This window comes from Leptonotus elevatus, chromosome 20, assembly GCF_054856555.1.
Source record: "Leptonotus elevatus isolate MCC_2025b chromosome 20, RoL_Lele_1.0, whole genome shotgun sequence".
Taxonomy (NCBI): domain Eukaryota; kingdom Metazoa; phylum Chordata; class Actinopteri; order Syngnathiformes; family Syngnathidae; genus Leptonotus; species Leptonotus elevatus.
Window position 1 is genome coordinate 1,837,112 of NC_141258.1, and position 139,919 is coordinate 1,977,030.

At 42.5% G+C, this 139,919-nt stretch overlaps 9 protein-coding genes and 5 long non-coding RNA genes across 25 annotated transcripts in view; 8 read left to right on the forward strand and 6 right to left on the reverse strand.

Annotated features, from left to right (window-relative positions):
* Positions 1-7,838: 7,838 nt before the first annotated feature.
* On the forward strand, positions 7,839-19,096 carry med1 (mediator complex subunit 1). The gene is made up of 16 exons (XM_086064988.1): positions 7,839-7,980; positions 8,723-8,829; positions 9,010-9,088; positions 9,471-9,525; positions 10,330-10,462; positions 10,539-10,567; positions 10,639-10,710; positions 10,809-10,883; positions 11,006-11,169; positions 11,249-11,360; positions 12,078-12,202; positions 12,273-12,397; positions 12,584-12,785; positions 12,883-12,978; positions 13,579-13,684; positions 14,119-19,096. Exons 1-16 carry the CDS (start codon positions 7,860-7,862, stop codon positions 17,936-17,938), a joined length of 5,421 nt encoding a protein of 1,806 aa, XP_085921114.1. The 5' UTR covers positions 7,839-7,859; the 3' UTR covers positions 17,939-19,096.
* A 2,733-nt stretch (positions 19,097-21,829) lies between these two features.
* Positions 21,830-39,409, forward strand: LOC147156325 (SH3 and cysteine-rich domain-containing protein 2-like). The gene is made up of 11 exons (XM_086063708.1): positions 21,830-22,204; positions 28,259-28,646; positions 29,227-29,321; positions 33,899-33,983; positions 34,082-34,194; positions 34,268-34,331; positions 34,421-34,476; positions 35,228-35,316; positions 35,668-35,719; positions 36,588-36,725; positions 37,142-39,409. Exons 1-11 carry the CDS (start codon positions 22,115-22,117, stop codon positions 37,238-37,240), a joined length of 1,269 nt encoding a protein of 422 aa, XP_085919834.1. The 5' UTR covers positions 21,830-22,114; the 3' UTR covers positions 37,241-39,409.
* Positions 39,410-45,498: 6,089 nt separating this feature from the next.
* LOC147156326 (large ribosomal subunit protein eL19-like) lies at positions 45,499-47,672 on the reverse strand. 2 transcript variants are annotated; one of them, XM_086063711.1, is made up of 6 exons: positions 47,541-47,672; positions 46,833-46,939; positions 46,629-46,751; positions 46,193-46,313; positions 45,993-46,103; positions 45,499-45,669 (listed from the first exon to the last, which is right to left on the reverse strand). In XM_086063711.1, exons 1-6 carry the CDS (start codon positions 47,630-47,632, stop codon positions 45,546-45,548), a joined length of 678 nt encoding a protein of 225 aa, XP_085919837.1. In that variant the 5' UTR covers positions 47,633-47,672; the 3' UTR covers positions 45,499-45,545. The 2 variants fall into 2 exon arrangements, with proteins under 2 accessions (XP_085919837.1, XP_085919838.1); XM_086063712.1 differs by lacking the exon at positions 47,541-47,672 and adding an exon at positions 47,245-47,532.
* A 406-nt stretch (positions 47,673-48,078) lies between these two features.
* gpam (glycerol-3-phosphate acyltransferase, mitochondrial) lies at positions 48,079-64,781 on the forward strand. 2 transcript variants are annotated; one of them, XM_086063705.1, is made up of 21 exons: positions 48,079-48,288; positions 50,038-50,183; positions 50,961-51,080; positions 51,322-51,395; positions 52,350-52,463; positions 52,590-52,730; positions 53,938-54,037; positions 54,137-54,273; positions 54,357-54,456; positions 55,766-55,978; positions 56,070-56,183; positions 57,268-57,353; positions 57,608-57,720; positions 58,353-58,423; positions 59,169-59,436; positions 60,461-60,642; positions 60,732-60,809; positions 60,881-61,018; positions 61,129-61,318; positions 61,822-61,880; positions 61,967-63,857. In XM_086063705.1, exons 2-21 carry the CDS (start codon positions 50,100-50,102, stop codon positions 62,081-62,083), a joined length of 2,499 nt encoding a protein of 832 aa, XP_085919831.1. In that variant the 5' UTR covers positions 48,079-48,288; positions 50,038-50,099; the 3' UTR covers positions 62,084-63,857. The 2 variants fall into 2 exon arrangements, with proteins under 2 accessions (XP_085919831.1, XP_085919830.1); XM_086063704.1 differs by lacking the exon at positions 48,079-48,288 and adding an exon at positions 49,112-49,208 and having other exon boundaries at positions 61,967-64,781.
* Positions 50,402-57,829, reverse strand: LOC147156328 (uncharacterized). 2 transcript variants are annotated; one of them, XR_015091532.1, is made up of 2 exons: positions 57,255-57,829; positions 50,402-56,176 (listed from the first exon to the last, which is right to left on the reverse strand). It is a non-coding gene; the product is annotated as an uncharacterized LOC147156328 (long non-coding RNA). The 2 variants fall into 2 exon arrangements; XR_015091531.1 differs by having other exon boundaries at positions 50,402-56,248.
* Positions 64,328-96,331, forward strand: LOC147156329 (voltage-gated delayed rectifier potassium channel KCNH4-like). 3 transcript variants are annotated; one of them, XM_086063702.1, is made up of 20 exons: positions 64,328-64,465; positions 65,653-65,723; positions 68,719-68,924; positions 69,877-70,084; positions 71,529-71,877; positions 79,460-79,693; positions 80,603-80,734; positions 80,888-81,024; positions 82,362-82,602; positions 83,695-83,852; positions 83,974-84,175; positions 85,159-85,353; positions 85,427-85,626; positions 86,420-86,669; positions 87,709-87,923; positions 90,190-90,228; positions 91,164-91,540; positions 92,414-92,508; positions 93,275-93,351; positions 94,605-96,331. In XM_086063702.1, exons 5-20 carry the CDS (start codon positions 71,802-71,804, stop codon positions 95,166-95,168), a joined length of 3,192 nt encoding a protein of 1,063 aa, XP_085919828.1. In that variant the 5' UTR covers positions 64,328-64,465; positions 65,653-65,723; positions 68,719-68,924; positions 69,877-70,084; positions 71,529-71,801; the 3' UTR covers positions 95,169-96,331. The 3 variants fall into 3 exon arrangements, with proteins under 3 accessions (XP_085919828.1, XP_085919827.1, XP_085919829.1); XM_086063701.1 differs by lacking the exons at positions 64,328-64,465; positions 68,719-68,924 and adding an exon at positions 65,389-65,473; XM_086063703.1 differs by lacking the exons at positions 64,328-64,465; positions 68,719-68,924 and having other exon boundaries at positions 65,586-65,723; positions 79,464-79,693.
* LOC147156330 (E3 ubiquitin-protein ligase TRIM35-like) lies at positions 65,337-68,744 on the forward strand. Of its 3 annotated transcripts, none has more exons than XM_086063710.1 (3): positions 65,337-65,473; positions 65,653-65,723; positions 66,561-68,075. In XM_086063710.1, the coding sequence occupies exon 3, from the start codon at positions 66,686-66,688 to the stop codon at positions 67,562-67,564; it is 879 nt and encodes a 292-aa protein (XP_085919836.1). In that variant the 5' UTR covers positions 65,337-65,473; positions 65,653-65,723; positions 66,561-66,685; the 3' UTR covers positions 67,565-68,075. The 3 variants fall into 3 exon arrangements, 2 of the variants coding, with proteins under 2 accessions (XP_085919836.1, XP_085919835.1); XR_015091527.1 differs by lacking the exon at positions 65,337-65,473 and adding an exon at positions 68,719-68,744 and having other exon boundaries at positions 65,583-65,723; positions 66,561-67,843; XM_086063709.1 differs by lacking the exon at positions 65,337-65,473 and having other exon boundaries at positions 65,583-65,723.
* A 327-nt stretch (positions 96,332-96,658) lies between the features above and the next one.
* LOC147156331 (uncharacterized) lies at positions 96,659-97,429 on the forward strand. The gene is made up of 2 exons (XR_015091535.1): positions 96,659-97,038; positions 97,115-97,429. It is a non-coding gene; the product is annotated as an uncharacterized LOC147156331 (long non-coding RNA).
* Positions 97,430-97,814: 385 nt separating this feature from the next.
* LOC147156332 (uncharacterized) lies at positions 97,815-99,011 on the reverse strand. The gene is made up of 3 exons (XR_015091530.1): positions 98,843-99,011; positions 98,657-98,767; positions 97,815-97,976 (listed from the first exon to the last, which is right to left on the reverse strand). It is a non-coding gene; the product is annotated as an uncharacterized LOC147156332 (long non-coding RNA).
* Positions 99,012-99,715: 704 nt separating this feature from the next.
* LOC147156333 (uncharacterized) lies at positions 99,716-105,898 on the forward strand. Of its 2 annotated transcripts, XR_015091534.1 has the most exons (5): positions 99,716-100,259; positions 100,346-100,467; positions 103,275-103,438; positions 104,971-105,755; positions 105,839-105,898. It is a non-coding gene; the product is annotated as an uncharacterized LOC147156333 (long non-coding RNA). The 2 variants fall into 2 exon arrangements; XR_015091533.1 differs by having other exon boundaries at positions 104,971-105,898.
* LOC147156334 (uncharacterized) lies at positions 101,035-102,191 on the reverse strand. The gene is made up of 3 exons (XR_015091529.1): positions 102,028-102,191; positions 101,842-101,952; positions 101,035-101,196 (listed from the first exon to the last, which is right to left on the reverse strand). It is a non-coding gene; the product is annotated as an uncharacterized LOC147156334 (long non-coding RNA).
* Positions 102,592-120,674, reverse strand: LOC147156335 (carbohydrate sulfotransferase 15-like). 2 transcript variants are annotated; one of them, XM_086063706.1, is made up of 8 exons: positions 120,425-120,674; positions 112,401-112,960; positions 110,908-111,247; positions 109,063-109,206; positions 107,658-107,817; positions 106,829-106,985; positions 104,990-105,137; positions 102,592-104,687 (listed from the first exon to the last, which is right to left on the reverse strand). In XM_086063706.1, the coding sequence occupies exons 2-8, from the start codon at positions 112,944-112,946 to the stop codon at positions 104,455-104,457; spliced, it is 1,728 nt and encodes a 575-aa protein (XP_085919832.1). In that variant the 5' UTR covers positions 112,947-112,960; positions 120,425-120,674; the 3' UTR covers positions 102,592-104,454. The 2 variants fall into 2 exon arrangements, with proteins under 2 accessions (XP_085919832.1, XP_085919833.1); XM_086063707.1 differs by lacking the exon at positions 120,425-120,674 and having other exon boundaries at positions 112,401-112,847.
* A 12,706-nt stretch (positions 120,675-133,380) lies between these two features.
* oat (ornithine aminotransferase) lies at positions 133,381-138,443 on the reverse strand. Its single transcript, XM_086065152.1, has 10 exons — positions 138,284-138,443; positions 137,267-137,487; positions 135,972-136,196; positions 135,796-135,891; positions 135,578-135,705; positions 135,367-135,489; positions 135,028-135,156; positions 134,818-134,931; positions 134,387-134,531; positions 133,381-134,318 (listed from the first exon to the last, which is right to left on the reverse strand). Exons 2-10 carry the CDS (start codon positions 137,469-137,471, stop codon positions 134,158-134,160), a joined length of 1,326 nt encoding a protein of 441 aa, XP_085921278.1. The 5' UTR covers positions 137,472-137,487; positions 138,284-138,443; the 3' UTR covers positions 133,381-134,157.
* A 244-nt stretch (positions 138,444-138,687) lies between these two features.
* The window catches only part of lhpp (phospholysine phosphohistidine inorganic pyrophosphate phosphatase), a 28,164-nt gene continuing 26,932 nt past the window's right edge, over positions 138,688-139,919 (forward strand). For all 3 annotated transcript variants that reach the window (XM_086064824.1, XM_086064825.1, XM_086064823.1), the window contains exons 1-2: positions 138,688-138,841; positions 138,941-139,128. In XM_086064824.1, coding sequence (XP_085920950.1) covers positions 138,711-138,841; positions 138,941-139,128 — 319 coding nt within the window. In that variant the 5' untranslated portion in view covers positions 138,688-138,710. The remainder of the gene's footprint in view (positions 138,842-138,940; positions 139,129-139,919) is intronic.

The following is a 139,919-nucleotide window of genomic DNA, read 5'->3' on the forward strand; positions in this document are numbered from 1 at the left end:
GCGGGACATTCTGTACAATACTTCGAGCTGATTGGACGATGCGGCATTGTGCACATTTGTTTCGACCAATCACGGCCACGATTGACAATGTCGTCTTTGTTCTTGTCGAAGGGGGGGGGGGGGGGAATGGGGGGAGAGCACGAATATCTTTACCTTACCAGCTAAAAATGCCAAAGCTCCTCTCGCTGTTCAACATTCAACAAGGAAACGGTGAGTAAATCTGTGAGAACAGAATTAATTGGAGCGTCCATTCGTCCATGTTAGGTTTGTTTATTTGCCCCGGCGTATGCGCTGGCTTCCTGGTTTCGTCACATCTGGGCTGCGTATCACGCCCCCCCCAAACACAATGCCGCGCTGTGATTGGTCCGAGCGATCGGTGGAAATCAACGGGCTCGGGTACAAGATGTATTCTCGGAAGTTTGTGAACACAAGAATACCGCGAGAATTCAGCTCGCTAGAAACTGGTGGCGGCAGAGATTTTTTTTTTCTACCGTTCCAGGGGGCGCTGCTGAGTGAAATACTGTACAGAAATACGTACATTTTCACCTGGGTTGCAAACATTGGCTTTCTAACGAATGATTTCATGTCATAGTCATTTTTATCTGAAACTCAATTTTTTACATGACATCAATTGTAACATACCGTTAATGTTGTTTCATGTACAAATGAAGGCCTCCCCGCTAATAAATGAGAAATGAGAAGAGTGAGAGAGCAAGCGAGCGAGCCACACAGCAGCTGTCCACCCTAATTCCTCCTTAACCAGAGCGCTTGTGCTCTGATTAAGAAAGCGATCTGGCCTTTAATTTCCTCGTGACACCGCTTAATGCCTTCGGCGCGTCTCAATCGCCTCGGCGAGTCCGGCTCCTCTCACGCATTGCCTGCGAGCGAGAGAGAGAGAAGAGAAACCGACAACTGATGCTGGGGAAAAGAAAGAAAAAAAAACAGCTTGCTGCTTCCGTTTAGGCTTTCAAGCCAGAGTTTGGGTTTTGAGGTATGGTTTCAAATCTAGGCCCTGCGATTGGCTGGCAACCAGTTCAGGGTGTACCACCGCCTACTGCCCGAAGCCAGCTGGGATAGGCTCCAGCAACCCCCCGCGACCCTTGTGAGGACAAGCGGTACAGAAAATGGATGGATGGATGGATGGGTTTCAAATCTAGGTTTGGGTTTCAATTCAATTGAGGTTAAGGGCTTCAGATTAAGATTTCAAGACAGATTCAGGGTTTCAATGTAGAGTTTCGAGACAGGGATACGGTTTGAAATGAGGGTTTCAAGCCCGGGTTAGAATGCCAAACAAGGTTAAGGTCCTCAAATTAGGGTTTCAAGCAGGTTTTCAACTCTGGGATAGAATTTCAAGACAGGTTAACGTTTTGAATTAGTTTAAAGGTTCCAAGACAAAGTCGGGGTTTCAAATTAGGGTTTCAAACTAGGCTTTGGGTGCCGAGACTAGGGTAGGGTTTCAAATTAGTATTAAAATTGAACATTTTAAAGAAAAGATCAGAGTTTCAAATTAGGGTTTTAAGTCAGGGTTGGAGGGTAAAAGTAGGGTTTCAAGTCTGTGCCACATATTAAAACCTCGTTAGGCTTTCAAGCCAGGGTTAGAGTGATTTCAAGGCAAGGCAAGGGTTTTGATTTAGGGTGTCAAGCAAGGGTTCAAGTGTCTAAGTAGGGTTTCAAGCATGTGCCAGAATTTAGAATCCAGGTTAGGGCTTCATGTTAGGCTTTCAAACGAGGGCTCGGGTTCCAAGGCGAGGGTTAGCGTGTCAAGTGGTGTTTCAAGACAGGGTTAGTGTTTCATATTAGGGTTTCAAGACAGGTTTAGAGTGTCAAAAGTAGGGTTTCAAGCTTGGGTAAGGACTTGAAATGCTTTAGATTTTCTCCATCCTCAGTAGCGGTTGATTACATTTGACAATCTTCCTTTGTTTCCCTTCTCACGTAACAATCAAGCGCGGGTTCATGTGAGCACAGACGCCACCGATGAAGCCTCGGTAAACACCACAGTTCGTGCGTGTGCACGTGGGTGTGTGTGTGTCCTTGAGTGCGTGTGTGCGGGCCGCCATGTGGCACGTGTGTGCGTGGAGCGAGGTGGCGTTGCTAGGAGCGGCAGGTTGCGTGCAGACAGCGGCACACATGCACGCTAGACACGGCAGCCTGGCACTGGAGAGAGAAGAAAGGAGTGGAGCAATGCCAACAAGCGCCCGCCCCCGAACCCCCAACCCCCCCTCGAACCCCCCCTTGAGAGTTGAGAAATGATCAAGTGGCCTACGTTGGGCACACCGTAAAGGCAATGAAGATTGAGGAGCAATTTACAAACCCAGGTCTAAAAACTGTTGGGTCAAAAGTAACCCAATTATGGATCAAAAATGGACTGATCCACTTTATGGGTCAAGTTGACCCAAGTAAAGGATCTGACCAATATTTTGAGTTGTTTTACACTAAAAGACCAATTTCTTGACTCAAAGATGGGTCAAATTGACCCAAGGAGAGGATCGGTCCATTTTTTACCCATAGTTGAGTTTTTTTTAGAGTGTAGGGTTTAAAATTAGAAGCCGGGTTGACATGGAGACTTTTCTGTCATTTGAAATCATTCCGACTGATGATCTCTGGTCATCTGTTTACGCGATCGATTCCGATCATTAAATCGGAACAGAAGTTTGACGATCAATGTAAACATCGCGCGATTTATCAAGATGGAGTTTGTGTGTCTAATTAGCATGTAGTTGTGATTGTTTTCAAACTTTTATTAAAGCAAAAGCTTGACTAAAAACAAGTTATAAGTAGTTTTGTTAGATTAGGCCCTTTTAATGATTTGATAGGTGACTTGAGCTCGGCCATTGTGTCGCTGTAACCTGTCCTAGCTTGGCGTCTTCCTATCTGCACTCTGACACACTTATCCAGTCGAAACCAGTTTAGACCATCAGGTCACACATTTTCCACATGGGCTAGGCTGAGCCGTCCCCCCGTGTGGGTGGGCGGCCAAGACAGTATTTGAGTAGAGACTATTTTGAATAGATTAGACCTGCTTCCGCATTCAGCAGAAAAAAGCTCCACAGCTGTGTACTCGATATTTCTGGCGTCCAGTAAATAGTTCAACTGAGAATAAATATATATATATATATATATAGAATATCGATGTCTCCTGGTTATTATTATTAGCATAGCGAGCATTCAAGATAAAATAACCGGTGAAAGTTCCCATCTGAACTTTACAGTTCCAATCAAGATTTCCCGTCACAGACGAGCTCTTTTCAAATGCGTAAACGCCCACTTTTCCCGTGGAATCAGGTGATCTTTTTGGGGAGAGATGTCAGGACGTTGTTATTTTGGTAGGCGTTGGTTTAGCCTAAAACCTTCTCCGCTTCTTAGAACCTTCTCTAGTTCTTCTGGACCCGTTTCAAACCAGGGTTTCCTGCCCATCCAGAATTTGGACATTGTTGCAGTGTCCCTTCTTCTGATGCTAATGAACTGCTGATTGTGGACCTGAAGACCAACACACTCTATTGTTGATCACACCCACCAAGGTATAGATACACTCTAAAATCAGTTGGGTCAAAAATATCGCAACTATGGTAGAAAATGGACAAAAAAAAGGGTCAATTTTTGTGTGTGTCATTTTGTGAAAAACAACCCAGAAAGTTGGGTCAAATTGACCCATAAAGTGGATCAGTCCATTTTTGATCCATAATTGGGTTACTTTTGACCCAACTGTTTTTAGAGTGTAGGCAAGCTCCACACCTAAAATCTTTTTATTTATTTATTATTATTATTTATTTAAAAAAAAAAAACTGACAAAATGTCTTCAACCCAAATGCCTTGACTCAACTTTTACGAATTACCGTGAACTTAATTAATTGTCATGACTGAGAATCGACTCAGGCCGGACTGTTTTTAGTTCCAGTTTCAATTAAGGGCTCGGGTTTGGGTTTCAGCACAAGTTTGGAGCCTCCATGAGGATTTTGAGATAGGGAGGAGTCTGCGTTTTTCTCTCGGCAGCTCATCTGCGTGCGACTTTAAAAGGGGGCGTCGTGCGAACGGGCCCGTATGCAAATGAGACGGTTATTACCCCACTGCTCATCAAGCCGCGCAGAGGAGACATTAATAGGCTGATGAATATGCATGCGGATTTGTTAATTAAGTTAATTATTCTGCTGAAAATGCATTCGTCTTCCAAGGACATCTTCCCCAGGATTTCAACCTGCTCCGCTCATTAGTCATGCGATGTTTCACGCGGGTGAGAGGAAAAAAGAGATGGGAGGGGGGAGGATGGTGGTGTTGTTGTTGTTTTTTTTTGGGGGGGGGGGAGTTATAATGTGTCTTAATGTCACGTGTTCACAACAGGATGCTCTCAAACTGCCTATAAAGGCGTCGCCTTTCCCCCCGCCCCCGCCCCTGCACCCCCACCCCACGCCCAAAATATGCCGCATTGTTTCCCCCGCACCCCCAAAAAAAGAGAACATTTTCATCCTCTCTCTTTCCCGCGCGTCTGCGCTTCCTTTCTAGCTCGCCGCCTTCTCCCTAATTGCATATTAAAACCCTTTTAAATGAACTTTTGCTGCCAACTTTCCAACACATTAATTAATTGTTTTAGCCAATTAAGTGGCGCCGTGCAAATGAGCCTCGTCGCAAATGGTCCTGCAGGGCCCCCCCCCCCCCCCCCCCCCCCATATTCCTCCTCCGCCTCCTCGTCTCCTTTCCTCCCCATCTTCCCGTTTCCTCTTCCCAGCTGCCCTTACACTTCAAGGCACACGGCACCACGGAAGCAGAAAGCGTACCCCCCCTTAACCCCCCCCCCCCCTTGATGCCGCACTGTTTTCTGGACCGCGTCCAGCCTTGAGGCTCCTCGCTGATCTCCAACTTTTATGGAGAGCGAAAAAGGCTCATTGGAAAAGCTTTAAAAACCACAATGACTGATGTGCGCTCGTAATATCTTCTGACGTCATCTTTCTGCTTGATATGCCAGACACAAAGTCGGGTTTCAAGGCTCGGTTCGGGTTTCAAGCAAAGGCGGCGGTTTCAAATCGCGGGGGCTAAAGTTCAAGTCTCAAACTAGGTTTAAAGACTGGTTCAAGTTAGGGTTTGGGGTTTCAAGCAGGATTAAGGTTTGAAATTAGAGTTTAAAGACTGGGTTAGGGTTTTAAAAGTATGGTTTCAGACTAGAGTTATGGGTTTGAGTTCGGGTTAAGATTTCAAGTTTCACTTTCAAGATAGGGTTTGCGTTTTTATTTCAGGGTTTCAAGCAAAGGTTAGGGCTTTACATTTGGGTTTGTATCTGGCTTAGAGTTTCAAATTATGGTTTCAAGGAAGGTTTAGAGTTTGAAGTTAGGGTTTCAGTCAGACATGGTTAAGGTTTCAAATCTTGGTTATTGTTTCAAGACAGGATACGATTTTCGATCTTGGGTTATGGTTTTAAATCAGGGGTTTAAGACAGAGTCAGGTTTTCAAATTATGGTTTTAAGACAGCATTAGGTAGGGTTGAAAGAAAGGCTTTTCGTCACATTTTGCATTCAAGATATCGTTTGGCTTCTAAGCTTTGGTTATGGTTTCAAATGAGGATTTTTAAGACAGAGTTAGGGTTTCAAATTACAGGGGCTATGCTACGTTCAGACCGAGCCAAAATAATCGACGACGCTACGCTGGTTTCGCGCGCGTTTGTTTGCGGGGTTCTATATGGGATTTGTTTTCTCACTCGGCGCCGCAACAGAGGAGGAGGAGGGATTTCCGCTTCGGTAGTTGGTGCTAACTTTATTGTAGCATTGCTAGCTTGCTTCAAACTTCGACAATTAAACAAACTCACCAGATATGGCAATCTCCACGCTTCTTCCTCCAAGCAATCTCCTTTTTTGGCCCGGTCCCGGTACACGTAACTCGCCGTGTTGTACAGTTCCGGGTGTCTGAAAACCGCGACGATCAAGCTATCCTCCATTGCTGTGCTACACGTTCTGGAAAAGTGTTTTGTCTGTGACGTATTTGGTGACATGGACTATCTTGACACTGTCGTTGATGCAATGTCGTCAAAAGATCAATTCAACCAACGGCGGCGAAATGGGTGAAGTAGTGAAATGATCGCCGGGAACGCCTCCCCGACTGTTGGTCTGAACGTAGCATCAGGGTTTCGGATTAGGGTTTTGAGTTTCAAATTAGAGTCATCTTTCTAAATTAAGGTTTCAAGACAGTGTTAGGGTTTCAAATGAGAAATCTCAAGCTGCAGGATTGGCATCCAAAAACAAACTTGGACGTGGACCAGCGTCGGCAGTTGAACTTGGCGAAGTCCTGGTGGCGCTGTTGCACCCGGTGGATTAGGCCGGGTTCGCGCCAGTCTCCGTCTCCGCGCCACCCTCATCCCTTGGCACCGAGAGGAACGCAGGGGGGGGGACGCGTGCCCACCCCTCCCCCCGGTTGGCACGCTAAGGTGAACTAGCCTCTGATTGATGGGCACGGCTTCAGCCCTCCGTAGGCCTCCCGTTCCCCTCCTGTTGGCACACGCGCCCGTTGTCTTTCGTGTGCCAATTGCGGCTCTGCTGGGGCACATCAATTACAAAAGAGAGCCACCGCCCCTGCGTTCCCCCCCTGGTGGCTGTCGGCTGCAAGCGCGTGGGTCCTCAATAGGCCGAGCTGTGCTTTCCGAAATGTCCATTGGCTCACGGGTCAAGTTGCAAATTAGGGTTCAAGGTGGTTAGGGTTTTATATTAGGGTTTCAAGAAAGGGTTAGACTTTCAAGTATGGTTACAAGGCAGGGTTATGGACTCAAGTTCAAGCAAGAAAATGGTTTCAAATTTGTTTTTCAAGTGTGCATGGATTAAGGTTTTAAATTAGGGTTGCAAGACAGGGTTCATATTTCAAAACTACATTTTTAAGATTGGATTAGGGTTTCAAATTAGGGCTACAAGCAAGGTCGAGAGTTTCCAAACAGGGTTTCAAGCCATGATTAGGGATTTCAATTAGGGTTTCAAATTAGATTCAAGCCTTGGTTACGGTTTCAAATGAAACTTTCAAGTCTGGTGTCGAGTTTCAAAATTAGGTTTGAAGCAGGGGGCTTTCTGTTTTCAAATGAGTGTTTATGTTGGTATGGTGCGGCGTGTGACGGGCAGGTCCTAATGGTTGGTGGCAAAAACGTCCCCGGAGAGTCGTGAGCGAGTCGGCTGGCGCAGGCTCAGCTGCTCAATGGGCTCAGGTGCGCGTGCGCCCTTCCCATGTCGTGCCATCTACTTGCTTAATTACCTCCCTGTCACAAGAAAAAAAAAAAGTACACATTGTTAAAAGGCGGCACTCATCACCACGGGTCGATTAACGAGACGCTTCGGGGGTCAAACTGGAGGGAATCTGAACCGAACGGGGACGGTTCGTTTGCGGCAATTGGGCGCCATCTGAAGCATTCTCAAGATATTGCAGTCCATTAAAATCGCATGCTGAAGCTGCTGCTGCTGTTGTTGTTTAAATAAAGATTCATGTACATTTTAGTTCCAGTAAGAGACAGTTTATATTTACATTCTAAACGATTCGATCGATTCGTTTTATAAGCATTACGGTAATCCGCAGACGCCAGAATGTTGCCTGGTGAGAATTTTGGGAACTTTTTGTTTGATTCAACTTCTGAGGCCTAAAATTTCATTCTGGGACTTCCTGGTAGAGGACAATTAAAAACAAATTTTTGTAGTGAGTAATTCCACAAATAAATGAAATTTCACGTTTATCTTCCCTTCATAACAGATCGTCTTGACTGGATTTTACTTGCTATATTACGTTCAGAACAGTGATGATGTCACTGAAAATGGCGCCCACTTTTTGTGTGAGCATTACGGTAATCGACGGAAGCCGACACGGGTTCGGAGTGGGGGGGAGGCAGGAAGCCCGAAGAGGATGCAATGGCGGCGGCGGCGCCTAGTGTTGTCATGCAGAGTAGTCCAGCCACTGAACTATCTCTCCCGGTTCCGCCGGCGGGGGGCCAGCCTCATGGGGAGCGGCTGAAACCCGAAGAAGTGACCGGTAAGCGGGGAGGTGGTTTACTGTTGCCCTTCCGACTACTACCCTCTGTTATTCCCCTTCTTGGCTAGCCTGGCTAAGCTAGTGAGCTGAGGCTAAAATAAGTTAGCACACGGTTTATTGATTCATTTTATTATTATTTATTTAAATAGTAGGGGGGGGGGGGCAATAACGACATTTATAATATATTCTAATATGATATCGGTTAGACAATATGCGTCCTTGTGTTGGTTGTAACGCAGTAATAAATGTTCAGCAGCATGTAGGCTATATTCATAAATGTGCATAATGTGTTATTAGTTGCTGGCAGAGTGCGAGGACAACAAGTTTGCCTCGTTTGAGTTAATAAAGCATTTATGAGTTGATTGTATTGGCTTTTGAGTCGTTTTGGATTGCACTCATGGCTAATTAGTCTATGCATAAGTAAAGGAATAAATCTCCTTGGAGAAGTAAAAAAAAAAAAAAGCTACCTAAATTAAATCATGTATTCAATGTAAGGAAGTGAAATATGGTCTTAAAATGCCGATACATTAAAAGACTTTCCAATTTCAGTCGATTTTCCCCCCGCCAACATTTAAAGAATTTGTCTTCGAGATAATGCATTTTAGTCAAAACATGTTAAACCTGCATTTATTTTACATCATAAAACGAGCCGGCTTCTTCTTGTCAAACAAAATGTGAACAAAATGGTTTCCTGCCGATAAACGGCCCAACAAAAAGTCGATCTGGCTTGTTTGTTTTCCAGAATCGGAGAAGCAGAGCCGCATGGCTGCCTTGCTGGAGAGGCTTCACGCCAAGCACAACGCGTCCCGCCCGTGGCAGGAGACCAGCAAGGTTGTGCGTCAGGCTATGGTGAGACACACTCATTACATTTTATTACTATTTTATTATTATTGCAGAGTTACAGCAGTACCTTGACACAAAAGCGCCCCAAGTTACAAGTTTATATTGCGTAGCCAAACACATATTTTCCCCAAGAATCAATAGTAACGGCATTTACAATGTGAAAACAAAATCTTGCTTGCTTTGTAGGAGAAACGCGGGATGATGAACGCCGCCGGTCACCAGTTGCTGCTCACCTGTTTGGAGACCCTGCAGAGAGCGCTCAAAGGTAAGTCTGAAACCTCTTCGAAGCAGCTTTGAAACATTTTAAGGGCTGCATTGCCACTGATGGGTCCGGAATTATTATTTTTTTGGGTTCTTGCCACTTTTGGTTCCAATTTTTCCCTGAACAGCATTTCCATTTCAAGATCAGAATTTTTTTGGCTCAGAGTATTTTTGTTTCTAGAGATTGAAGTCTGTAGCCTCATTTCCACTTTAAGTTCCAGTTCTGGATACTTGGAGTTTTGCGTACTAAAGATTTCCAGAAAAATCTAAAGTTCACATTTTAACCTCAACATTTGGTTCTGTTTGGGCCCCAAGAAATATTTTATGACATTTTTCATGTGGGGAAATTTTAAAATTAACGGATTGTCTTTCCCTCTGTTTTTCAGTCTCAAATTTGCCTTCCATGACAGATCGTCTTGAGTCCATTGCAAGGCAAAACATGTGAGTGTTCACATTTTCTATGAATGTACAAGAAATGTTCAGTGGAACCCTCAGAGTTTGAACGTCCCGGAACTCGTACAATTCGGACTTCAAAAAATGTAAATGTAAAAAATCGGAGTATAAAATGCCTCGGAGTTTGAACTCGTTTTTGGAGTTGGAGCACCCAAGCAAAGCAAGCTAAGCCGAACGTACCTTGAAAACGGGTAGCCGTGCGAAGCCGAGCAATGCCGAATGCTCACGTTGCGGAAGTTGATTTTTTCACGACAAAGAAAGACAACAGTGCCGGTGGCAGCAAAGAAAAATATACAGTGCTACGAACCACAGTGGAATTAGGAAGGAGATTATCGCGCCGTTGTAACTACTTCTGTAAATACTGGCACGAGGACACCCCTTAGCTGTTCAACAACGTGCCTGACGTTAAACAAAGTGCGCAAGAACAGTTTAGTAATCTAACAATATGCCCAATGCAAAATACACAAGCTCAGCACTGAACTAAAGCTAACATTAACATAGCATTTATCATCCACTGATGCCATCACACCACAACAGGTAAGGTATTTTTATTGTTTGAATATAGTACTGTTCCTGTAAATGTAAAAAACATAAATAGAAATTAAAAAAGGAATTTTCTGTTTTTGGAGCTTGGGAACGGATTAATTGCATTTACATTATTTCCTGTAGGAAAAAATGTTTCGGAGGTTGAACAATTCGGACTTTGAACACTTCGCAGGAACAAATTATGTTCAAACTCCGAGGTACCACAATTGAAAACATTGGTCAGGTTTGGGGTTTTGTCTTGGCCAGGCTGGGTTCCCATCTGAGCCCATCCGGAACCGAGTGCTACATCACTTCGGATATGTTTTACGTGGAGGTGCAACTGGACGGCGCTGGCCAGCTCGTTGATGTCAAGGTTGCTCACCAGGGAGAAAACCCCACGGTATGGGTCTGCAGGGACAAAAAAAAAAAAAATCTTGTTAGTTTGAAGAGGATTAAAATAAATGTGCTTGTTACAGAGCTGCCCCGAGTTGATTCAACATCTAAGGTAAGCTTTTAAGTTGCTGCTGTTGTCATTGAAGAAATATATTAATTGCTTCCATGTTTTTTTGTAACAAGGGAGAAGAACTTTGAGGAGTTTTCCAAGCATCTTAAGGGACTGGTCGACCTGTATAAGCTCCCTGGAGACAAGTATGTTTTCAAATGTTTTTTTTGTTTTTTGTTTTTTACCCCTCCCAATGGTGGTGGTAACCATTTGGATTGATTTTCTTTTTTTTTGTGCCTTGCAGTAAACTGAAAACAAAGATGTATATTGCCTTGCAGTCTCTGGAGCTGGATCTCACTAAGATGATGCACATGTTTCGGTGAGGCTTCCTGCATCATAATTTATAGAACAAGTTAATAAAAAGGAAATACAGCGGGGTTTTTCGAGATATGAGCCGTCATTCATTTTTTTTCCTGCTGTTTTTTCCCACCCTCAACGTAGGCTGGCAACCAACGCCAACGCCGTTGAGACGATGCTCCACGGCAACGTGGGCCTGCTGACAGCCAGGAGCGGTGGCCATCTTGTCACCCTCCAGTGCTACGTGTCGCCGTATGACATATTCGAGGAGGGGATGGGTGTGCACGTCAACCTGACGGACGGCAACGGTAACAGACAATGGCGGAAGGTTGGAGTTAGCAATTTTTGTGCTTGATTTTTATTTTTTTTTTTTTTTTGGTACAACAGTGCCACGCTCGCTGGGCATTAGCGTTTCTGTCACCATCGAGGGAACAGCCAACACCTACAAGCTCCCAATTGCGCCGCTCATCACGGGATCGCACCCATTGGACAACAAGGGGTAAAGGTTATATTGGATTTGTTAGCCTGTCAATGCCATTTTTGCATTTTTTTTTCCCCCACAGTTTTGCCGCTATGTCTTGTGCAGACTTTTAACTCATTCAAACCGAAAAACGCATAAATATGTTTTTTAATACTCTGTCCTTCACTCGACCCAAAACGTATTTATACGTTTTTTAATGTTTTATTTATTTATGCTAAAGCACACAGAGGGCTTTGATGCAGCTTCTGACCTGAAGAGGTTGCTTAAAGCAATGGTAGTTTTTACAAAAAAATAATAGCCAGCAGGTGGCAGCAGAGTATAAGAGATCAGCCAGGGCCATGTTGCAACAATCTCTCTTTGCGATTGTTTTCAACAGGTTTGTGAATATTGAAAAAAAACCTAGCTTTATTCTAATGCTAATTGCTGCAAAACATAAATAGATACAAATATACTTTTTCTGGACCAAAGAAGAGACTCTAATCTTTCTATTGGTAGGTTCCATATTTTTATAGCAATAGAACACAATATTCTGTGGACCTTCAGTCAAAATACAGTAAAACAGAGGGGAGCCAAGTGGGTTGCTTCTTTGAAAATGGCTGCGAGTGAATGAGTTAAGGGAAATAATAGAATTGAATACATTTTCAGAATAAGACGACCATCACATTGAGGGAAAAAGTGAAGTCATTTAAATGAAAGGCATGTACAGGCAGGTGGTTAATTTAGGATTTGTTCCAGAACACCTTCCTTTTCCACGGTGACCAACTCCAACTGCGTGGACCTGCCGGCTTGTTTTTTCCTCAAGATGAATCGGCCCATGCCGTTCTCCCAGTCCTTTATCCGCAGGCTGGGCAATGCCACAGGTGAATTTCGCAGAAATGTTGCGATTTTTGGCCGACTCAAGAAACTCTTTGACTAATTGTGTGTTTTCAGCGATCCCAGTGTTTGAAAGCACCCCAAGCATGTCTGCTCTCTATCAGCTGATTGTCCAGAGCCAACTTCAGTCACCGGAGGGGGGAGCCACGCTGCCACCCTCGCACAACATGCACTTCTACTCGGTAAGCACTGACTTTAAAAAAAATAATAAAAAGAAAGCCTAGTATGCATCTTGTCATGTATAGTTTGCCAGTAAGGAATCAATGTTATCAATGAATCTGATGAAGAAATCGATTGAAATTAGACATTGGATTTTTGTGGGGCCAAAAAAAAAAAAAGCTGAAGAGATTTTCTCTGTGCTCTAACAGGTGCTGCCAGACCAGCAGCATTGCTACTTCCTGAACGGCGACGCCCCGGTGCAGGACGGGCATTCCCTGCAGGGCGCCCTGGTGAGCAAGATCCCCTTTCGCCACCCGGCACAGGTGCCCCTCCTGCTGGACATCATTCGGCACCAGGCGGCCTTCAACACCTTGATTGGCAGCTGTGTGAAGCGGACGTCCATCAAAGAAGGTAGCCGGGTCTCAAAACACTTGTTTTCTTTTCCAAACCAGAATCCCTTCAGCCAGCAATGCGGATTTGTTGACTTTTGTTTTCATTTGGACTTCAGACAGCATCGGCCTGCTGCAGTTTGAGGTTTGCCCCCTGACAGACTCCAGCTTCAGCGTCTCTTTCCAGCATCCCGTCAATGAATCGTTAGTTTGCGGTAAGCGTTCACTCGCACACAATTTACGCTTTGCAGATTTTTTTTTACATGAATAACATTGCCGTCAGTACATGATACAAACTTTGGTCGTCATTAAAATATCAAAATACATTCTGAAACAAACACACTTAAATGACTAAGCTACAGCATAAGCACTCTCACAGTGTCAAATACAATAACCACATGGCTGAACTACATGCTAAGCTAACTTTGCTAACCAAACAGATGTGCATTTCATTTACAGGCCACACGGTAATAAATATTGACAAGCAAACAAGCATTTTAGCCTGCGTAAGCTAAGCTTACAGGCTAGTACGTGACTAACCCTGTGAAAATGAGCAACATTGCGTTAGCATGTACACAATTAAATCAGTCTGAATTCCACCTGTGGTATCCCTGCAGTTTGATGAGGCACTTGTGTGTCACTCTCCTTGGGTGACAAACTTGTTTCTCTTGAACTTTCTCTTCCTTGTATTGCCTGCTGAGCGATGCACTTCCTGTTATTTCAAAATAAAAGTTAATACCTTTTACCAGGTCACTGCTACCAGGACCAATTTGTGCAATATTTCAATGCATGTTTTTTTTTCCTTCCCATTTCAGTTGTGATGGACGTGATAGATTCCAGGCAGGTGTCCTGCAAACTATATAAAGGTCTGTCTGACGCGCTGATCTGCACCGATGACTTCATAACCAAAGTGGTCCAGAGGTAAGGGTATATGTGCTACAAAAAAAAAAAAGTGCTTTGCTAGCACTGTGAATGTTTTACTTCATAAGCGGGCAATAATTTATATTATTAAGAGTTCTGTAATATTATTGCCATTAATTTATTTATTTTTCTTCCAAAAATGTGTTAATTGAAATAAGTCATTTATCTCATTTAAAAATAACTCATTTATTGGTTTGTAAATCAGACATAACCTTTGAACTCAGAAATATGCATAACTCCCTCCTGCCTCCATCACATGAATTTACTTGCGCATCTAATTAATCAACCAATTGATTTATTTTAACTAAAATATGAGAGTAATTTTTTTCTCCAATTCATATTTTTTATATTTTTATAATTACATTAATTAGAAATATAAGTTTTTTTTTCTTTTTTTAAACCTCACCTACAAGTCCTTTGTTTTCTTGCCTCAGGTGTATGTCCATCCCTGTGACAATGCGGGCCATCCGGAGAAAAGCGGAGACCATCCAGGCAGACACTCCGGCCCTGTCTTTGATAGCGCAGACGGTGGAGACCATGGTGAAAAATAATCCGCCGCCATCCGGCAGTCCCGCTTACAACATGGCAGGCGGAGACGTGGCCAACCCAATGGGACTCTTGGGACTCGCCGGCGGCAGCACGCCCACCGGAGGAGGACCCCCCGGCGGTCCTAATTTTACCGGGGCGATAACCTCTCTGTTCGGGATGTCTCGCAATGAAAGGCAAGGAGCTGATTGCCAGGCTCAAGGGGGGCAACAACAACAACAACAGCAGGTGCAACAACAGCAACAGCAGCAGCAGCAACAACAACAACAACAGCAGCAGCAGGGTCAAGGTCATACGGACGACTACAGCAAAGTGACGCAGAATCCAATCCTGACGAGTCTTCTGCAGATCACGGGAAGCGTCGGTTCCAGTCCCAGCTCGCAGAACGCGCCGCCGCCTCACCAGACTCCGCCGTCGACGTCGTCGCCTGCAAGCAACACCAAGAATCATCCCATGCTGATGAATTTGTTGAAAGACAACCCTTTGCAAGACTTTGCCGCTCTGTATGGTTCCAGTCCGCTTGAGAGGCAGAATTCATCCTCCGGGTCACCTCGTACTGACAGCATGGGGGGCGCTTGCCCTGGAGGAGGCGTAAAAGGCAAGAAGAAGCGCCCACGGGTGCCTGAAAAGGGGGGCTTGTTGCCCGGGGCTCCGGGTGCAGGGGGAGCGTCCGGAGGTGGTTTAGGCATGAAACCTCAACAGGCGTCTTCCATGTCGCACCATCAGCACCACGTCGTCTCGCACGAGGACGACTTCCACCGTGAGCTCCTCTCAATGGATGTCGATGCGTCTCAGAACTCCATCTTTGACGTCAATCTGGCGGGCGACGGCTTGGACACGCCCCACAGCATCACTCCGGCCCCGAGCCAATGCGGAACTCCGCCCTCTGGCCCCAGCATATCTTATCCGCCGTCTCACATCCAGGCCCAGCCGCCGCCGGGCGCCGTACCGCCCCGCATGGTGCGCCTCTCCAGCTCCGACAGCATCGGACCGGATATCACGGAAATTCTGTCAGATTTACCCGAGCAAACCGGCAAAGGCGGCAATGGGGGCCAGCATCCCATGGGTGGGGGCGGTGATGACGCGGGCCCGCTGGGGACCCCCATTCGCGACTCCTCCAGTTCAGGGCAGGGCAGCGCCGTGTTTGACTCGGCGGACATTTTCAATACTAACAGCAACGAGAACCCTTTCACCGACGCGGCTGACTTGATCGCTGAGGCGGCCGCCACGCCCACCAGCGATTCGTCCTCCACTAACTTCTTCCCAGACGCTGCCGACTTCAACCCCGACCTTCTGAACTCAGGCCACGGTATCCCCCAGAACTGTTTTGAAGACAGTTCACCCAGCGCCGACGGAGACATGGATCTGGTCAAGGGTTTTGGCGGCAGCAGTCAGCAGAACACGCCGTCGGGTACGCCCCAGAATCCCACACCGCACGGGCAAAACACCCCGGAGCCCTCGCTGAAAGACCCCTTTGATATGGGAATGTTTTTCGGAGGCAACAGCGGCTCTGGAAAACCACTTCTGGGTCAAGCTCCGGATTTGGGAGACGCTCATTTTGGAGGCTCCCAGAGCCCCCTCATGATAGGCTTGGGGCCGGCATGCGTTGATTTCAAAAGCGCAGAGTCCAAAGTCAAACAGCAGAACCTCATGCGGCAAAAAGATGAGAACGGCGGCAGCGGAAGTAGCGGCTCCGGAATGGGAAGCCTTCCCACTGAGGGCAAACAGGTGAAACGTAGCAGGACTCCATCCAGTGAGGGCAAGTCCAAAGAGAAGCAGCCCAAACGGAAAAAACTGGACCCAGACGGGAAGTCGCCCTCCCACAGTTCAGGCGGACGGCCGTACACGCCTCCCAGCGGCGGTTCTGGCTCCGGGGGGAGCTTAAGCGGAGGAGGCTCCAAGTCTCCCGGAAGTTCGGGATGCTCACAGACGCCACCCGGTGGCGCCACGCCTCCCATCCCCAAGATTACAATTCAGATCCCAAAAGGGACGATAACCGGTGGGAAAACCTCCTCCCATAGCGGCTACACGTCTAGCAGCTCTGCCTCGAGTGGGACGGGCGGAACCGGGGGCACGGGCAGCAGCAAAAGCCACCATTCCCATTCTTCTTCTGGGAAGATTAAATCCAAGGAAGGCTCCATGGCACAAGGAAGCAGCTCAAAGTCAACCAGCGGTACGGGGATCAGCGGGGGACCATCCCATTCGAAGGGTTCTTCTCAGGGAATGGGTGTTGGCAAACCGGGCTCGTCTCCAATCACAAAACATGGACTCTCTGGTGCAGGAAGCAGCGGAAGTGGACTCGGGACTGGTAACAAGATCAAAACTCAAGGCGGAAAGCCGCCCGGGTCGCTCATGAATCCCAGCATCAAGCCCAACATCTCACCTTCTCACTCCCGATCCGGAAGCTCTAGTGAAAAGCTCTCGTCACCCATGAAAATCCAGCAGTCCCAGGTGCCAGGAACTCCGCCTTCCTCTAAGGCCAAATCCCCAATGGGCTCAGGAGGTGGCAGCTCCGGAGGGTCCAAGTCTTCCTCCGGGGGAGGGATGAGCTCCCAGAAGCCGATGAGCGGGACCTCCTCAACTTCCACGTCCTCTTCCACCAACTCTTCTTCTTCCACTTCCATGGGTTTCTCGGGCAGCTCCCAGTCTCAGTATAGTGGAGGGGGCGGTGGAAGTGGCAGCGGTGGAGGCGGGGGTGGCGGCGGCGGCGGCGGTGGCGGCGGCAGTGGCGGAGCAGGCCAGAATAACGCCAACAACCCAAACGCCAAAGGAAAGTCCCCCAGTCGAAACAAGAAACCGTCACTTACGGCTGTCATTGACAAACTGAAGAGCGTGGGCGGCGTGGGTGAGGACGGTTGTGAAGTCGGGCCACCTGGGGGCCCGCCTGGGCCCGGGGGCCCGGCCGGCAGCGTTCCTGGAAATGTCCCCCCTTCAAACATGGCTCCCACCAAGCACGCTACATCTTCCCAAAGTGGGGACTACAAACGGGAGAGGTCCGATAAAGAAGGGAAGGCAAAAGTGTCCGTTTCGGGCGGGGCCAGCGGGGATAAAAAACTGATGGACCCCAAAACGGGAGGGGTGAGCGGGACCGGCCTGGCCAAGTTCATCATCAGCAAACCCGACGGAGGCTCACCCAGCATCAAGGCTAAAGTCACCCTGCAGAAAGGCGGCGAAGGGCCCGGCGACTCCATGCGGCCGCAGATCAGCAGCCTGAAGGCCTCGCCCCTCTTCAGTGGCTCCACCCCCAAACACGACCGCTCGTCCCCGAGCCACAGCCGCTCGCCTGGCCACACGCCGCTCAACCACGACAGCGAGAGCGAGTCGGGCAGCAGCTCGGTGGCCGAGAAGTCCCACCAGAACAGCCCCAGCTCCGATGACGACCAGACGCCGCGACCGCTTCCCGCCCAACAGGACTATATGAGCGCCGTGCCGCTGCCGGGCTCCGGCGAGAAGCACAAGAAGCATAAAAAGGAGAAGAAGAAGAGAGAGCGCGAGAGGGAACGGGACAAAGAGAAGAAGAAGTCGTCCATGTCGGGCGGACCGTCGTCGCACCCAATGAAAGCGGACAGCTGGTCCCGCTCGCCCATCTCGGCCTCCGAGTCCTCTTTGTCCATGCTTGCCTCTGAGCGGCCCTCGCGGTCCAGTCCCATGTACATGAGGAACGAAGATGACGACCTCATGGACTCGGCGCTCACTGGAAACCTTTAATGGCAACATTTGCTTTTTAGCATTAAGGGAGAGAAATGCATTCGGGTCACTATTTGCAGAAAAACTGGACGCTATGTATTATTCGTTTTGGACGTTTTCTTCCGAGGTCGATCAAAGAATTTGACATTCTTCGATGTTGATAAACATATCCGAAGTGAGTATCTACTGTATTTCCTTGACTGACCCTTGACGTGATCGCCAGCAAACAATCGCAATTTCGAGGCGAGTCTTATGGCAAAAAAGACGATGTGAAAGATGAGATTGAATTCTTCAACGGTAAAATAATGGAAGTATGTAGTACAATGCAGGCAATTGAGACGGGCCGTGTCAAAAACAGATGGTGGGCCACAAATGGCCCCCGGGCCGTAGCTGAGAAGACACACTGCGCAGTGTATTACTTTTGGAGTAAAATAAAAGCACCCGTGTTCCTATTTGCGAAAATAGCCTATGAATTATTTTTGCGTAAAACAAGTACACCCCACATCTTGGTCAACATTTGTAGAAATATGCTGTTTTTTTTTGTTTTTTTAAAACAGTACACACGGCATATTTTCTGCAAACAGCGTTGATTACTATCTTTATTTTACTAAAAAAATTGTGTATATCTGCCTCAAAAGTACGTCGTATGAAAAGTACAATAGCGCATTTTTGCAAATCGTGACCGAGAAGCCTCATTTGAACAGCTGCAGCTGTTTTTACACTTTTAAGCTCATAGAAATGTTATTTATTCATATTCGGACCTTGAGTTGTGACCATTTTGTTTGAGATTAGTATTTCTTCATATATTAGTATGATGTTAAATAGAAGAAACAAAACCTGTTCACTATTTTGGGAAACCTGTACATATTTCTGCAAACAGTGACCAGGATGCATTTAATAAAAAAAAATATATCCACAATGTATTCCCATAATTTTGCATTGTGGGTTTCCCCAATTATTTACCTGGGTGCGTTTGTTCCCCCCACCCCAACAACAAAATGGTTTGTTGGCCTGCATAGTTGCAGATGTTTTGGTTAGCAATCCAGTTCAAACAAGCTCTTTAACGTCTGACAAATGCACACGATTCTTTTACATTAAAACTGAATAATAAGAGCGGATGGGGATTCGGTCCTTTTTTTGTACGTGTTCAATAAAGGTTTGAACGTGTGGAAAAATGTGCTAATACATCTCTTTGTGTTTATTTACAGCAGCCGCAAAGTCAGGGAGTAAAACTAAAAGTGGAGAGCTGGTGAGAAAAGAAACTTTGGTGCTTCTTTGGGTCGCTGCCACTTATGTACCCTAGAGGGCGGCATTGCGTAAGAGGTTCACCAAAAGGTGAATCAATTGAACCAGTTATTCAATATTCATCAATGATGTCTATACATATTGTGTATATTTGAGTGTGTGTGCGTGTGACCTATACGTATATTAGTTGAGTGCAAGGTGAATGGATTATAATGTATATATACCCAAGAAGTCAAGCTTGTATTAATTAAAATACTTAGGGATTGTGTTAACAATTGTGAATATTGGTTATTTTTTAGAGTACCCTTTTCAAGTGAATAATCAAATAGCTAATTCAAATATAGTTGAAAAACAACTTAAACAATTATTTATTTATTTTACATCCAAATGGCTATTTGAATCCTATTGAATTTAAAAGAAACCTTTTAAAGTAGCAGCATAATCTTGTTCTACTCTGGAATGACAAGTAGCCTCTTTGAATTCACTAAAGTTTTGCCTAACAAACTTTAGCAATTGTTTCTTGCCTTTGAGCAGAATCACACGCCGCCATGTACGCAACAAGCAGCTCATTAGAACGGCCGCGTGGACTCGGAGCAATTTGTCAAATGTCTGAGAAATAGAGAGAAAAAAAAGAAAAGGGAAGCACTTCTCTTGAGTTTCGCCTGCCCGAAGCAAAGAAAAGAAGAAAAACATCTGCAATAACTTTAAATCAAGTTATATATTATTATATGCATGCATATCTTTAATGCCAATACATCATCAAAATAGAAGTTGTTTTGTAATGTACATATTTTTATCTTTCAAAAAAATGACAATGTTTTGGGAAAACGATTAAAAAAATTCTTAGACCATTTGAATTTTATATATATGATATATGGGCAAAGTAATGTATACAAAATAATTTGATATGTTAAAAAATGTATATTTTCAGTTACGTAATAAAATGCAAACATGATACATTTGATTTGTATTTAATGGCAAAGCACCTATTATTTTTGCATTCTTACTAATTTTGTACAAAATAATATGATGTAATGACATTTTTTTTGTCTATAATACTGTATGCTATACATAGTAATAAGTGTTTGTACAAGTATAATTCTTATAAACTTCCATAAACATTATTAAAAAGTATAATGTTTAAGGAATTTTATTACACCTTATTTAACAGATAAATGAGGTGGTAATCAAATATACTGTAGGATTCTCATGCTAGGGCTCCCTCTAGTGGTATGCGGAGGAATCACTGTCCAATTACAGTTCAAAAAATCTTTAAAAACTGCTTTCAAACTGTATTTTATTTTTAACTATTCAATGCATTTAAATTATTATTATTTTTTTTTAAGTGGCACATATTGTAAAGAGAACCACTAATGCAAGTACCACATACCTTCTGTTCGACTGCATTAAAAGGAAGTGATTGCCTTGTACACAGATATGATCAAGCAAAACACTTAATTGAGGAGGAGGGGGGGGGGGGGGACACAAACATTATTATCTGCTCAGACAAAATGTAGGCCACGGCCGCAAAAAAAGTCTTCAAAGTATCCAATAAAGGAGAGAACAAAGCTGTGTATGCGTACACGCTCACGGGTTGCATTATGAAAGAGATTTGTCGCCAATCAGGAATTAGTGGCTTTGACCCACTTCATGATTGCAATTAAAACCTTCTCATAGCAACAGCTCACAATTTTTTTTTATTACGTTGCACGTGTGTGACGACACAACGTCCGCTTAAAAGGCCAGTGGACAAAAATCCACGCCAATTTCGCAACATTGACAAAATATAGCTTCAAAAAATGTGATCCGCTTGCCGTTATTAATGCATCGTTATTAGGGATTTGTCATATACCTGCTGTCGAGTCGTTCGGCATTCGACAAGCAAGTATGATGATAACCATAGGACAGGAAATGGACGTTAAGGTAACACAGGAAAGGCATAGCTGCCACCCCTTGTGCCTTCACAGTTCTGCCTTTTATTAAACAGTTAAGCGACAAAGATGACATTGATGATTTGCCGAATATTTAATCGGTTATTCGGCTCCACCAACACATTCCGCAAACGGTGCCGTTAGCTGCGCAGTTAATCGTTAGTGCGACATGCTAACTAGCAAGCTTTTCACTTTCACTCAGAGAATTGGACGATTAGTCCACATTAATGACAAGCAAGGTCACGATATTGCGGCATTTACTGGACGCCGCGACAAGAAAAAGTTACACAAATGCAACAACTGTGCACGTTCCAGCTGTGTTAGCATTTTTGGCTGAGTTTCTGCTCCTGTTTTCCATTAATATGTTATACTGTCTGTTTTTATAACGTACAACAGCATAGAATGCGACTTTTCTTATTATAAAACACATACATAAATGTTGTGTTATTGTTTCTTGGGGGCTGGACCAGATTAGTAGCATTGCCATTCATTTCAATGGGGGAAGATGATTTGGAATACAAGGGTTTTGTGTTTTACGACAACGAAATTAACTCATAACAATAAATTGAGTGGTTATTAAACTCCTAAGTCAAATTAGCAAAGTACCTCCCACAACCGTGGGCTCATCCAATCCCGGCTCACCTCATCAGTATGGGCGTTCTCCGGCCATTTTGGACCAACCAGGAACGAGGTGGGCGCTACGTCACAGGGAAATCAAAGTTGCCATCCAGCGCGTTTGGAGCGGTTGAAGAGTGAAGCCGGCCGCCCGGTGGATGACAGAGAAGCCAGCCAGCGTCCCGAATTGGACTCGAAAACGCATAAACAGTCGCATTATATTAACGCCTTGTCATTGAAGTCGACAACTGGCAGGCTTTTGTCGGGATACATGGTCTGAATGACGAGCTTCAGCCGAGGGAAGACGTCGAACTTGGACGGCTTCTTGCGATGTCCGCGTCGCGGCTCGCCTAATTTCGTCGCCAGTTTTCTCCATCTCTGACAGTTTTTTTTATTTTCAGTCGTCATGACGGAAATAAGCGAGAAGGAGAACGAGCCACAGCGACAGGACCTCCAGAGACCACCGGACACTGCGCCCAGCCAGCCGGAGTCCAAGGTAAGACCACACCTGAGCTGGGCTGGACCTCACCAGTTTGTTTGTATTGGGGCTTATGGGGGCAGCTGTACCTAATCAAGTGTCCGGTAACGTGTACGGTATCAAGTGCCGGAAGAGTTCATTCGTTGAGACTGTTCATTAACATTTCCCCCCCTCTCGCTGGTTGACTGACTGTAAACAATAAAAATAATATTGAAAAACAAAATAGCAATTTGATATTTTCCCTCCCTTGTATTTGACTAAATACTGGTTAATTAAATATGATTGAATAAATTGTGGTTAAAAAAAAAAGGAATATAAATCATAATTTTACATGTGTTTTTAGTCATTCGTAATAAAATTATTTTAACAATCACAGTAACGAAGCAAAGCAAAAAAACAAAAAAAAATAAGAGCTCATTAGTATTAGTGGGTATATCAACTTTTCTAAAACTCAACTGTTATCACTTTGAAATGTTTTGAAAATAAAATAAAGTGTATTTCATACTGTTTCCTAAAAAAAACAAAAAACAAAACAATATATATCTTATAATCTTCAAGTAAAAAAAAAAATAAATACAGTAATGTTTCGTAACATTATTTTCTTTTTCTTTTTTTTAAACTTTTATCTATTGAACTGCTTTTAAATTAAACAAATATATATATATATATATATATATATATATATATATATATATATATATATATATACAGTATATTTAAAATGTGTTTATATATTTATAAAAAATCTATTTTTTTACTGCTGCACTGCAGGGCATGTTTCTTTTTCTTTCTTTTTTTTAACGTATTATTAGTGGGTAACTAAATAAATTATATATAAAATTGACGCTCATGCCAGATTTTTGGACACCCCAGATTTAAGTTACCTAGACAACCATGTTATGTCTATTATTATTTGCACAAACGTGCAGTCTGTTCGTGAGGCTTCAGGTGTTACATAAGGACACTTAAGATGCCTTAATTCTCATTACCTGATCTCATGCTTGTACAAGCACAGATCAAACTGATTGCTGAGTGCCTATGCAGAACACTTTAGCCAGAAGCAAAGCAAAAAAAAAAGAAGAAGAGGAATATTCATGAGCCGAAATGGCCATATTAATATGATGCTTAAAGTGATTGTGTGCGGTACCCGGACAACGAGGCCTACGACCTACAACAAGACCTTGTCAACGAAAGCCTTCCAAAAAATCATAAGGATCCTGGCGGGTGACATTGTTGTTCTTGTGCTTGCCTCCAGACAACACAATGTGCGTAGGCTGACCGTTGAATTTATGGGCCAATCCCAGAGCAGATGTTTGCTGTGTCTGGCCTGGGCTCGTAATTCACTACAAACGGGCCGAGTGGACGTGCTCTCTGCGTCCTGCTAACCCCACTCAGTCACCCAAGGAAATAACGGCAACATACGGCACAAAACCTTTCTTTTGTTGTTGTTATGGTTGTAACTGCTCAGCCAATATACATTTGTGTACATAAAGCATTATACAGGGGAGTGATTGGCTTCGGAGAGTGTTCCATTCCTATTTTTTACTCAAGTCACAAGGTGCAATAGTCTATTGCTTACCTATGCTCATGCTGTAGTAAAGTCCGAATTACAGTAAATCATTTGTATAAAAAAACACTCTTAGGCCATAAATTTAAAACAAACATTTAACATGGCTGCGCAAAATTGGTATTGTTGTTAAAACCAACATGGACCAAGGACCACCTGGTTCTACATATTTTACCTAATAATTGATTGATTTATTGGAATTTGAAGTCATTTTTACATTTATGTAGAGTGGACCTCGTATCAAGCCTTGTGGAACACCACACATTTTCTCCTGGGAACCTGGGCAATTTTGACAAATTTTCGTTGAACCGTTAAAAATCTGTGTACTGCGTAGCGAGCTGTGTAAATGTGACATTTAATGTGAAAATCAGTGGACCTAGAATAGAACCTTGTTGAACACCACCAGTAATCGATACTACAAAGCTCTTAGGTTTATGGCGGACTTCTGTGGTCATGTTTAATGCAAGTATGACTGGCCTTAGAAAACATTTGAAATATTACCTCTTGAGACAAAACACGCCTTTAAAACATTTTTTAATAAAATAACTTATTTCAGCACACTTTTGGATGAAATGCTCTCTTTAGATAGCGACCTATTGCAGAAATACAGCCCCTCCCAAAATGCAGCATCCACCTTGTTTTCATTCGGGCACTATCCTTGTTCTTCAGCCTGTTTGAGAGGGGAAAAAATGAGCACAGAGACTCGTCTTTGCCCGAGGCTTCTATAAATAGGCTGTTGTGAAGAATGCAGGGATAAATTAATGATTGAGTAGTGGGAGTGTGCGAGTAGAGGGGAGGCAAAAAAAATTAATAAAAATAAACTACAATGATTTCCCACTACTCCCTTGCAAATATGTATGTGTGTAGATGTAGTGCAGTGACCTCCCCACAATTTGTGTTGCATACGGATTAGGCCAGCCGCAAATAGCGAAAATCCATATATTACTGATGCCCATTGAAATACACACACATATATATATATATATATATATATATTTATTTATTTTATTTTATATTTTTTAAACCCCCCAAAATTCTCCCAAAACACATTCCTTTCATAGTGGGGGGGAAAAAAACAAAGGAAATTATTTTTTTGGCATATTATTTATTAGGCATGTAACGAGAACAGCAATATCGCGGTATTGCGCTATTAAAATGGCCACAATATCGTCGTCGTCATGTCACGAAATTAAAAGCAATACGTCTGTTAAAAAAGCAAGGTTGTATTCCATTTGTGCAGTTCTAGCACCCTCTGGTGGTTAGTTTGTTACTGCAGTTGAATTTTAATTAGGAATGTTTTGGCTACTGCGGCGGTTTTTACACCCATTAAATTGAGCAAAACGTGCAAATATATATATTTTTGAACATCTCTGTTAAAAAACAATACTTTCCGTCCGCTTTAGTCGAACACAGCATTGTGAACTACATGGACCAGGATACTTTGTGCCGTTGAGCCAATAGGAGCACATGACATGGACGTTGCGTCACAGCATGGTATCATATCAGGTGCGCTCTCGTAGGTTGACGCGGTGCAAAGGGATTAGTCTCGCCGAGGACCTGAGCGTTAAATCAAAGGTGACCTCATTAGGCGTGACTCCAAGCAGAAAACGACCTTCCACGCAAACCGCAATGGGCGAAGCTTCCAAGCGTAAACCCGTCGTGGCGCCGCTTCCAAAATAGTTTTGCTCGCTTCGACTCGTGAAATCCTCTCGGGCTTTTTTGCAAAAAATGAATGGGCTTCTTTTTTTTTTTATGTATTATTCGTGACACATTTGAACTGTGAGATGAGATGTAATTACTGTTGCTTTACTTTAAGGCAAAATAATAAAAATGCAACCTTGTATTACGCTCCCTGCAATTGCGTGACGTGAATTGATGCTGGAGTTTGATAAGCCTCGACGGTCTGCGAGGCCTTGAAGGATACCTGAATGTTTTTCAATGAGCGGGTTTATGAATGTCCGGGGGCGGGGCCTGTACACCGTTAGCGAGCTTGTGTTTGGAGGCGAAGGCTTCAAATATATTAAAAATGAGCTTTAACTTTGACAACACTTAAAAAAATATCAATGATGTCATTGATTAACCAACATCAACTTGGCGTTGATGAACACCTTATTTCAAATGTCTGGTACATTTAATACACAATGCAAACGATTTTGTGGATTTTCAAACAAGGTAAATATTGTTTCATTTGGTACCACGTCTGCCTAAATAACATTTTAAAAAAACAACCTGAGTAGCACGTTTGACTATATGAGGAAATGCAGTCTACCCCGACAAGTCGCCTCCCGCTCCCAAAAAGAAGCTGACTGCGGCCGAACAAGCGGCAGTCGTGGCCCAAACGCAGCAAGAAGCTGCGCTCACCTCTCAGGAGGCAGAAGACTTGTCACCGCTTTCTTGCTCTGTTGCTCTGTTGCTCTCTATCCTCCGAGGACTTTCAGAGTCTTCCAATTACAGCGCTGCACTTTGCGCAAACCCGCTTGATGTGTCATGTAAAAGGGGCTGTTCTATTCCTATCGATATACAGTGTATATCCATATATATCTATATATTTATATATAAAAATGCACAGTCATGCTAGCGTTAGCAATCGCTACTAATATTACAAGTTACCTGTAATTAAGGTTAACATTAAGGCGGCAATTTAAAACCAGTTCCCATGGTGCCTTAATGAATCTGTTGGCATGCTTTGGCAAATACTCGCATGCATTTGTTCCGTATCCTCTGCGAAGAATATGACTAATTACCGAGACCAGTTTTGCTCCCTGTATATCTTTATGTCCAGAGCCGTATATAGAGAGAGTTTGGCCAACTCGCTTTCGGCAGGGTAACAAGATGGCGTCCTTATGCCGTGTGACCAGCAGTTGACCAACCACAGCGACGTATGGACGCCAGCTCGTTACCCTGCTGAAAGCGAGTTGGCCAAACTCTCTCTATATGTTAATGTCTGTATTGTACTGCCCCCAGGTGGCCAAGGCACACACACCAGCAGGAGCACCACACTATCCATTGAAGTGAGGCAGAAAATGTACCTCTCGGTTTCATTTATTTACTTTCTGTTGTGTTTATATAACATAAAATGCTACCGTTTTCTTTTCGGATCATGTGATTAGCTGAAAATTGGGGAAGATATGTTAATGACGCCTACTGTGACATCACAGTGGGGTAGAAGGGCTTGCACACAGGCACATTTTCAGAAATAGTCACATGACTTCAGATTTACTTGGTTTAGTCTCGCACCCTAGGGGCCCAACTGGTTGTATACAAGAAAAAAAAAGTCAATTTCCCATAATATGTCGCCGGTCATGAGTCAATGATTATGTTTTTATAAGAACAACTATACAATTGGGATGACATCATAACCGTAATACGGCAACATCCATTGATAAATGCACCTTTTGAAAAATAAAAATTTTGGGGTGGGGGTGGTTTATGTGAAGGTTGCGGCAAAAAGTGGGTCAACAGAGGCATCTCTTCATCGCTCACGCTAATTGGCATCTGCGCTCCGAGAGGAAGGAGAAGAAGAGCATCGAGCTGCTTGGATATCGATTGGACCTTTTGCACGATGTTGCGCAACGCTCAACATTGCAATCAACAGCACAAAATATCCAAAGGTGTCTTCTTGGCTTTAGTACAAAAACAATTGGCTAAATGAGCCACATGCTGCTTCACCTAGAGATGACCTAATTGTACGCACAAGCATCTTCAGGTGAAATTCTGTGCCTTGACTTGAAATTGTAAGGCAATAAAGAGGAGCGTGAGCCACATGCTGCTTCGCCAGCTAAATAAGTGTCCACCTCATCAACTCCCTGTTATTGTGGCCGCGACGAGATGAAAAGCGGCAGAACGGGCCGCGTCCGGTGCCAAGGCGGGCGGGTCCGCTCAATGAAACCAATCAAACGGGAATTTTTAAAAGGCCTATCGATTGGCGGCCGCTCGCAAGGGACGGCAAATTTGTGAAGTCAGGATGTCGGTTCAAGGGTGATGGAGATGAAAGAAGCCTGAGCGAGAAAGGACGCTCTTTGAAAATCCGACTTTTTGGACAAAAGTTCTTATGCCGTTGATCCCCTCCGTCCTTTCATTGTGCCGTTCTTTCTTTCAGACGCACTCAAGCATGATTCCGTCTCGTAATGTCGTCCATTGTCACGTTCACCACGGCATGTGGTCAGGTACCAATGTGTTAGTGAAGCAGCATGTGGCTCATTTGTCAGGGTTTTTCTACGACCTGGGATGCAGTACTTAATAATTGAATTGCCAACATCAAACGCGGCTTTTTAGCATTAGCATTAGATGTTGTTGAGACCATGACGGAACATTCCGGTTCACTCCGCAACCCATCTAGGCGGCAATCCAGTCAGGTCTGAATTGCAGTAATTGTCAACAGTGGTACACTAAACCTAGCATTGTAGCATTAGCATTCCATCTGTTTTGATGTCCCCAGCAACCCATCTAGGCAGTGTATTGCTCTACCTGACTTGTTTGCTAACACGTGTGGACGTTCCTTTCAGCTGCAGCGTCTGAAGCGCTCGCTGTCCTTCAAGTCGGTGATGCGCAGCAAGAGCGTGGACAACTTCTTCCAGCGCAGCAACAGCAACAACTTGCGGCCCCCCTGCACACTCATCATCCCCCCAGCCCCCTCGCCTTCGCCGCCGCCCGCCTTGACCGAGTCGCCGCTGGCCTACGAGCGCTCGCCCGCTCTCTCGCCAGCCGCCAGCCCCAACCCGTCGCTGTCGGAGTTGCCGCGCTCGCCCTCCGTCAGTCCCTCGCTGTCCCTGAGCGCCAAAGTTCAGCCCAAGTCTCCGGCGCCATCCACTGCGCCACTCAAGACTCACTGTTTCCACGAGCACGTCTTCCGCAGGCCGACCAGCTGCGAGCGATGCAAACATATGATCCAAGGTAATAGCCAACTACATACAGTACATCATTTCTTGCTTCCCATTTAGGGAGCCAATTATCATGCCTGATTTGCAGCACTTGTGAATGGTTCCACACCCAATTTTGCTTTCTAACATTACATGTTTTTTTAACACATTCTTCCTGTTTTGATTTTCTCTGCCACCCATTAAGGCAGGAAACTAGTCGAGCCTGTCCTATGAAATCCCATCATCCGAATACATAGCAACTTTTTTACCATAACTTTATATACATGAATGTTAGATCCATCAAATTCCTAACAATAAGATACCATACCCGTCTCTCCCGCCTAACGCTTGAAGTGCTGGTTCTAAAAGCCAATTCAATTTCTTTGGCATCAAACTTAAATGTATTTGTCCTCTTTTCTCCTTCCAGACACAAAGTTGATTTGCGCTTAGTTGTCAGTCCACAAATCTCACTGTGTGGACACTTTGTCTTGAAAAGCAGCACTGATTAATTTTACTCCAGTGCCATCTTCTGCGTTCTTTCAGGCCCAACACGTCAGTCAACCCGTGTGATTTTTGTCAATGTAATTAAGTAAGCGATGTGGATGTCCACGCAGGCAACTCCAAGCAAGGCCTGCGCTGCAAAGCCTGCAAACTAGCGACTCACCTGTGGTGCTCGTCGGAGCTGTCCCAGCAGCCATGCAATGGCAAGGTAAGGAAGCGGACGCAAGCTAACATCAACAACATCTACGGGTGTCGGGCCTGAATTGGAGTTCTTGTCAATGGTTCAACACCAACCCTGCTAACTTGCGTTAGCATTAAATGTTGTTGAAAGCATTAGGGGAGATACACGTCCTGTTTGGACTTTTCTCTGCAACTCATTTAGCCAGCTAACGAGTCGGGTCTGAATTGCAGTACCTGACAATGATTTCACCTCAAATGTCACATTGTAGCATTATTACGTGGTTAGCGGGCACAAATGTAAGAACACTGAGATCCTCCTTTGGGTTAATCTGCAACCTATTTAGGCAGCATACTAATTGGGCCTGAATTGCAGTAATTGTCATTGATTCCACATCAAGCGTCACTTTCTGACTAGCATTACATGTCGTTGGCGCCACTATAAAACAAAAAACAAAGAAACTGAGCCCTTCTTTGGATTTTCTCTGCAGTCCATTTAGCCAACAAACTAATAGGGCCTGGAATGTAATACTTATGAATGATTTTGCACCAAACTTAGCATTAGCGTTGCATGTTTCTGGAACTAGTAGAGAATATGGATGTGTGTTTTTGAGTTCTTCTGCGACCCATTTATCCAGAAAACTAGTCTGGTTCGGATTTTTACTTCTTGTTGCCACACCACACTTTGCATTGTAGCATTAGCATTGCATGTTGTTGGAGCTGCTAGGGAAAATGTCCGTCCTTTTTTGAGTTCCTCTGCAACCCGTTTAGGCAGCATACTGGTCGAGCCTGAATTGCTGTGCTTGTGAACGGTTCAACACAAAATTTGCATTCGGGCATTAGCCTTACACATTGTTGGGAGCAGCTACAGAATATTTGAGTTCCTCCGCAACCCGTTGAGGCAGCAAATAAACCCCAAGGATGTGCTCTCCTTCCTGAGTTGCTCTTGTGTTCTAGTAAGAGTAATCCGCCTCACAGTGGATGCATATTCTCGCACGGTTAATCGCGGCAGCGTGCGCGGCGACTCGCGAAACGCTACAACGGCATCTGGATATGCCGTAAGGGTTTCTCAAGCGGTTGGCCTTTGAGTCTCGCTAATGGGCTTAGCATGAAAGCCGCCGTCCTGTACAGAGGGGATCAAGTCCGCTTTCAGTGCAAATATAAGGTGGCCCGCAAAGACGATTAAGACACTGACCGACGTGTGAAAGGTTAGTAAAGGTATAGAATGAAGCATGAAAATGCCTCGCGTCAAATTGTTTTCTTATGCTCCTTTCCCGTCTTCTCACGGCGCTGCATTTCTCCCCTCGGCCGCTAAATCAATATCTGCCCCCAACCAGCTGGCCCGGCTTAATTCAGTGTGAAATTTGGCGCCTTTGAGGGGCACGGGAAGCCAGCCGTCGTCGCTGTCCTTTTGGATGGCTGCGCACTCATCAAAGCGGGGATTAGACGTTTCGGAAAGCCGCCGCACATCCGCATAACTTGCCGGGGAGTCGCGCGGTGAGCAAGCACACACTCGGAAATGTGCTGACGTGGTCATGAGCATGAGCTGCTTCAGCCTGAAATGTACATATCAAAAATTAATTCCGCGTAGGGGGGTTTTGACCCTTTATTTCTCACACGCGCGTTCTATTCTGCAACAGCAGCAGTGACACGCTTGTTATTACGGCAACGAGACTCGCTTGCACAAGCAGGAAAACAGAAGTGAGGTTTTACAAAATTGTATTTTCGCTGGTTTTCAGTGGGACGTCGTGCTGGCCTTTAACTCATTCACTCGCAGCCAATTTCACTGAAGCAACCCCCTTCGCTCCCAGCTGTTTTACTGGATTTTGATTGATTTTGCAAGGTCCGCAGAATATTGTGTTCTTTTGCTATAAAAACATGGAACCTGCCAAAAGATTAGAGTCTCTTCTTTCATCAGGAAGAAGAGTATATTTGTTATCTGTTTCCATTTTTCAACAAGTAACATTAGAGTATAGCTAAGTTTCATCGATGTTCACATTCTTGGTGAAAACCCTGTCAAAAAAAACATTTTTAACATTTTTAACTGATCTCTTATACTCTGCTGCCACCTGCTAGTTGTTTTTTGTAATAACTACCATTGCTTTAAGCCACCTCTTCATATCACAAGCTGCATCAAAGCCTTCTTTCTGTATTAAAAAACATATAAATATGTTTTTGGGAGTGAAGATCAAAGCATTAAAAAACCTATTTACATGTTTTTTGGGGTTTGAATAAGTTAAAGTGTCATGTTTTTTAAGATAAATGACACTCTATAAAACTGTTCTTAAAAAAAACTGAAATGACATGACTGAGTAGAATGTAAAAAATAAAACGGTTATTTTCACTTTTTTGGGGGGCTTTAATTCAGTGGACATTGTGCTGCTCCTTTTAGGTGTTGGTGCCTTAGCCACTTAGAGAAAGGTATGACAGTTGAAATATACGTCACTTAAAGAGAATGAAACATTGATGCTATTGGTTAGCCTGTCTATGATGTTTTGCATGATTGTTAGCATTAAGCTAAGCAGGCTTTAAAGCGAGGCTCTGTGGTTGTTTTCTTGAAAACCTCATCATGCCACTCGTGTCTCAAGGCACCACTGCATCATAGCTTTACGACACGTTTTGGGAAGGTGGCCATTTTATAAGAGTGGACATCTTTGCGGGTTTAAAATAGACCAGGACATAAATGCTGACAGCACCCGGGTGCATGCTCACGTTCAATAAAGGAGTGCGCCCGTCATTGTTTTTAATACAAGCCTCCAATAAAGCCGCTCTGTATTACTGCTGTGGTGGCATCAGCGTTGATTTAACGTAAAGAACAACAGCTTCATTAAAGAGGCCTGCTGAGCCCAGCATGGCCTCAAATAATCACCTGCAGGGACACAGAAAAGACATTACAAGACAATTCCATCAAATCGCTTCCAATGAGCCTGAACAACAGTACTTGCACACCAAACTTTGCTTTCTAGTATTAGCATTGCATGTATTGCTACCGAACGGGTATGTCCCGTTTACCCCCCCCCCCACCCACCCAAATGTTGACGTTTGACTATCCGTGACTATTATTAGAAAACAAGGTGAGAAAACAGGCCTAAATATATTCCGCGTGCTTAATAAAGCTCCCACTGATTTCGGGAACGCTTGATCGTCTGCAGTCTGTCAGCGGCTCGCGCGGCCATTTTTAGTCACGCTTGATCACGCTTGATTAGAGTAATGGAGATGCGAACGAGTCTTTTGGATGCTTCTATGTGGTGATGTTGACGTCGTCCCTATGGAGGAGGTTTTGGGGCCATCTGTCCAACTGATGACACTTCTGGCGTCGGTGCTAATGACTAGCGTCTTATTGTTGTCGTCCTCCTCGGGACAATTTTTGGTTTTGCGCTTTTTGTTTTTGTCAGTGCGATCACGCTCACCTTCGAGGGTGACCTTGCCGGCCCTAAGGGACAACAGCCCGACTATTTATGGCTCAGTGACTTCTACTCTGTGACTTTGCTGCTAGTTGGTCTGACGCCGTGGTGGTAAAATGGAGGCAAAATATCCTAAATTTGATATTGCTCGTCATTTCGTTAAATAGCAGTCAATGTCGCTGTCTCTGAACCGTGACTGGAACGTCGGGCCTGAATTGCAAAACGTGGCAATGGTTCAAACTTCACTTTCTAGGGTTAGCATTCCATGTTGGTGGATCCACTATTATGGAACATTTATTTCATGTTTTGATTCCCTGTGACAACCCAACTAGTCAGCAAACCAGTCAGGTATGAATTGTTAAATAGTTCTACACCAAAGCTTTTATTCTAGCATGAGCATTTGGCATATTTGCTCGATGCTTTTATTTTCCTTCTGCTAGCCCGTTTAGGCAGCAAACTCAGGCCTGAAATCCAATCTTAGCTCACACAAAATTGTGCTTCCTAATATTAGTATTCCATTTTGTTGGCGTCACTATAGAATATGTACTTCCAGTTTCAAGTTCCTCTGCAACCCATTTAGGCGGCAAACAAGTAGGTTCTGAATTACAGTACTTAATTGTTCTGCACCTTACTTGACCTTGTAGAATTGACATGACATGTTGTTGGAACTGCTATGAAACTTATACTTCATGTTTTGATTCCCTCTGCCTCCCATTTAGGCAGCAAACTAGTTAGGTCTGAATTGTAGTACTTAATAATGGTTCCACAGAAATCTTCGCTTTCTAGCATTAGCATTACATGTAGTTGAAACCGCTACAAATTCAGAATGTTGTCATACTGTTTTTCCTCCCCCCACTCCAAACCCATCTTGGCAGCAAACTAGTCGTGCCTAAATTGCAATATCCAATGCAGTATTTACTAGTAGGTCCTTAGCATTCTAGTATCACAGTATTATTACATTGTGTTGGTAGTGCTATAGAACATTGACTTTGTGTTTTGAGTTCCTCTGCAACCCATTTAGGCAGCAGACGTGGCTGCGTGCACTCTTTGAGCATTTCATGGAGCCGCTTGATAATCTATGCACACAAATGTGCCATTGTCACTTTTTTTCTGGCTTCTTTTCACTCTCACATCACTTCAGCCTTGCGCTGCCTTTCCCTTACCTGTCACCTCTCGTCTTCCCCCGCACGCCGTCTCTCTTCAGACGGGAGCTTTTAAGCGAAACTTCAGCTCGCCGCTACTAACCACCGAGTCGCTGGGCGTCGTCAGGGAGACTCCTGATGTGCAGGGTGAGGGAGTGAAAATGTCCGTGGGCTGAAATGTCCGCTGCTGCTGTTTATCAGACGTTTTGGTTGTCAAGTGTGTGGCACGTTTTGTTATCTTGTAGAGGCGGGCCATGCGGCGGTGGACCCGGTGTACGAAGCGCTTCGCTACGGGACGTCGCTGGCTCAGATGAGTCGCTGCAGCTTCGGCAGCATCCCCGAGTCGCCCTGCCACGAGGTTAGCCGTCCCTCGGCTGCATGGGTTGAGGAGTCGCACCAAAACTAAACAGAAGATGATTTCTCTTCTTCAGGCTGAGAAGCTTTCAGACAAGCTGGAGAATCAGCCAATCGCAGAGGAGGAGCCCATTCCAGGAAGTATGTTCACTTTTTGTTTAAAAGCTCTCTGTCGTCAACTTTTTTTTCTTAGTCATCGTATGTGTGTGTGTGCGTGCGTGTGTGTCCAGTGCTTACCCCTCCCGAAAGCGAGAAGGCAGATTCTGAAGAGCGTGTCAGCCTAAAGGTGATCGTTAGCGCTTCCTCATCTTCCTTTACACTTTCTCTTCTACTTCTACTTCTTTGTCCTTGTCTTTTATTCTCTTCTTGTTTCTACTAGAGGTAGACCGATGCTTTTTTTTTTTTTTCAGGGCCGATTACGATACTGATTAGTAGTCAAACAGGCAAGTAATATTTGCAGTGTTTGCAGTAAAAGAAAGATGTAAAAATTTTGGATCATACAAAATCCAACACAAAACTTTGTTTAAATGCCTTAAACATTTTCATTGAACAGCTTTTGTGTTAAATGTTAAACTTTTTTTTTTTTAATCTTGGACAATCAATGTATTTGTTTTCAAATTCTAATAGAAAAGTGCAGGGAGTTCCCTAAAGTTTTCGATAAATAAAGCTTTACAAAATGTCAGTATGGCAGAAATGTTGATGTTCCACTCTGCTTTTGTTTCAACTCAAAACAAATCCAAAAGTGTAAGAAGGGGATAAAAAGAAACAATGAAATAATTCCGTGAGGTTTACCCAATTTTCATAATGATCTATTATTGGCTGGCACTTAAAAAAAATATATATTATTAAAGGTAGATGCTGATAGGCATTAAAAGATAATCAGCCCTTCTATCCCTGCAGTAGTTTCTACTTTTCTTCCTTTTCCACCTTTTCGTGCGCCTCTTTATTGTTTTCCTCTTCTTCTTGCCTTTCTCCTATTTTTCCTCTACTTCTACTAAAGTAAGCTATCTGATTTTTGTTCTTATTTTTTTTTTTAGACTCCCAAGCGTGTAGATGTGCACTCCATGCACACCTACGTGGCGCTCTACAAGTTCCTGCCTCAGGAGAACAACGACTTGGAACTGCAGTCAGTTCAATTATTACGAGTCTAATTATACTTATGTATTATCATTATTTGTAGTAGTATGACCTGTGGCCCATCTACCTCCTTCACAAGCTGTTTAAACATCGGGCGGGATACTGGGAAGGACAAACGGTTGCGTTGATTATGTGACCGGAAAAAGGAAACGAGCAGATTAGTTGCTGGAGGAATGAGCGCGTTCTAACGTCCGTGCAATTAAAAACAAAACAAGAAATGGCCCAGACTCATGAACTTGAATTCATGTCTTAAATGCATTAACCACTCAACTCTAATTTAGTCTAAGATGATTTTTTTTTAGCTGATGCTAGCTGCTGCGTCTTGTGTTTTATCCTTCAGGCCTGGCGATCGCGTCAAAGTCACAGATGACGCCAATGAGGATTGGTGGAAGGTGAGTTTGGAAGCAATGGTCGTCATTGTTTTGTTCTCGCGGCTCCCGTTACCTTTTGTGAGCAAAAGGCCAACCCTGCCACTCGTGCAATCAGTCAAGCCTCCTCCAGCCCGACGAGGCGGCGAGACTTGAGAGCCACCTGGTTGCCTGGGTGAGTGGTTTCGCAGCTAGTTAATGCCTTTGATACTTTAAGGATTAGCGCCTCTGCTCTGCTTGCTCTGATGTTGTTAATTATGCACATGAATTATTTTTGGTCAAATGTGCATCATTAATAAAAAGTCCTGCATAAGTAAACAATAATAGAAATCAAACACAGGCTCCTAAAGGGGTTCCTTTGATGTAATCCTAACCATACCCTACCCAATAAATGTAATCTTATATATCGAACACTTGAACCACTATCATTTCCCTGTAATCCTGACCAAACCTTTAATCCAAACTCTACACCTAATAATAACCTTTACCCCTAATCCCGAAGCACTATCGACCTAACCCTGACTATTTAATCTGACCCCAATTTTTAATCCCTTACCCTCTAACGCTCGGCCTACCAAAAACATTTAACCTAATCCCAACCCCTATCCTCTAATCCTGACCCGAACCCACCACTTACCTCCCTTCAGCCCCTAATGTCAAATCCCCGACTCTAAACCAAACCTTGTAATCTCGTCCTCTAATCCAAACCCTGAACACTAACAAGGACCCCTAATTGCTACCCTTACCCACTAAAACCTTAACTCTAACTCTCCATTACTCTGAAGCAAGATTGCAGAAATGAGCCACATGCTGCTTCACCCAAGTCATTATAAAGTGATCATGTCTGGCAATGTGTAAGCGGTATGCGTTTTTGCGTTTTATTCATTCTCAGGGGAAAAGCCGCAGCAAGGTGGGATATTTCCCCGCCAACTTCGTTCAGCGGGTGCGCCCCGGCGAGCGAGTGTGGAAGGTCACGGCTGGTTTCCACGGCAACCGAGACAAAGGCCAGATGACGGTGAAAGAGGCCCAGGTGAGCGCGCACACACACACACACACACACACTTACACACAGCAAATGCATTGACAACAATGAATGCGTAAAAGTGCTGAGATGACTCATGGAGGACGGCATATTTGCATTGTGATGCATTTTAGCCTCATTTCGGGAAAAACTCACTTTTTTCCCAATGTTTCTTTTCCTGTTTTCTGCCTCTTCTCACTCCCAATCCGTCATCCGTATCGTCACCCCCGTCATTATCCCCCCCGCATATCCCATCCCTCGTACATTCTGCCACCGTTTGTTTTTCTCCATTCACCTTCCGGCATTGATTCCATTCCCCTCAATCCGATTCCCATCCTTCGGCCATTTTCCTTGTCCAACATCGCTACCCTTTCCAAATCCCGGATTATTCGCACCATCCCTCGCCCCGCATTCTCCCGCCGCAGATCTGCATGGGCAAGAACGAGGAGACGGACGGCTTCCTGCGGCTGAGCAGCGGCAAGAAGCGAGGCTTGGTGCCGGCGGACATTTTGCTTGAAATATGACGTCGGCTAATAATAAGTCGAGTAATTGCTATAATTAACCTAAATTGACGTAGGAATGCTCCGCCCCCAGCCCCCCCCCCCCCCCCCCCCACCTGCCCGACCCCGCCGAAACGTCCTCGCTGACGGCCGCAAAATGAACAGCCGGCAACAGCTTTGCTTGTTTTGTTTTCTTTTGAGCTACTTTTTGTGTCGCGCAATGTGGGACACGTAGCGTCAAGGAGCGCGCAAACATGGAACGTCAGGCTACCTCGCCGCTAACTTGGAAATAGGGCTGGCGGAAGCCCGACGTTGCGTCACACATAATCAGTCGTGTCTTCATTCTGTGCACATAATAACAATGACATCATCAATATCAACTAGAAAACAATTGAGGTGCTCTAGCGTCAAATCTCTGATGCAGTGGAACCTTCAAAGTGGAACACGAAGCTTCTTGGATTAGCTATTAGCTGCGAGCGACATGCTATTTATGTTAGCATCCGCTAAAAGGCCAAACATAGTGACGCGTATAATGAATTGTCGTTCACATTGTACTTTCAAATGTCTCAGGAAGTTGGCTAACGTCACACAGACGTGGGGAGACTTTTGTGCTCAAGGACCACAATTGATTTTTAAAATGGACAGATGGGCCACATAAAAAAATAGTAGTTAAAAAAAAAACAAGTGTGATCGAAAGTCACCTCAGTAAACTGCAGTCATATTACCGGTAGTCATTTTTTGCAGAGGATAAAGAATGCACATGCCTGTGAGTTGTTTATATTTAGGTATCCACTGCTTGAAGCCGCTCTTTGTGACAATTTTTCCAACAGCCTCTTTATTTGACTGTTTATGACTGAAACATCTTCTAATTAACATCTTAACTGTTCACAATCGATACTCCTGCAAGCATCTGGTCAATAGTTCTCAGACTGAATTTGGGTTTGAATTTCCCGCCGGATGTGATGTCATGTGCGCATTGTGTGCATGAAGAAGGAAGTGTGCAGTTTCATTTTTTTGGCCACAGGTGGCAGTAGCCATTCTAAATTCAATTTCCTGCATTGAGCAGCTTTAAGGGATTAACACCGACGCTATTCATTATACCATGGCATTATTTCATAGCATAAAAAAATGAATACATACATATTAATGAATCAAGAGTAGGAAAACAATTAATGCAATGTTATTATAGGACGCTTCAAGTCACATGTAACAAATGGGCCTTACTTTGCTCAGGCCTGCTTTGAAGCCTTGCGAGATTTTGCACGTGGTTGGAACTTTTGTGTCGTTCCACTTTACACCATCACCACACGGATGCACCTCTGCTCGTCTCGTCACACTAAATTCTTCAACACGTCCAATTTGCCTTACCTGCATAGATGGCAAATCCAGGTCCAGAAAGTAAAAACCCTGTCACAGTATGGCTTCAGCCCCGGGTGCTAGCTAGCTAGTTAGCTCCCTAGCAGGTGAACAAGCATCTGGGGAGCTAGCTAGCCAGAAAATAAAAACCCTGCTACATTTTTGGCTTTAGCCCCTCGTGATAGCTAGCTTAGCTCCCTGGCAGGTAAACAAGCATCTGGGGAGCTAGCTTGCTAGCACGAGGGGCTAAAGCCAAAAATGTAGCAGGGTTTTTATTTTCTGGACCTGGATTTGCCACCTCTGCTTATCTGCTGTACGGTCACATAATCGTGTTTCTTGTCAAAACGGCGTCTCTCGGGTTGCCGACGTTTTAAAATGAAATAACATAAAAATGGTGTCAAAGCAATACGTGTAAATAAAACATGGCTAGCCTTCTAGTGTCACGTTACTCTGAATAGTATAGCCATGCGGGAAGCAACCAATAAGGGCATTGATATCACGTTTATAGCCGAGCATCACTTACAGTTTTCATTTGCATTGAAACGTCTTTATCCTTGGCCAGTTTCACTCAACGATTCGCATTCAAAAACGCATTTACAACAACAAAAAAACATCTCATTTTTTTTGCTCCGTTTGTCACGTTCCTCTTTGCACTGTTTGTCAATTCACTGTACTCCGTTCAGCCTAAACACTATGCACAGCCCATCTAGTCGCTAGCTTTGTTTTGTCTACAAAACACGTACACAAACACACACTTGGGCTCAGGGGTCCCTTTTTTTTTTTTTTTGACAGGCCATATCGCGTTTTGACGTCGCCCAATAAAGTGCGATGAACCCACCGCGTGTGTGCGTGTTGTCATTTGTTGTGGGATTGCTGAAAAGCATGATTCGGATTCTTTATTATTATTATTTCAGGCACATTTTATTCTCCGCACTTTTTTTTTTCCAATGAAACAACTCCCACATAATACATCCGATTTACACACTTGCTTCTGAAGGTCTGATTCCTCATTACTTACAGTGTTCACACAATTTAAGGTTATCAAATATCAAATTTTCCCCAGTCATTTTTAATGGGGCTGACATTGAACTTTTTCCAAGTACCACTTTCCACACCCACTTCCATTCCAGCACCAAACGCGCATTCAACCCCAGCAAAAGAAAGGTCAATTAATTAGCCAGCCTTGACGATTCCCACCCGGAAAACCGTGCGATTGACAGCCATGTGATGGTGGCGCCTGTCATTAGCAAGTCGATGGACTAGCATCTTTCAACCCGTTTGTTTGCTTGCAGAGGATCCATCACGCTTACGAGCAGAAAAGTCGCCTGCTCGTAATGAGAGCAAGTAATACCATTAACTCCCAATAAAAGTCATTGGCGGCGGAAAAGCTGCTGGCAGCTCGTTGACCACACTTGCGCAGTGCGCGTGTGCGCGTGCAATTTCTCAAACCATGACCCAATTCTGTTATCAAACTGGATGGAATGCGATTTTGGAAAGACGCGCCGGTGGCAGAATATCAAGTTGCTCTGGCGTCTTGTCACTTTTTCAGCATTTTTTTTTTTGTCACTGGAGAAAGGATGCATCATTGGTCATATATATATATATATATATAAAAAAAAAGGGTTCATAATGAACTAATTAATGCAATATGTGTAATCTTAATTTTGTATTATATTTATTTTATTTTTAATAAATATGTACTATAAAATGCAGTACATAAGTAATTGTCTACATTAGTATTTTTTTTTTTAAAGATACATGATATAAAATAAAAATTCCAAATTAATGCAATACAAAATAAATAAAATGTAAATAATGGAATGCTACTTCTTCATATAAAATGACCAATAAAAAATTAATAATTTTAATATAGATTATATTACAAACAAGATCATGTTTCAGTATTTTTTTGTCGTTAAAAAACGAATTTGCTCCCAAAAACGTGTAAATACGTTTTGTTTTATAAGTATCCCAAATACGTATTTATACGTTTTTATGCTAGAGCATACAGCTTTGATGCAGCCTCTGAAATTCGAAGAACGAGTGAAGCAATGGTAGTTATTACAAAAACTGCCAGCAGGTGGCAGCGGAGTATAAAAGGTCAACCAAGGCTATGATTTAAAAAAAAAAGCTGATTTCCCCACAGTTCAAAAATAGATTTGTGAATAATGATGAAACTTAGCTAATGCTAATTGCTGCAAAACAGAAACAGATAGAAGCATACTTTTTTCCTGATGAAAGAAAATAATCTAATCTTCCATGTTTTTTATCCATACAACACAATGTTCTGTGGACTTTTGCAAAATCAGTCAAAATCCAGTAAAACAGCCGGGAGTGAAGGGGGTTGCTTCAGTGAAAATGGTTGGGAGTGAATGAGTAAAAAAAAAAAACAGTGATAAACTAGAATGGTCTCCACTTTTCATTTTGTTGAAGTGTGCTAGAAACGTCAGGCCGACGTCTCCCACCAAAAGGGTTGACACCTTGGGGGAAACAAAACATCCAGGTTGCGGAGGAAAATCATGCGCCAAAAATAGCTCTTGATTACACGTGCAGGTTGAGAGGGGAGGAAACATTTCAATCTACAGCTTTGGCAGGAAAACAAAAAACGACAAACAACCCCCGAAAAAGGCATAATAGTCCCAACATTTAACGACAGTGGTCGATTTCAAAATGTAATATGCAAAACGAATACAATCGGAAGCAGCTTCTAAAACTCGCAACATTGTTTGTAAAAAGGCTTCTATTGTACTGTAATTGCTTATACATGCCACAAGATGGAGCCAAAGGACTACTGCTATGTAAACGAAGCTCCTCAAGTCACTTCAGATGATAACAAAGCACAAAAAGAGTGAATTCAAGAATGCCAAACTGCTATACTTTACTCGAACGTGTCCTTAAATTTGGGGTGAATGCTGCTGCGGGCGACTCCAGATGGCCGAGTCAGCGCTTGTCACAGATGTTTTTTGTTTGTTTGCAGCTGGATCAAGCCCGTGTGGCAACCCTCCGCTCGCCCTCCTCCACACCTGCTTGGCACCGTTTTTTTTTTTTTCTCCATTTGGCCTTTTTTGATGCCGTCGCCTCTTGACTCCCAAAATGGCCACGGATGAGCAGAGGGGGCAAAAGTAGTCACACTCGTACTGTGTAAAAGTAGAGACGCACACTAGAAAGGAGCACAATGTCTGTTGAACGGAAGCAAAAACTGTTTGATGTCATTACTGTACATTTAGTTTAGGAGATGAAAGGATTTTGCCAGTGAGCGTTTTATTATTATTTTTAAAAAAATCAAACGAGCATTAGCTCACCTCTCTGGTGTCTGTTTTTCAGATTTAGATGGAGAATTTAAATGTAGGGAGTATAGATAAGTAAGAAAAATAAATTCAAACCCAAAAATGTGTAAATCCGTTTTATTTTTATTTTTATTTTTTTTGTTTTTTTTATGCAAGAGTATACAGACACAAACAAGGCTTTGATGCAGCTTCTGACATGAAGAGGTGGCTTAAAGCAATGGTAGATATTACAAAAACTGCCAGCAGGTGGCAGCAGAGTATAAGAGATCAGCCAGGGACACGTTGCAACAAGCTCTTTTTGCCAGTGTTTTTACCAGGAATGTGAATATCGATGACATTTAGCTCTATTCTAATGCTAATTGCCGTAAATCTGAAACAAACACAAATATACTTTTTTCCTGATCATAGAAGAGAATTGAATATTTCTTTTGGTAGGTTCCATGTTTTAATAGCAAAAGAAGAGAATATTTTGCGGGCCTTGCAAAATCAGTCCAAATCCAGTAGAGTGAGGGGGGTTGCTTCTGTCAAAAAGGCTGCCAGTCAATGAGTTAAGCACATACCTGTAAAAATGGACTTTTAGTATTTGTACTTTTGAGGCATGGGAGGTTAATGAGGACGCTGCTCCTGGCAAGACGCTTGCTTCTTTATCTTTAATGTTCCCTCCGAATGACCCCGGGGAGCCCGTCGATGATTCGTCTGTGCTCAAAAGCTGCGACTCGCGCATTCGTCAACGAAAAGAAAAAAATCTCCTTATTGGCAGGGTGAAGCGGGTTCTCCCAGAGTAACACTTCTGGTTACCCATTGACAAACAGATGTTTGCAAATGTCTTATTTGGATTAAACGCGGAAGATAATCACTCTTCTTTCATCAAGGACAACAGAAATCAGTGAACAATTACTGTTGGTAGGCTGAAATCTGAGGATTTTGACCGTTTTAAATAAAAAAAATGGCTCCAAACGATTACTCGATTATTACAATGGTTGTGGATTAATTTGATAATGGATTACTTGTCGATTAATCGATTCATTTTAACGGCTCGACAGGAAATACGGTCGGGAGAACACGGCCGCGGTTTTTCGTGTAACTATTTGAGTTGTGTGTTTCAGTCATGTTTCGTTCTGAGACAAGGATGAGATTATTAGCGTAGCCGACACTCTTCGCACGAGTAGGTTACGATTTATTTGCGGTAAGACATTGGTATACATCTTGGTCATGTTTTGACACGAATGAACCAGACGGATATAAGATAAGTAAGTATACAACATATTTTCTTTTTGAGACATTTCAGCATAAGTGCAACGAATGGTTACATCACGGTTTGGTTTTGCTATTTTCAGAACTTGTGTATTGTGTAATTTGTGTGTTTTGAGGTCAAACAACTTCTCAACTGTTTGCTTCCTGCTGACTTTTTGAATACTTTCCATGCATACAGTGAAAAATCTTAAAAGTGCACTTGAAAATCCATCAAGTCACTGAGAAAGATATTTAATATGCTTCTTTTTCTTTTTCTTTTTTGCTCTCCGTGGCTCGTGTCACGACGCATTTGCCGACGCGACGATATGAATTTTTCAGCTGCTCCGCCTAAGCTCTTATTTTTAAATATATATATATAAATCTATCCACACGCCGACACTTCAGTTCACAGCGCCTCATGGAAATTAACAGTTGAAAAATCTGAGGTTGCCTTTGGATAATTGTGGTACAGCAGATTTATTAAACCAAACATTGAGATAATTAAATCAGTAATATTGAAATGTTTAGATATTTCAATCACTGAATACATTTGAAATCCCCCCCCCCCCCCCAAAAAAAAAACGGAATCAAATAAATATTACAACAATTTAAATGGTTATTAGAGTAAATATTGACATAAACAAAGGGAACAATTTAAAATAGAATTTGAATAAATATGATATACTGGTAATAATACTGAAATAATTGAATAAATACTGAAGTATATATTGATAGATATAATATATGGAATATTTAAACATTAAAACTATACTGAATTAGAAATTAGAAAAAAAACATGGAATTGAGATCACATTTGTCGCCCTGCTGTTAATGAAACTTCTCCAGCTTACTTGCAAAAAGTGAGGAAAGGAATCACGCCGCGGCTTAACTTGTTTAGTATTTGAATGCTTCAGCATTTGCGGACTCATTTATTATTGAATGAAGCGTTTTTGTTTGCTGCCTCCAGCTGTTTTTCTGCTTCCCCGCCATTGTTAGCGCCTTAAAGCTCCGCCTCTAACTATGTCTGTTTATGTCATATTATTTATTGGCCAGATGTTGAAGAAAGCCGTGTTTGGCACACCTGCATTTTGTTTAGATTGGAAAACTATTTTACTTATAGAAAATGAATTCATCGAATGCCTTTTTAATTCATCCTGACCCCCAAAAAAGTAAATAGTTGCTGTAAGCTTTGAAAGTGAGGAAGAGTTCGATTTTTTGTTGCTGTTGCTTTTAGTTTTATTAAGTGACAAAGTTCAAATGGTTCAAAGTCTTTTATAATGGACACGGTTGGTTTTCTTCACCGTTTATTATTTGATTAGTTCACAATGTAGTGACGAGTCCGTTCCAGAAAGTCTGACTAAAACCAAGTTGTACAAAATGAAAAGCAATACTTCTCATTGGAAATAATGTCAATAAGATAAACCAAAAAATACATTCTATAGAGAATAACTTATACATTGATATATCCCCCAAATAAAAAAACGGTGTTAAATATGAAGTGGATGAATGAATATTTAACATCACTTTTACATTTAATGAAAATTCTAGAGAGGAGCCGTTTGTGTACTTTGCTGTGAGTTTGTACTTGAATTCTATCATCTTTCTTGGCTTCTTTAGCAAATGGCTGCAATTAAGGCGAAAACAAGCCTCCGAGTCTGCTCGGCAAAATGGGCGCAACGTCCTGTCAAAAATCAGACCTTCAAAATAAAAGTATACCAGTATAATAATGGTTTTGTGATTGAATGTGACTGTTAAGTAAGGCGACACAAGAAAGTGCTGTTAAAATGTATTTTTTACACGATGTGCTTTTATTATGAATGCGTGACTTTTAACAGGATGTTTTGTGCCGATGTTGCAGAACAGAACAGGTTTTTTTTTGTTTCTAAAAGCTTGCAGAGGGCAACTTCTAAAATGCTTTTGATTAACACTCTCCATTCTGGGAAACAAATGGCTGAATCACACGTTTTGTTTTTTATTCAAACCGAGGTGGATGTACAGAAAAGTGGCATGCGGAAACCAATTACCCACTCTAGGTGCAGCAATAGAAAACTTTACGTTGCACTGTCCTCTTGAGTGGATGTAAAAATAGCAACCGACGTCCAAGTGACGTGTAATAATTGTGTTTGCGACGTACTGTTGTTGCATGTGGAAAATGTGACTGTGCGCGTTGAAGGCTGAGCGTAATAATGAAGAGCGGCTCATATTCCTTCCCCTCGTCTAATCCCATTAAGGCTCACGCTCCAGGAAACCGCAGCGCCTCCCGGTAATGAAGAAGTGCCACAGTGAGAAAAAAAAGAAAAGAAAGCTCTGCTCTCTGCTGCCACCTTGTGGCGTGTAGCACAAAACGCTCATGAGACCTTTGGAATCAATCCCTTCCATTTAGAAGTCAAAAGCAGAGACACTGACCAGCATGAACCAAATTTATTAACAAAAAAGCGAGTGTGATGTGGTCGCTACTTGGCGGCTTCTTCCTCCTTGGCCAAGCCCTTGATGAACTCCTCCTTCCTGGCCTGGAGGCGCTCCTCCCTGCGCTTGCGAGCCTCCTTGGTCTTTGTGCGGCGAGCCTCGGCCTGGTCGCTGGAGCGGAGGACACCAATGGCAATTATTATCCCGATCGACATTTCTAATCATTCTAGCGGCACAATTGTGCTGCTTTTAACAGTTTAAGTGGGGGGGAACTAGAATTGTTTCATGTAACGACAGTTATTTTGTATGAAAATGCTGCATTCATTGTATTATATACAATTGGGAAGTGTTGTCGCATGCTTTAAAAGGTGGTAACAGCGCCATCCAGTGGACAAAAATGAAAATTACAAATTGAAAGGCAGGAATGGGAGTAAGAACGAAGGGGGAGTCGAATGGCACAAAAATATTTCTTCATCAAATTAAAAATAACTTACGCCAGGAGCTTCTTGCGAGCCTTGTCTGCCTTCAGTTTGTGGATGTGCTCCATCAGGATGCGCTTGTTTTTGAACACGTTACCCTTGGCCTTTAGGTACAGACTGTGGTACCTGGACAGGGAAAGACGACGCTCAGTAAAACTAAATTAATTTGAAATAGACACACACGCACAAAGAAAAAGGAGTCGCTTCCCGCTTACATGTGCCTGTCAATCTTTTTGGACTCCCTGTAGCGGCGGAGGAGACGACGCAGGATGCGCATGCGGCGCATCCACAATAGCTTCACGGGCATACGGGCGTTGGCGGTACCCTTCCTCTTACCTGCATGCACATCAAAGCAAGTTAACAGTTTTGTTCCTGTTAAAATGTCACTTGCAGGAGGAGAAACATTTGGAGAGAGCGTTTAATTTTGGAACTCGAGCTGAGCAATAGCATTAAAATAACACCCCCCCACCCCCCCTCAAAACTATTTTCCCCTTTATTTATAGGAAAAGCAAATGGCAATAACATTGTTCAAGCCCAGGCTTGATCGCTTCCCCATGCGAACCCTCGTTTTGGAATCCATACGGCATCCACTCCATTCGAACATGATCCCACTCCAAATTACGATGAAAACGGGAGGCAAAATTGGCCCACCGTAGCCCATGTGACGTCCTTTGCGGCGCGCCAGCGTGTTCTTGCGGCAGCGGGCGCGGGAATGCACCGTCACGGGCTTCCTTATGATCAGGCCATCCTTCACCAGCTTGCGGATCTGCTGACCTGTCGAGCAGAGTCGCATTGGAACGGTTGAGCCGGCCGGCGCGAGGAGGTTACAAACCCGCAGCCGGCGAAGCCACTCACGCGAGTTGGCGTTGGCAATCTCGTTGGTTTCGTTGGGGTCCAACCAAACCTTCTTCTTGCCACAGCGCATGACGCTGGACGCCAAGCGCTTCTGAAGCCTGAGCATGCTGGGGAAACAAGTTTGCTTAGGTGTGTAATTCAATGCAATTAAAGTGACTGGCAGGTTAACACACAAGTTGGATAATTTCCAAAATTCTAATGGGACAGTTTTCATCACAAATGTATCTTTATGACACCCAGTAGCATCTAGCTTGTTTTGATAGTGACTTCCAGGAGTGTCTTTGATGAGGTCTCTTTTAGTTACAATAGAAAGAAACGAAAGTTTTAACGATAGTTGTTGAATTGGGATAGCAAGTTCATTGCATTACTTGTCAAGCAATTTAGAACTCGATCAGACTTCTAGTTGAAATACCTTTAGTCCCCGAAGGTATGAGACAGCAAATCAAAGTTGAAAAGTTGCCTGGAAACTGCAGACGTCTAATGTCAGCAACGTTTCGACTTGTTCAGCTTTGTGTTGTGACGTCAGGCATGTTTGTGAGGTTAAGACAACTAACGGGCAAAAATGAGCATTTTTCATACACGACGCTGCAATTCACAATAACAGTAGAGAATTGTTTTTACTCGTGTTTGAATTGGGTCACTCAGAAGTGATGAGAACCGCTAGTAAACGAAAATGAGCCACATTTGGACGTGGAACGGCAAACTTACCTCATGCTTACGGTTAGCTTGATGAAGACATGGGAAACCGGACGGTGCGGTCGCAACCATTTCAACTCTCGTCGAGGGTAAATAATGCGCATCCGTGGCTATAAACCGTGAAATAAACCCGACAAGCTGCAACAATCTAATTTTCATCGTTAACAAACAAACTAGTGTGAACCTTGTCCACGATTTCAACCTATTAAAGTCGTAGCATTTTATTCAACACCACCTGTATAGATGGCAGAGTGGTACGCTCCGCGTGTGAACGCAATTCTTGTTTTCGCCCCTAGAGAACGGAAGATGACAAATTGTAAAACGTGTATTTGCTGATTTGACCTGATAGTGGCAGTAGTGTGTTTTCACAGCAAATTGCGAGTTAGCAGTAAATGTGCGAATAAGATGGCAAGTGAAGCATGAATGAACGCGGTTTGGTCTATACGTCATGAATATTCATAAGGTGCTTCCCTGCGATTGGGTTTTGGAGTTGGTCTCAGCCAATCAGAGCTAAGTCAATGTTATCAATATTAATGAGCAGCATGAAAGCCTTTGCTCCAATGGACGATCGCCTTTTATCGCCGCATTGTGTGTGCTGGGGCGGCCGACGTCCGAACGGTTGAGCGTGGTCACCGGTACCACCACACCACCACCCACCGACGGCGGCCAACCTCTGCGGAGTAGGCGATTCCGTCGACGAGTTGTTTGCTTTTTAACACATATTGTTCGAGACATGAGTCGACGTAATGCGGCATTGAAGGTAAGTGAGCCCCCAATCGCTTTCTTGCTAGCAAACCGTCTGTCGTCTCGTGCTGTCATTGTCATGGAAACAAGCTGCCGGTAGCTTCTTCCATCAGTTTGTGACGTTAGCGGCCGCAATTGTTGCGACTTTCATAATTCGTCGCCATAAGTCGCGTTGCCTAGATGTTGACATTGAAGCGTAAAGGCTCAAATGACCTCGCTCTGCTTGTTCGGTTTGTTCCCAACGCAGCCGGTTTAAGGTGCTCCTGGGTTAGCATGTGGCTAATCCCGGTTCCGCTTATCTTGGTGATGCAGCGTGAGGCCAGACGTCCAGCTCGCCATTGTTGTCTGCGCGGCGAGTTATTTGCGCGTCCATCTGTCACTCGACAGTTTGACCTGCTTATTTATGACGAACACGTGAAGGGGGGATCTTCACCGGTCTTTTGTTTCCCTCCCGAGCATCCTTGTATACGAGCCAAAACAAGATTGTAATTCGTCAAGTCTTTTTTAAGGTGTCTCCAGAACATGTTTGTGGTACGCTTTTATCAAAAATACCCAGAAGAGAATCAAGAATTCGACACGAATTTTACAAGCTATTTTTGTCATGCTATGATTAAGAATTGACACGTTTCAGAGGTTGGATCTGTCTCATGGCTTGGCCCAGCCATCATGCATCATCCCGCCTCATATTATGCTGGGCCAATGGCGAGCGTGTGATTTTATGTGGAAGACGAGCAAGTCCCCAAGATGCTTTGTCCAATAAGGACGCTTCAAGTTGTTTAATGCCACTCAAATTTACTGTCAAATTCAACAAAGACAATAACGTGTATTTGGAACATCTATCTAGGTACATTCTGAAGCAACCCTTCAAGCAACATATATTTCAACACCAACAGTCGAGCAAACACATCAAGATAGAGAATGCAGCAATACTCACAGGCATGTATTCTCTATCCTCTATGAAGATTTCCTACTGTTGCTAACTGAGGAGCTCAGTAAACACAGTCGATTTAATTGAAAAAGTTTGGCAAAATTTGGTTATTTTTAACACAATATTATGGATTGCTGTTTTTCCTTATAAAAACCATTACAAACATTTCTGTTGTTTTTAGGCTGGAACAAATTCATGGCCTTTGCATCCATTTCAATGGTGATGGATGATTTAAGGCACCACCCACTGTATGTCCCCTTTCAAGTTTCAATTTCAATCTTATTTTTTATAGCTCTTAATTGCAAACGCCTCAGATTACTGACTACCAAACATCTTGAAAATGGAGCACAGATTAAAATTGTTTAACAAGGATTATTTCAAATCTTAAAAGTACCAATTTGAGCTGAATCCCCCCCCCAAAACTTCCAATTTGTTTTTCTTCTACAGCATCATGGCAACAAACTTGCACTGTGGTGTTGCTCAATGGCCCCGGCTTCTCATTCCTCAGCTGCTTTTGTTTGGCTCCCAACAAAGTCACCCCATCGCGGAGAGTACTCTCGGCCATTGACCCCGTACAAAAAAAAAAAAAAGCCCACTCGGCCTCCTCATCAGTGTGCACGCTGAGCGCTGGCGCTGAAACACAACACGAACACTAGACGGAGGGCAGCGTCGCAGCGTTCATTCATGAAAGTGACTCGCTAACCTATACCCGAGTGTACGCTTAAGTTGGGCCAAACAACACGGGGGGAATAAAAGGGCCAACCACACAAATAAATGTTTGCACTCGCTTGTATGTCAAATAAAAGCAATTGCTGTGGTTTTTGTTGTTCCAACCAGGCGTGCAGTTAGAAGGTGTTGGGTGCGGACGGGAGGAGAAGAAAAGTCCCTCAAGAGAGGCCATGGAGTTGTCGGACGGCTTGCTGCTGCAGGTCAACAACGGCGAGCAGTGGTGCAACCAGTGGAAGCGGCCCAATGACGACTCCGTAAGACTCAGGCGCCAACGTATCATCGTTTCAACTTCATTTTTAGCTCATATTTATTTATTTTCTTCTAGTCGACATTTTCCTCTAAGAAAATCTCCAAAACAAAGAATGCAGGATTTTTTTTTTTTTCTTCTTCTTCTAAAGAGCTCAGTATTGTTCATTCGGAAATGTCATCATCATTGCTCTTTTTTTTTTAAAAATTTTTTTTTTTAATACATATATATATATATATATATTTTTTTTTTTTTTTGTGTGTGTGGGTGAGTATGTGTATGTGTATGTGCGTGCGTGCGTGCGTGCGTGCGTGTATTTGTTAGCTCACCAGAAAACCTATTAGAAAAAAAATCTCATACCGTTCACCTAAACCGAACACCAGGAGACCCGAGGGGACCGAAGAAAACCAAGGAAGGTGAAATCCAGCACCGACCAGACACCCCCCACCAGAACTCCTCCCCAGCCCAAGAAACATCCAGACCCCAACAAATGCTCTTCGTCATGGAGCGGGACGTTCACAAGGACATGTTTCCTCGGAACGTGGTGGAATACGTGCTCAACAGCAACAGGAATTTTACTGTCTTTACCTCATCCTGTCACTTTCAAACGGTTCAGCTCATTTCACGACACCAGATCGCCCTTTGCCGTATGTTAGCGTACCTGCTGTTTGCATGTTAGCATTCAACAGTTGCCCTTAAGAAATAGTACATCAATATATTTCTACACAAAGTGCGTTCTCTTGTTTCATTTTCACCTCTTTTTGTGTGTTTTGTGCCGTCGAAGGACCGCAGTACCAGCCCGTCAGTCCTGCGCTGCGTGGCCACCACCTGGAAGGAGGGGCTCCTGAACAGGAAGCGGCCCTTCGTCGGCCGCTGCTGCCATTCTTGCACGCCGCAGAGCTGGGTAACCTTACACACGGCGCCGCCACTGAATTTTTAAGCATTAGCGTAATGGACGTACAGGAGGAGAGGACATTTGAGACCATGTTTATTATGAATGTTTGCAGTCGCGTCAAACTGCAACGCACTGAGAGGGGCGTTTCCTTCATTAGCCCCCCACTGTTACATCACAGTGTGGGACGGAAGGGCTCGTGCGCAGACACACGTTTTCCGTTGTGTTTAATTGATTTGCATTCTCGCCACAGGAGAAGCTGTTCAACCCCAGCATTCCATCGCTGGGCCTGCGGAACGTCATCTACATAAACGAGACCCACACCAGGTAACACGTTGCGGGGCCGCGTCATTGGAAGCAATCACTCGCTCATCATGGAAATGTAGCAGAATAATAGAACTCCGTATATAATTTATAAGTGGGCAAAACAAACACTTGCACACAGTGCAATACCTTCATTTAATCTCTTTCGTTTTTCATAAAAAAATATTTTAGTGTGCACGCTGATCTGCTAACGACAGTGTGTGTTTAAATCATTTTCATGGTTTTATTGTACACAGCAAGTCATTTTCATAATCGTATTGAACGTTTTGCTGCCCCCCCCCCCCGTCATTATGTTAGCGTACCTTCTGTTAGCATGTTAGCATTCAACAGTTGCCCTTAAGAAATAGTACATAAATATATTTAAGAAAGCCTCTGATGTTTTTCTGCAACATTACCTGTTTAGAGGCGGAAACTGTAGCTCGTTGCAGAGGAAGTATTTGCGCTTGTTTTGTAATTGCGCAACGTGTTCACTGTTGTCAGTGGAACATCCGTTGATGTAAGGACATTCCAGAAATTGCGTTCGGAAGGCACTTTGATCGGATTTTTGTCGATTTTTGAAGCAGCCTTAGGAGGCTTCTGCTGAGCAGTCGTCGTGGAATTGAATTGTGCGCAACATTGGAGGAGGCCGCTGAATAATTGAAACGTTGATGGAGTCGCATGTACGTCCGACCTTCGTCAAGATGTTAATACCTCGAGACTCCAAATATATCCTACGCTTGTACAGTGGTTGTGTTTTTTTTTTCTCATTTTATTGATTTAATTTTATACATTTCATTAATTTGTCCACAGAAAATAATATAAAGCCAAGTGACGTGCTCCTTCCATCATGAAAGCTTTATTAGGTGGACATTTTCAACATGCACCGCAAGCGTAAAGCGGCGTTAACAGTAATTCCGCTGAATTTAAAGATCAATTTTGAACGTGCGTTGTTGTTGTTGTTGTCGTTCCTTTGTGCAGGCAGCGCGGCTGGTTGGCGCGGCAACTGAGCTACGTGCTCTTCGTCATGGAGCGGGACGTTCACAAGGACATGTTTCCTCGGAACGTGGTGGAAAACGTGCTCAACAGCAACAGGTAGTCCACCTCCGCCGCCAAGAACAAGTTGCAGTTTAGCGAGCCCGGCTTTCGTGAAGCTAAAGAGGCAGTTGGCAATTTAGTCAGCTGATGGTTCGGTCATGCACGCGCGCGCTTCTGCTGCAGCGTGGAGAGCGCCATCTTGAGCGTGGCATCCGATTTGGACGAGGCTGTTGGCGAGCGCAGGAAGTCCGTCGGGGAAGTCAAGCAGAAAGCGCGACGCTTCCTGCAGCAGATGGTGGCCAGCATTTCGCCCGCCTTCATCAGGTACGCCGAAACGCCTCCTCGGTAGCGATGTTGCGACCCGACCATGTTCATTGTAAATGGCTGCAAGATTTTGCACTCGCGCGCGATTCCGTTAAAGGCCCAGTGTGTAGTGCCCGGCGCCATCTAGTGGTCAAAGAATAGCGTTAGAAGCACGCACACTACGGTGGCTCAGAGAGACCACATTGCGCAAGCCTACCTACCAATTCGTATTTTGCCTTTTGCAAACGAGCGTCTCGGCGAGCGATGGCGACTTGGCAGCCCGTTTTCAAGCCCGACGAGCGACGCTGAAAGACCGAGCGAGCCGGAATTAGCCGGAGCAGCTAACAAGGGCAGCTAGCGGGAGGAGCAAGTAAAAAAATAAAAAAATAGCAGAAAGTGACAAGCGACAGGCCTGGATCACGGGAGTTAGTAATGGCCGCCTGCAGGCTGCGGAAGAAAATCGGCGTTTGATCCTTTGGGTCCAACACTCGATGCAAGCTCCAACCGGGCTAACGACATTCGCAAAGGTGTCTTTCGGGCATCTGTCGCAGGAATTAGGGCCGCAGCTATCGAGTGTTTCAGTATTCGAATACACGGCTGAAAACGACTCGAGTGCTCGGATAAAATCTATTTTTGCCTCTCGAGCCGAGCCGAGCCGCCGGCATCCGCGAGGCGGCCGCGAGGCGCTCGTTCTCTCTGGCAATGATCCTTCTGCAGGTTCACCGCCGTCGTCGCCGCCATTTCCGCATTCCGCTCGCCCCATCGATTTGTCTTTGAGTCCTTCGTTCCGGCCGCTTGAATCAAATAAGTAACAGTTGCTTCTTCTTCTTCCTTCCCTTGCGTTGGCGACGACGTAAGTGGGTTCAATTAAAAGTAACCCGTGCGCCCGCTACGCTAAAGCCTTAAATAAATAAAAAACCTCGAGGATTTTTCGTGTCCGAGGTCCTCGAGTTACGCGATGCAACATATTTTTTTGCGTATTATTGACCTTTTTTAAAATAAATGAATTATTAGTTCACCACGAGATGGCGCTAGGGATTACGGAATGTCCCTTTTTAAGGAGACGTGGACAGCCGACTTTTAGAGCACGATGACAGATCCGACAAACTCAACTGCTTCTGCAAAGGAGGGGGGGAAAGTTTTGGCCCAGCAAGCTCGCTGCGTGTCGTCATTAGTTTGCACAAGTTTCTGCGATTCGGCCTAAATTTGTCCTCTTTGTCCGAACCAGGCTGACGGGCTGGGTTCTGCTGCGGCTCTTTAACGGTTTCTTCTGGAGCATTCAGATCCATAAGGGCCAGCTGGAAATGGTGAAAAAAGCAGCAGCAGAGGTCAGGAGAACTTTTCCAAACTTTTTTCAATCTGCGTTGCATTTCACGATTGAAATCCAGTCCAAATTGTTGATGTTGTCGTCGAACCCCCCCGTGCAGCACGACGCCCCGATGGTCTTCCTGCCCGTCCACAAGTCCCACATCGACTATCTCCTCATCACGCTGATCCTCTTCTGTCACAACATCAAAGCGCCGCACATCGCCGCCGGCAACAACCTCAGCATCCCCATTCTCAGGTGAGCGCGGGCGGCGTCGTGTCTGCTGAAGGGGGAAAACGCCGATGGTTCGCCAGCTAACATTTTTTTTTTTGTGCTTTCAGCACCCTCATCCGCAAGCTGGGAGGATTCTTCATACGGCGCAAAATGGAGGAGTCCCGGGACGGCAAGAAAGACATTTTGTACAGATCGCTCTTATACGCTGTGAGGCTTAGTTTTGTTACATTCGTGCTATTATTCCACGTAATTAAAGTCTCAGCCACATTTGGATATCTCAACCGTTACATTTGAAGAAACGCAAGCAGATTTGGGATTTACTGTAGTTGACGTGAAAATCGTATTTTGAGAGTTTAGAGGAAACAACTTAAAAACAAAAAAAAAAAGTCATGATTCTTAATCTCTCTTAAACATTTTTTTCCCCTCAAAAATACATATTTCCAAAATACCCCCCAAAATACAGCTTTATCATGGTTAACAACTTTAGAATGTTTCTTCATATTGCGACTTTTTATCTGAAAAACATACATTAAAAATAGATTTTATTCCCGGAAGATTACAACTTCTTTGTAACAGAGTACATTTGTTTTTCGGTGTTGCCCTTCTACTCTTTTGTAATCCTATGCACGTGAAGTCATTTAAATTGATACATCTCCTAATCTACTGCTACAGAGTTTCCGCAGGTCATTTAGCATTAAAAGTCAATAAATGGATTTTGCTCAATATATGTCCACTTATTTAAATTAACAAGTGTGTGGAAAAACGTAAATAAAATTTTATTGTACATTTAGAACAGATCAAATGTGCGATTAATTGCGAGTTAACTGTGAAAATCATGCGATTAATTATAATTAAAAATTGTGATCGACTGACGGCCCTAATATATAAACAATATATATCTGTTGCGCATTTAAAAGCGTGAAATGTGATTTTCTGATACCTGCAGAATTCTGCGGAAAGGAAGAAAAATGTGCATTTGGTTGAGAATTGCTTGTTGTTGTGTGTGACCCGCTGCACGGGTACCGCGACCTGCCAAAGTAATTGCGCGTTGAGCCAATAAGATAAGTGCTATCAGCTGACGACCGATGTGTGTGCGCGCGCGCGCGTGTGGATAACAATGGCCAACTTGTGTGGTTTAACCTTGAAAATTGTGCCTCGGATCTCCTTTAATGCTACAAAAATAGACCGCGGCGGCGCCGACTCAGCATTATGAACGAACGTACCTGGCAGCGGTCCCAACGTGACAAAAGTCAATGTTGCTGAGGCCTCTCGTCTTTGCAGCTGAATCCAAGCTGGGGGTCTATTTTAGGACATTAAAAAAAAAAAAAGTCCTTCGACAGCTGTGAAAGGAATACGGTTACACAACACTGCCGGTGTCCAACTTGAGGCTGGCGGGACCAACCTTTGGCTAACTTTGACCTAACTTTTTTTTTTTTATTACGTCCCTCCTGGCTCTAAGACCTTTGAAAAAGAGTTTGAAAAGATGACATACTCACGTGCCGTGCGATCTCCCCAGTACACCGAAGAGCTGTTGCGTCAGCAGCAGTTCCTGGAGATCTACCTGGAGGGCACGCGCTCCCGCAGCGGCAAAGCGTCCACGGCGCGCGCCGGCATGCTGTCCATCGTGGTGGACGCGCTGCGCGCGGGCGCCATCGTCGACGTGCTGGTGGTGCCGGTGGGCATCTCGTACGACCGCATCATCGAGGGCAACTACAACAGCGAGCAGCTGGTGAGGCCGCCCCCGTCGTCGTCGTCGTCGTCGTCGCCGGCGGCTCGCGGCGGCCGCCGTAAGCCATGTCTGAACTCTTCCGTGCGAGCAGGGCAAGCCCAAGAAGAACGAGAGCTTGTGGGGGATAGCGTGCGGCGTGTTCAGGATGCTGAGGAAGAACTACGGCTGCGTCCGCGTTGACTTCAACCAGCCGTTTTCCTTGAAGGTGAGGAGGCTCTTATTTTGAAGGACTTGATTTTTTCATTCAAACCAGGTGTCTTCATAACGCATCTGTGACGCCGATCGCCAAAATTACATCTCGCTTTATTAGTAAAGTGCCTTTTTTTTTGGTGTTGATTTTGTAAAATGCTGACTGGCGGAAACCTGCAATGTCCAAATATGGCCATTTTCATATTTAGTTTTCACAAATCCATACTGGCCACGTAATCGCAAGTCATTTTTACGCATTATCAAACAATTTCGTGTTTTGAAGATAGTGCTGCAACCAACGATTATTTCAGTAATTTATTAATCTGTTGATTATTTTTCCGATTTAATTATTTTTAATTGAATTTCCGTCCCTAATTTCCAACACAGGGCATTCATTCAAATCAACGGTGCATAAAAATAATATTATTTATGATCCAGTTAGGGATTTAGTCTGTAACGAGAGGAAAAATGTTCGTCTTTGTTTCCAAAGTAAAAGCAATAGTTTGATTTTAGTTCAAAATAAAGATAATCCGTCCGCTTTCAAGGAGGACGACAGAAATCGGAGAATATTTACTGTTGAGGAGCCGAAATTCTGAGCATTTGGACAATTTTGAATAAAAAAATATATATCTGATTCACTGATTATCAAAAATAATAATCAATTCATTTGATTAGTTGATTAATTGTTGCATCTCTAGTACAAATCTTGGACGCTTGAACTGTCTGAAAAGTGCCGTATAATGGCGCCTCTTCCTCGATCTGCGGGAGCCTCGCGGCTTTAAGTCACCTCAAGATTGAGTTTGTGTGTTTTTTTCATTTAAATTGTAGAACAGCATCGTTTTGTTTTTTTTATTACGTCCCTCCTGGCTCTAAGACCTTTGAAAAAGAGTTTGAAAATATGACATACTCACAGTTGTTTGCTTTTGTGAAGCATAGAAGGCTTCTTTTTTTTTTTTTTTGGGTCTGACCGCCGCGTGCTACCGTAATACCCGCTTGAAAGCTACAGTTATTGAAAAGTAGCCATTTTGGAGCTGCAAAGTTTCCACCCGCCGGCGACGAGATGATTCATTGATTTTCAGTCTTTTACCTGTTGAACGCAGGAGTACCTGGACAGCCAGAGAAGCCGCCACATTGCCCCCCCGCTGTCCCTCGAGCACGCCTTGATGCCCGCCATCATCGACTCGCAGTAAGTGCGGCGCTCTTCTGCTTGTGTGCCACTCAAACCGTCAACCCGAGCCTCCAAAATGGCCCCCCCCGGCCAAACCTCTTCCCACTTTGTCACAGCAGGCGCCGTCCTTTGAGTTGACATTACCTCGGGGTCCTTTCAGTTCACAGTCCCACCGCAGCTGGCCGTATTTTGAACTCAAAGACCCTCGCAGCCCAAAACGATACACACCAAAAGAAATCTCCCCGTGACACTTTTTTTTTTATTTCTTTCAGGCCCGACGTTCAGCTGTTGGACCGTCAGGAGGAAGGTCAGCAGAACCGAGAGCTTCCCGAGGATTTGTGCCGACGGCAGCTCATTAACAACCTGGCCAAGCACGTTCTTTTCAGTAAGGTTGCCTCTGCTCGTTAGTGGATCTTATTCCTTCCCCGTGTCACGTCCCAAGGTGTGTCATTGGAAAACCCGAACGGGCTTTCAGCAGCAGAAAACCGGTTCCCCCCGGCTCGTTCAGCTGCATTGTGCTACACTTTTTTTTTTTTCTCTAACCTGCAGCCAATCACAACGCCCCCAGCTGCGTGGCATGTTGTTTTCGGCCAATAGGACGCAGGAGGAGGGAGGAGGGAGGAGGGAGGGGGGGAGCCCAAGAGGGGCTGGAATGCGGCGCCCGTGTTCTCCTGCTGCTTTTCATCCCCTCAAAGGGACGATGCTTAAGATGACTTGGAGCAAACCTCACGCGTTACTTTTCTTGCTTCCTCTTTTCTGAAGTCCTTTGTGAATATTTTGATACAGAAATTCAGGTTACTGAAAAATGTTCACATCTTTTCTTGCAAATGTTTAACTTAAAAATTCCACTGAATGCATTAAAATGTGTATGAGGTGTATTGATATCTAATTTTAAAACCATATTGCCCGGCCCCATGGGAGCGTTTTGTACAGCTTAAGGCCTCCCCCGTCTGCAGTTAAGCAGATAAGCGCCGCTGTGTCGGTTGTTCAACATTCCTTTTTATCTTCCTCCTGCAGCGGCTAACAAGTCGTCGGCCATCATGTCCACCCACATCGTGGCCTGTTTGCTGCTTTACCGACACAGACAGGTATGTCGGCCAATTGGTTTGGAATTTTTTCATAGCAGTTCTATGAATTTACCTTTTTGATGCCTTGCGCCAAGCAAGGTGAAACATATGTCGCGCATACCTCACTGCACGATAATGACCCAGAGATCAGGTGTCTTCCCTTATCAGCATTTTAGCACATTAGTGCCCCCTGCAGGAAGTATGGCGCACGTGTCAGTAGGACTGTCACTATCAAATCTTTTTAAAATTGAATATCCTATGATCCATCATTCCATCAAATCATCGCCCCTAACGCACCCCCCCCCCCCCCATTAAATTAAAAAATATATATATAATTATTTTTTCTTCATTTTTGGTTTATCCGCTAAGGTTGAATGTAGCAAAATTGAGTAGATGTAACTATTATTTATGCATTATTAAACACCAAGAAAATTAGCCTACGCTAAACGGTTAGCATTTGTGATTAGCGCGCTAGTGGATCACCAATTAAGGTAAACAAACACCAACGGCCATTTAGTTCACACATACATCATTATATCTGCATTACACGTGTAATAGTGTCTTCAAAGTCACTTACAGACGACCATGAGTAAAAAGGTGGAGCTGCCTCTTAATTAGCTGAATAACTTCCTGTCTACTGTGTGCGCGTCTATGTGGAAACGCATGGACGGTGGGCAAACATTTTCAAGTCGACTTACCCGACTTTTTTTTCCCGCGTCAGGCCGGCGTCCGCGAGTGACCAAACGTGAGCTTGTTTCCCACGCAGGGCGTGGCGCTGTCCAAGCTGGTGGAGGACTTCTTCAACATGAAGGAGGAGGTGCTGTCGCGCGACTTCGACCTGGGCTTCTCGGGCAACTCTGAGGACGTGGTGATGCGGGCGCTGCACCTGCTGGAGAACTGCATCGCCGTCACCGGCGGCGCCAACCGCAACGGCGAGTTCACCATCGCGCCCAGCCACACCGTGCCGGCGCTCTTCGAACTCAACTTCTACAGCAATGGCCTCTTCCATGTCTTCATCGCCGACGCCATCGTGGGTACGTCGGCGCTCCAGTGGACACTTTTGCTTTTTTGGGATGTCATGTCATGTGAAATGAAATGATTTCATAATAGAACAAAAAGTAACACTCATTTTAATTGGATCATCCATGCATCCATTTTCCAATCTGCTTATCCTCATAGTTGTATTAATTGGAATCACATTTATTACAATTAAAGAAATACATTTTAAGATTTATTTTATGTACAATATTTTCACAATAAAATAAGTCATGCTCATTTTACAGTAATGCAATTATTCAGGCATTATTTCAGCAGATTAAAAACATTTTACCAATATTTTGCTATTTTATAAAAATATAATGCTCATTCTTAGATGTTATTTAGAACATCTAAAAAAAACTGTTAAAACATTAAAATTGTTTATTGTACTCATCTTTTTTATCTTGCATAAAATAGTAACTATTAATATAATTAACTATTAATTAATTAATTGCATCATTGTTAAATAATTTACTTGTAAGCAAGTCAAATTAATGAAAATTGTTAATGTTTTTACTATTTTATGAAAATTAATACATTTTAATACTGTTATTTTTTTTAGAATGACCAAATATTGAGGTGAATTAATTATTTACTAATGTGTTTATATTTTATCTAAAATAATTTCAGTAATATTTTGATTCATGCTCATTTATACATGTTATTAATTCTAATTTAAAAAGTAAATTTACCAACATTAAAATTGTGGTTCTCATTTTTCTGTATTTAATGTAAATGTGTTTATATTGATAATAGAATGGTCATTTATGATCATTAAAAAAAAAAGATTTATCATTGAATTATAATTAATAATAATATTAAATAATATATTAATAATAATTATTATTAAAGCAACACCAAAACAATTTCAATTGTACAAATTTATGTATTGAATGTGAAATTGTTTATTTTGAGAACAGTCCTTTTTTTTTTTTTAAACAGTACTGTATTTTAATATGATTCATTGAAATCTAACGAAGCCATCTTGTCTGACGTGCGTGTGATCGACTTTGCGCGCAGCCTGCAGCATCCTGTCCCTGCAGCGGGAGCAGGCAGCCGAGTCGGAGGCGGCGGCGGCGGCGGCGGCGGCGCAACAAGGACCGAGCGCTGCGGCCGCCGGCTTCCCGCTCAGTCAGGAGAGACTCGTCCGCAAGGCCGCCGGCCTCTCGCACTTCCTGGTCAACGAGGTGGCCGTGGCCTCCGTAAGTCCTACGCGCGGCGCCGGCGGGCCTCACGCTTACCATTGTTGATTTCACATGCAGTCAAATCCCCGCCTGTTTCCGCCCCGCAGCCGTGCCAGACCATATACCAGGTTTTCCACGACGCTGTCACCCGCCTCATCCAGTATGGTGTCCTCTATGTGGCGGAGGTCGGTTTCGAGACAAGTGCGCTCGCCATGGCCTTGCCGTTCTGCACCCTGATGGCTTTCTTGTGTGCCAGGAAGACCAGGAGGAACTGAGCCCCAGTCCCACAGAAGAACCCTGGCCCAAAAAGTTCCCCGAGCCGCTTTCCTGGAGGAGCGACGAGGAGGACGAGGACAGCGACTTTGGCGAAGAGCAGCGCGATCGCTACCTAAAGGTTCACGTTTGCTCTTTTTTTCCCACTTCTCCCTGTTGGGCTCGTAAATTTGACACGATGGAAACGAGATGGCGACGAACAAGGTGTGATGTTTCCCCCTCCCTGGCCAGGTGAGCCTGTCCGCGGAGCACCAGGAGTTCTTTGTGTTCCTGCAGCGGCTCCTGAGTCCCGTCCTGGAGGCCTACAGCGGCGCCGCCATCTTCGTGCACAGCTTGAGTCAGCCCATGGCCGAGCCCGAGTACACGCAGCGCCTCTTCCGATACCTGCTCACGCGCACCGAGAGGAGAATTGCTGCTTACGGTGATTATGGGGGGGGGGGGGGGGGGGGGGGGAGTTTAGTCCTTAACATATTTTAGACAATTACGAGACTTTTAAATCGACTTTATATTTTAAAAAGAGACAAAAAAAATTTCGGGTTGGGCGGTATTATGGTAATGAGGTATCCCGCGGTGTCTAAAAATAGAAACGGTGTCATCATAAATAAAATAAAAACCTGCAGCGCATAATGACCTATTATGATATTAAACCATTTTTATTTGTAATATTACTATAAGAGTTTAAAATTAATAGTACGCTTGTTAGTCATGTGACGGTCACATGACCAAACCATAAGGCGGAGCGAGACAAAAATGGCCGGTCGCACAGCTCGGGAGAGCGGTCCCCTCCAAAAAATAAAAAAAATGTATGCAATTTGCCAGCAAATGTCAATGTATGCAAAATCTGCATGAGGACGGTCACGGTGAGAGATGGAAATACTTCGCAGCTCCGGAACAATATCAATAACAATCATTTTTGATCCTCAGGTGAAAGTGCAACTCATTACCTGGTGAAGAACACAGTGAGGACATTCAAAGATCTCGGGGTAGCCCAAAAAAAATCAACTGAATGATCACTTTTTTTTTTTTTTAAGAATTTGATGCGACTGTCGCCGTGCGTTTTCTCTTTCAGGTCCTCAAGGAGCGACGAGAGGAGCGCGTGACCACGCTGGAGCTGAGCGCCACCTTCCTACCTCAGGCCAACCGCAACAAACTGCTGCAGTACATTTTAGGCTTCACCCTGCTGTGACCCCCCCAACGGCCCCCCCCCGAAATCCGGTTGCTTCGGGCTCCCCTCCCGACGTCACATAAGGGCTTCTTCACGCTTACTTTGAAAATACAATTCCAGGTGCTACCAGGAAGTGCCTTCACCTTTTTGGGAATTCACTGTAGCCGTACATCTCCGTGACTTTGCGATATATCCAACAGGCAAGCTTTGCCTTTTACAGAAAGCGTCCACAAGAAGTGAACTAACTCGCCCGCGGGGTGAAGATCGGGCACGCGCTCGTCTCGTAGTGCGCTAACCTGTCCAATCGGTTTGCGATTTGCCGTAAGTATCTGCTATTTGAGTTGTTCACTCTGCTTGTCAGATGATTGCGGAGCTGGCGCTTGCAAACAAAAAGAAATCCAATAGCATTGTTTTTACTACTGTCTTTAATTTATGAGATAACGTGACACACTATTTAAAACATAAAATAACATGTAAGCAATTTTTAAGAAGTAGTAGTAGTAGTAGTAGTATTTCCCGAGTTTGCGGAGGCCCCGGCGGCCCTAACAATTGCAGAGAATCTTTTACTGATTCTTTTGTTTTCTTTTAGATGAACTTCCTCATAACGGCTGTAAAAAAAAATAAAAAGATTTTTCCAGGTGTGAAGTATAAAAATAAAATTAAAAAAAGGAGGCAGCAGGTGCTCAAAAGCAACAGCAGGTGTGCGTGGAACGTCCAAGTAAGTTTAGATGATTATTTAATCTTTAAACCTGCATGTATTCATGCAGATTTTCCTAATGTGAATGAAGCAGATGTGTACAAGGATGGCAGCATGTCAATTGACACCCCCCCCGCCGCCCCCCCCCCTCCCAAAAAAAAATGAATGAATTGGAATGAGGTAGACGTTTTGTGACTTTTAATGCCACTCGTATGTACTGCGCTGCATGTTTGCTCTCATGGACACTTAACTGTACACTTTGTGTTGTATTTAATGGTCCCAAGTGTGTGAATTGTGGCGGCGGCGGCGGCGGCCTGCTGAATGTATCGTGTTGTGATTGCCCAGTGGACTTGTGTGGGCAAAGGAACAGGGACGCCTGGCCGAGACGGGGAAGTCCATCCATCCATTTTCTTAACCGCCTGTCCTCACAGGGGGTTGCTGGAGCCTATCCCAGCCTGCTTCGGGCAGTCGGCGGGGCACGCCCTCAACGGGTTGCCAGCCAATCGCAGGGCACACAGAGACAAACAACCATCCACACTCACAATCACACCTACGGACAATTTGGAATGTTCATTTAACCTGCCATGCATGTCTTTTTGGGATGTGGGAGGAAAGCGGAATACTCGGGAGAAAACCCACGCGGGCACGGGGAGAACATGCAAACGCCACCCAGGAAGGCCGAAGCCCGGACTCCATCTCAACGTCCTCAGCACTGATACACAGTATGAAATGCAAGCGTCTGAACAAATGCACATGTTTCTGTGAAGGGTTAAAAATGCCTGTATCATGGGAGCAGGTGCCTTTTTCCAAATCTACTGTCTTGGTCTTTACTTGCCTTTTTATGCATGTTAACAATTCAGATATCATGTAGAAAAACATTCAAATATATCAAGTCAAAACATGAGAAGAATCACCAGCCACTCTATTTTTATTTTATTTTAATTATTATTATTAATTAGCTTCTGATTTTGTTTTTGGTCTGGTTTTTACGTTCTCGGAGCAAAGCACAATTGTCATTAGGTTTGTAAATAACATAGTATTAGATGATTTGGGGCTTTGTTTTGATCTGCTGCACTACTAAAGGAAAACTGGACACGAGGTACGAGGGTTGTTGTATTCTGTTTGTGAATCTTCGAGATTGTCTGTCCTATCCCTTGTGTGGTCATAAAAACATGTAACCCGAAACACACACATTTTACAAAAAAATATGTTTTAGAGGTGTGATAACTAAGTCATTTATGATTTTTGTATTTTTATTTCAACCACTCAAAATGTTCAGTGGTATCAGAGCTATACACACACACACATATATATATATATAGATATACACAAATTTTGTGTGTAATTTAACATTAAAATTATCTTATTTTCACTGGCGCTATGACGTATAATTCGTCACTGCTGGTCATGTGACGGCACGCCGACCAATCAAGGCATCGGCTTGGTCAAGTAAACGGAAGTAAACAAAGAAAGCTGCCTGCGTAAACCGGTAGTCGCGTTGGATTCAACTCTTAAATACTTCTGACTTCTTCCACAGCCCAGACCAACTCAAGAGGAGACTGCAACGTGATGATCCCGTTGCAGTTCTACACGACTTCCCACTGCTACAAATGCCATTGTGTTTTGTGATCATCTGGAAGCTCCAGACCTCATGGGAAATGTTGCATCCACATCAACTGAAACAGAAGCATATTCAGAAACTGAAGGTGACGCTGCTGTTCCTCAACCTCAAGAAAGCATGAGGATTGTCCGTCAAGCGGTGTCATTCCCAAAGTGGGGTTTTATGGAAAAGAAGGCACTGACGCTCATGCTGTCAAATGACGTCTTCAAAAGTTCCCTATGGCTCTTGGACACGATTTTGATTTGACACCTTCAATAACCGAAACGAAATTCTTTGTGTGCCATCTGTGTGGGCAGCCTGCACTTTGGGATGTCAATGAATGAAATGTATTGCGTCTCATCCACATCAAAATCAAAGAGTTTTATATCTGGAAATAAAGTCTAGTCCATATTGTACTACAATATATTGACTTCAATTCTATTGTATGTTGCATGAACAGTCGGTTATTGAACAAAGTTCGTTTTCTACTTTAGCGCTGCCATGCAACCTGTTATGGGACAATGTTCAAAATAATTTTGTATAAAGGATTCTCTCTCTCTCCCTCATGTTTAATAATCCTATAAAAGCAGAAAGAGACAGGGAGCGAAATCGTGCCAGTGGAAGCCGAACACTTTGTAGCAGACCACTCGGCCAGCTACTGCGTTACAAAAGTCGAATCTCATCCAATTTATTGGGTTCATATAGTCATGTAAATAATCCTACAAATACACAAGATAAAACGCCAAACACTTTCAACCATGTTGGCCGAATGTATAAAACTTTGCCTCCGGTTTCAAGTGATCTCGGTTCGATCCCCGCTTAAGCACCCTCGAACTAAGAAACATAACGACGAATTTTAAAGGGTGCATAAAACGAGGCTCGATCACGAGAACAAGTAAACCGAAGGCAATGTCTTACACCACTCGACCACTTCGGCGTTTGAGGTTATGGGATTTTTTTTGGTTCTATTCATAGAATCAGTGGTTGTATAATTCAGGCGCAATTTCTCACAATAAGGGATAATTGCGACCGGAAGTACCGGAAGGGACACAAAAGTTTGGGCTAATGGATTCTGAAAAGGGTTCTGGTGCAGACGAGCAGGGTTCGATCATTGGCAAGTACTTTACTGATTTTATCAGGATTTTTCTGTCTAAATGCAGTTTAATAATTTTTTGTTCTCTTGGTTAAATAAAGCTTTTGAAAAAAATAGCACGTGATGATGATTAGCGAAAACCCATTTAAGCTGTGACTAACAGAAAGAGCGCTCTTTTCTTTTTTTCGTCTGTCTGACAGAATCACGTCGACATCCTCTGCCTCCTATTCTCCACTCACTTAGACAAGAAGACCAAAAGCTCTGACAAGAGGTTTGTTTAAAGATTCTTCTTACACTCGTAGTTGTAACTTTTAACATGTTCACCTTTTCAGCAGCGTGCTAACTGCTAACACATTGCTAGCATGCTAGCTAAAATGTTTGCTCGATGGCGGTCACTTAACGTCAACCGCGTGCTAAAATGACATTAACATTTATTAAACACGTTTGACAATAAATGCTCGCGGTAAGTACTTATTTATATCCGCATACATTAGATGGTTAACCAGTAAATCACCAATCATGCATCCTGTAGTACTCTTGTTTCAAATCAAAGGCAAGTCATTGATACAGACATTGAGAAGGAAAGGAGACAGTATTTCACCCTGATGGACACCATTGGTCACGTGGAAGGGAAATTGGCCCATCTCACTCTTATAGTCTGATGCCAGTACCGGTAAACTAAATATCTTCCAAATTTGAAAAAAAAAATCAGGGACCCCATATTCACCACAAAGACAATCAGTCTGCTTTCATGGAGGGCTACGTCACAAATCTGATCCGATTTCCTGGTACAAAGAGTGAGCTGTCAAGTCATCACATAACAGTTTTTTTAATTTATTTTTTTACCCAAATTAGCATTTACACAAACTCAAACATGCTTGAATGACATATCAAAATCAACATTTGCTCTAATTTTTTATTTTTATTTTTCCTAGTCGAATGTTGATTTCATTTTCCGGACGCTTTCTATCGAAGAGCAGCCGCTGTCGCAAAGCTCTTCTTCAAACGCATGACATCGTAGATGAAAGGATCATTGCGGAGTCGCTCACTTTTTTTACTCGCGACTGCCACCTTTGGTCTAAAGCGTAACTGCAGCCTCTGTGTTAAGCTCTCGCATGGCGCCCCCCCAAGACTCCGCACTGAGGAGAAGACGTCTTACAAGCCGATCGGCGCACTTGGAGTCCAAATTCCTTCACCCGAGAATCAACGTTGGAAGCTCGTCCACCGAGGACGATGGCCGGCCGAGTTGAGGACGATCTCAAATGTCCGACCTGCTTGGAGATCTTTCAAGATCCTGTCTTTCTGCCGTGCGGTCACAGCTTCCAGCAGTGTTGGGAGCAGAAAGGCAATCGATCGTGTCCAGTGTGTAGAAAAAAGTGTCGATCGGAGGATGCGCCTTCAAACGTGGCGCCGAAGAACGCGTGCGAGACCTTCAAGCAAGCCTCAGTGGAGTCAGACGACATCTGCATCCTGCACAAGGAGGAACCGAAACTCTTCCGCGTGGACCACCAGGAGCTTGCGTGCCTCAACTGCAATGAAATGACAAAAGGTCACATAAAGAAACTTCGGGAAAGCCTGCAGTGCGCCATGAAAAGACAGACGGAATACAAAAAGGTAATAGATGATTGGAATGAACACGCGGCATGCAGCAAGAAGCGGAGGGAGACGGCGGAAATCAAGATTAAGAAGGATTTCGAGGAGTTTCGCCGCTTCCTGCAGGCCGAGGAGGCGGCCAGGATGGCTGCGGCGAAGGACGAAAAGGAGCAGAAGAGTCGGAGGATGCAGAGGACGATCGACCTTCTCGACAACGACATCGCCGCTCTGCTGGCCGTGATCAGGAGCGCAGAGGAGCAGCTGACCTCTGACCCCGTTTCCTTCACGAAGAACTTCCGGCACGCGATGAACAGAATCCGGCAGCGGCCCCGGCAAGGAGCTCTGCCGGACGAAGCCAAGCACGCGGAAAACCTCAAGTTCCGCGTGTGGGAACGAATGAAGGAGATGGTCTCCTGCAGCCCCGTCGTTCGGGACCCAAACACGGCCGATGAAGAACTCAGTCTGTCTCAGATATATTCAGTGATTGAAAGATTTAAACATTTCAATATTTATTACTGATTTAATTATTTCAATATTTGGTCAACTGTTAACTTTCATGAGGGTTTCATTTATGATCACTTATTTGTCTTTCTTTCTTTTGATCCGTAATCTTGATCTGATCATTTCAGTTCCACATCACTTCAAAAGTAGATAACAGATTTTGACATTTAGCTTTTTTTCTTCTGACATTTTGATCTCAAGTCTGGATCATTTGTGCTGTGTACGTGGAGACTCTGCATATTTGAGACATTATTGTGACCATGATCGGTCTCCAGATCTGCAATGTGGACGGGCACGGTAATCGTTGTTATATTTCGGACATACCGAACGTTGATCATTTACGGAGTATATTTTTTTGGGCTTTTAGCCTTTTTGTGATTTACCCAAGATGACATCATTCTAGCGTCCGCCTTGATAGCAAACAAATCTTTCCGAATGATCCTCTTAACCAGAAGTAAATGCGAAGTTGACGTCGCCTACAATTCACTTTGCCAATCCCGTCCAACGAGAAAGTCCGTCATAAAACAAAACTATTTTAAAAACTAACCATTAATTGACGACAATTAATTTGATTATTTCTTTAAAAAAAAAAGTTACCATGTATATTTAAAAAAGAATACTTTTAAAAAAAAATTTTTTAAGATGACTTGTATAGTCAGGCATTTATTAGAAAAAAAGTATAAGGCTTTTTTTTTTGGTATGTTTCTCAAAAAAAGACGACGCTATTGCTGTTATTTTTTTAAATGACCATGTTAGGTGTTTTTTTTTTTTTTTTTAATTATGTATACCATTAACGAGGAGGTTTTGGTCAGCACGATCCTCATAAATGGTCTTCGGTTAGGATTTGGAAATCTCAATTTGAGAGCATCAAGATTATTCAGATTCAATCGGAGTAAAGTTTTCAAATACCGGGATAGCAAATGACATTGTTGCAGTTTTTTTTTTGTTTTTTTTTTTGGGTCTGTCCTCGGCTGTTCTTGCACAGCTTGCAAGTCTCCCTGTTGGCAAGTATGCTCATATTTTTAGCAGCGTCGTCCTATTTTCTGTCCGCGTTTGACATTGACACTTTTTTTTTTTTCCAACTTCCAATTCTCATGAATGACTCACTCCAAACCCCCCCCCCCCCCCCTCCACACCCCCACCCCCGTTTTCTATTCTCTCGCCCCGTGCAGATTACGTTAATGGTGGTGGTTTCAGGGAGGAAGCAAGTGTTTGTCGGACCTCTCATCCCCACCTCGTGCTTGAAGGATTTAAGCGCGCGCACATCTGCCTCGTGTCAATCCAGTGCAAATTTAGCAGATTGGACAATGGCGGACGGGTCTGAGTTGTCAATGGCCGTGCGGAGGCTTTCATTGAAGGAAATCCAGCTCATCCTCAAGTAACATACTTTTAGTGTACTTAAGTTCATTTTTCTATGTGGGCCGACATGACCGTATCAGAATCATTCCAGAATTGGCGGACATTTTACGTCACATGCAGCCATCAAATGTTCATAAATCCGCATACAAAATACTAAAACATGCAGTTTCTGAGTAAATGTACTTGTCATGAGGTGACCTTTTTTGCTCCTGCGGTGGATTTTATTTTATTTTTTTTAATCATGGCGGGGGCAGGGATCGACCCATACCAAGATGACATCACCGGCTTGGAAGCGCCTTATTTGAATACTGAGGAAGTGAAGTGAAGTGAAAAGCGAACCTACTTTTTTTTCTTAACAATAATAAAACATACACACAAAATTAGCCCTAACCCTCTCACCTCACAATCAACTTGAGAGCAGCTGCGGTCATGACACAATGTACGCCGCCTCCCTTTTGTCCCGCTATGAAAAACCGGACATTTTTATGAATTCATAAAACCCCTGGGACGCCCGGACAGGACATAAAAGTGGACACATCCGGACAAAAGACGACATTTGGCCACCCCTGTATTAGTTAGCCCATTAATAGCGTTTTGCATTGTTTGTTAGCATTGAGCTAAGTGGACATTCCTAAGGCACAACTCTGTGATTTAGTGAAATACACCATGTAGTTGTACAATTGATGTGAGCAAAAGTCTACACACCCCTGCTCAAATGCCAGTTTTTTTGTGAAATCAAATCAGACCAAGGTATAAATTCTTTCATAACTTTTTCCACCATGAATGTGACATCAAGTCCTGTACAAGTCATTTGAAGAAAATATATAATAAGGGTTTTGATTTGAGATAAGAGTGTTTTGAGTCACAAGTGTGGTCACAAAACAAATGGGGAAAAAAAAGTCAAGGTCCCATGGTATTTTTTTTTTCATCACAAAATATGTCTGTCTTTTCTTTACTATCCGCCCTCCCAGACTGGAATCATGTCCGCCAGGTGCTCGTCTATGTGTCCCATCAGGCCGCCGAGCAGATCGGCAGCCCGTCGCCATGTTTAATGGATGGATAAAATACGAGCGAGCCCGCTGGACAATGGGAGGCCATTCAATTAAGAGAGAGAGGGAAAAAAAAGTGATAGGAAGAGCGAACACTGGAACGGAATCCGAGAGGAGAAACATTACGCCGGTAATACTTTCACTACACTTGTTTCCCGCCATTGATCTTCTGAAGCATAACAGCCGAGTCATCCACTAATTGAACAGCATGTCGGCTGTCTTATCTATATTTCATCATTAGAGTTGAAGCTCATATGCACCCGAATAAATGAACACCCAAATAGGGAGGGGGTGATTAGTTTCAAGTTTTGCGTTAGCTTCAATGCAGCTACAAATATTAGCATTTGCTGTTACAATTATCTTGTATTCTGTCACGTTTACATATGAATGGCAAAAAGCTACGTTTATACTGTTTGCGTAAAGTTGGGCAGTCAGTTTGAGCGAGCGTGTTCTTTACGTTGGTATGCTAGCTAATGCTGTATTCTAGCTAATGCTATTGATGAGACTCGTGTGAAGATGTTTTGTTTGTGTCGAATATTAATTTCACTACTGAATATGATTTGTTTATGTAACATGGGTTCACAATAGCGTACATGCTAAATACACGGTGTTGATGCTTTATGATCCTGATGATATTCTTGTATGTGTTTTGTTATTGAGTCATGCTAATTTTGTGTTTTTTTTTATGGATCAAAGTTATTTTTTCCTCAAATACAGCTACCTGTGGGGCACATTTCCACCTGTTGTGGGCTGCCAGTTGTTTGTTGGCTTGTGGGACGTGTTACTTGGCCGTGTTAAGCGTCAAGTCGTCATGACAAACATCTCCCGGCTTATGCGCGTAATCCGCTCTTAGCGGCTTTCCTGCCCGCGGAGCCTTAATTCTCTCACGAGGAGGCTGCAAGGGCGGGGGGGGGGTGAGGGTTCCGTGATGGGAATTTGAAACTTTGACCCTCGGAACGGCACTGACGCGAGTGTAATAAATGATGGAATAATCGATTCTAAAAAAATGTTCGATTGTGCCACCATGAAAAAAGTACGTTTGGACGCGATTGGCCAAATATGGTCAGTTCAATGACACGATTAAAGATCAGCCCATCTGGGATTGACCAATCAGAGAACACGAGTTGTCCCACACGTTTATGCACTGTAAGCGCGTGTTTCGGTTTTTGTGCTTTCGTCTCTCCTGGGACGTACTCTTGAATTGATCCTTCTGTTTTGTGAATTCAGTTATTTTCGATCAGACCAGCTTGGACCACTTCCTCTTTTTTCCTCTTGCACCGAATCATCCATCCAAATGTATTCATATCAGACAGGTTATATAGTACATTTCGAAAAGCTGTCAGTCATGATATCATACAGATAAAGATTATCTTGACCCGAGTCAATATTGACCCGGAACATGCCACGCGGGTTAAATGAGATTCCCGCGAGGGAGGAACACAATAGAAAGCATCCATCTCCTGGCGCACACAAAAACCATGTGCTGATAGTGGTTTCCACGGCTGCCGTCAGCTCCTCTCTCTCTCTCTCTCTCTCTCTCTCTCTCTCTCTCTCTGTGTTTCGCTCGCTCTCAGAGGATGCAAGCATCTGATTGGCCGCCGCCTCGCAGGGAGCGGGATGCAGGAGCGGCAGAAGCAGAGCGGAAGATGCGACGGATCGCCGCGGAACTTCCTCGCAACATGTTTGGATCCTGCTTCTTTTTGCCTTTTAGCTTCTTTGGTTCTAAAATGGCGGAACGTGGCAGCGGCCGCACTCACGGAGCCCCCTCCGGCCACGCCTCTGGAATGACCTGAGCCCGCTCCACCACTCCAGCACCACCCCCAAGCGGGCTCGGGCTCGGGCTCAACATGCCGGTGATGAAGGGGCTCCTGGCCCCCCAGAACACCTTCCTGGACAACATCGCCACTCGCTTCGACGGCACCCGTAAGTGCTCGCTACTTCCTGTATGATGTCACCTGTGTTTGCCAGCGACGTTTAGTGACAAGCAGGACGATGAAATGCTCTTCCACTAGATGGCAGATGGTGCAATTAACTTGACTTTCCAACTGTTGCCATTCCTACAGAAAAAATAGCTGCGTTCCACTAAACAAGCTCAGGAAAGTGAGGACGTTGGGTTGATGTACTGCGTTTCAGAAGGAAAGTCACAAAAAGTACATATTAATACTGAAATAATCAGCGCATTGTTTCATTTTTATTTAGCAATCAAAAAGTTGTGACAAATTGTTTAGTTTGTCTAACGCAATCTTTTTTTCTTCCAGTTTTGTATTTTACATCCCAGGTAAAAGTGCAAAAAGAGGCTTTTTTATTTTATTTTTTATTTTTTTTGTTCCACGGCATATACTAAAAATGACATGGGACTTAATACGTTTTTCTTTCTCCCACTCCTTTTCAGGCTCGGTTTAGTTGAGTATTGTCTGGAGAAAATGATCTATTGTTGATGTTGTTTGCTGCCTGAAATAAATTAACAAATGATAATAATGAAATTTCTCTTCAAAAGACTTTCATTCAATTTCAGAATTCAAAATGATTTATTTTCCAAGTTCCATTTATTAATTATTATTAATGATCCCCAAATAGCTGTTTTAAAAATCAAAATTTTGCTACAATTTGTTCTCTTTTTGGTTCTGAATGTGGAGATGGGATTTGATCGTTGTTCGGTGCAGGGGCGGATCTAGTCTAGTGGGATCGTGGGCCGAGGCCACCCCAAAATCTTATCGCCTTTAGCAGAGAGTTTTGTAGCAGTTATACAAAAAAATGCACAATTTATACAATAAGCTTTTTTGCCCGGTTTTAGTGTTTTTAATGAGTTCAAGAATTTCAAAGCAGCACTTGCATCCTTATTTTTCTGTATGCGGCCATCAAATGAAAACGTTTGGACACCCTTGAAATTGACATTTTTAACTCATTCACTTGCATCCATTTTCACTGAAGCAACCCCCTTCGCTCCCGGCTGATTTTCTGAATTTCGCCTGATTTTGCAAGGCCCACAGAATATTGTGTTCTATTGCTATAAAAACATGGAACCTATCAAAATAAAGATTAGTCTCTTCTTTCATCAGGAAAAAAAGTATATTTGTATCTGTTTCCGTTTTGCAGCAATTAGCATTAGAATATAGCTAAGTTTCATCATTATTCACATTCCTGTTAAAAACACTGGGAAAAAGAGCTTGTTGCAACATGACCTGGGTTGATCTCTTATACTCCTGCTGGCCTTTTTTTTTTTTTTTTTTTTTTAAATAACTACCATTCCTTTAAACAAACTCTTCAGGTCAGAGGCTGCATCCTGTATGCTGTAGCATAAAAAATAAAAAAAACGTAAAATAGAACGTTTGTGTACGTTTTTTTTTTAGGATATCTACTATTCTCAAATTGTAGCTTTTTTGCATCGTCTCTCAAATCTAATAGTTGCAACGACTTTTTGCCCCAAAATAAGTAACAAAAACTGCTTTTGTCAAACACACTCGCAAACTAAATGCGTGTCCTTGACGGCATGAAATGATTTGTTTTCGGGCTTTTCTTGGGTCCCCTAAAATGTGCCCTGTTTTCCTCTGACCTCAAACGTTGAGCGGCCACGGTGGCAAGCGCGTAGGCGGCTGCTTTACCGCTCTGCTGTTTTGTAGCTGCCGCCTCCTCGGGGAGCGCGTGCCTCGTTGTACGCAGCGGCCGCGGGGACTTGTGCGAGTTGTGTGTAGCCGCAAGCCCTCATAGGGCCGCGCTTAAATTCACGGAGAAACCTGATGCAATTTTGCCGTATCGTTCGACACGATGAGCGACATTTCCCCTGAGGTGGAGTTGTTGTCAGAAGCGCACGGCGGGCTTCATCCGAACGTTCTCCCAAGGGACGGAAGTTTCCCACTGGTGGTGTAAAAGTAGAATTAACGAGAGCGTTGTGGCGTAGGATGTTGACGTTGTTTAAAGCCTGATTTGTTAAGTGGTTGCCGATAATGAATGCGTGCGATTGAATCGATCTTGTTTTGATATGATGAACAGGTGCTGAGGCTTTAATCACATACAATATAATAGGTGGGCCATATCTTATTTATTTATTTTTTAACTTTTTTTGTAAACAGCAATGTCTAAAATTGTTAAAATTTGCATTTGCAGTCTTTGAGTGGCATAGTTTTATTTTGATAATTGCTCACAACTGTATTTAAAATGTGCTTTTAATTGTATTATAATTAATTAATACAATATTTTGTTATTTCTATCTCTTGAGTAGGGGTGTCAAAATGAGTGCGTTAATTTAAATATAAAGTTGCTTTAACGCCACAATTTTTTTTTAACACTCAATTACTTGAAAAGCCTGTACTCGGGTCATTCCAGTCACAGCGCAGCAGGCACGTCTACGTCAAAATTTAGCAGTAATAAATGTAATATAATGCATATATTTGTGGAGACTGGGGTCAAGTTGTATTTTGCAATTTTAAGAATGTGCAGAATTTCACAAGTTACTTCATGTTAAAGTTTACATAGCTCTTATTATGAAAAGAAAAGTGCACTGAGCTGTCACCAACGTCATACAAATGCAATTCTGCCATCTAGTGGCAGAGAAATGACCTGAACACAAATCAATATCACACTCGTTTTTTACAGTACATCTTTTTATTTTTAGCTCACTTTTATGAATTATTATGAAATTACTATCAATGACTAAAAGATGCATCCATATTTCTATTAGTTAAAAAAAAATCTACTTTTTGTTAACGAGATTTGGAACAGTTTAAAAATTTGCGATTTATCGTGACCTAACTATTGAAGTCATGCGTTTAATTACAATTAAAAAAAAATTAATTGCCTGACACCCCTACTTTTGAGTAATTTCAGCTAACAAGACAACATTTCTCAGGTTTTAAAACCTTGATCCAGTTACGCTTGCAGCCGATTGTTGTTTGGCAGAAGATCAAGTAAAGCAAATATAATTGTCATTTGCCGACCTCGCCATGACTGCTCTGCATTAAATACAAAATGTATAAGAATGCCGGTGCCAGCTGGCTGGTTGCAGGGCGGCGCAAAGGCCAACGTGCCCGCAGCGGCACTTGTCCTCGGGCCAAATTGCCCCCCCGCTCAAAATAGCTTCCGTGCCGTTGCCGGTTGACAGGTCGCCACCTCTTGTGTGGGAATCAGGCGGCATTGTGGGTTATCCACTCGGTCACAGATAGCGGAGATGTCTCACTTTTTCGAACGCTTCTGAAAAAAAATGGCGAATAACTTTCAGTACCTCACTTTTATTCACACATGGACATGAAAATATGTAACTCATCAGAAGTCTCTTGCTAACCAAAACAGCAGAAACCACTGAGCTCAATCTGTCTTGATTTACACTACCGATGACCGATTGTTTAATATGATTGATTTCTCATCTGTTTTACATCATCATCTCGTTTCCTCTCGTGGTAAAAAATATAGAGCGGTCTATTTGAGGCGTGGCATTTATTTATTCAAGTGGACATTAAACTCCATTGTAAACGTCAGCGTCACAGATGCCACGTCTACTAACTTGGGTGGTAAAAATAGGGTGATTTAATTTATTTTGTTAATATATTTGAGGTGTGTTATTTATTTATTCAAGCGGATGCTTAACCGCGCCGTGCAGATAAATTGGTGAATTATAAATAGTGATTCGTTGAGTTATGTCAAAAGGCAGAGCACAACTTTTATGGTGTTGAAAATGTGTCAGATCGGCAACAAAAGACCGCGTTGAAAAAGTGCCGACTCAGCAGCAGCAAATGTCAAAACAGCGGCCCGCATGTGTCGCTCTTCGCCACTTGTACACGCACGCACATTTATTTTTATATTTTACGCAGCCGCCAAATGGTTCACATCAATCAATCCAATTATGCTGTTAAATTAAGTTTTATGTATTTTATTGCGCACCTTAAAAAAATAAAGCCATTTAGGTTCTAATTAATTTTGTTTTGCCGAAGGCATTCATTTCTCATCACTATTGATTTGGAGCTTGGAAAAAAAAAAAATCTGAGCCTGCAAAGCAATTCGACATGAGGTCAATGCTAAAGTTAGCACCAGCCTATTTGCACGCCTGATACGCGTTTTGCATTTGAACCGTCTTTCGCTTTCATTGTTACTCATTTTTAGGCAACATGTTGACCTTAAACATTGCCAAGACCGTTCATAAGACTGTTCGGCGTCGTATTTTAAAGTTTGCCCTCGTGCGCCTCGCGCTCTCGTGCCGCGCACGTTTGTGCCGCTTACGCGTGTACGCACATTCACACAGTGACGACGGCGGCGGCGGTGCGCCGACAGCTGCGGGCACAGATAAGAAGCCCCTTTGTACCCGCTCAGCAAACACCTTTCACTTGCAAGACGCGCAAGCGGTGGCGAGGAGACAAGTCGCATTGTGACGCAAATACACACACGCGGTTGAGAAATAACGTACGATTCTTTTTCTCCCGCCATTCGTAAGGACCGATAGCACCAGCAAGCCCCAGTGAGAAATATCGATGCCAAAAAACAAACTGTTGCCTTTAGCACTACCTCGCATTCGCAGCCTTCCTTTTGTAGGTTTAGTACACGGTGGTACCTTTTTAAGTTTAATTTGTTCCCCAGTGAAGCGAATAGAAAGCCTTCCAAAAACAACAAAAACAGAAAACTAGCTCTCTAAATCTTGCCACGAAGACATAACTAAAGAGAATGTAAAGAATTCAACAGTTTTTGCCTTCATTTTTTCCCCTTCAATTCATTGGAGGCTGTGCTGTTCCTTCTGATGTACGCACCTTGGCCACTTGGGGGCAGTATAATGCAGACAAAACTTCTCCGTATGAGTGGTTCTTTGCAGAAGATAAAGAATCCTCAATATGCCTGATGTAAAAACAAAGTTCTTCCTCTTTTGTCAATACAACGTAATAATAAATTAACATTCAAATCAACATGATTCCGCTCATGTTGTCTTTTTCTTGGCAGGAAATAAAGTTTAGAGTTGGCTAAAACTAGCGCTTAAGTTACTACAGAAGTCACTACTGGAATAATGATTTAAAAATTGTCCTGACAAACTCGATTAATTGCCCTAGTTGTACAAAATAGGCAAATCCTAACTAATAGTTCCCATAGCTAGGCTATGCTAACGACTTGATTGATTGATTGCGAACGTGATCAGCGTTGCGGACGTCCTTCTCCTTGTTCTGTTTGAGTGCTTTTGGCCCACAAACCTAAAATGGAGCACGCTTGCTCATCGGCGTGCGAGCGCGTGACAATGCCAAGCAGTCTAATCTTCTGCTGGAGATTGCTCCCAGTGGCCCCGCCTCTTCCTTAACGACACATCTGTGCCGACTCGCCACCGCTGTAATCGTACGTGGCGTTTCGCAACCGAGACACATTATGCTTTTTTTCCCCCCCTAAACATTCCCCTTTTTTTGTGAAAATAAACCTGCCATGTGTGAAGCAGTGGCTGTGATTTTAATATATATATATCTTTTTTTGTGACAACCCAAAACTATATATTCAAAAAATGAGACTGAGAAGCTGCGAAGTGTAAAAAAGAAAAAAGAAAAAAAAAAGCACAAAATGTGCGCTAATGAGCAAAACAAGTGCTGCAGCTTGACATTTGGACGGATTGCTCGTGTGCACGCTCATCGGCTTTTATTGCTTTCTTCCTTCTAATAACAATCATCATCATCATCATCATCATCATCATCATGGCGCGGCGTGCTAATCATGTGTCAGGTTGATGAGAGTGGCAACATTTCAATCAACACACGCGCCGCGTTAATTGGGCCGCCTTATTGCATTTTGCTTTTGCCGCACGGGGCCTTCTGATAGACCGGGATCTCCTTGCCTCCACTTTCGCAAATGGAACCTCAAATGTGAAGTCCAGTGGGCATAAAACAAATCAACAAAAACGTTATTTTATTGGCGACAATGATTGTAGTATTATTGGGCCAAGTTAAAATTTTGTCAAATAGGTTTATAACTTTATAACTCATTCATGCCATTGACGGCTAAAAACGTCAAAAATTTATTTGGGCTATTTCTATTAGTTTATGATTTTTTTCCCTCTTTTGTTAACAAGAGTATGAAAAGCTAAAAAAAAAAAAATATTATTGTATTTATTGTTATTGTAAATAGGAGTGAAGTCATACGATTAATTACATTTTAATTGCCTGTCGCCCCTAATTTTAAATATTTTTATTTTATTTTATTTTTTATGAATTTATGGCAGTGAATGAGTTAGTCAAGCAAAAATGGCCAATTTTGTTGTTGTGGAAGTCAACATTGTTTTCATATTTAGAAATGTCTACAAATTTTAAATGAAGTTGTCTTGTAATCAGCATTTTTACTTTTTTTTTTAACATCCTTAAAAAAAAAAGGATGATATCTTGTAACATTTTGTTTTACAATTTAAAATTTTCTAATGTTATTCTGCAGTGTTTATTTCAAATGTGTATTTTTTTAAACTTAAAAATCGGATGATAACAATAATAATAATGCATCGGATCTATATGGCGCTTTTCGAGACACTCAAAGACGCTTTACAATGGAATGGCTAAATTGTTCATGCACTCGCACGTTCACACTCCGGTGGCCTGGCGGCAAACTACTTAAGTAGCCACAGCTGCCCTGGGGAAGGCAGGCTGACGGAAGCGTGGTTGCCAGTGTGCGCCTACGGCCCCTCCTACCACCACCAAACATTTGCACCTTCCGTACACCAGTGTAAGTAGCTATTTTGTGAGATACATTTTAGGAGATTACAAATTATTTTTATCAAATCAAATGATATAATTAAAAAAAATGGCAGGTGATGTCAGTGATTTAACAATCAATATTTTTTTTTTTTACATTTTCAGTTTATTTTTGTATTAAAAATGGTGTGATAGATTGTAATCAACTTATTTCATTTTTTTTCTTGTCTTAGTATTTTACTCACATCGTATTTAATCAACTTTAAAAGGCGTTATTTCTTTCCGAACAAATGTAGCGATTTACCAGACACTGTTATATTCTTCATGAAATAAAACGTGACTTTTTTCATGTTCTTCTCACATTCTGACTTTAATTTAAAATTTAGAATTTTACATTCAGAATGTTCAAATGTGTGATGTATTTTTTTATTTTATAAAAATATGACCACCATATTGAGGTGTATCGCGGTATCGCTGTAGTACATTTTCGAATGCATTTTATTAATTTTTTTACAGTAATGTACTTAAAAATATATATATTTTTTTAACCACATTTCAGAAGGTTTGAACATTGAGAATGTTTAAACGAGAGAAATGTGAGAATATGTAAATGCCTTGATGAGAAAAGTGTATAAACTGTGTGGTGAGGTGTTTTAGAGCCTTAAAACATTGATAAAAAATGTAAAACATAAGGCTAGCTACTTCGCGAATTTCATTTATTGCAGGCATCTTTTGGCACCTAATCCCAGCGGGAAACGAGGCAACATTGTACTCTAATTGCATTTTCACGTATTTCCTTCAGCGCCGAGCAGAAAGATGAACTGGAGCGTCTTTTTCTTTGTCTTTTGTCTTTTGGCCGCTGCGGGCGTCAGACAGCAACTTCCTGCTGGGCAACGCGCAGGGCCAGCGCGGCTACCCCATCGTTTACTGCTCGGACGGCTTCTGCGAGCTGACGGGCTTCACGCGCACCGAGGTGATGCAGAAGAATTGCAGCTGCCGCTTCCTGTACGGCGCCGACACCAGCGAGCGCGTGGCCCAGCAGATGGAGAAGGCCTTGGAGGGACGCCACGAGTACCAGGCCCAGGTGCACTTCTACAGGAAGGACGGTACGACGTGCGGACGGCTCATCACCTTGAGCGTCATCTACTTAGCTGGCGTTAAGAGATTTTTTTGTACTCGTTCACTGCCAGACCGGTAAAATTGGATCATTGAGGTCTCTAGATGTCAATGGCGGCGAATGAGGGAGTTGTTTTCGATTAGCGATAGACTGAAGTGTTTTTTTTTTCAAGGCCGATACCATATACCAGTTATTGGTAGGCAAGGGGGCCAATAACCGATATTTCAAGCCGATATTCATTTGCAGTAAAAGAGAAAATATTAGCGTCAAAAATAATAATAATAATTATAATCTTTTCATTTCAAACATATATAAAGAATTGACAGCCTTTGTTTAAAAATGATAACAAAAGCATTCCAGGGTCATCAGCATGTGTTAAGCTAAATAGAATAAGCAAGTAAATAGTTTTCTACTGTAAATAAAGTTTTCCCAAATTTCAACATAATTTCTAAATTAAGTCTAGGGAGTTCCTCAGCATCATTTTTTTATAAAGTGGAAATTTAACATTCTAGTAAATAAATATATACTTTTTAAAATCTTACAAGTATATAAAATTAATGAGGGATGGCTATTGGCTCGATCCTAGTTTTACTTGAAGTACTTTTACTTTACTTTAATTCCAGTCACCGATACTTAAGGCAAACATTTACTAAATCCTCCTCAGCACTCGTCGGTGAATCATCATCTGCGTCAGAAAGGTTTTTGGTCACATTTTTTTGAAGTAAAAATGTAATTTTATAGATAAAAAGTACTACAGGTATAAGTACTCGTTATCGACGAGTACTCAAAGAGTGATTACTCTACTGGTATTGGTCTGAAAAAAGCAATATTGAGCATCCTATCGATTTTGTCAACTCAGAAATTTCCCAGAAGCATCTCTTGACTGTTTTTGTGTCAGGCGTGGCCTTCTGGTGCCTGCTGGACATTGTGCCCATCAAGAACGAGAAGGGCGAGATGGTCCTCTTCCTCTTCTCCTTCAAGGACATCACCGACAGCCACGGCAAATGTCCGCACAGAAGCACCAGGGACGGTAGATGCGCGTCTTCTTCGCCCAGCAAGGAGTAGCCAATTTCTTTGAAATAATTTGATATCGCGTCAAATCCGCATCAGCACTTTTTGTACTTTCTCGCCTTTTATGCTAGCACATGAGCTGTTAGCATTGTGGTGTGTTTTTGTGCGCTAGTTTTGGAGGAGGACAAGCGTCGGCGGCGGAAGGGCAGCTCCCGCCTGAGCGAGGCCCGCAAGCGAGGGCGCACCGTCTTGTACCAGCTGACCAGCCGCTTCTCCCGCCGCGCCAAAGGCGACGTCAACCTGGGCGGGGTCAGTACGCCGCCGCATTACAAAAACAAAAACCTGCACCACATGAGGCAGATTAATATAACATTTTAAGCATATCCAACAAATCGCAAATAAATTACAAATAAGTCAAACAATGTATATAAAAAAATTAATTATACAGAGTAGTCATTAACTCATTCACTCAAAGCTATTTTCACTGAAGCAACCCCCCTTCGCTCCCGGCTGTTTTACTGGATTTTGACTGAAGGTTCACAGAATATTGTGTTCTATTGCTATAAAAACATGGAACCTACCAAAAGAAAGATTAGAGTCTCTTCTTTCATCAGGAAAAAAAAAGTATATTTCCATCTGTTAACGTTCTGCAGAAATTAGCATTAGAATATAGCTAAGTTTCATCATTATTCACATTCCTGTTGAAAACCTGTCAAAATGAGCTTGTTGCAACATGACCCCTGGTTGATCTCTTATACTCTGCTGCCACCCACTGGCCATTTGTGTAATAACTACCATCGTTTCAAGCATTGAGAGGATGCATCGAAGCCTTCTGGCTTATACTGCCCCCAGGTGGGCAGGGCGCGCACAGACAGAGCGGCACAAACTTCTCTAAGGTAAAGGAAAAAATGTGGCAAAAACTCCTTAGAAAATATTCTATCCCAAATTGTGAATGTCACAGAATTGTCTTTCCACTTTCTCCATCAAGCCCAAAGCCTGCTGGGAATATTTACTTAATGAAGTGCTTCGTCCTCACCAGGCCGCGCTCGCCCTTTTTCCAATCACCGGGCTTGCGCCGCGACATCTGGGACGAAAGGCAAATTAAAAAGAAGAGTGTCGCGGGGGAGGTGGGGGGGCGGGCTTAAACGGCAGCGGCTTTTCTCGACATGGCCTGGACGCTCATTAAAGCGTCCGCAGCTGTTGATGAAGCCTTCTGCTTCGAACCAAAATGCTCAACTTCCTGTGTCTTTTCAGGCATGGGTTCTTGACTCGTTTTTTGTGGGTCTTCTCATGATAGACGTGGACGCTGAATTTTTGGGCGTGGCTCGTCGAGTTTTTTTTGGGGGGTCTTCTCATAACGGATAGACAGACCTACCAAATGTGATGTCACACGTAATACTTGAGTGTCATTTTTTGTAGCGATGTGAACACTTTGGGCTTTAAGTTGACTATTTTTTGCGGTAAAGTCTCATCAAAGATCTCTTCGAAAGATTATTTTCAATAAAAAAAAAAATCTTCCAAATTTGCATTTTTATTGCTTAATATATTGGCCTTTAACAGAAAAAAAGCTTCTTTGACTAAATTCACAGCAAATGGAGACATCCTGATTTTTGCATCCAAAAGTTTGACCATCCCACATTTGTCAGAACATGATGGAGCGTCCGTCGGTGCCGGAGTACAAGGTGGCGGCGGTGCAGCGGTCTCGCTTCCTGCTGCTGCACTACAGCGTGTCCAAGGCGCTGTGGGACTGGCTGATCCTGCTGGCCACCTTTTACGTGGCCGTCACCGTGCCCTACAACGTCAGCTTCACGCCATACCACGACAGCGTCACGGCCGCCCGCTCCACCATCGTCAGCGACATCGCCGTCGAGATGCTCTTCATCACAGGTCGGCGCCACCGGCACGTTCTTGATGCAATGTCCGATTCTATGCAAAAATTATATTCTAGTAATAAGAAAATGTACCGTTTATTTACATTTATTTAGGGAAGTAATCAACTCTTGATGCATACAACCCCCCCCCCCCCCCCCATAAAAAAAACAATGGCAAATATTTTTTCAGAAAGGCCTATGCATCCCAATATAGCATTTTTTCTGAAAATGCATGAAATAGTTTTAAGTGATGTAGTATTTAATAATGTCATTTGAATCTTTGGAAAAAATAAATGAATATCAGCTACAATTTTAATAAAATGTATAAATATTGTCAAATTATTAAGTATTGTTTTTAAATATGATAAGCATTTTTTTAAAATATTTAATTTCAGTTAATACATTTTTTGTAAAATAAATTAATAAATACATACTTATTGTAAAATTATTAAATATTGTTTGTAAATAAAATTTAAGCAATAGTTTTTTAAAATAACTGATAAAATATATTGATAAATACATGTGTATTGAGAAATTATTAAATATTGTTTTTAAATATGATGAGCAAAAATAATGTATTATATTGTTTTTATATTGCATTTAGTAATTAAATTTTTTTAAACAATGATATTAACTCACTTTTTGTTGCTTTATTATTTATTTAATCATTTTTTGTACTAACATCATGTCATATTTTTAATCTTTAAAAAAATTTAATTCAAATCAGCCGCAATTGTAATAAAACAAATGAACACTTATTGTAAAATTATCAAATGTATTTTAAATATGAGCAAAGAAATATTGTTTTTTTGTATTTAATTTCACTAACTTAATAAAATAATTTAATAAATACATACTGTAAAATTATTAAATATGTTTTGTAAATAAAATGTAATCCAAATTTTTGTAAAATAACTTTGATAAAATACATGAATTATGCAAATATTGTTTTTAACTATGTTGAGCAAAAAATGTATTGTATTTTTTATATTGCATTTAGTCATTCTTTTTTTTTTTTTTTTTTTTTTTTTTTACTGATATCAACTCACTTTTTGGTGCTTTATTATTTATTTAGTAATTTTCTGTACTGACATTTGTATTGTTGCAGACATAATCCTGAACTTTCGCACGACCTTTGTGAGCCAGTCGGGTCAGGTGGTGTACCAGTCGCGTTCCATCTGCATCCACTACGCCACCTCGTGGTTTTTTGTGGACCTGGTGGCCGCTCTGCCCTTTGACCTCCTCTATGCCTTCAACATCACAGTGGTGAGGAAGTCCTGTGATGCTCTCGCCAGTGGGCAAGGAGTTAAGTCAAGTCATCTTTATTTATGTAGCGCTTTCAAGCCAAAGCTGTTTTGTTGTGTGTGTGTGTGTTGTGCGGCGGCAGACGTCGCTGGTGCACCTGCTGAAGACGGTGCGGCTGCTGCGGCTGCTACGGCTGTTGCAAAAGCTGGACCGCTACTCGCAGTACAGCGCCATGGTGCTGACGCTGCTCATGTCCGTCTTCGCCCTGCTGGCCCACTGGATGGCCTGCGTCTGGTACATGATCGGACGCAAGGAGCTCGAGACCAGTCACACCTGGGAAATAGGTCAGTGGTCGAACCAGCGCTTCGTTCCATCTGGAACATACTGTCTGAAATTCCTAACAATAAAACGCTCATTCAGTGAAGCTTGTGTAATGTCTATTTATAGAAATGCAGTGCATAACGGGGGGAAAGGGACCGCAAATAGCAAAAATCAGTGTCGAAACAAAAAAGTATTATTCTTTTTTTCAGAAACGGCAAAAATTCATAAAAAAGGCTGGGATAAATCGGCCATTAGTGGTTTCCGTGAATTCAAATTGTTGTTTTTTTATATTAAAATTAAATATTTTTTTAATATTTTTAAAAAACATTTACATTTTTACATTTAATGTCGTATTACATACAAAAAGAGCTGAAAATTATTATTTTAAAGAAATGCAATGGTTGGCTTGGCAAACATTTTTATTCTATTTTATACTTTTACATGTTTGTCATTTGAATGAGTATTTTTACCTTAAAGCGTAAAATATAATTTAAAACTGTTTTAAAGAAGAAATCCTATAGACAGCAGAAAATAAGATTAAAAACAATTTCCGTAAATGTAATTTTTTTTAAATAAGAAAAATAGAAATTTTCAACTTAGTAGTTCAGTTTTAGTTAATTTATTTGGTTGTTGTTTTTTTGTCATTTTTAACCAATTTTAGAGATAAAACTTCAAATTAATATTTGTAAATAAGGTGCAAAAAACGTTTTTAATTTAAAGTTTTGATTTTAACTAGACAATTTTTTTTTATTGCCTCATAATCTTTAACTATGTAACATTTAATCATTATTATTAATAATAATAAAATACTTGTTGTTAGTGTGATTAAATACACATTTTTGTATTATGGTCAAATTAATTATTGCAATAAAAAATGAAATTCTAACGTATGAAATTTATGATCTAATGTGAAATAATTTCAATTTGAATCCAACTTAAAAGTTTTTTTCAATGATGAACTAAAAATATGCGAGCAAGCCATTTTTGAACTGTCCTTTTTTGTCAGGATGGCTGCACGAGCTGGGCAAGCGTCTGGACTCGCCGTACGCCAACATTACGACGGGCGGGCCGTCGGTGCGCAGCGCCTACATCGCCGCCCTCTACTTCACCCTCAGCAGCCTGACCAGCGTGGGCTTCGGCAACGTCTGCGCCAACACCGACGCCGAGAAGATCTTCTCCATCTGCACCATGCTGGTTGGCGGTACGTACGCGCGCCCGGCCCGCCTCCGGCGCCGGAAACCTCGCGGGCACTGACGGGAAATCCTCCCCCGCAGCGCTGATGCACGCGGTGGTGTTCGGGAACGTGACGGCCATCATCCAGCGCATGTACTCGCGCCGCTCGCTCTACCACACGCGCATGAAGGACTTGAAGGACTTCATCCGCGTGCACGCGCTGCCCCAGCAGCTCAAGCAGCGAATGCTCGAGTACTTCCAGACCACCTGGTCCGTCAACAACGGCATCGACGCCAATGAGGTAGCCACATGTGTTCTTTTAACTTTCTTCACTTGTTCTTCTTAGCTAACTCTAAAAAATAAAGTAAAATATATCAAATATGTTTTTAATTCCAGTTTTGTAGTTTTTTGTTATAATTTTACATTTAAAAATCACAAATGTCTGTTTAAGAGTCATAATTTTAAAAGGTACATTTAAAAATATATTTTAATTTAAGTAAAGTATTTATAGAAATATAATTACACATTTCAAAATCATTTTCAGGAAAAAATGTGTAGTAGTTTTTTATTCTACTTTGAAAAATACCAACATTTCTTATTTTTTATATGTTAATTAGTTTAAAAAAAATAAAAACAATACATTATAATATCTAGTAAAACTTTGTTTAAATTATTTTACTTTTAATATGAAAATTACTCTATTATTTTAAAAAATTAAAATACTGTATTTTGGTTTTATTTATTTTTAATACATTTTAAATTAATGTTAATTTTGAATTCATAATAATTATTTTTTTTAAATATGTTTGAATTCTAATTCAAAATAATTAACTCCAATATAAAAACCCTGAATAAGTAAAGTCACGTATTTTGAAAGCGCCAATTTACAGCAAGTTTTTTTTTTTTTCCAAAGTTAGTTTAGAATTTAAAATGCCAAAATTCTAAATAAGGAAAGACTCATTGTGCCTTGAGTTTCTTTCTTGGGCATTTCACTCCCAGCGCTGAACTTCCCCCCCATCCGACTGTTGGTTACAAGCTTTGCCATTTGACATGTGAATGATTTTTTTCCACTGTTGTAACCTCGCCACGTGCAGCTCCTGCGCGACTTCCCCGACGAGCTGCGCGCCGACATCGCCATGCACCTGAACAAGGACATCCTGCAGCTGGCCGTCTTCAAGGGCGCCAGCCGAGGGTGCCTGCGCTCGCTCTCGCTGCACATCAAGACGTCCTTCTGCGTGCCCGGCGAGTACCTCATCCGCCAGGGCGACGCGCTGCACGCCAACTACTTTGTCTGCTCCGGATCCCTGGAGGTCCTCAAGGATGGCGTGGTGCTGGCCATACTCGGTTCGTAGACCCCGCCGCTTCGCATACTTTTTACAAGAGCCCGACGGATGTATTTGGACTATATTAGCTTAGTCGATATGTCTTTTAAAAATTGGCCGATATTTTTTATTTTTTTGCCATTTTTTTCACCCTTTTTTGCCAATTTATTTATATATATATTTATTTATTTTCTTTTGCCAATTTTTCACCTTTTTTTTTTTACATTTGTACATTACATTGTTCAGATATCCATTACTGAAAGGGTTACAACGCAGTTTTTTCAATCATTTTTTGTCCAGGTTAGCGGTAGTCAATCAGAGGCACTCTGGCGCCCGCTTATTATTTATGGAAAGATCGACTGTGATGGCGGACCAAAGTGCCGTAGTTTGGATCAGATAACGTGCACTTGTTGAGTTCTCGTGGGTAACCGAAAGCTCCAACGATTAAATCGATCCCTCCGATGTTGGACACTGATAAATTAATTAAATGGTGCCAGCCTGACTGACACATAGTAGATGGAAAATTCTGTATCATCTGACCAGATTTTTTTATTTTTTTTTAAACTCATTCACTCTCAGCCATTTTCACTGAAGCAACCCACTTCGACTGATTTTGCAAGGCCCACGGAGTATTGCGTTCTATTGCTTTAAAAACATGGAACCCACCAAAAGAAAGATTAGAGTCTCTAATTTCATCAAGAAAAAAAAATATTTGAATCTGTTTCCGATTTAAGGAAAATAGCTTTTTGGTTGATCTCTTATACTATGCTGCCACCTGCTTGCCGTTTTTGTAATAACTACCATTGCCTCAAGCGTTCTCTTCAATTAAGAGGCTGCATCAAAGCCTTCTGTATGCTCTAGCATTAAAAACAACAACAACACACATTCAAAAACGTATAAATATGTCTTTGGGACTATGGTAATATTCCAAATAGAACATGTTTATGCGTCTTTGGGAGCAATTGAGTTCAACTAAAACAAAGCTACTGTAGCACATCATGGCTGCCAGCGACGGAAGTTACCTTATATCTTGGTCCTGTGTTGTATTTTTGTTGTTGCAGGCAAAGGCGACCTGATCGGCTGCGACCTGCCGGACAGCGAGCAGGTGATCAAGACCAACGCAGATGTGAAGGCGCTGACCTACTGCGACCTTCAGTACATTAGCGTGCGCGGGCTGAGGGACGTGCTCCACCTTTACCCCGAGTACGCCAGCGTCTTCGCCTCCGACATTCACAACAACATCACCTACAACCTGCGAGAGGGCAGCCAGAACCAGGTACCGCAACAATAGGCACACACACTTGATCAAATATGTATTTTTTTCATTTTTATTATTAGTACAATAAATTGTATTTAAAAACAGTTGGGTCGAAAGTAACCCAATTATGGATCAGAAATGTAACCCAATTATGGATCAGAAATGGACCAATTCACATTTTTGACGCATAGTTTAGAGTGCAATATTTAATAATTTTACAATATGGATTTATTTTATTTGTTATTTTATAAAAAAAAAAATGCAATTAAATATAAAAAAATACAATTGTTTTTGTTCATTGTATTTAAAAATATTTAATTATATAAAATAAAAAAGTTTACAATATATATTTATTAATTTTATAATTTTATTTAAAAAATAATTATTAAATACAATTAAACATAAAAAATACTATAAATTGCTTTTGCACGTTGTATTTATCATTATTGAATGATTTTACATTATAATTTCAATAATTTATTTGATTACAATTGTAGTTGAATTTCATTTTTTTCAAAGATTTAAAAAAATACATAATTATGAATTATAATTAAATTATATATATATAAATGTTTTTTAGGGGTGTGCTTTCATAAATGTATTTACATTTTTGTATCCTAAATTAGAAACATTTTAACTAAATTGTCACTTTTTTGTAGTTGTTTTGAACAATATGGTATTTTTTGTTAACATTATGATATTCTTTTTACACACAAATATTCTTTTACGTACCTATGATCAATTGTTCTTCACTCAAGGGGGGAGGCAGCTTGCGAAACGATAGCTTTTTAGTGCGTCTATCTTGCTGTTTCCCAAATACAAAATTTTCTCGCGCCACCTGTTCAGAGTTTGAGGGCAAATAAAATGACGTCCAGCAGTGACTCAGCGGGACATTTTTCCGCCTAGGACGGGAGACGCTCTGGGACGCCGTCCAGTTCCTGCAGCCATTAGTCCGAAAAGCTGATAAAACGTTGCCAAGGAAACAGACCGTAGCAAACGATATCGCAGTCCAATGTGCCAGATGGAACGCTATTTTTAGGATTGCTTTTTTCAGAGTCAGGGAAAACCCTTCAATCCTGGTTTTGTAACAATTTGCTGCAGGGAGATGAGTTGGTGGGCGGCGTGGGCTGCCCGAACCGCGTGGCGTTTAATTGCTCGCGCCTCTCCGCGGGAGACGGAAAAAGCAGCGGCCAAATGTGGAGAAGACGACCACCGCACTTTCATGAGTTGTTGCTATTTTTACACTCAACGATAGATAAGAGCTTGAAAAACACACATTTGTCAGCTCAGAGGAAGAAAAAAAAGTTTTCATCTCTCATCAAAGGGGTCTTAAAATTTTGGAGTACTTATAGCTCCCCCTAACACTAATTAAACAAAACTACCATGTGTATCCATAAATGCCATATGACATAAAACTACCTATTGCACATAGTCGTATTTTTGTCATTGATTGTCAAGAAAATAAGTCTTGACAATTTTTGAAGAAAAAATGTGTAATGTTATGCAAAAGAAATGTTTTTCAAACCAATACCAGTACAAAAGTTCCCCTCACAAAACAATGACAGATTTTTTTAAAGAAAAACCTATATGGCATTTTTCCTTGGCTGGTATTGATTTAGCACCCATACAAACGCCTCGTATCGATACTCGTCCTTCCCTAGTGATGAGTCTGCATTTAGGGAGTGCCCCACCTTTGTCAAATAAAAAAATAAAAAAACGCGTGATGTTTTTTCACATTTGTCTTTTTTTAGTGGTCAATGATGATGAGTCCCGTCAACTCTGCCTAGCAACAAGTGATGGAAAGTTTTATTATCTTAAATGGGGAGCGGCGGGTGTTTATGCCAGTTTTGTTTTTTCTTTGGCAGCCATGAGCCTTACGAACTCTGCCTAGCAACACGTGAAATGCACGTTTGCAAAAACATGGTCACTGTTTAAAAACTATAAATAAATGTTTTTTTAAATAATTTTATTGTGTGAACTGTGACTTTTAGGCTGGTGCACAGAAAACTGCATTCCCAAAACGTCAACAAATACGACTTTGAGTGACATTGAAGTCCCACTTTTCCAATGTGGCCCACTTGTAGTTCATAAGAAGTCTGCGGTGCTCCAGGGACACTTGATGAGGAAAAGTTGCCCCCGCTGCTGCCAGTCAGCGTTTCTATCCCCAACTGTGCAACGAAACGCTTCTTGAACTTGGATTCGTTTGAACTTTTTGGCCCGAAATCCAAGTGCAAATGTCGTCAATTGTGGGCTTCACCTGCCCGTCCGTTTCTTCTCTCTGCAGGGACTCGGCAGGTTTTCAATGTCGCCCAGGATCCCGCATGTGAGTTCACGTGCGTTTCTCTATGTGTGTGTGTGTGTGTGTGTGTGTGTGTGTGGCTGTTTTTCTGGGACACGGACTTCCCCTTCAGGTTGAAACTCATTTGCAGTGGGGAGGAAAAAGAAGGTGGTGTGGAGGTGGGGGGTCCCTGGAGCCTCCTGCACGCGAAATGCTCCAAAAGTTCCTTTTTGAACAGCAAACTGTATGCTTGCTTGCCAGCAATTTATTGAAATTTTCAAGGTGTTTATTTGAATCGTAATTCAATATGATCATTTATTGTAATAGAAATATTTTAATAATGGATTGTTTTGAATAGATTGAGTGAAATGTAATGATTGATTTATCTGTTTTATTTATTTATTTATTTTACCTGGTATAAAAAATGTATCCATGGAAACATATTTAGAAATACATGGATTAATTTATATTTTGAAAATGTAAGATTTGTATGGAATATTAAGAATTTAAGTGAATTGAGTTAGTATTTTAATCTTTTTTTTTTTTTGTATATTTTGATCATGTAAAAAAAAACAACGTTTCATTTAAATATTTTAATAATTGAATATTCCTTTTTAATTTAGTTTCAGTTTTAATGATAGGTTTATATATTTGTATTTTACATTTGTATTTGTTCTGATTTTTATTTAAACATTGTGATTATTTTATTTAGGTTCATTTACTATGTAAAAAATATTTGAATGCATATGATTATCAAATGTTATAATTAAAAAAAAACATTATATTTAATTTTTTTTATTTTAAAAATGTAAGATTTGTAATATTTTTGAATTGACCTATAATTAATATTTTAATATTACGTATAGATTTTAAGAATGTAATACTGTTTTCCATTTGTACATTTTATTTGAGATGTTTTGAGTACCCATTTTTCAAAATCCCACCATTGAACCTGGCCTGTGCTCTTTTGTGCGCATCAGGAAGCGCGGCTGATTCCTGTGGTGGAAACCAGCAAGCGTGCCGATTCCTCCGACTGCTTCCACGTGTCCCCGTCGGCGCGGTCGCGCCGTAACCTGCTGCTGCCCAACCTCAGCAGCCCCGTCCGCCGCACCTCCCTGGGAAACCTGCTGGGCGACGAGCTGCGACAGTTCAATGCGCTGCGACGCTGCCGCTCGCCCAACATCGCCCGCGGTTTCCTCGGCCACGCCGCCGCCGCCGCCTCCTCCTCGCTGCAGTCGCCGGCCAAACCGGAGCACGCCAACATTGCCTCCACCCGCGAGTCCGGCGAGGACCACAGGCCTTCCAAGCGCCTCATCCCCACCGTCACCTGCTTTGGACCCCCCGAACTTAGTCCCAGGTATACTCGGCTGTTGTTACCTTGTAGGGTTCCTAATATGGGCCAACAAGTGAAGGACTAAGTAAACAAATATGACTTAGTATGTTTCCACTTAAGTGACCATATTTGGTTCCACTTAATTGACTCCTCAAGTCACCACTTAATTGAGTCACAAAATATGGCTGTGACCATATATGGTTCCAAATATGGCTTAAGTGAAGTGACTTTAAGTGACCATATGTGGTTCCACTTAAAAGGCTACTTTAGTGACCAAATATGGCTGTTGGAATGATGGTTCCAAAATATGGTGAGGTATTAATCAACCAAATATGGCTGTCACTTAAGTGAGCACTCAAGTAGCCAAATTTGAACTCCTCTAATGGCCACTTAAGTGAGTCACAAAATGTGGCTGGGTCCTTAAATGCTTCCCAATATGATACCACTTAAGTTGAAACAAATCATACCTGTGACCAAACATGGTTCCACTTAAGTGACTCCCAGAATATGCTGGTGACCATATAAGGTTCCATGTCTGTGACACCATAAAGCAATCGGTTAAGCGACCAAATTTGGTACAGTGACCATATTTGGTTCCACGTGTGGCTCTTTAAGCAAACCGTCAAGTAAATCTTTACCTGGCCAAATATCGCTGTGTCCATTTATGGTTCCACTTATGTGTCTCATTCATTATTTAAACAAACTTGACCACTAGAAATAATCCAATCACCAAAAGTTCCACGTGTGTCCCCCACGACCTTTCGAATTTGAGACGGCCCTCCCCCGCGCTCCCACCTGGACCTCCGCCAAGGCATCTGCGGCAGCGGCACACTGCCCGACGGCTTGCTCTGGCCGTAGTCCCAGTTGAACGCGCTCTCTTGTTACTTTGTGCTCAAGGGTCGTGGACGGGATCGAGGACAATGGACACGTGTTCCATTTCAACGTAGAGCACGCCAGGCCACAAGCCAGAAGAGGTAGCAGTGGAACCCGAGGTAAGCCAATCATCCGCATGCATGCCATCTGGCGTCCAACCGGGAGCTCTCGCTCGCGCTACCGCCCCCTTGTGGACCAACGCGAGATGGCGGCTCCATTTTGCAAACAGATCAATTCATCCATTTACAGGACTCCAATTAAGATATTATGAGAGTTTTAGTTTTACAAGAATGATGTTGCAATATGTGGCAAAGACTAAATTTGCCATTTTCAGAAACAAAAGTGTTGTTTTATATGAACAAAATAATTTGAGGGGAAAAAATATAAGGAATAAAGTCAAGTTTAACAAGAATTAAGTTGTAACATTATGTGGGGAAAATATCAATATCGCAAAAAAATAATTTATCTGGAATCTTACCAAAAATAGAATCTTAACTTTATCAGATTTAAGTCATGAGAAAAAGTTTACAGTTGTAAGAAAGGTTGGCTTTTTTCAAGATAAAGATTAAATATTAGAAAAAGATCTGTTTTACAAAATTTAACTTGTAATATGACAAATATAATAATATATAATGCCATTATAGAAAAATTGCAATTTTCAGGTACCAAAGTCATAGCTTGACAGTAATCAAATCAAAATAATGAGAATAAGTTATTTCATTGGGGGGGGGGGGGGAGTGATATTACCAACGAATAACTAAATACATTCTGAGGGAGAAAACAAACTTAATTAAATAATAAAATTATTCCCAAAATCAAATCAGTATAAATTTGTAATAATATGCAGAAAATTGGATTGTTAACATTCTTCTGGTTTTCCCATAGATTCCACGCGGGTGAACAGCCATTTGCTGCTGGAGGCCGACGAAGTCCGGCAGAGTATCAGTCAACTCCACCAAAAGGTAAGAAGCCACTTAACCGGGTGGGCCAAGAAAAACCAAAAAAAAAACTGCTGTAAAAAATAGGAACCATCATCCTTTCCCATTGAAATCAACAGAAATGCCTTAATCGGCTGCAGCCTAGTAAAAATAAAATGTTGCAATGTGTTTTTAACAAGAAAAATAACACCTACTGTGAAATCATAGTTTATACAGATAGGATAAGTAGAATGTTCAATTCAACTAACATTGTGCTGCTCCTCCTGATGTGCGCCAGTAAATTGCACACATTGAGCCACTGCAATATACTTCAGTAAGCTGCAGTAATATGTGGATTTTTTTTTAGGCTGATGCCGATTCCAATATTTGGAAGAATACATTTCTGATAACCAATGACAATAACTTATTTATTTTTACTATCACATGCAGATGATGCATGTGAATGTTTTTGTTAAACAAGAAAGTTAGTTGCCGTAACTAAAAAATTTTTTTTAAAAGTATAATAAAATGAAATGAAATAAAAGAAAAAAAGTCTATTAAAAATGAAATGCAAAATTTTTATAAATGAAATAAATGAAAATTTAAAAAATGAATGAAAAAATGAAAATTGAAAAATGACATAAAATCAAATAAAAAAATGAAAATTAACAAATGAAATGAAATAAATGAAAATTAAAAAAAAAAAAATGAAAAATGAAATGAAAATAAAGCTCTATGGAATGTTTGGAAATTGGGGCTACGAGCTCATGAAAAAAAAAAAAAAATATATATATATATATATATATATATGTATATATGTAAATAAAACAAGTAGTTGCTGCGAGATGACCGCACGTCCCTTAAGATTTGTTTTCATTTTCAGTTCAGAATACTCGTATCTCAGTTTTCTCACACGTCAAAACCCAAAAATCCTTTGAGTGACGACAAGTAACTCGGAAAAACTCATAAATGGGGTCACTGGATTGCAGTAGTCTTAGTAAATTCTCTTTTGTAATGTGCAAAGCTTTATTGTGTCCCCATACTGGATCGTAAATAGGGCACAGGCAGCTCCAGATGGGCTCAGGTAGGAGCGGCGTGAAGCGATCGTTCATCAAACAGCGTGGCTCTCCAGAGAGCTGACTCGACATTGTGAAGAACCCCCCCCCCCCCCCGCCCCCTCTCCCATACAAAAAAAAACAACCTGACGACGATGCAGCTCTGCGTATTTTTCCACTTGGCGGCATCCCTGCGGATTTAAAACGGCTGTAAAGCGGATTTGTTCACTTTTCTCCGCACAGATGGACTCGTTAAACCAGGAAGTGTCGGAGCTGGCCAGCGGCCTGCGCCGCATCACGCACCTCCTCCAGGTCCACGTCATCGCGCATCACAACTCGTACCTCCACCACCAGGTGGCGCCCGAGCACCCGCCCCACCTGGCCGCGCCGCCGCCGTGGACGCCAAAAGGCCTCCCCGCCAGAGGCCCGTTCGGCCCGACCGCCATCAGCCGATCCCAGCCTGCTTTGGACCTGGGACTTGACGCGGACCCCCTGGCGGACCCCCCGGCGCCCGGTTCTTACCCTCTTCTCTGCATGTTGCAAACCTCTCGCGAGGACGTTGACTGTTTTGTCCAGGACTCGCATCCTCCTTTAATCCCCGCTTGTACGTCCCCGCTACCAGTCCCGTCCCCGCCCCGATTGGACCGCCCCGGTCTCAGTCTAGACCACCCGGCTCTCGGTGTGGACCATCCCAGTCTGGAGTGCCTACTGGGTGGCCGCAGGGACAGCGAAAGCACGTCCAGGTCCAGCGTCGGCGTGCAGACGCAGAGTAGTGAGCAGTTGTGGTGTGTGGACCTCACCGATTAAAAACAAAACAAAAAAACAGTGTTTAAAAAAAACAAAAAAAATTTTTTTTTAAATGGAGCCCCCCTTACTATGCCTCACTTGAGTCCTCAGGCTCTGATAACCTCATGTAGTTTTTTCTGGAGGAGTGTTAGGGCAACCCAATAAAGCGGGGGTTTACACCCCAAAAAATATTTTATCATTTCCCCCCCGTAAAATTCAAACAATTTTCTCATAACAAGGCTTGGATGTAACCAAAACAAATACAATTGAACTCATTCAAAACTAAAAACGTGTAAACACGTTTTTTAATACTTTGTCCTTCACTCCCAATGACATATTTCTACGTTTCTTTGTTTCTTATGCAAGAGCATAAAGAAGGCTTTGATGCAGCTTCTCACATGAAGAGGTTGCTTAAAGCAATGGTAGTTATTACAAAAAAACAGCCAGCAGGTGGCAGCAGAGTATAACAGGTCAGCCAGGGCCATGTTGAAAAAAAAAAAGCTATTTTTGACAGTTTTCAACAGATTTGTGAATAATGATGAAACTTACCTATATTCTAATGTTAGTTGCTGCTAAACGGAAACAGATGCAAATGTACTTAGAGACTCTAATCTTTCTTTTGTTAGTTTTTTCTTTTTGTAGCAATAGAACACAATATTCTGTGGGACTTGCAAAATCAGCCCAAATCCAGTATAACAGCTGTGAGCGAAGGTGCGAGTGAATGAGGTAAGAAAACAATTTTTGTTCGATTTCAAACCGTTCTCATAACATTACGATGTCATTTTTGTATATTCTCCGAAGGGGCCCTAACACTCCTCTGTGCTTTTGACCATTTCTATGCAAAGGCATGTTCTCTTTGTGTGTCCTCTAATTGCGCTTTTACTGACAAGATAGTTTACAGCCAACGTTTTCTTCCCCGAACGTTCGACGAGCCGCGCGCGTGTCATGTTGGCGTTTTTCAAAGGGATGTTTTGCTTGTTGATGAGCGCGTGGATTACAAACATGCGGGCACGGAAACTAAATTCATCTCCCTGAGGATGGATTATATTTGTATTGGATCATGGCAGTGAATCAATAACATGAAACAAAATACAGCAAATTAGAAATTCCCTTTGGTTTACAGATGGTGGATGCTTCCGCTTTTGTTTTTTTTTGTTTTTAGAATAAAGTATAAAGGTCCCACACTTTATTACATAAAAGGTGCCTGTGATTTTTTTTTTTGGGGGGGGGGGGGGTGTCAAATGACCATATTAATAACTCTCCAGTTTATCCCCCAATTTAAGAGCAACGTTGTCGCGACTCGCTCATAAGCTGATTATAGAAGCCACTTTCACTTCCAAACATGACATTTGGTAGGCATGTCCATCATGAGTAGAACCACAAAATTGTCTTCAAGAAGTCACGCCCGAAACTTTACCGCAAATCTGCCATTTTGGCTATAACAGCCATTATAGATTAATTTTGCTCATTTACAGGGGAGGGGTCTTTAAAAATGCAGCAGAGGTGGCAAATCCAAGTCCAGAAAGTAAAAACACACAGTCCCAGGTGATAGCTAGCCCCGCCTCCCATGGTACTCGTTTACCTGCTAGGCAGCTAGCTAGGTAGCATCAGGGGTTAAAGCCAAACTGTGGCAGGGTTTTTACTTTCCGGTGCTAGCTAGCTTCCTTGGTACTCGTTTACCTGCTAGGGAGTTATCATTTCCTGCCCCCCAAAAATGTAGACAGGGTTCATATTAAACTGACTTTTGTGCCATATTATGAACGTTTTGGGTTGGTGAGTTGCCTATAAAGGGGGCCACACGGAGGAAGAATTCCAGTCCAGTTGGATCATCGCTGGAAATGCGTGAAGAGCGTCCTTGTTGGTCTTCTTGCCTTTATGCTCAACAGCCAGGGTGAGTGTGTCGAGCTTCGTTCACACCCAAAACGTGTTTGATCGTGTTTATTAACAACCTTTTTTGGGGGGGGTAGCCAAAGTGAGACCCTCAGGTGTTACTGCAAAGGATGGACTCCTGCCACCTGGAAGTATTTGTGACGTCAGGTGAAAAGGTTGATTTTTACCCTGCAAAAAAATTCACTGGACATAAGCACAGGTTAGTAGCGTACCTTCTGCCATCTAGTGGAAGAACATTTAATTGGTCTACTTTACATGGCTGGGGTAGATCAAAGAAACCGAAAGAGCAAACATTTGTCGTAATAAACTTTAAATAATAGTAAACACTTTTTTAACAAAGCAACAATATTAGATACTGAGGGAAACTTTTTTTTTTTTTTTTTTTTTTTTTTTATCATATAAACTAAGAAAATTCCAAGCAGAAAGCATACAAAAAATGCTAGCTTGGGAGACCCGAGAACGACATTTCAGTTTGCATTTCTGAGTAAAAATGACAATGCATGACCTTGTTTGGTGATATTTTCATCTGGGACTTTATTATAAGGACATTGCTGCTTTACTTTCAAGTTGTTGTGTCTGACAGACATTTCACACGTCTGAGGTCTTGTAATCTGCTAAATTAGCGACCGCTCGCAAATCAAAACGTTTCACATCCTAATGAGGAAGTTTCTCATTAAAACTAAAAAAAATCTTCATAGAACAAGAAAAGTTTCTTGTTGGGAAGAGAAACATATTTCATTCCTCCAGTGGCCAAAACATTTTTAAAATAGCACAAAAGACACTCATCTTTTTATTCGTCATCCATCAAGACAAGTAGTGAATGTGAAAACTTTTATCTGTTGCACAAGTCGGTGGTGCAGCAGGCAGCTGTGGCGATGCCGGGCTGGTTCATCACCTGGCAGTTATGCAACGTGCTGCAGCCTTTAAAGTAGCTGGGAGCTGTGGACAAAATAAAAATAAATAAAAAAATCAATAATACACACGGCGTCAAAACCAGTGCAGGTAGCAGCAGGCTACTTTCTACACTCTTGCGCTTGTCATCAACGGCAACGCGAGAAAACCGCATTTAGATTAGCGGGGGCACATACCACATATTGTCAAAGAAAATTTGGGGTTGACTTCCCCTTTAAGTATCACTGGCTGGTATTGGTGGCCTTTGCGAGTACCTGATACCTCAAAATAAGGCCTGTATCGGTACTCGCCCATCCCCAACTAATATCGTTTTATTCATTAATGAAAAAAAAGGGACCTTCTGAGAATAACATTGCATTTTAAAGACATTCTTTTTTTTAGATTAAAAACTGAATGATAAAAATAAAGTGGGGAAAAATGTATTATGAAAATCACAGAAGAAGAAAAATTAGTCTTCCATGGATAAAATCCCAAAAGGTTTTTTTTCTCCAAAAAGGTGAAATATTACAAAAATATTTCCATCGTATTACCAGAATAAAATCATAAACATTGCAGATTTTTTTTTTAAAATCTTTATAAAAAAGTATCTATAATTTCAAAAAATATCGTTGTATATATTTTCCACAACAAAAAAGTCCTAATTTTTCAATGATGCTGAAAAATTCCATGTTTTGCCTGCTGCCAGAACATAAATTCAAAATACTCACGGTGGCTAACATGAAAGATGACGCTAGCGCAGGCATTGTCGAAAACGCCGCAAGTCTCCACTGGTTGTGAACAAATACGCTTTCCTCCGCAGAAGCACTTCAGCGCATCGCCTGAACAACCAAATCAATGTTTTGAAGAAGCACAACTAAACAGATTTTGGTGCGAACGAAGCATGACTCACTCACCGTGGCTGACGAGCACAAAGGCGAGAAAAGCAACAAGGGCGGTCTTCATGTTGCTGGATCGAGGATCTGGATTGTGGTTCTTCCACGACGTGGCCTCTTTTATATGCAACCTTCCTCTCCCAAATTTTCACAATATAGCATATAAGCCAGGTTAATATTAACTCTCTTTCTTTCATAATAGTACACAAACAAGCGCTTAAGGTAGAAAGAAAAATCTATTGGAACACGTTGTTGTGCACGTCACCCCAAAAAAAAAACCCCCAGCGTGAAGCAATGTCTGGATGATTCCCAGTTTTTCAAAGGCCACCTGAGCTTTTGCCTTCGGTACTGTTAAGGAACCATTTTAGGTTCATTTGAGGACATTTGCAGATGTCCTTGGGAGAAAATTCAGCCACTGACGGCAGTTTCCGTTTTTGGTAGGCATGTGTATCAGGACTGAGTAGACCCACAAAAAAGTCTCAAGAATTCCGCCTGAACACACAAAGGAAGTCTGCCATTTTGGTTTGAAGAATTCCAGAGGTCCCTTCAAAAGTTGTTTTTTAGAGAGAGAGAGAGATTTTGTCCGATTGCTATCAACTATCCATCCATTTTTTTTTTTTTGTTACTGCTTAGTTCTCACAAGGGTCGCTGGAGCCTCTTGCCACCAACTAGTAAAAGTTAAATAGTCCAAAAGTCGAAAGTATCAGGTGACTCATCCCTACATTTCTTCATGCCGTGTTTTTTTTATTGCAATGGCACAAGTTTGTGTACTATTGTGAAAGAAAGAAAAAAAACTGAGGGACAGAGTTAATATTAACTTGGTTTATACGGCATTTAGTGGGGGAAAAAAAAGAAAGAACCACAATCCAGTCGAATCCTCGATCCAACAACATGAAGACCGTCCTGAATTTACAAATACGAATCATCAGAAAATGCCATTATAATAATAATAACTCAAACGGTATGTTGTGTGTATTCTTTTACCATATTCAAGCATCATACTCTAAAAGAATTGCCTTAATTAAATTATTGACAATATCTTCTTGCAATCACACCACAGGCCACTAGGGGTCCACAGACTACCAGTTGAGAAACACTGGAACGATCGAGTACACTTTTGGAAAACACACTTTTCATTTTAGTTAATTTTTACAGTTTTATTCTATTAATTAATTAATGTATTTATTTATTTAATGTTTTATTAAAAGTATTTCGGTTTAAAGGGTATTTTTGTGTAATGCATAAATTAATCATTTTAGATTAATAGTTTTAGTCTGCCCCCTACTGTCCAGGATGGGCTACTACATGTAGTGGTGCCCATTTTTAGCAAAGGTCAAAGGTAAAGAGCAAGATGGCACAAAAGTCCAGTTGGATCATCGCTGGAAATGCGTGAAGAGCGTCCTTGTTGGTCTTCTTGCCTTTATGCTCAACAGCCAGGGTGAGTGTGTCGAGCTTCGTTCACACCCAAAACGTGTTTGATCGTGTTTATTAACAACCTTTTTTTTTTGGGGGCGGGGGGGGTAGCCAAAGTGAGACCCTCAGGTGTTACTGCAAAGGATGGACTCCTGCCACCTGGAAGTATTTGTGACGTCAGGTGAAAAGGTTGATTTTTACCCTGCAAAAAAATTCACTGGACATAAGCACAGGTTAGTAGCGTACCTTCCGCCATCTAGTGGAAGAACATTTAATTGTTCTACTTTACATGGCTGGGGTAGATCAAACGAAACCGAAAGAGCAAACATTTGTCGTAATAAATAATTTAAATAATAGTAAACACCTTTTTAACAAAGCAACAATATTAGATACTGAGGGAAACTTTTTTTTTTTTTTTTATCATATAAACTAAGAAAATTTCAAGCAGAAAGCATACAAAAAATGCTAGCTTGGGAGACCCGAGAACGACATTTCAGTTTGCATTTCTGAGTAAAAATGACAATGCATGACCTTGTTTGGTAATATTTTCATCTGGGACTTTATTGTAAGGACATTGCTGCTTTATTTTCAAGTTGTTGTGTCTGACAGACATTTCACACGTCTGAGGTCTTGTAATCTGCTAAATTAGCGACCGCTCGCAAATCAAAACGTTTCACATCCTAATGAGGAAGTTTCTCATTAAAACTAAAAAAAATCTTAGAACAAGAAAAGTTTCTTGTTAGGAAGAGAAACATATTTCATTCCTCCAGTGGCCAAAACATTTTTAAAATAGCACAAAAGACACTTCATCTTTTTATTCGTCATCCATCAAGACAAGTAGCGAATGTGAAAACTTTATCTGTTGCACAAGTCGGTGGTGCAGCAGGTAGCTGTGGCGATGCCGGGCTGGTTCATCAGCTGGCAGTTATGCAACGAGCTGCAGCCTTGAAAGTCGCCGGGAGCTGTGGACAAAATAAAAATCAATAATACACACGGCGTCAAAACCAGTGCAGGTAGCAGCAGGCTACTTTCTACACTCTTGCGCTTGTCATCAACGGCAACGCGAGAAAACCGCACATACGACATATTGTCAAAGAAAATTTGGGGTTGACTTCCCCTTTAAGTATCACTGGCTGGTATTGGTGGCCTTTGCGAGTACCTGATACCTCAAAATAAGGCCTGTATCGGTACTCGCCCATCCCCAACTAATATCGTTTTATTCATTAATGAAAAAAAAGGGACCTTCTGAGAATAACATTGCATTTTAAAGACATTCTTTTTTTTAGATTAAAAACTGAATTATAAAAAAAAAGTGGGGAAAAATGTATTATGAAAATCACAGAAGAAGAAAAATTAGTCTTCCATGGATAAAATCCCAAAAGTTTTTTTTTTCTCCAAAAAGGTGAAATATTACAAAAATATTTCCATCGTATTACCAGAATAAAATCATAAACATTGCAGATTTTTTTTAAAATTCTTTACAAAAAAGTATCTATAATTTTAAAAAAAAAGTCATTTTTTCCACAACAAAAAAGTCCTAATTTTTCAATGATGCTGAAAAATTCCAGGTTTTGCCTGCTGCCAGAACATAAATTCAAAATACTCACGGTAGCCAACATGAAAGATGACGCTGGCGCAGGCATCGTCGAAAACGCTGCAAGTCTCCATTTGTTGTGAACAAGTACGCTTTCCTCCGCAGAAGCACTTCAGCGCATCGCCTGAACAACCAAATCAATGTTTTGAAGAAGCACAACTAAACAGATTTTGGTGCGAACGAAGCATGACTCACTCACCGTGGCTGACGAGCACAAAGGCGAGAAAAGCAACAAGGGCAGTCTTCATGTTGTTGGATCGAGGATCTGGATTGTGGTTCTTCCACGACGTGGCCTCTTTTATATGCAACCTTCCTCTCCCAAATTTTCACAATATAGCATATAAGCCAGGTTAATATTAACTCTGTCCCCGTTTTTTTTAAAGGAACTTTCTTTCATAATAGTACACAAACAAGCGCTTAAGGTAGAAAGAAAAATCTATTGGAACACGTTGTGCACGTCACCAAAAAAAAAAAAAAAACAGCGTGAAGCAATGTCGGGATGATTCCCAGTTTTTCAAAGGCCACCTGAGCTTTTGCCTTCTGTACTGTTAAGGAACCATTTTAGGTTAATTTGAGGACATTTGCAGATGTCCTTGGGAGAAAATTCAGCCACTGACGGCAGTTTCCATTTTTGGTAGGCATGTGTATCAGGACTGAGTAGACCCACAAAAAAGTCTCAACAATTCCGCCTGAACACACAAAGGAAGTCTGCCATTTTGGTTTGAAGAATTCCAGAGGTCCCTTCAAAAGTCGTTTTTTAGAGAGAGAGAGAGAGATTTTGTCCGATTGCTATCAACTATCCATCCATATTTTTTTTTGTTACTGCTTAGTTCTCACAAGGGTCGCTGGAGCCTCTTGCCACCAACTAGTAAAAGTTAAATAGTCCAAAAGTCGAAAGTATCAGGTGACTCATCCCTACATTTCTTCATGCCGTGTTTTTTTTATTGCAATGGCACAAGTTTGTGTACTATTGTGAAAGAAAGAAAAAAAACTGAGGGACAGAGTTAATATTAACTTGGTTTATACGCCATTTAGTGGGGAAAAAAAAAGAAAGAACCACAATCCAGTCGAATCCTCGATCCAACAACATGAAGACCGTCCTGAATTTACAAATACGAATCATCAGAAAATGCCATTATAATAATAATAACTCAAACGGTATGTTGTGTGTATTCTTTTACCATATTCAAGCATCATACTCTAAAAGAATTGCCTTAAATTATTGACAATATCTTCTTTGAGTACAATTGACAGTTTATAAACATTTTAAACTGGCCCTTTTTGTAAATTCCTTAAAAATAAACCATACAGAAAGTTTCATAATCTTGAGCAATGGCGTTGCTAAATATTTACCAAGGTGCGTTTGCACCCTCTAGTGGATGAAAACGGGAACGGTTTACTCTGCAGTAAATCACACAACATAGCATTTGGTTATTTGTATTGCAGCTCTTACGGTTCGTTCACACAAGGAAGGTTTAATAAAAGTTGTGAACCATCAGTTGGAGATGGAGAGACCACCTTTATTTCGACCGAGGAGGCTACACCGAGTTCTTTCAGAGAAAATTCAGCCCCTGGCCTCGACCCAGTTTCTCTGAGCTTCATGAAATTTGGTAAGCACGTAGATCATGATCCACAAAAAAAGTCTCAAAGCCGTGTCTGAGAAGTCACAGGAAGTCTGCCATTTTGATTTGAAGTAGGCATTTTAGGCTCAATGTGGCCATTTCCAGGCATCCTCTCAAAAGCTAAATAGCAAAAGCTAAATAGTGCTAAAGACGAAATGTCATGACCTTGAAAAGCTGGTTATCTTCCCTGCACTGCTTCATGCTGTCTTTTTTTTGTTTGTTTTTTGTGTGCGTGTGTTAACAATGTGTCGCAATAGATGTTTGTTCGTTTTTATCTTCAGCTTATGTTTGCATACTATTGTGAAAGAAAGACATTTATTGACCCCAAAACTGTGCCAAAAATTGTAGGCTACAAATGTGTTAAAAAAGAACCACAAGATTTTTTTTAACTTTTTTTTTTTTTAAGTCTTTATACTGTACATCTTCAGACAAATCACTTGCACGCACGCACACACACGCACACTTGTGCTATTTGCCATCTTTGCTTGGTTTCTGCTGCTTTCATAACTTAAAATAATTTAAAATAAAAAACAAAGTGAGCACTTGAGAAAGATGATGATGATGATGATTTGTGTAAACTCAGGCCCGACCGATTCTGATATTTGAACAAATACAAATTCTGCTAATCGTTTGATTGGCCAATTAATAAAAAAAAAAAAATATATATATATATATATATATATATATATATATATATATATATATAAAATGAATAAAAATAACTTCTTGTTAAATCCCTTAATGCTTAAATCGGTTGAGGTCGGGCCCGACGGTGAACGCCCACAATTGGCCGTTTGGCATTCGTCAATTTGCTACTTTTGTTCTCAGCCTAAAGCCACTTCTAATATAAAAGTAGTGCTTTGATGCCATGTTGAAGTGAGGGGAGGAGCTTCATTGCGTCAGACCGCAGCGTTGTCTCGTAAAAAAAGAAAGAAAGAAAAGTGCTTTGCTGCCATCTTGTGGCATCTACAGGCAATTGAAAGCCTTTTTGGACGGAGTTTCGCTTATTCCGGTGGTTCACTGTGTATGTCCGGGGTCAGGGGTCGGGGTTGTGAATCCCAGAGGAAGGCGTCGTTGTGCAAGACTTGCGCCAGCTTGCGGTTGAAGGGCGCATAGAAGTGGCGTAAGACGCGTTGCGTGGCGGGCAGCATGGGGCCCAGGTTCTTGTCCGCTGGCCTCCTGCTGTTGGAGGCGGGGCTTCTGTTCAGCTCCGACTCCATTGGCTGGCTCAGCGGCCCTGTTGGTGCGGGGCCACAAAATACAAAAGTCATTCAACTGTTTTATTACATTTTCATTTCGTGTTCTTGATTAGGTTGACAGAAAAGCTTCTTCTTTTTTTTTCCTAACTCCAAAATGAATTGTAATTGCAAAATATTGCCACTAGAGGGTAGTATTGCACTAGCTGCGCTTAGAATGAATCGCTTTTGGTCATTCATGGGCCAAAAATAGCACAAATATGGAGCAGGGGATAAAACAGAAGACTAAAATCATGTCCTTTTTTGATGTTGTTGTTGTTTTAGGGATAAAGTCATAAGTCACCCAGGCCAAGGAAGCGGAAGACGGTGTGCATGGTGTACTTCCTGTTGGAGGCGTGATCCTCCAGCCTCAGCACCAGTATCTGCTCGGGGCCGAACACGCTCAGCCAGTCCAGCAGGTAGACCACGTAAAGGCCCACCTGCAGTCGCACCTGCAAAACAAGAAAAGAAAAAGAAGTTGGGTAACATTTTGGGGTTTCATTTTTTACTTGTTTAAATATTTTTCTTATTACTTATTAGTAGGCTACTTATAAAGATTTTTTTTTTGATGAGGTTTAGTTTTATCCACAGTTCTATATTATGGCTTTCAATTACTCTTTACGCAAATATGAACCCATTTGAGTCAATTAAACAATTTTCTATAAGTCAAAGCATCTTTTAAAAAATATATATTTTCAAGGACCCCTTGCAATTACACCACAGGCCACTAGGGGTCCACAGACTACCAGTTGAGAAACACTGGAACGATCGAGTACACGTTTGGAAAACACACTTTTCATTTTAGTTAATTTTTACAGTTTTATTCTATTAATTAATTAATGTATTTATTTATTTAATGTTTTATTAAAAGTATTTCGGTTTAAAGGGTATTTTTGTGTAATGCATAATTAATCATTTTAGATTAATAGTTTTAGTCTGCCCCCTACTGTCCAGGATGGGCTACTACATGTAGTGGTGCCCATTTTTAGCAAAGGTAAAGAGCAAGATGGCCGCCTCAAGTTCACGTGTGCGAGTTGCGGACATGGAAGCGGGCCTTTCGGCAAGAGAAGGTTTTTCAAAGTACTTTTTAGACATTCTGCTTTATTTTCAATCTTGAAAGTAGACTTTATTATCAACTCCTCTCCCCATCCAGCATCTAAAAAACCTGTTCCAGACCTGACTTCCTGGCCTGAACAAACAAAACAGACAAATGGTGAGTGAATGCGTTGATGCCTTGCTGAGACCTGTATCCGTTTTGGAATGTTCTTTTTTTTTTTTCCTTCAAATGTCCTTCGATATCCTTTTATCAGGCTTTAAAGATAATTTGGGTTGGAAATGAGCAGGATGCCGTTTTGATTGGTCATTTTGAACGGTCTGTTTTCTGATTAAAATTCAAAAATATTGAATATGGAAATGACCCTGATTGGGCCTCTGTTCTGCATGATCTGCTTTCCTCTGATTGGTTGGTTTCGGATATGCGGGTGGACATCTTGTGACCACTGCTTCTCTTCATTGTGTTGGCTCCACTGAAATTGGCCGGCCTTTGCTTTTGTACCTAACTGACTTTTTACATGACATTTTAAGTTACTTCACTCATAAGATGAATTTTTGTCTCAATTAAAATGAATGACAATTTTAATAAAAAATAATAATAATCTTAAATTTTTCTGTCAAGATTTGATTATGACACAAAAAAAATCTGTCTACATTCCTAAATAGGATATTTGTTTTTCCTAAAAAAAAAATTAGACTTATGTCTCAAATCACAATTGAAGACATTTAGCCTGTTTTCTGACGCGCTCTGCCTTGATCAAATGACATTTAGTCTTTGCTTACTTATGTTGCCAATTATCTTGCAAACGAGCTAACTAGCCGCTGGCTTGTAGCTGACCAAAGTGTCATCGTTTGTCCCTAAAACTTTCCTCGCTGTCTGTGAGGACAGCTGTAATGCGTTTTGCACGCTCCGGCAGGCGTGAGGCCATATTAGCGGGATGGGCAATTAGGCCATTGGCGGAGCGTGGTGAGCCCGTAACGGGCCAGTCTGCTCTGGGGGCACTCGGGGGGTTGGGGGGGGGGGGGGTTAGACCGGAGAACGCTCAGCGCCAAGACTCCGGACTGTAGCGTGGCACGCCGCAGCACTCACGGGCATGGCGTTGTTGACGCTGGTGTTGTAGACGCAGGAGCGAAGCGTGTCGTCGAGCAGGCAGCCGTCCAACAGCTGCAGGGACTCGGACACCTTCTCGTGGAAATCCTCCGCCGACTTGTTGGCGATGCCGAAGTACAAGTAGTCCGAGTACAGCCTGAAGAGGCGAGCACAAAATACATCATGGGATGGACGTTTCAAAAAAAATCTTTTGAAAACGGATTTGTCGGCTAATGAATAAATACAAAAAGACGGATTAATCAATTATTTAATTAATTGCACCTGTAGTTGCTGCCCTTTTAGCGAAAGCGGCTGTTGTCAGCTCAGGTTAGCCTGGCTAACCGTTAGCCGCTAAGAGCGAAAGCGGCTGTTGTCAGCTCAGGTTGGCCTGGCTAACCGTTAGCCGCTAAGAGCGAAAGCGGCTGTTGTCAGCTCAGGTTAGCCTGGCTAACCATTAGCCGCTAAGAGCGAAAGCGGCTGTTGTCAGCTCAGGTTAGCCTGGCTAACCGTTAGCCGCTAAGAGCGAAAGCGGCTGTTGTCAGCTCAGGTTGGCCTGGCTAACCGTTAGCCGCTAAGAGCGAAAGCGGCTGTTGTCAGCTCAGGTTAGCCTGGCTAACCGTTAGCCGCTAAGAGCGAAAGCGGCTGTTGTCAGCTCAGGTTGGCCTGGCTAACCGTTAGCCGCTAAGAGCACCTCCTAAATACGTACCGTAGCTCCGTTTAAAATCAAGAAGTTGAGCACGCGACGTATGTCCAATAACCTTCAACTCGTGAAAATGAATCTGTGTTTCCGAGCGGGGTGGGGATTATTATGATGATGATTGACGCGTACCTTTCCACCGGGTCCCTGAGCATGACGATAAAGCGGGCGTCGGGCTGCAGGGCGTGCACAAAGTCCTGGATGAGGAAGGGCGGCTCCCCCCCGGCGGTGACGTTGCCGTAGAAGTACACCCAGGCGTTGTTGTCCCACATGGTGGACGCGCTGGCTTCGCCTGCAAAACGCAAAGAGGTCGCACGTGAATTTTTGTGGCACTGGAAAAAATGCTTCCAATGAAGAATCTGCCAGTTTCTTTACATGCCGTTAAAGTCCAAATGCATGTTCAGTACCTGTGTGTCCACATCGTGACGTTTTTCAGGAATTTGGGTTGAAATTACAAAGCAGTCAAAGTCACAAAGTTTTAGGAGGACTTTTCTTCCACATTTCTTTGAAAATGAAGGAAAAATTGTTAGTCGTGTTGACATTTTGCATCGACGACATTGGATGATTTTGCCCATTTTTGTGACTTGTAACACTACATTTATCATTTATTACTTTTTAAGATTGGCAGTAAACAAGACAAAGTCAAGACAATCGTCTCTCTGAATTTCGTTGGAACGGACTTTGCAATTGGCAACCACCAGCTGTAAATGTGCATTATTGCCCCCCTGTGGAGGTTTGGAGTTCTACACCGAATTTAAAACTCAAGCCACTGATCATATTTGACATATTGGAGGAACCATTTTAAAAAAAAAAAAAGTTCTAGTATAGTGCAACAAAAAAAAAAAAAGACTTGAAATCGGATTTCTGCCACCGTCGAGGTCCAATCATCCAGACCGGGTCAAAGGGCGGCTCATGTGGTTGCACATGAAAAGGTTGATGCGGCAAACTGGCTTTCGAAAGGGACGTCACTTTGGCCGGAGACGCTCCCCGAGGAACGGTTGTGTGAATACTGATCGGGGGATTTAGGGCCTTACCCGGGATTATTTATTTACAGCGAAAAACACAACAGACGAGCCGGCTAAATAGTTGCGACGCCATCTCTTCTAAAATAGGATAAAGCGAAACATGGAAGCAACGCTGTTGGACGTGATTTCTTTGGAGCTTAGTTAGTTAAATGGCTATTGAGTTGCTTATTTGGTTGATTGTTTGGCTCGTTGCAGTATTTAGTCGGGTGGTTGGTTAATGAGTTGCTTGCTTAGAAGCTAGTTAGTTGCCATCAGACCGGTTGTCGTAGCAATTCATACGATTAAATTAATTACAAGGGAATTTAACTCCATATTTGTGTTGACGTTCATCTTTGCGTTCTCATCCTCATCTAAAGCCCGTATCCCATTGAGGGGGGGGGGGGGGGGGGGTGACAGACGTGTGCTACGCTAGCAAATATTGATTTCACGTCAAGTTTTCACGTCAACGTTTGGTCACAATTGTGTCAAGTATTTGATCCTAGCTCGGGCCTTCAAAGGTGACGCCATCTTACCAATGATGATGTCGGGCTGACTCGGCGTCCCGCTGCCGTTGGCCGCCGCGCTGCCTTGGATGAGGTGAGCGGCCTGGTCGAACAAGTCCAGGTAGTCCTCCACCGGGTAGCGGTCGTGGAAGCCTTCACTCAGACGGATGATCCCTGCGGGGGGGAAGCTAATAAGAAAGTGTGCATCCATGCAGGCTAAATGCTAACGCTAACGCTGTCTCAGTTGACTGTGCTTTTTGTGCTTCCATTAAAGTGTGCTTTCCTAATGCCTGGGAAAAAAATGTCTTCCCATCAGAGTCAATGTGCTCTAATTACAGTACGCCAAGTAAAATAGCTTGAGTGGGCGAGCAGTACGCGGATAACGAGCCGGCCCGGGTGTCTCCGTGCAGCACCTTCTACTTACACGGGAAAAAGAGAACTCTGGGGAAAACGTTCCCCGGCTGCATCATTATTCCACGCGTCGCATGCTGCTCGCAGGGTGGGATGGCGGCGGGCGGCGACATTTTTTTTTTTCATCCTTCTTTGTTTCATCTTGTTGCTTTTTGATCGTCGCGCATGATTTTTTTCCGACTGATGTATGCGGTGAGTGACATCTTGTAGCGGCACGACTGAATATCAAGGCCAGGAATAAGCATGTATAATATATTTCGATGCAAAAGGGCTGCGTAATTGGATCCGGAATGCGTCGATGCGCAATTGCGAGTTACGTCAACTCGCAATATTGAGTTTACAAAAGCATCAATCAAGTTTTCCTTTTTGATATGATTGGAAATGCCATTAATCCGCTTTCCTTCACATTCTGCTGTGTGCGCCTTGGCCACCTGGTGGCAGTATAATACAGACTACAGTAATATTGGTCTTTCTTTGCAGAGGATAAGGAGGATTTGCCTATGTTGCTCAAATAGTGTTGCTTAAAGAGTTATAACTCTGCGACTAATGATTTTATTTGTGTGGTAGCAATAATCAGAGATGACCAGAACAAAGTTGTGCTCTTGTTTTAAGTACTGAATGTGTTTTTCCTCTTTATTTTATTTTAAATCCCGCAGGCGCAAAAGAAACTGCGTGACTTTAAAACTAAATGATGAATATTGCTACAAAAAAAAAAATGTGAGTATGAGTCACACAGATGAAATTAAAGCAACTGTTTTTCCCTCCTATCTGGAGTCGGTATCGCGCGGAGAGATCAATGCGCGAATTAGATTTGTGATCTTGAGCGTCATCAAGGGTGCAGTCAAAAGGCTTTAAAAAAAGATTTGGAAAATTGCAACATCAACAACGTGACAAAAACCTCCTCGTGAAATGATTTGAAGTTGTTTTTTTTTTTCCTTTAAAGCAGCTCAAAGCGTGCCCATTAAAAAAAAAAAACAGGATAGAATGGCGCCGCCGCGGAGGGAAATCGGCGCGCAAATGAAGTCGTCATCCCGCGATTACACGGCAGCTGTTCTTAAAGGCGCTATTAGGAGATTATATCAATGCCGGGATCTCTTTCAACCTCTCCGTCATTATCTGGCCCGCTTCCGTCATCGAGTCGTCGCGGCTTTGAGGCAGGCTGTCACGTCGGCGCGATCGGCTGAATCGTGCAGCAGATAAGTGACATTTTGTCCATACGGTTTATCGGCCGCTGCTTATGCTCTTATTTTTGGAAGTGACTGTTCTATAACGTCGGCGGCTGAACTTTTATTAAGCAGCTGGGACCGTATTTTGTAAGCTAAGTATATATTTGTCGAGGCGGCATGCCCGGGAAGGATTGCAATGAAATCTTATATCGCACGCTACTAATTACCTCCCGTCTTCAATTTCAATCAGGCCGTTTTTTTAACGAGTGTCTCCATAAAAGCATCTGGTCGAACTCACCAAACCTCTTGCGGGTCCACCAGTGCGGCTCTTTGAAGGTGGAGAAGTTGACGCCGGGGTGCAAGCGCAAGCGGTCGTAAAGGTCCGTGGTGCCGCACTTTGGCTGGCCGATGATGTAGAAATACGGCAGGCAGCGGATGCGGTAGAGTTTGCCGTCGCGGCTGGACAAGTGCTTCCGGAAAGCGCTCCTCAAGTGCTGGAAGACGGCGCGGAAGCTGCGCGCGTAGCGCGCGTACAAGTTGGCGCCGTACGGGTCGGAGGTGGCGTTGCCGGCGTACTCCTCGTACCAGCAGGGGTTGCGGAAGCCTGGGAGGAATTGCCGGGGGATGACTGAAAACATCTAAAGAGACAGAATGAATGCCAGAATTAGCGGGAAGTTAGCATGAGTCGGACGGGAAAAGCCTCAGGCCCGGACGGATTGTCCGTTTTTAGATGAATTTTTAAAATGGTCCGAATCGGCTCCAATCAGGTTTTAAGTTCCAGAGGGGTTGACGGGAAACCCAAAACGAAACCCAACAAGCCAGCGAAGCTAACGAAGCCGAGCTACTTTCTTATAGTAGCGTTCGTGATGCAAATGAGTTTTTAAAGGCTTTCACGAGACTTGTCCAAGTTTGTTCTCGTCTTTGTGATGCCAACGCTACTTCGAGAAAGTCGAGTTTGTTGGCATTTGGAACGAATTCGTTGCTAAATCAAAAGGAAATACCCAGACCATGTCAAGGCGCTTGTCGGCCGTGTGGGACGCTGCAAGTTTTTGGTCTCGATCCCATACCCTAAATCAAACCACCCAAGACATGGGACCTGTTCCTGAACGCAGCATGAATTACAAAACAAAGTGTACAGGATTGTCGGTCCTGAACTAAAACTAAAGTATTGATCAGTCATTATCAATGTTTGCATCGATCTAAACATTTTGAAGAGCATTCCTGAACGCAGCACGGACGACTCTCACCGTCTCGTCACATTTCAGATCGTCTCACGATCAAAAGGCCTAACGAAAGCCGAATGCCAGCTCCTCCAAATGCAATTAACGTCCAGCGACGTTGGACGCGGGATATCGATCGTCCTGCGTGGGGGGGCCGCGCTCCTTTTCATTAGCGCGTCGGACGAGAAATGAGTTATGCCGCAAACAGCCGAGGCAGAAGTCGTTATCGTTCCGATTAATGGCCAATCTAAGACGGGGGGGCTGCGGCGCCCCCCCCCCCCCCCCCGATGGAAGACCTGAGTTGAATTTGAGATTTGAGTTTCAGTTTTGTACGCGGCAGACGGTCGAGGTGGCGTTGAATTCTGGAGTCTTACAATTGAAATCATCAGCATTAAAGCCAACAGCAACATCTTCATTGTGGTTAACTTTGCCAGGGGACATTTTGTGTCTCTCATGAGTCGACCCACAATAAAGTCTCCAAAAGACCCGAGACGTCTCTCCTTTTCATGTCAAAATGGCCGTTTTTGAGGAAGAACCGCAAGTCGCAGATGGCCTGGAATCTGTTACTCACATGTTGCTCACTGCGAACCAGAGCCTTAAGCTCCGGCAGCTGTCGGTCGCCGCGGAACTCCACCTTGGACGCGATGGACTTGACCACCAGCTGAAGGTGCGCATAGTCCTTGACCGACGACAGGTTAAAGGCAAAGGGTCCCGGGGGGTTGACCAGATGGTGATAAGGCGACGGCGTCAGCAGAAGGTCCTTCCTGTCCCCCGTCAGGACGTACGAGGCCATGATGACGAACGTGACGGCCATGCCGAGGAGGACTCCGCACAGTCGGACCTTCCCGAAGCGGCCCGGCGCGCTCCGCCTCCTCGGGAGCTCGGGCTTCACCTGCAGGACGGCGAACAGGTTCATGGGCGCCTGGTCCACCTGCAGGAGCAGCGGCCTCTTGCAATAGTCGTCCCCCCCCGAGTCCAGCAGGGTGTACTTGTAGTCCATGTGGGTTACGGTCCGCGAGTGGCGCCCGGCAGCGGGAGGCCAGAGTTTGGACGAGGTTCGGTGACTGTCCATGATGGGGGGGGGGGGGGGGGGGCGGTGACGAGCGGGCCACCTCATCCGCTGACGTCTCCCTGACAGGAAGAGAAACCAGATTGATTCATGGTTTGCAGACACGCAGTTCGTAGGTCCAACGCGCAAGCAGAACGGAAGGCGCATTAGTGGAAACCGCAGGACAACGAGGACAAAACCAGGAAGTTGCGGTGTTTCTGTAGAAAAGTTGACACGGTAATGATTCACTTGCGGATGGCGCAATAAAAGTCAGATGATGTTGCGAAAGATTCTCAGGGTTGTGCGCGGTTGTTCCTCTCACTGACTCACTTTGCTTTCTTTTTTTTTTATCCCTTCGCAATCTTATTTGGAAAGCGTTAGCGGAAATTGACAGTTCCTGTCAAAATTGTCTGTGAATTCTGAAAACATTCAGCTCAATTGAAACGCTGTGGAATTTATAGCAACGTTGGACGTGAGACTTTGTTTGAATCGGTAGAGAAATGTGAAACGAAGGAGCTGGGAAATAACTTCAATCAGGAAATGTTATTGGGAAAACAAATAGCTCCAAAGATTTTCCAAGTCAGACGGGATTTGAATCCCAAACTTCAGACCTGTAAGCCAGACACAATAACCACCCATCCATTACCTGCCGCTTATCCGGGGTCGGGTCGCGGGGGAAGCGGCTATAGCAGGGAAGCCCGGACCTCCCTTTCCCCAGCCACTTCAACCAGCTCCTCCGGCTCGATCCCAAGGCGTTCCCAGGCCAGCCGAGACACATCGTCTCCCTTGCGTGTCCTGGGTCGTCCCTGAACACCTCCCCAGGGAGGCTTCCAGTCGGCATCCGCACCAGATGCCCGAGCCACCCGCTGGCTCCTCTCTATGCGGAGGAGCAGCCCCCCCCCCCCTTTCTTGTCCTAATGAGAAACATATTTCACTTCTTTTTCCTCCCCATGTCACTTTGGAGGATCCATACAGCCCAGATATTTGCATATATAAAAAAAAATAATCTGCCCCTGAAGCAATGTGAAATTTGGTCGTCATGCCTACCATTCGTCGACCCACAAAAAAGTTTCAGGAAGGCCCAAAAAGGCACAGGAAGTCTTTGGCCATTTTTGGTTCAAAATGGCAATTTGGGCCTTTTCCAACACAAACTCCAAAGTTCACTACCGATGTAGGAAATAGAGTGTTTTTACTCTTGAACCGCCCCCACCGCAGCTGCACGCCCTCGCAATATGGAAGCAGCGATAAGGACATGTGGGATGGATTCCAAGGGGCGGCGAGCTTTGGTCCGACATTCAATCTAACAAAGCCAGTATGGGTCGGAGGAGAGATGATATCGTCAGGAAATCGTATTTCTCACGCGGATCAAGAGTCCGGAATGTGACAAATGAGGAATTCTCTTCTTTCTTTTTTTTTTCTACTCCAAGAAAAAACAAAATCAAGATAACGGAGGTCAGTGAATGCAACCGCCGGGATCGCACCAGCCGCTTATGCAGACGTGACGTCGTGAAGACGTGCCGCTGCACCTGCGCTCGTTCATCAGGCGATAAGAAGCGCCGTGGGGGTGACTCATCAACGACGACCCCCATCACAGGTGCACCCCCCGTCACCCCCCCCCCCCCCCATCTGTGGAACCGATAAGAGGATGCCTCATCCTGGCTCAGGCGGTGTCATTTACCTCGCCGTCTCGCCACAGCAACACGGGCGCCACCGCACCGGCAGTGGAATAACAAGTAACCCTCCCCCACTCCGTTCCCCCAAGCTTGGCAAAGAGGCTTTTTATCCATGAAAAAAAAAAAAAAAAAAGACCCCCGAGGAACAGCTGAAACGAGACAGATCGGAATTGTAATTATTTTTGGTTTGTTTTTTTGTTTTTTTGCACTCGCACAAAAGACCCACCGCCAATAAATAATATTATACAATTGTCAGCGGCAAAAATTCAACATCTTCAGCTGCTATTTCATTTTTCAGCTTGCAAAATGTCACTTGCAAGTCACCAGGCCCGGCAGGCCTGAGCAGTCGAGACGGTTCACTCCAAAAACTGTTGGGTCAAAAGTAACCCAATTATGGATCAAAAATGGACCGATCCACTTTATGGGTCAATTTGACCCAACTTTCTGGCTTGTTTTATACAAAATGAGCCCATTTTTTGACCCAAGTAATGGATCTTATGAGTTAATTAAAAGACCCATTTCTTGACTCAATATTGGGTCAAATTGACCCAAGAAGAGGGATCGGTCCGTTTTTGACCCATCGTTGGGTTATTGTTGCGTAATACCCAACAACAGCCAATCATGTTCGGCTCCCTTGGTTGGCTGAGATTGGACGATTGCCAAACTTGCAGCTGAAATTTGAATTTTTGAAGCTGAAGTGTGTATTTGATGGTCATAAAATTCTGTGTTAGTCATTTAGATTCGGAATCTGATGGCACGTAGATTTAATTTTTAAGAAAATATTTTCTTTGTAGTGCTACTTTAAAGAAAATAAACCCCATTATGGTCTATTTTTGTTTTTACATTTCATTAAAAAAAAACAATAAAGTCAAATGATATGTTTCTTTGTTTTAAGAAATCATAATAATTAAAGCCAACAGGGAAATAAACATTGGATTTTATTTGTGGAAAACGGCGTAAGTGGTGTGAAACGTGAACTATTTTCCAACAGGCCCTTTCACCCCAATTAAAAGTTCCACAGGAAGCCACGGTCATGTGACTGTGCAGCCACCCTTTGATTGGTGCAAGATGAGAACAAGGAAGAAGAGAGAAGCAGAGTGGCTTCGCTGACCACAAACAAGCTGACAGATGAAAAAGGTTGAAGTATTCTTTTTTTGATATTTTTTTGGAACGCACAAAAGTGCGGAGTGACGAGTGTAAATGGTGCGTCTTAAGTGTGTCAACAAAGGAAATCAATTTCCACTAAGACGTCAAATGAAGCGAGAGCAAAGCTGACGAGTCGAGCGTGAAATTAAGCCGGCGATGTGAGGGGGGGAAAAACAGCCGGCAATCGGATTTCCTCCTCACCACCGTCGACATCACTTTACGTATACGAGATGCTGTTATATCCATGCCGGGCCTGTAGAGGGCGATGTCATTGTTTTTTTTTAACATTTTGCATATTTCATGTTACCCCAACTCTGCACCATAACTATAAATAGTATAATTTGTTTGTCTATAAAATGTCTTGGCATTTAAACAGGGGTGTGTAGACTTTTTATATCTGTCTATCGACTGTATGTTCCCCGTTCCAACTTATATTTTATTCATCCTTTCATCTCGCTTGAGGCCAACGGGGATATTTAACAGCGTAAACAATCACAGGAGCTAAAAAAAAAAAAGAGACAGCAAGATTTTGCAAGGATGGGTGGAAAATAATGCAGCCGCTCTTTCCGATGAATAATTGATCAGGCTGAACTTGGTCTGCGCCGCCTGCAACTCGGCATCCAACTTTCATGTTTGTTTCAGATCACGTGACCTCAAGTTGTTCCGATGCGGTCCCGTGTTGGGGAGGATTCGTGTCATCGTTGCAGATTTGATCTTTAGAAACCGCAAATGTGGCCAGCAGGAAGCGCAGAAATGTTACACTACTGGTTCTGCAATCGTTGAAAAATATATATTTATGACAATGTTACAAAGGAAATCATTTTTAAAAAGCAACAAGCGGGTAATAAAATGGATGGATGGATAACAAAATAGTTTTTGAAAATACTACTAAGAATAAGAAAATAAAAATGAAAATATAGTCATTTGAAAAAATAAAATAAAATTTGAGATGTTTTTATAATAAAAAATAAATACTGTAATTTTAAAATGTACGTAAAATAGAAGACAATTAAATCTCAACTTTACAACTGAATTTGATATTTTTAAGAACGTTTTTAAGATCTCAAAAAGAAGCTTCCAAAAGCATACCACGAAAAAAATCTATCCATTTTCTGAACTGCTTATTCCTCACAAGGGGGTGCTGGAGCCTATCCCAACTGGCTTTGGGCACCCTGAACTGGTGGCCAGCCAATCCAGGCCACAAAAAAATATATAATTAAAAACACAAATGTATTGACAAAAAAATGGTGTAATAAAGTAAATAATTCAAAAAAAATTGTACAATAAGATATAAAACAAAGATTTGAAAACAAAAAAATAAAATATAATGAAAATAAAAATTATGCTACTCAAAATAAATTACAATTTAAAACATAATTTAGATGACTATAAACATAGTGGTGTGAAACAAAATACCAGATAAAAATTAGTTTTATTGCTAAATAGGGATGTAGCAATAACAGCAGTGTCCTGTGGTGGTTATTACTGCAGGTTAATTTAAATTAGGAATGTTTTGGTCACTGAGGCAGTTATCACTCCCAAAAATTAGTCAGACCAGCAAATATTTATTTTTCAACACAACATTGTGAACTACATAGACCTTGATGACAATGACATGGCCACGCCTATTTCGTTGTCACTACTGTTAGTATGCACAACAATTAATTATTGTGCTTTTTATTTTTTTTATTTTTACAATATTGTGACCTTTTTTTAATATGGCCAACCTCCTCAAAATATTGTGACAATTATCGCACCCTGAGTTTCATGTCGTTTGGATATCGTTACATCGCCACAACTGTGCAGCGCGGATGCAAATCAACACGTCGCCGGCTAAACGTATGCGACGCTAACGGCCCCAAAGTGTCTTCAGTGATCCAAAAGAAAAGCTCCCGACGCATGCTGGCCCACTTCAACTAACACAACGACGACATCATCATAATCGCATCATAACAACAGAACGTCGCCACATAATGGCCACGAGACAACACAATGAGCGCAAGCATGTTTGCCGGCAAATTGTGAGATGTGTTTATGAAGGGAAAAAAGGCCATTTTCAATTTTGCCAGCTGTTCCGCTCTGTGGACAAATACAACAACAACACGTACGCACGCTTTGTGTTTCCAGCCGGAGTGTAATTAGGAGACTGCCGCTTCACAGCCATTTAAAGGGCAAGCGCGCGCTCTGATCACTTGACTGTGTAATCAAGGATCAGTACATGAGAAAAACATCATCATGCTAAAAAAACTACAGCTGAATGATGGTAATGTGAAAAAAAGTAAGCGCATGAGGGATTTTTCATTGCGATCGGACTCACGGGAATCGTACCTGCAGCTCCTTTTGTGAGCGTCTGTTTTCAATGGAAGGCAAAAATCTCCTTTATTCCGCCGCAAAAGATGCTTCACTCCAGCTCAGGCACTCTTGTGGACGTTTCTATCGGGCGACTGGAATTCAACCTTTTACTGCCACTGACGTGTATATTCGTCAAGTACCGGTTAAGGTTACTGCTAAATTTTGACGTGGACAAACTTACGACTGGGAATAAGTAAGAGGCAATCATTAATCGCATGTACATTTATTTTTATTTTTTTTGTGGCGTTAAAGGAACTTTAAATGAACTCAAAATTGACACACACATTTTGGCACCCTTAATTTACACCATGCATGAGTTTTTGCATGCATGAGAAAAGAAGAGAGCAATGATGATAACATTTTTACTTTACTTTATTTATTTATTTATTTCCTGAGAGAGAAAAAAGAAAGAAGACTATTTTACTTTATTACACAATCCTTAAAGACTTTTTTTTCTTGCACTTGACGTCTCAATATATATATATATATATATATATATATATATATATATATATATATATATATATATATATATATATATATATATGTAAATAAACTAAAACGAAGCATTTTCAAAAAAATTAAAGTAAGAACTTGCTTTAAAAACTAACTGAATTAAAAAAAAAAAACTATTATACCCTTTGTAGAGGTTAGCATGCAGAAAAATCACTTTCACGATCAAGTCAACTTGGAGCGAAACATAACATCTGTCATTTTATGTAACGACAAAGAAATGACCTCATTCCTTATACGCGTAAATTGAACTGTGAACAAGAGGACCGTCACCCAAGTGAACCAAACTGAATGGGATGGTTGTCAATTGTCATGCTAGTAGCTTAGCAGGCTACATTCATTATGGATGGGACTTGAGAAATGGTTCTTCCATTTCGAGCAATCACTTGTTCGCTTGGCAGGCCTCTGTCGCAGATGAGGCCGCTTAAAGCACCTCATATGTTGTTTAAAAAAAAATATATATATTTTTTTTAACCTGTCCAATAGCTTCGTGTTTACGTAATCTGGAATAAGCTGAATGCAAAAACAGCATTGTAAATTGGGAAATGCATCCGTCTGGATTTATAAGGAAGCTTCGATGGAAAGGCATGAAAATTCCAATGCAAGTCGCTCGCATCAAAGACACCACAAACGCCACACGCAGTCACAACATCATTCTCGCCAGCTGCCTGCCCGGGTGTAATCACATGGTGCACGCATTTCTGCAACACACACACACACACACGCGGATTGCGTAAGAAAAGGCAGAAGATGCCGGTTGGGAACACGTTGTGGTCATCCAGCAACTTGCATGTTGAGTTATTCTGGTTTATGTGATTTGTTTTATTGTTGCAATTCACCAACTTTCCCACGAGGACGCATCATGGGAGAATCCCGAAGATGATCGGTTGTCTGCCAATATGCAGATTGTCTTCAAATGATGTATATTCTTGTCATTGTATTTTTTTTTTTCAAATCACAAAATTTTGATTTGTAAAATGCAAGTAGCAATATTGCAATAGCTTCTGTTTTCCAGAATTTTTTTTAAAATAAATTTGATAAAATACATTTTGTGATATTTCTGCAATTTTTTAAAAAATAATTTCAAGATAAAAAAAAAAAGACTTAATTGTAAATTTATATATTTTTATTTTTTTTATAACAGAATTTGGTGTCTGGGGGAAATGAATCGAGTTTATTCATAAAGAAAGTTGATTTTTAGTTAGCACATTTGAATTAAAATGCAAATGAAATGAATGCAAATGAATTTCATTCATGAAATTGCATTTGTGCATATTTTCCAAATACTTCAATCAATCAAACCAAACATTTATTTAACCAGAAAATTCAACCCATTGTGACCGAGGACACCCCCCCCCCCCCCCCTCCTCCAGAAAAACGACTTATTGCTCAACTCAGTCACTCATTGGTCAGCAGGGAGTCTGGCAGGGGTCTCAAAGAGGCACACAATAGCCTACATGCATGCATGAATGTGTGTGTGTGTGTGTGCGTGTTTGTTCTTGGGGACTGGAAACTCACGACCCCCCCCCCCCCCCCCCAAACAAACGGCAACTTATCACGCGACTTGTGAGTGTATTCTCGGTCTTATTTGACGGCGGTCCAGCGACGCACGCGCACGAGAAGTGTGGTGTGTGTGTGGGGGCATTGATGGCGCGCGCTGAAAGGAGGCCGTTATGCGAATCTCCGGAGCCGATCGGCCGCAAAACTTTTCCAAGCCGCATTCGACTTGGTTGGGGGGTGCAAAAAAGGAACGCGAAGGCGTCCGGCCGCAAAAAAAAAAAGCGCGCAACTCTCCAAAATGTCAACGCGCGCGTTTCCACAGCGTTGAACGTTGCCGGCCGGCGTGTGCGAAACGTGACGTACCATGCGTTGCCGGCAGCCCCTCACGCGGCCGCCGGGATCGAGCAACTTCTCGCCTGGCTCCGGGTTTCCATTCCACAAGGAATGGGTGGCGAAAGACGGGAACAAATCCAATGCGACGGGATTGCGTGAAAACATGCGACGGGTCCAAGCCGGTGCCGCTCGTCGTCTTCTCTTGTGGTGTCTTCTCGTCTGCCTTCCTTCCTTCCTTCCTTCCTTCCTTGCTGCCTGATTGCGATGTGCTGGATGCTTCTCGCTCTGGCTCCTCTCTGATGAGAGGGGGGGCAGGGGCAGCCCCCCCCCCCCACATAGCCCCCCCCCTCCCCACACCCTACACAAGTCATGTTATTACATCCCTTTTCCATCACACACACTCACACACACATATTTTTAATTGAAGTAGGCGTAAGTAAAAAAAATTACAAAATGCTCTCACACACACTACGGAAAATGTATTTGTTCACATAAACCACTGGAAGGCTTTCACTCGCACTACTGAAACACTCTCACATTCGCTTTTGAAACACTGACGACTAAAACACTCACGTGCGCTACAACAGAAATCTCACATATACAAGTGAAACACACACACACACACACACACTACTGAAACGTTCTCAGGTGCGCAAACTGAAACCAACCCAACACACTACTGTAACACTCGCATTACTGAAACAAGGTAACAAACTTGATGTATCACTCTTACAATACACCACTGAAACACACGTGCACTACAAAAACATTCTCACATTTGCTCTCACGGGACGAACTGAAACGATCTAACCCACTACAGTAGTAACACTCTCACATTCACTAGTGAAACTCTCTCATGACAAGACTAAAACACTCATAGTTGGGCTTCTCTACGGAAACACACACACACACTACTGAAAATGGATTTGCTCGTATACACTACTGAAACACACACTACTTACTGATGCACTTACATATTCACAACTGAAAGGATCTAACACACTAATGAAACACTCTTACACACACACACACACTACTGAAACATTCTCATAAAAACACTGAAACGCACGCAAGTGAAATGCTCTCACACGCTACTGAAAATCGATTTGCTCGTATACACTACTGAAACGCTTTCACACACACTTTACATAAACACACTACTGTAACTCTCACACGCTACTGGAAGGCTCACATACACTACTGATACACGAACACAATGAAACACGCACTACTGAAACACTGTCGCATACACTTTTGTAACAATCGGACAATACTAAAAACACTCTTACAGTCCACTGCTGAAACACACACCAGTGAAATTCTCTCACACACTACTGATGATTATATACAGAACTGAAATGCTCTCGCACACACAACACACACTACTAAAAACAAAATCGTATTACATTGAATATGCATGTTATTTCATTAAGAAAAAAAGAAATGTTTATTTGGAAATGTCAACTTAATATTGTCGTTCCTTTTTTTTTTTTTGCCTCACCACGCTTGGCTTGCTGTGATGTGATGAATCAATGGTTTGGGGGAGGGGGGGGTATTTTGAGGGAGGGGGGCGGGGGTAGTGGCAGTGGAGGAGGGGAGTCGCCGCCACCGCCAAGACGGCTGCAGCTCAATGGCTGCTTAGTCACTCCCATTACGGCATTTATAGATCAAAAGCCGAATTATTGTTATTATTTTTGAATGATTGTTTATCCAGCGTGCGCGCGTCCATGTAGCGTGTAACGTAACCCCGAGCGTATTATAGCACAAAAGCGCCGGCATGTGTTGCACAGCGCACTCCGTCAGGTGATTTATGAGGAAGCGTGTACGCGCGCGCGCGTGCGTGTGCGTGCGTGTGACATTTACACGCCACATCCATCAATGTGCTTGCGGGAATTTTGTAGAATTTCATTTTAAAAAAAAAAGAAGAAAAAAAGCTAAGCAACAAAGTGAAATTCTCTGTCCGAAAAAAATAATGTATATATATTTCAATGTTGTTTATTTTACAAAATCTACAGTTAATACATAAATTAATTGAAATAATGATCATTAAAAAAAAAAAAAATTTTAATCAATCAATCGACCTCAATAAATAGTATTAAAAAAAAGAATATTTTTTTATTTTTTATTTTTTGGTTTTTGTTAGTTATTAATTTTAAATAATAATAATAATAATAATAATATTTAAAGAAAAACTATTTAAAAATAGATTCAGTTAACTAGGAATAACTTTCATATCCCCTTTTTTTTTTTTCAGTTAACACATTTACATTATTTCCTATCGGGAAAAAAATGTTTCGGACTTGGAACACTTCGCATTATGAACGAATTATGTTCAAACTCCGAGGTACCACTTACTGTAAAGCATTTTGTAAAAAATCCAATTGGAATGAATGTGCAGTAGAACCTTTATTCGTCTTGAAGTGTGTGCGCGCGCGCGTGTTTTATTAAGGACGCGCTGCTGGACGCTTTTCAAAGAAGCGTCAACTTGCATTATTATTATTGCTTGCACTTATTGCAATAAGCAGGCAACCTCCTCGGGGGGGTGAAGCGACCTCACTCACTCTCACTCTATAGATTTCTTTCCACAATTTCATCATCCGACCTTTTATGAATCCTCGTGCGGCTCCGTGATGATGTCGTCAACTTTTATTGCAAAAAAAAAAGTTGTGAGGGAATTTCCGACAGAGTCGTCTTTATTTTGCGGTTAAGGTTTAGTTGCTATGTCTGGTCTGAGCACCCCGGGGGGGTCGCAACGGATGGGCGGGGGGGGGTGTCCGGTGGTCCGGCTGGAGCTTGACTCAGCGTTTTGGTTCCAAGGAGTGTGCGTGACGACATCTTGACCCTGATCCCGTGTGAACTCGCAGATGTGCGCTTCTGTTAAAAGTGCGGCCCGGCCAGTCGAGTGGACAACGCTCGAGTGTGCTTGGGAGGTCAGAAGGCTGTGCTAGGCTAGGCTATGCTAGGCTAGGCTTTAAAATGATATTTGGTGCTATTGCTTTTATATGCTATGGCTATGTTATGCTTTGAATTGATATGCCATGCTAGGCTAAGATATGCTATGCTGTGCTTTAAAATGATGTTCTATGCTATGCTGTGTAATGCTACAGTATGCTACGTGACGTCTTGGCTAGCTATGTTGTCCTATGATGTGCTTTGCGTTGATTTGCTATGCTATGCTGTGCTAGGCCATGTCATGTTTGAAAACGATATCCTATGCTATGCTACGTGATGCCTTAGTATGCTATGTTGCGTTTTCCTATGTTGTGCTTTGAATCGCTATGCTATGCTAGGATATGCTGTGCTAGGCTATTATGTTATGCTTGAAAATGACAATCTATGCTATGCTATGTAATACTAGGTAGGTTATGTTATGTAATGCTTTAATTGCTATGCTATGCTGCGCTAGGCTATGCTATGCTTTAAACGGATATTCTACGCTACGCTATGCTATGCTATGTGATGCTAGGCTGTTGAGTTGTTTTATTATGCTATGCTCTGTTATCCTATTTTTTTTGCTCTGAATTGCTATGCTATGCTATGCCGCGCTAGGATGTGCTATATGCTATGCTTTGCTATTAGCTTCTATGCTAAGCCATGCTATACGAGTCCATGCTATCCAGTGTGTTGCTTTGCCTCACAAAGCTAAGTTGTGCTATGCCACACGCGTGTTAGCATACCAGAGTTTTGACAGCGTGACTGTACAAATGAAGGTCATGTTCCAGGACCGTACAATAAGAGCAGTGTTCCAGTCCTGACAGGGGGGAACCCTCTCACCCCCGGGGCCCCACCTCCCCCCGCAGCTCGGTGGAAGGGGTCACCCGCCGAGCTAATTTAAGGCCGGACTATAAATATAGGAAGCGTTCGTCAGCGTGGAACGTAACAGTCGACGATCTGTTATTCAGGAATTTGCAAATATGAAGAAAAATTTTTTTTGCAGAGCTCGTCACCGAGGTGCCGGAGAGCCGAGTGGGAAAGCAAACGTCTCGGACGGGGGGGGGGGAAGCGGGCGTTTTACAGCCGACTGCTTCGTACAGTCTGTTTGTGTTGACTGTATAACATACTTGTCATATTGTAACATTCTGGTGCTAAAATTCCACTTTTAAATTCCATCACCGGCATCTAAACGTGTCAATCGAACAAGCGTACCAGCAGAACTGGTTTGCACGCAAGGTAATGATACTGAGTATTGGAAATTTGGACCAATCAGAAGCCAGGTCCATACTAATGTGGGGGATTTTTTTCAAAACATACATTTTCTTACGATATTTGGCTTTGACTTTTTTTCTTCTTTTTTTTTTGCTGGCTTTGAATATTTTTTTTTATATTTAAGATGTAAGTGGAACAAACTTGTTAGCAGGACCACCTTGCACCTCAAGGTGGTGATAGTGAGTATTACAAATTTGGACCAGTCAGAGGTCAGGTCCACACAAACATTTTGGGGGGTGGGTCATGGGGTTTTTAAAACGGAAAATATCATACGGGATTTTGGCTTTGACTGTTTTCACCGAGACAAAGAAGAACCACTTTACGCCTTAAGCTGAGAATAACGACTATGAACATTTGGACCAATCAGAGGCCACGTCCATATAAATGTAAGGTCATTTTTAAAAACGTTGAATTTCCTATGGAGTTTGGCTTTGACTTTTTTCACCTAATAAATGGAACAAAGCCGCCGGCAGAAATGCTTTGCACTTCACGGTGGTGATAGTGAGTATTGCTCATTTTGGACCAATCAGAGGCCATATCAATGTACGGTCATTTTTAAAACGTACATTTTCCTTGGCAAGTTGGTCATGTTTTGCAAAGACGAGCCCCTTTTCCTGGATGTTGTGCCTGTTCCAGGAACGACTTTCTTCAAGTGTCTGATTGGCTGGGCAAAAATGTCATCATCTCGATCTCTGCCAAACGTTCTTGCCTTGAAAGAGGTAATAACATAGGTGTCATTCTTGGAAGCAGGCAGGGGAGGCGGCAAGGAGAAAAAAAAAGCCCTCCAGCCCCTTTTAGGATGATTGTTTTTTTTGTGCCTCGCAGAACAGACAGCGGCGTCATGAGCTTCACGCCTCCTGGGGAAAAAGCGGCGGCGGTGGCGGCGGCGGCGGCGGCGGCGGCCGCCTCCACAGGACTATATTGAGGTTTTTGTTCCAAACAAAACAAGCCTCCTCCAAGCAACCGCACAGATAAGAAATCCCTGCGCTCGGTTTACACAGCAGCTGCAGTTCGTAACACGTTCACGATTAAGTCATGACTCAAGTCATAATGAGGGCTGGACGGGCCATCTGGCACGCCGGGTAAGTGCCCGGTGGGCCGGCCTCTTTTGGGTGCTTTTTAATGATTATTTCCCTACGTTTTACCCCAAGAGACTGGCCCACAATTGAGAAGGGACCAGTCTGTTAATCCAGTTCGTATATAGCTCGCAAATTGAAAACATCAATAAACATCAGTGGCAGAACGACATGTTGGGCTGAGCCGGGCTGGTCAAAATGCCAGGGCTGACTTTTTTTGTGCCAGGCCCAGCCCTGGACATAATCAACTGCTTTAATTATCATTCTTAATTGATCATATTATTATTATTATTATTTTCACGAGGGCATGGCCAATGCTGCTCGCAGCTTTAGTCATGATTATTTCTTTATTAGGACCACCCTTTGCAGCTTTATTACTTATTTCATTCAATATTTATTTTTAGGAGGGCCCCTTTTTTTCCCAGCTATAAAGATAATAAGAATTCAAATTGTTGGTTATTATTAAGGCTTGTGCAACACTGCCGGCAGCTTTAATTCTGATTATTTCCCCACCTGCTTACTTCATCAGTGCGCTTGCTGCGGAAATCCCGTTAAGCGTGACGGCTTACGACGTCCCTCGTTCAATCATCGGCAAACATTACGGAAGATGGGACATGAGAAATGTTCAAAAAAAAAACCCTTGGGATGATCCGCAATTAGTAACGCATACTCATGAATATTAATGAGCTGCGAGTGTCTTTATCAGCCGTGTGCAGATGACTACCTTGGGCCCTTTTAATGGCACACACAGAGGCCTCCTTTAATGCTGCTGATTATCTGCGCAAACACACTTGGATGGGAGATTTTCATCTCCGGGCACAATAAATAGCGTTTTTTCTTGCCTCCCTGGCGGAGGTAATGTTCTTGATGTAAAAAGGAATGTATTCAGTTATGGAACGAGGTTGTGACATACAATGTAAAGTTCCAACTTTTTTTCTTCTAATATTGTGTTATTGTATCTTTAATATGTTTTTGGGGTCATTTACGCCATGTTAATTATTATGACTTGAAAAAATTAATAAGTTTGCTATAACAGACCTTGGAACACAAGCAAAAAAAATGTGAACGTTGTATAGGCAGCAAAAGAAAAGAGAGAGAAAAAAAAAGCCCACTTCAGCCATTTTCAAGGGGAAATATTACCCACTCGTATATCACAGCCGCAAACACCCGAGTCGTCTTTTTTTTTTTTTTTTTTTTTTTTTTTTTTTTACGAGCAAGCTCTCATCTTGTCCGACTCGATATTTAATGCGCCGCCGATGCTCGCACTCGTTCACTGTCTGGATGGGAGATATGAGCATTTGCTTTCGGCCAATCAGAAGCGCCGACCACAAATTTTGCATCCCCGGAAGTGAATGAAAGTTCGTCTTGACCGAGTCTGAATACGTGTTGGGATGTTGGCCCATTTCTTCTTCCTCCATTATTGTCGAGTGGTTTTCTCAACAACAACTCCAAGACAGCCATTTTGGCCTCGGGCAATTAAAAGCCGCCTCTTCGCTCACTAGCGTGTTCGCCATTAGCGCGCGTATTGTTTGTTTCCTCCCAATTCATCTTCCACGCAGAAAAAAAATGCCTTTAAAAGAAGCCAGCGAGACGCTCGAAGGCGACCGAAGAGACGAGACCGAGCGGACTTTCATTAAAAACGCGACTATCGAAGCTATAAATCTGCCGTTATGAAACGTGGCTTCTGCGCGTGGAGATGTTTCCGCCGGAGGTTTTTATAATTATTATTATTATTAAAAGTAAAACAAGTGGGAAAAGCAAAAAGATGAAACGTTTTTTTGTGTCGCCCTCAGCACTTTTTAGTGACTTGACAAGAAAGAAGCAAAAGCGTTGCGCCATCTGGAATGTCGCACGCCGGACGTGCGTGAATTAGCGTTCGTTTGCAAAACAAAAAGGAAGCGTACGCTAGTTATGATGAAAAAAAAATAAAAAATTCAAATAAGCGTTGACTACATAAACAAAATTCTATCGTCGGCATCGAATTCCATGGATTGTTTATAACTAGAGAGGTGCGAGTATCAATACCAGGTATCAGTATCGGGCCATATCGACCTTATTTTAATGTATCAGGTACTCATAAAGGCTGCCGAGACCAGCCACCAATACCTAAGACAAAACTAAATCTGACATAAGTCCTCCTTGCCAGTAGGGGGCAGTTTGACACACTGATGAATCATCATCAAACATCACTATTTTTAACTGGAATTAAGATTTTTTTTTTGCTAGCATTGGGCGCTAAAATGCCGGCAAAAAAAAAAAAAAAAGCAGGCAGGGCTTCAATTTGATCGTCGGCTGTGGGGACACTGGGGGGGGGGGGCATACTAATACCAGTCAGGTCCAGCTGCTCACCACGCTTGGACGAGTAAGCTTGATTGTGAAACATCACACGGCCCGAGACACGCACACACACACGCACGCACACGCACACACACACGGGGCAGTGGCTCACCACCGTGTCGTCCTGCAGGCTCCGTCTCCTCTCCGAGCTGAGCGCTTATTACTCAAGCAGGCGGCGGCGGCGGCGGTGTCAGTGAACTCACCGTGCAGCCGCAGATGTTTCATGCATACAGATGCACCTCCAGTAGGGTGACGACAAATTAACATCAGTGCAGAAAAGATTGGAAACAAAACCCTACTTTGGACCCCTGACCCTCATTTGAAACCCAAATTTGGAACCCTGCTTCATCTTTGAAACCTTAACTCTAGTTTGATACCCTAATGTGAAACAAAACCCTACTTTGAACCCCTAACCCTCATTTGAAACCCAAATTTGGAACAAAACCCTACTTTGAACCCCTAACCCTCATTTGAAACCCAAATTTGGAACAAAACCCTACTTTGAACCCCTGACCCTCATTTGAAACCCAAATTTGGAACCCTGCTTCATCTTTGAAACCTTAACTCTAGTTTGATACCCTAATGTGAAACAAAACCCTACTTTGAACCCCTAACCCTCATTTGAAACCCAAATTTGGAACAAAACCCTACTTTGAACCCCTAACCCTCATTTGAAACCCAAATTTGGAACAAAACCCTACTTTGAACCCCTAACCCTCATTTGAAACCCAAATTTGGAACAAAACCCTACTTTGGAACCCTGACCCTTATTTGAAACCCTCATTTGAAACCCTGCTCCATCTTTGAAACCTTAACTCTAGTTTGATACCCTAATGTGAAACAAAACCCTACTTTGAACCCTTAACCCTCATTTGAAACCCAAATTTGGAACAAAACTCTACTTTGGAACCCTATCACTCATTTTAAACCCTAATTTTAAACCCTACTCCATCTTTGAAACCCCAACCTTATTGTATTATTATTATTATTATAATATATTGAAGCCTTATTCCTCCTACATCGAAACCCCAATTGTACTTTGAAACCCTAATTTGACGCCCTACTTTACCATGATTTTATTATATATATATATATATATATATATATATATATATATATATCCCCACTAATTATAATAATTAAAAAAAAAATGGACAATTTAAATAATAATAAAAAATATTAAATATCATATAATATTTTTAGGGTACGGGTAGGTCAATTCTTTCCCGAAGTGTGCCCAGCCCCCGCCGCCCCGTCAGCCTCGATCAAATTTATATAAAGCGTGCCACATAGAGTGCACCGAGCGACATCGTAACTTCAAGGGGAGGACGCGGCGCAACAATGGACGACGGCGTCCGTCCGTCCTGAAAGTCGATGACGACGACGAGGATCAGGATTTATCCGCTATGACACTTGAGAGCTTCGGTGGCAGCGAGCCTGAAAAGCTGGGCTCGTTACAGCCCAAAATCCATCCCTCGTCCTCTCGGATCTTCTCCTGGGACGTCCACAATGGCCGCCGCTGTTTTGTTTTTTTCCACCTCCACAATTCCTCCGGGCACTATTAAGCATCCATTTCCTTTTTTTTTTTTTTTTCTTATTTTTTATTTTTTTATTTAATTTTTTTTTATTATTATTATTATTATTTTTTTAAGAGCTCAGTATTATATTAAATAAAAAATAAATAAATAAATAAAGCATCCATTTCCTGCAGGATATTTTTTTTTTCTTTCTCCACATTCGTGACAGTTGACCTTCTTCCTCTTCTTCATCTGTGAGCGTGATCTGCGTTTTTTAAGACGCTCCTGGCCCAAAGATCTGCCGGCCTGTCTGCGGTTTTCCACGGGCACATTTTACGGTGAAACGTTCCCAATTTTATGGCAGTCTTGGCAACTCCGTCCGCCACATGAAGAGCCTCGGGAGCAGCTCGCTTGCAACCGCCCGACGGGGGGGGAAGCGAAAACTGGAGTTTGAGGGGCCAAAAAAAGTTATATTAAGGAAGTGCTGGTGCAGCAGCTGGAACGTTTTGATGGCCGTGGCTTTAAATGTGACCGACAAAAAGTAGAAGTAAAAAAAAAAAATAATAATCTTGACAATGAATTCTAAACGCAGCTTTCTGATTATTATTATTATTATTATTGCATTTGTGGCATATGAATGAAAGGTCAAAATGCACCCGTTTTGATCCATCTCAGGGGGGGCGGCCATTTTGACACTTGCTTGTCGACTGAAAATGACATCACGGTGCCAAAAAGCGCTCGGGTAATGACCCGTCACAGCTCACCTGTTTCCTGGGTTTGGTCATGTGACGTTCACAAGCTGAGCTCTTCGGCACTGTGGTAACAGTTCGTAAACATTGTGAGCGATATCGGCAATCATCCGACCGTTTTTGATGTGCACGATTTAGCGGGAAATCTGACAAAACTAAACAAGAGAATTTTTATTATTATTATTATTATTTTTAGCAAAGCTGAATAAAGTGAGTGGTCCCTCGTTTATCGCTGGGTTTACGCTCCAAAAAATAAAAGTAGTCTTTTTTTTTTTTACATTTATTATAAATGTTTTAAAGGCTGTAAAACCCCTCAGCACACATTTTATACATTTTTCTTTTAGAGGAATTTGACATTTTCTCACATTTCTCTCGTTCAAAACTCAATGTTCAAACCTTTTATAATTTTTTTTAAAAATAGGTGCAGTTTTGTAAAAAAAAAAAAAAAAAGTTATGACGTCGTATTAGGGCAATATTTTTTTTGCGAGTTTAGAAAGTGGCAAATTTGCGAGAAAAAAACTCAGCAACGTACGAGAAATACGCGTTAGCGTAGCGATAGCCTAATGTGAGGATTCGGTGATGGTTAATGGGAAACTGTTTATAAAATAAAAAGGCAGGATGGAGACGGGTTCATTCTTTCTCGCACATCTACTGCTTTATAAAGTTGCAAATTTACCAGTTTGTGGCAAATTTGCGCATTTTTTTCTCGCCATATTGCCCTCGCCCTCTAAAAAAATTGATATGTATACGTGACCCTGATACGCCGTCGTAGTGAAGCGCATTATAGCAAGGTCCAACATTGCACAGGGTTCAAGGGGTAAAATGACGCAAATGGCAATGCTATCTCAAATATATTATGAGAATTAAGTCATCATAACCTTTTCAGAATTTTGGGGAAAAATAACTCTTTGTCATGATGTATACGTCTTTTTTTCTCTTCTTTTTTTTTTTTGTGCACATCAAGCACTCCTTGGCATAAAACCAGTGGCCACAGTGTCAAACCTGCTAATGGAAAGATGTGTTCAACCTCCCAGGAAGGGGCGTGGCCTCCTAATGGGCACGCTGGGCCTCATCCATATCAAGCGGAGCGATTCCCCACGGGCAACTCCAAACGGGAAAAATGGCCCGTGCGCAATTCTATTTAAAGACGATGTGCCATTTATCAGCGCACTCGGCTGTCGTGAACTTTAATGCAGATGCTACATTCATTTGATTTAGCGCCGGTAAGGTAGGGGGGGGGGGGGGGGGTGTATTACTAATAACTCCCAAGTTGGCATTTCTTGGATGTCGAGCTCGTTTAATTTGATTCCGCGTCTTAAAATGTTTTTATGAATTACGTTTTAAGGAACCCGCACCTTCCGCCTCATATCGGCCTTTTTGTCAGGATGTCGTATTTATTGAAAAAAAATGTATTGAAGTGAGCGGACGGCATTCATTCGAAAGGAAACATGCAACTTACACAGGAACCAATAAAATCATTATTGCAAAAAAAATATTTATATATATATATATTATAATAAAAGACGTTATCGGAATAAGGTCATTACACTGTTATGTTACGATATATTGTAATGTTACGGGTAGCCAAGTATCACGATGAGAACATAACAGAGTATGAAAAACTATTTAAAAAATGATTTTATGTAATTGTTCCGTTTTACTTGGCAAAATGTGTTAATGATGCAAAAAAAAAAAAGTCATAAGTTGTAATGTTACATGAATAGATGGAACAAAAAATAATAATAATAGTGTGTGTGTGGGGGGGGGGTGAAAATCTTGTGAGATTACTTTTTTGGGGTAAAAACTCAATGTTAGAATGTTATCACATGAAATTTGTAATGTTGCTTAGATAATTGTGCTGTTATAAATGAAATTAGTTGATGTCTATTCCAAAAAAAGCTGTAGTGATGTACGATTAGTCATTCTTTTGCAAAAGCCGTACAAACAAAGTTCTGTTGGTTTTTTTTTAAGCAAAGTCAGTTACTAACACAAACGTGATGTAATTTTTCAAATTGTCGTAACATTAATACAGAAAAATGGTGACGTTACGCGAATACTTCCGATAACAGTCACAGCATTGCTTTTGTCGCCATCTGGTGGCATCTTGGTGCCAACAAAACAATTCCAGTGAGTTGTGGCGCTTCATTTACCATATCAAAGTGCTTTGCTACCATCTTGTGGTAACTATAGACAATTACAAGCCCTACTCGCGTTTTCTCTCTAGATTAGAAAAAAAGTCCAAACGTTATATGATGAAAATCGTTTTTTCAATTCAGTCTTAATTTCAGCACTTTTTCAAGAAACACTTTCCACTCCCAAGCCTTGTTTGTTAAATCAAGACATTTTTGTGCCAATCCTTTTTTTTTTTCTTTTTTTTTTTGCGCAACTGGAGCACATCTGCCAGCCTGTCAACGCTTTGCTCGTCAAGCCGTCAGCGCTGTGCCCAAAAGCGGCCCCTCGAGGGTCGTCGTCGCGTCTCCCGATCCTCGAGGGGCCTCGCTCGCCTTGTTTTTGTGTCACCTGGCGAATTAAAAAGCCCGGCCGCTGCTGCCAACCTCGGATTCCGCTCATATTTCACAAGCAAACTCGGAGGCCTCGCTCGGCTGCCTGCCAGACGGAATAATGAGCTGTCCTGTGCTGTCCTGTCCTGTGCTGCTTTTTTTGTTCTCTTCGGCAGGCTTCCCATTCCAAAAAAAAAAAAAAGACAACTGCCGATCATATCATCAGAATGCTATTTTTATTTGACTCCCATCCTAAAATGGCAACGACAGATATTACAGTATTAAGCAAATGTTACAGGAACTCATTACAACGTTATGGTCAAAGTTGCTGCAGTTGTTTTATTTAATGTTGTTACAAGACAAAAATGGCTACTGTCATCAGTACAAAGTCTATATGTTGCTACTGGGAATTCGTTGTTTGCCAGAATCATCAAAACGACAACATTCCAATATCGCAATACTGCCTTATTTGCAAAGAGTGACGTCAGCGCGCCATCTAGCGGCAGTCGTGGTTATCGCATCATTTCCGAACTTTTCTGTTGTCATTTCTGTGTTTATGTTTGGGGACAAAAAGACAGTTCAATCAATTGACACCATGAATGACTGCAATCATTTATTGATGAAGTTCACATTTTCTTTCATGTAACAGAAGTCTAGTCTCGGAAAAGTAAATATGCTGGAACCTATAAGCGTGACAAAGAGAAAGCAACAGTGGTCACGCGACATTCGACTGACAATCCAGATGGTTTTATTTGAAATGATATATATATATATTTTTTTTAAACAATGTTTCATTATGCGCCTTGACGTCATTCTGTGTGCACTTTCACACAATGAAACCTTCAGTCAAAAAAAATAATAAAATCACATTTTTTGTGTCTAACGGAAAAGTAGTTCAACTAACAATATTTTCTGTAATATTTTACACAATTAATTTCACCAGCAGCTCAAAAACACCACTAGGTGGCAGTATCATCGTGCAAAGGGCGCAGTCGTTTTCTTTTTCACTTAATGTTATGCGCCTAAAAATGCCTTCTGTCAGGTTTATTCAAACCTTCACGTTGCAAAGACTCAACTATTCATTTCTTTCATGCCATCTTTAGGAAACGACAGCATCATATCAACTTTTGTACTTGGAATTACAATTATTTTACTTGGACTGTACAGTTAATATGGTAGAAGGATTTTAACTCACTTGATATCATTTCCTGCTTTATGTTCGACTTTGGAGGTTGTCCTGTAACATCACAACCATCTTATTGCAAATTAGTCCCCAAACCGATATGCCCCGCCTTTCAAAAGTCATATTAAAATAGCAACAAACATGTTGGAACGATTCACTTGGAACAAATCCAGGTGAGTGGCAGTCGTCACTTTCTAGAGCGCCGCGACGGTCTTGTGGATGATGTCGATGCACTCGCTCAGCTGAGACTCGTTGATGGTGAGGGGCGGAGCCAGGCGGATGATGTCGCCGTGGGTGGGCTTGGCCAGCAGGCCGTTGTCGCGCAGGCGCAGGCACACCTCCCACGCGTCGTACTCTTGAGCGGGGGGGGGACGGCTCGTCAGCATCTTTGTTGCTAAAAACGTGGCTCGATGGCGTCGCTACCTTTGGTTTCTTTGATGACGACGGCGTTGAGCAGGCCCTTGCCCCGAACCGTGGTCGCGATGTCGGACGGCAGCTTCCTCAGCTCCGAGCGCAGCAGCTGTCCCATCCGCTCGGCGTTTTCAGCCAGCTTCTCCTCCTCCAATACCTGCAAAAAGTGTTGGGTTCAAGCCAGGGGGGTCGCGGGAATATTTGACCCCACTTTTTTTTTTCTCGAGTGTGAAGTGCAAAGAATTCAATTCAATACGGCTTCAAGTCATTTAGTAATATCTACCATGTTAAGAATCCCTCAAGCGGTTTAATCATATCTTGTTTTGAAATCCATGCTTTTAATTTGGAAAGCTGCTTTGTATTTCCGTTTCCTGTTCCACGTTCTCAGTTTAGTCATTTCAAAATGTTCAAACAAATGATGACAAAAATCACTTGAAAGTGACCTGGAGGGCAGCCATGGCCACCCGACAGGCGATGGGGTTCCCTCCGTATGTGGACCCGTGCTCGCCGGGCTTGATGGTCAGCATGACCTCGTCGTCGCACAGCACGGCAGACACCTGATGCGAATGACACAATTACACATTGCGCAATTTTATTTTATTTTTTTAAAAAGAAGAAAAATCGGTAACAGGATTTCAAAATAAAACACTTACAGGGTAAACTCCTCCCGAGAGCGCTTTTCCCAGGATGACAATATCGGGACGCACTTGCTCATGATCCACAGCCAGACGCCGCCCGGTTCGCGCCAAACCCGTTTGCACCTCGTCGGCGATCCACAGCACCTGAGACACATTTTTCACACTTGCCGCCTCAATCTTTTTTTGGAAGCAGCGCTGTTCTCAAATGATTTCAATGAGCGACTGAAATTTAGAGGAGGCTAATTTAATGCTAATTGCTCACCAGATAAACTGACATCAACTGAACTGGCCCATTTTTTAAAATCCCATTTTTTCCTTTTCGATTTTGTGAAGCTAAAATGGCGTCATACTCACGTTGTGCTTCGTGCACAGCTCCCTGATTTTGGTCAGGTAGCCGTCGTCGGGCACCAGCACGCCCGCCTCGCCCTGGACGGGCTCCACCATGAAGGCGGCCACGTGCGGGTCCTGGAGCGCTTTCTGCAACGCACGCGCCAAAACAAAACACGATGGATCTCATCTCGCAGTCGAAAAAAAACAAAAAAATTTGAATCTAAAAAACCCGCACCTCAAGCGCGGGAATGTCGTTGAACGGGACCAGTTCAAATCCAGGCATGAAAGGCCCAAAGCCTTCGTAGCTGCTGGGGTCAGTGGAGCTGGAAATGGCTGCCAGGGTGCGACCCCAGAAGTTCCCATCTAGCGCAAAAAAGATGTGCGGGGAATTTTCACGTCTGGCGTATGAATAGTGCTTATGACGCCGGCAGCTCGTTTGTCATTTTCACTCACCGGCAAAAACAATCTTGGCTTTGTTCTTGGGGACGCCCTTCACGTTGTAGGCCCACTTACGCGCCAGCTTGCAGGCCGTCTCGCCGCCTTCCACACCTTCCCAAAAACTGGCGTCAGCATCTCAGATAGCCCCCCCCCCAAAAAAAAAAGGGACACGCGGGCTTTTTTTTCCGTACCGGTGTTCATGGGCAGGACTTTGTCGTAGCCGAACATGTTGGCGACGAACTCCTCGTACTCGCCCAGCACGTCGTTGTAGAAGGCTCGGGAGGTCAGCGTGAGCTTGGAGGCCTGAGCGGTGAGGGCCGACACGATCTTGGGGTGGCAGTGGCCCTGGTTGACGGCGCTGTAGGCGCTCAGGAAGTCGAAGTAGCGGCTGCCTTCGATATCCCACACGTAGATTCCTGCATAATAGAGTAGAAGGGATGCAGGAAGTATTTTTCATGCCTGTTTTTGGTGTGTTTGGCGGGAAAAAGAAACAAAAAAAAAACATTACGATATATTTCTAGGTCATTTTTGTTCCCATTCACATTAATGCAGTGCTTCTCAATGATTTTGTTTTTGTTTTCGCCCCCCCTCCCCCCACTCCAAGGAAGAAGAAAATATTTCAGCGCGCCTGTAAGCGTAACAATTACAAAATGGCTGCCGACAAAAACGTGCTAAATTACAAAAGCGCAGAAAGTAGGTCTGAGTTTAAAAAACGACGAATTATCGAATCGATTTTTCTTTTTCGAGCGTGATATCAATTCATAAAACCATGAATTGATTCTTTTGATCATTTTTTTCCCCATAAATTAACAAGAAAAAGGGATTTTAAAGGCTGACTTTTTTTCTTGAAATTTACTGTTCACATAAATTTTAAAGTAATTCCTTACATTTTTGAAAGACCTGATTTATGGCACTTTATGACAATTTATAATCTTTTTAATTTATATTTACAATTATTGAATTCAAATGATAAAAACATTTATTCATTATATTGATTATAACATTAACTTCATTAATAAATAAATCATTTAACCAGTTACCGCCTCTGCAAAAAATAATTTGGACTTTAATGTTTGTGGAGTTTTTCCTTTTTCATCATGTCCTTGAGAAGAATAATTCAGAAGAATTCATGTTCCATAATTAATCAATATCGGATTGAAGCGAATCGAATCGGAAAAAAATCCAATCGAACTGAGCTCTTGTGAATCAAAATCGAATTGATTGAGGAAATTTGAATTAATACCGAGCCCGAGCAGAAAGTGCTGCGAACTACGCAATTTGGTCGCTAAATTTGACACCTTTTAAAAACAGTGAACTGCAAGTTGAATTCCCTAATTTCCTTAAAATCGTATTTTTGTGAAAAAAGTCAAATAAGCTTTTATTTTAAGGATATCATGCCCAGACTTAGTCCCAACTTTTTTTGTCTTTGTAATACGTGTCGGACGTTTTTTTTTGGTGGTAAAGAGTTCTGGTGGCAACGTCTCACCCTCGCCCCTCTCCAGCGCCACAGGCAGGGGGTGGTAGTTGTGCGCGCCGTACTTCTCCTCGCGGGCGTAGATCTCCTCGGAGTTGGGCGGCTGTTCCGACTTGGCCGTGGCGACGACACGCGCTGCCGAATGGGCGCCGCGGAGGACGCCGAGCGGCGCCGGGCTCCTCAGGCTGCGACTGAGCTGCAGAATCATCGACTTCATCCTGGAGTGCTTGCGTCTGAGGGAGCAAGGCGGACAACGCAAAGTTAAAAGTTCAACTGATCCTCTTTCCCGTTGCCGGCCAATCTGTTTATCCTGCTAACTCGTTTGATTGCAAGCAGACCGATCTGAAAAGCTCCATGAAGCCGATGAAGGACAAAAAAGCTCATTCCTGGCTTTGTGAAAAATCACCGGCGTGCTCACTCAGGTCTGCTGAACAATGAGTCTCTTTTCACTCAGTTGACAATACAGCGCAAGTGTCAAAACTGCAGCTCGGCTGGCTATTTGACAGAATACGAAAACTGATTTTCCTTGATATAAACGAAGCAATTATTTCTGAATGCTCTAAAAAAAAAAAATAATAACAATTAATCATCTTTTCACTTTTTTCCCCCCTATTGTTTATTTTGAAAGTAGCTTACATTGTTACTAAAACTCACATTGTGTGACTAATGCACCCTGGACGCTCACTTTGCTAAACTGTAAACACTGCAGTAGATAAAGTGTCCGAACATTTTAGGCAGTGCCGGACAGTTTAACCTGCCCCTGAAAGATGATAGGCTGCATGGGAGCAACCTCCTAACACACCCCCCACGTTCTGCATACGTCAAAGCATGAAGCTCAAAAAAAACAAAGAAAAAGAAAAAAACAAGACCTGTTGCTGATTTATACTATGTAATGCCAATTACAATCAAAAATAATCACATCCACATTGGACTGTGCTATTATTAGCAAGGTAGCTAAGCTAAGCTTGGCTGTCAAGTGTACCGTACCTGAAACTAATTAAGACAAGAGGAAGTGAACAAAAAAAGTACCAGAAGGAGGTGAAATGGAGTTCAGAATAATCTTAGGAGGTGTCGTGCGTCTGCTTGTCTGCGGCGTTTAGGGTTTTATTCGACGATCGACGGTTCCGAGCAGGTCAGATTTCTGTTTGCAGGCGACGAGGCGACTGCCAAGCACGGAAATATACTGAGCTTGACGTCACAGGAAACGCCCCCATGTTGTAACATTCGCCTTGATTGCGACACCGGTCAGACTCGTATTGTCTTATTGTTATTATTCTTTTTTTGTTAAATTTAATTTAACTAAAAGTCACAAAACTGACAAATGAGTTTATCAAAAAAAAAAAACGTGGTTATTATTTAGTACTTTGTCTTCTTAGGCGACTGTAAGGAGTTGATTGACAGCTAGTTTCCCCACCGATGTTGCGCATGCGCATTACGAGAGTGGTGTCACGTCGTCATGGCGGCTACAGGCTGGCCGAGCTGCGCCACGCGTTTAAAAGGCGTCATACTGGACATGTGCGGAGTTTTGTATGACAGCGGTGAGGGCGATGGGGTGGCCATTCCTGGCTCCGTCGAAGCCGTGAGGAAGTAAGTGTCGAACGGCACTGAAAACACACACATTTGATTTAAAACCACCAGCGGTTTCTTCATTGACGACTCTCGCTTGCTGTGTATGTGTTTGCGAAGGCTCAAAGCTTCCGACCTGAAGCTCCGATTCTGCACCAATGAGACGCAGGCAGCGAGAGAGAAGTTTGTGGCCAAACTCCAAAGATTGGGATTTGACATTTGTGTCAGTGAGGTCTTCTCTCCTGCACCTGCAGCAGTTGCTGTGCTGAGGAAACGAGGGCTGCGGCCCCACCTGCTGGTGTATGACGGTACTGCTGGCTCATACGCAAAGTAGTTAAAACACAAACAGTAGTTTTCTCTTTTTTTAACTTTTTTTTTTATGCATCAGCTGAGATACTTTTATCACCTTAAATTTCATAGGTTAGATTCTGGTCAGTAAAATCCAGGTTCCTTGAAAGAAAAGGGGGGGGAACTAGCATTAGAAAACGACAATTAAAAAAAAAAGAAGACACAAATCACAGACAGTTCTTATCGTAGCTGTGTGGATAAGAGTCGGGACATGATATATTATATCACTCAGCACTCCGTTGATCATTTATTCATAGTAACTGGCAGCTTGTAAAACACTAATAAACAGAGCGGCTAGCACAAATACACTGTCAAAAAAAAAGAAGCTCCATGGGCACACCCAATAGACGTGTTATAATTCATTTGACAAAGTTTACAAATAGAATGTTGAAAAAAAAAAAAGAAATGACCCCAGCCGGTTTTATCTACAAAACAAAAAAGGCGAAACGACAGTCAGATTTCTTCCCAAAAACTACGCAGGCCGCAAACCTGGAGGGGAACCTCAAAGCTTGACAAAGAAACAGTAACGGCGGTTACGTGACGTTCCACTGACTTAACAGCACCATCCACGAGGATGTATTCGCTATAAAAAAAAAAGTTACATTATGCTCCTTGACAATTGACATCCTTCTGTTTGCACATATAACAATGAAACCTTCAAAGTTGAACCAAAAACCTTCAATTTCCTGCTCCGTTACGTGTCTAAAGAAAAGTAGAATGTCAAACTAAAATAGCAAGAAGCATGTTTAAA

Coding starts and splice junctions, on each gene's coding strand:
- LOC147156329 (XM_086063702.1), top strand. CDS start 71,802: ATGCCGGTGATGAAGGGGCTCCTGGCCCCCCAGAACACCTTCCTGGAC. Junction 86,670..87,708: donor CGTGGTGCTGGCCATACTCG/GTTCGTAGACCC, acceptor TTGTTGTTGCAG/GCAAAGGCGACCTGATCGGC. Junction 91,541..92,413: donor CCCCCCGAACTTAGTCCCAG/GTATACTCGGCT, acceptor TTTGTGCTCAAG/GGTCGTGGACGGGATCGAGG.
- med1 (XM_086064988.1), top strand. CDS start 7,860: ATGGCGGCGGCGGCGCCTAGTGTTGTCATGCAGAGTAGTCCAGCCACT. Junction 10,568..10,638: donor GAGTTGATTCAACATCTAAG/GTAAGCTTTTAA, acceptor TTTTGTAACAAG/GGAGAAGAACTTTGAGGAGT. Junction 12,398..12,583: donor ACAACATGCACTTCTACTCG/GTAAGCACTGAC, acceptor GTGCTCTAACAG/GTGCTGCCAGACCAGCAGCA.
- gpam (XM_086063705.1), top strand. CDS start 50,100: ATGGAGTTGTCGGACGGCTTGCTGCTGCAGGTCAACAACGGCGAGCAG. Junction 54,457..55,765: donor ACAGATCGCTCTTATACGCT/GTGAGGCTTAGT, acceptor CGATCTCCCCAG/TACACCGAAGAGCTGTTGCG. Junction 61,319..61,821: donor GAGGAGAATTGCTGCTTACG/GTGATTATGGGG, acceptor TTTGATCCTCAG/GTGAAAGTGCAACTCATTAC.
- LOC147156335 (XM_086063706.1), bottom strand. CDS start 112,946: ATGAGGTGGCCCGCTCGTCACCGCCCCCCCCCCCCCCCCCCCATCATG. Junction 106,986..107,657: donor CTCAGGGACCCGGTGGAAAG/GTACGCGTCAAT, acceptor TCGCCTCTTCAG/GCTGTACTCGGACTACTTGT. Junction 104,688..104,989: donor CTTCCGCTTCCTTGGCCTGG/GTGACTTATGAC, acceptor CCGCACCAACAG/GGCCGCTGAGCCAGCCAATG.
- LOC147156330 (XM_086063710.1), top strand. CDS start 66,686: ATGGCCGGCCGAGTTGAGGACGATCTCAAATGTCCGACCTGCTTGGAG.
- LOC147156325 (XM_086063708.1), top strand. CDS start 22,115: ATGACGGAAATAAGCGAGAAGGAGAACGAGCCACAGCGACAGGACCTC. Junction 28,647..29,226: donor ATGCAAACATATGATCCAAG/GTAATAGCCAAC, acceptor ATGTCCACGCAG/GCAACTCCAAGCAAGGCCTG. Junction 33,984..34,081: donor GGAGACTCCTGATGTGCAGG/GTGAGGGAGTGA, acceptor GTTATCTTGTAG/AGGCGGGCCATGCGGCGGTG.
- oat (XM_086065152.1), bottom strand. CDS start 137,471: ATGAAGTCGATGATTCTGCAGCTCAGTCGCAGCCTGAGGAGCCCGGCG. Junction 135,490..135,577: donor ACGACATTCCCGCGCTTGAG/GTGCGGGTTTTT, acceptor CGTGCGTTGCAG/AAAGCGCTCCAGGACCCGCA. Junction 134,932..135,027: donor TCTCGGGAGGAGTTTACCCT/GTAAGTGTTTTA, acceptor CATTCGCATCAG/GTGTCTGCCGTGCTGTGCGA.
- LOC147156326 (XM_086063711.1), bottom strand. CDS start 47,632: ATGCGCATTATTTACCCTCGACGAGAGTTGAAATGGTTGCGACCGCAC. Junction 46,314..46,628: donor AGGACGTCACATGGGCTACG/GTGGGCCAATTT, acceptor ATGTGCATGCAG/GTAAGAGGAAGGGTACCGCC. Junction 46,104..46,192: donor AAAAAGATTGACAGGCACAT/GTAAGCGGGAAG, acceptor TTCCCTGTCCAG/GTACCACAGTCTGTACCTAA.